General features: G+C 53.8%; 1 protein-coding gene, 1 long non-coding RNA gene and 1 pseudogene across 4 annotated transcripts in view; 2 read left to right on the forward strand and 1 right to left on the reverse strand.

Moving 5' to 3' along the window:
• Positions 1–2,694: 2,694 nt before the first annotated feature.
• On the forward strand, positions 2,695–67,600 carry TUBGCP3 (tubulin gamma complex associated protein 3). 2 transcript variants are annotated; one of them, XM_032314475.1, is made up of 22 exons: positions 2,695–2,922; positions 12,845–12,952; positions 16,612–16,679; positions 20,898–20,975; positions 22,264–22,481; positions 24,261–24,433; positions 26,413–26,531; positions 27,175–27,300; positions 28,229–28,297; positions 28,840–28,972; positions 29,600–29,766; positions 43,115–43,225; positions 43,520–43,628; positions 46,532–46,721; positions 47,351–47,486; positions 48,194–48,262; positions 51,906–52,041; positions 57,055–57,143; positions 57,263–57,394; positions 60,797–60,937; positions 63,757–63,873; positions 66,503–67,600. In XM_032314475.1, the coding sequence occupies exons 1-22, from the start codon at positions 2,847–2,849 to the stop codon at positions 66,659–66,661; spliced, it is 2,724 nt and encodes a 907-aa protein (XP_032170366.1). In that variant the 5' UTR covers positions 2,695–2,846; the 3' UTR covers positions 66,662–67,600. The 2 variants fall into 2 exon arrangements, with proteins under 2 accessions (XP_032170366.1, XP_032170367.1); XM_032314476.1 differs by lacking the exons at positions 51,906–52,041; positions 63,757–63,873; positions 66,503–67,600 and having other exon boundaries at positions 60,797–60,912.
• Positions 67,601–111,600: 44,000 nt separating this feature from the next.
• On the reverse strand, positions 111,601–122,789 carry LOC116574572 (annotated as a pseudogene).
• A 10,914-nt stretch (positions 122,790–133,703) lies between these two features.
• Positions 133,704–140,039, forward strand: part of LOC116574399 — a 15,353-nt gene continuing 9,017 nt past the window's right edge. Inside the window, exon 1 of one of the 2 annotated variants that reach the window (XR_004279266.1) lies at positions 133,704–134,018. This is a non-coding gene — a long non-coding RNA (uncharacterized LOC116574399). The remainder of the gene's footprint in view (positions 134,019–140,039) is intronic. The other variant, XR_004279265.1, reaches the window with a different exon arrangement.

Below are 140,039 nucleotides of genomic sequence, written 5' to 3' on the forward strand. Positions count from 1 at the left end.
CACTGAGCCCCCCAGGCGCCCCATGAGGACAAGGATTTAGTTACATGGACCGCCTGGTTTATTTGGAAGGTCACTTTTCATTTTTGTGTCTCTGTCACAGGCTTGCTGTCCTTCCTCTGGATTACTCGCATCCTGTGGAATTCCAGCTTAATTACTTGCTAACGAGAAAAATCTGTTCTAATTGTTTCAGGCAATCAAGGGTTTCAAGGCCATTCTCGGCAGACGGGGGAGGTTTTACACACTGGATTTTGCAGGTCCCACTGACTAGCGGTTTCACAGTGACTCTAATGTCTCTGCCCCACATCTCAGGGTCCCTCTTCTTCTCAATTAATGTCCTGCCCTTAATAGAAGACTCTTGGCAAGACAGCGTGTCCAACTTGCACCATAATTACAACCTAAACAGTTGAGTCTAGAATCTGGCCCTCAGTTCTATGTCGGGTGTGGAAATGACTTAAAAATAAGTAAAAAATCTTAAAAAAAAAAAAAAAGGGGGCTCCTGGGTGACTCAGTTGATTAGGCATCCAACTATTGGTTTCAGCTTGGGTCATGATCTCAGGGTTGGGAGCTTGAGCCCCACTTGGGCTCCCTGCTCAGAGCAGTTTTCTGGAGACCTTCTCCTTCTCCCTCTAGCCCTCTTCCCACTCAGGCAGTCTCCCTCTCTATAAATAAAATCTTACATAAATTAAAAAAAACAAGAGCTGCTTCTTAGGGCCGCTGTTGGAGCTCCGTGGCCCTATGGCTGCGCCTTAAACTATACCCAGGCTTCCCAGACGCAGCCCAGTCTGGGCCGCCGCTCTGCTGTCTTGGTGTCATCCCTGCTACCAAGACAGTGGCCGACAGCAGCTGCTCCCCCTCCCCAGATCCTGCTCTCAGCCAGCTTTGGTGCTTCGACATGAACAGATTTCACATGCAGAAAGATCCCCAACTGGGGGGCCTGGGGGGCTCCGTCAGTTGGGCGTCTGACTCCAGATTTCGGCTCAGGTCATGATCTCGGGGTTGTGAGATCGAGCCCCGCGCCTGCGCTCAAGGGTAGAGTGTGCTTGAGAGTCTCTCTCCCTCTCCGTCTGCACGTCCCCCGCATACCGTCTTTCTCTCAAACAAATGAAATCTTAAAGAAAGAAATCCCAACATGTCTGAGCTCAGGCGTGGGAGCTACCTGCTCCTGGGATCCCGACGGAGGATCTCTTCCCTGGGACCATTCCCATGAGCATCAACTATACGGTGGGGTCAGTCTGCAAAACGGAAACCACTCCGGCAATCTCAGCGCAGGGCCCGGCAGAGGACTTGGTTACGTGGGGTTGAAGGAGGCGGGGAGGCACTCGGAGGAGCGGGGCAGGAAGCGGCTACTTCGCCTAGGGCTGAAGAGACCCTCAGAAGAGCTGATGTCCCTGTGTCCCGCGTCTGGACTCTTCCGGCGGGAGTGAGATCTGTGAGGAGAGCCGCACAGAGGGGCTGGAACATGACGGGAGGGGCGGGCTGGTCGCAGGCGCTGCCTCAGAGAACCTCCTGCTGCGGGCCTGGACGGGAGAGGGCAGAGGCTCTAGGCTGAGAGCCTCGGTGGTCTCCCTGTGCCCTCCATTTCCCCGGCAGGGACTGGTCTGGCTGAGCCTGCCAGGAGGCCAGCAGTGCCCGGAGCTTGCGTGGCAGCGCTCTCGGGAATGTGGGGCAGATCAGGGGAGGGCAGTGGACGGCCCTGAGAGCGCTCCGGGCAGCCGGCCGGTCCTGCGCACAGCCACCCTCGAGCCCTCCCGGCCGCCCGGTCCTGTCCTTAGTGACACTGGAGGCACCCAGGGTCTTTCTGTCCCACAGCTCGTGGCTCTTCCCCGGCCCTGTGCAGCCGGACCCCACCAGCCCATAAGCGCCCGACGACGCGACACGGTGACGTCCGTCCTCTCTCTTCTGTGCCTCCTTGACGGGGAGTCCGGACGGGGTCAGGACAGAGGTCAGACGTCCTCCGGCCGCCTCCGCACGCGGCCGCGCCTCTGTCAGGGCCTCCCCGCGGGCCGCCGACGGCCACCTGCGCCCTGTCCGCGGGGGCGTCCGACCCAGGCCTCCGGGGACACCCGCGACGGCCCTGAGCTCCCGCGGGGGTCCGGCCGCCGCAGTCGCCGGCAGGGCAGGTCCCGATGCCCCGCAATCGTCTCAGGGCGTCCGGGACCCCGTCCTTCTCCGCGGTCCCCTGCGCGGCCGGGGCTGGGCTTCGGGCTGGGCAGACGGCGCCGGGGTGGGCAGGGTCGGCTCGGCGGCGGCCTCGTCCTCCGCGGGGCTCCGTGTCCGACGGCCCCGCGTCTGCTCTGCGGGGCAGCGGCTCTCGCGTCCTTCCGTGCGTGGCCGGCCGTCGGGGCCCTGCGGCCCGGATCCCTGCGGCCCGGATCCCTGCGGCCCGGATCCCGGCGGGCGCCGCCCCTGACCCCTCCCGGAGACCCGGGCCACCGACCGCCGCGCGGGGCCGTCGTGTGTGCAGGGGCGGGGCCGTCGGGACCCTCCGGGCGGACGTGGGCGGGGCCGTCGGGACCCTCCGGCCGGACGTGGGCGGGGCGGGCGGCGGCTCCGCGCTCCGACGGCCGCTGGGGCCGGGGCGGCCGGGGCCGGAACCCTCCAGGCCCGGCGGCTGTGGTCGGGGGACCGCGCGCGGACGGACCGGGGGACGCTCAGGCCGGCGCACCCGCGGCCCCGGGCGCCGGAAGAAGCGGAGCCTTGTGGGAAGGGCGCGCGGCCTCGGCGGGTTCCGCTAAAATGGCGGCGTCGTCGCCGGCGCTGCCCGCGGGGCCGTAGCCTGTCGCGCGGGTCGGGAGGCCGCGAGGCGAGCGGCGGCCGGGCACGGGCGGGGGCTCCGCAGGGCGAGCATGGCGACCCCGGACCAGAAGTCCCCGAACGTGCTGCTGCAGACCCTGTGCTGCCGCATCCTGGGCAGGAGCGAAGGTAGCGGGGCCGGGCGGGCGGCTCGCGGCCGGGGCGCGTCCAGGGGCGCGGGGCGCGGGGCGCGGGGCCGGCGTTGTGCTGCAGCCCGGGCGGAGGCGGGGGGCAGCCGGCCCGGCAGGGCTGAGTCAGCGCCCCCCGCGCCGCGGTCCGGGTCGGGGCTCCGGGGCCGGCCGCAGGCCTCCGCCCGCCTGGTGGGGGGCGCGGGGCGCGGGGCGTGGGCTGTCAGCGGGGGGGACGCGGCGAGCCGCCCCGCTCCCTGCGCCTCGGGCGGACCCGGCCGCTCCCGGCCGCGTTTCCCTCCTGAGGCCCGAGCGCCCCCCGGACCTCCCGCGCGCCCCGCCGAGGCCGGTCCCGGACGGGGCGGGAAGACGCTGGGCGGGCGCGGGGCCTCGGGACACGGCGCCGCTCGGCCTGTCCTGCGGGACGCGCGGGGACACCGCGGGGCGTCCTGGGGGGTCGCGGACGCCGGCCCCGTCCGTCAGCGCCCGACGCGGCCCGAGACCCTCCGCGAACTCGCCGCGGGCGGGATGCGGGGCGCGGGCCCCCGGGGGCCGCCGCGTGCTGGGCGGGGCGCGGGGAATCCGCAGCGGCGGGCGGGGGCCGGGGGATGCGGCGCCTCGGTGCCCGCGGGTCCGCGCGGTTCCCCGGGCCCGGGCCGCGCTCCCCCGCCTGCGCCTCGCGGCTGGACGCGGAAGCCGCCGGCCGCTCGTCGCTGTCGTGCGTGAACCCGCCGCGGCTGAGACCGTCGGAGGCTCCGGCCCGCGGCCGCCTGAGCGCTCCCAGGGGGTCCGAGCGCCCCCGCCCGCGGGCGCCGCGCCCTCCCCTGCTCCGAGCCGAGTCGGAACCACCCGCAGGCTCCGACAGGGACGCTTCCCTGCGGCTGCTCCGAGCGCGTCCGCCGCTGACCGGTTCGCAGCGCGGCGCGGCCTGCGTCCGACTTGCTCCGCCTCAGTGAGCAACGGAGCCGGGCTGCTGGCGGACTTTACAGAGTTGGACGGCGCGAGCATTTTTCTCTCCTTAAAAAGAGTTTGTTTACTTAGTTATTCATTCGACGGCGCGCGCGCGGGTGCGGGGAGCCCCGCGGGGCCGCGTCCCAGGACCGGAGCCCCAGGTGCCCTGAGAAGACGTTCTCACGAGTGCTGGTTCTCCGATAACTGAAGGCTTCGGGTTCATCCTTTCCCTCTGTCCCGTCACACACCCTGGGCGGCGCCCTTTAGTACTCCTGCTTTTTCAGTGCTGCCATCCTGACGAATCATGGACACCTGTTTTATTTACTTATTTTTTCCCCTAAAGTAAGCCCTACGCCGATGTGGGGCTTGAGCTCATGAGCTTGCATACTCCACGACCCAGCCGAGCTAGGGGGCTGGGGAAGGGGCGGCAGAGACAGAGGGAGGATGCGAGAGTCTTGAGCCACTCCAAGCCCAGCCGGGAGCCCGACGCGGGGCTCCATCCCAGGGGCCTGAGATCATGACCTGAGCCCTGAGCTGAAATCAAGAGGTGGACGCTTAATTAACTGAGCTTCCAGGTGCTCTTTGTCACTTTTATTTATTTATTTGACAGACCTAGATGACAAGTAGGCAGAGAGAGAGTTGGCGCGGGGAGGGGGAAGCAGGCTCCCCAGTGTGCAGAGAGCCTGATGCAGGACTCAGTCTGAGGACCCTGGGATCATGACCTGACCCAAAGGCAGAGGCTTCAACCCACTGAGCCACCCAGGCGCCCCCCCCCCATCACTTTTCATATGAGTTTCATATGAATCAGGTTTTCATAGAGTACTAAAAATTTTTTTCTAGTGGGCTTCAAGGGACCCTCAGACACAAAGCACCAAAGTGTGATGGTATTTGACATTTTTATAAATTTAGTATAACCATTATTTCTCACCTTTTCCAGCCTGAGAATTTGCTAGAAATGCGTACTGCCATCAGTGACAGGAAAGGTCTCCCTGCATCCCTGGCCCTCTCCCAGAGCACGTTTCCCGTATTATGTCTTTGGAGAGTCCTTTCTGTCTGTGGAAACAGTGTTCTTGATGTTACAGTGTTGCACCTCTGTCGGGGACAACTTTCCTTTTCTTACTTTGTAATTCACTGTTTCATAAGAGATCACAAATACAGGAGTTTCTGTTTGGTGAGTATTTCCACGCAGATGCTCAGGTGTGATGACCGTACCCTGTGCCTTGACTTAAGGGGACCCCCTGCCGCGTAGCGGCGCTGGGCGTGTGTCCTGAGCCACAGGGCAGGCCGAGGAAGGAGTCTTGTCTTCCTGGGTCTTGTGCCTCAGGTGGTGTTGCTCTTGGTGTCATGATTTTCCAGAAACGGTGTGCAGCTCTTGATGGAGTTCCTGGTAAGTTATGGTCTTCCCTGATTACATATTCTTGGGGAAATTGGTGTGTGTTAACTAGACATTACTACCTACATCAGGAGTGCCTGGTCGGCTCTCAGTGCAGTGTCTGCCTGCAGCTCGGGTCAGGTCCCGCGTGGTGAGGCTTCTTGCTCTGCAGGGAGTCTGCTGCCCCTTCTCTCTCTGCCCCACTCATGGGCCAGCTCACGGTCTCTTAAGTAAATAAAAATTATAAAAATAATGACACTTACAATAAACGTATGTTGAAATGTGCACCAAATGTCCATTAACATACTGAAATTCCAGAGTTTTCGGCTTCATTTTCAAGTCATGCTTAGTAGTCTTACCATTTTAAAACGAGTTAAATGCAAAAATCCTGATTTAAATTTCTAATACAGTAAGTGCTGTTAGGTTTAACCTGTCTAAATAACCAGACCCTTCTGGGGATCCTTAATCCTCGGAGTGGAAAGGGGGCCTGAGACCGAACAGTCTGAGAACCAAAGATCCAGAACAATGTGTTTGTGTTTTAGTTCTCGTCTGGGAGCACCGCGCTTCATTCGGTGGGAACTGTGCATGGGATCACCTGTGATCTGTGTCAGCCGGACCGCTGGGTCACGGGCCCCTGCTGCCCGGCGGTTGGTTTGTTGGGTTGTTTGTTGTTTGTGTCGACAGTGTCTTACTGCGTCTGAGTCTTCGTGCCTTGTCCCTTTGAATTGTCCACATGGGTTGCTTATCCGGAATTAATCTTGGGACCCTGGCTCCGGGTGCTGAATCTGTGGGAGCGCATGAGCTGGAGGGACGCGGCGCGGCTGACTCCCGAGCCCCGAAGCAGCTGTGGTTCAGCTGGTGCTTTGTCCGCCGGTCCTGTAGGACCGCAGCGTCGTCTGCAGGCAGGAGGAGCACTGAGGCACAGAGTCCAGCCTTACCGGTCAGCTCAGTCTGCCCTGGTCACCTTGGGATGCCCTCGAGGGCACCCAGCGGCGGTGTTGGCGCTCGCCTGAGCGGCGCGCGCCTCTCCCTGCGTCTCTGCGTGCAGTTTTCTTTGATCTGAGTGTGCGTGGAATCCTTCTGGGTTCTTTCTGGAGAAGAAGCCTCATCACACCGGGGGAGGAGAATTTGTTTCCTCTGTGTAATGTACAGGATGAAGAGCAGATTACCTTGCTGAGAGGTTAAATCTGGGTGCTTTGTTGAGTTGCGGTTATGATGGTGGTAGTAGACGTGACATACCTTGAAATAACATTTTCAGATTAATAACAGCCATAAAAATAGCTAATGCTTCTCAAGTACTTAGTCTGCGCTGAAGAGCGTGTGCACCGTGAGCTCGTGTGTTCAGCTCCCAGTGGCGCTGGGGTTGGGGTACTTAGTACCCTCCTCTCGGAGCTGGGGAGACCCACGTCTCTGGTTCCAGCACCTGATGTCTTGAAGTCCTTCCCCCCTGTTCTTCGGTGTCGCACTTGACAGCTTCCCTGTCTGTGAGCTGAGTGGAGGCAGGATAGTGCTGGCCCTGCCTGTGGCACGGCCTCTTGCCTCTGGCCTCACCTGCTAGTTCTAGGGAGGGCGTGTGGGGTCAGCGCAGTGTCCGCTCTCGGGGACTTGTCGGACGCCGTGTCCCGGAGTTCACTGGTACCGGGTCTTCTTAAACAGCTCTTCTCGGAGGCGGGGCGGAGTAGCCCTGGCCTCCCTTCCAGGCTGCCGGCGCCCAGAGCGGTTCGGAGGTGGGAACAGAAGACATTCCTGAGGTGTGTTGTGGCTTAAAAAAAAAAAAAAAAAGTTAAATACTCTTTTAATCTTGGACAGAGCCAGTCATCAGAGAGCTACAGCCGGGCCTCCTCACCTGGGTCTCGACGGACTGACTTCAGCTTGTCTGATTGGGATTTTCGAACCCACCGGCGCCGGCATCCTCTGGGAAATCAGGTGCATGGTCGCACACCGTGGCTCACGTAGCGCCGAGTGGCTCCTCCTGGCAGAGGGCTGCTTCCTCAGAGAGGCCTTCTCCAAGTGGCCCACTTTATGGGGTCCCCCTTTCATTTGTCATTGTGGGATCCTGCCCATTTTCTGAGCAGCTCTGACCACAGGCTGATCAGCTGTGTAGGTCCGTGCCTTGTTTCTCGGATTCTCGCCGAGACGGCCTCGTTAGCCGCTGCTCTGTTCCGCTGCTGGTGTGGGGCGTGGAGCGGCCACTTGGGAATACTCTTCCAGTTCCCGACTGAGCCTAGCGCTGCTCTAGAAACCGAGTAGGATTTGGGGAGTGTTAGCCTAGAGATCTGTAGTGAACGTTGTCTTATACTTCGCAATTTCATCTTCGATGGTTAGGCTGGCTAAACAGCTAATTGCCAATAGTCCGTGTTCCGTGCAGCTGTCCTGGGAAGCTAGGTAGGTTTTACTCAAAAACAGTAAGATGGGTTTGCAAATGTTTGATGTCAGCAAGAAAGATAGACAACAGACTTGGTCGGCAAGGAGGCGGGGTGAGATGCTGCAGGGGACCAGTGCCTCGTGCAGAGACACGGGCGGGGGTGGGGGCGCTGGCAGGGGCGCGCCTCTGGTGTGGAGGAGGTTTGAGTGTTTGTTAGAAAAACCAAAACTTAATGAGACTTTTGGTAGCGACGTTAGTCTGATGTACTTGAATAGGTTGTTAGTAAACTGTGTTTTTGTGGAACTCAGGATCATGGGAATCTGAAGTAATCTTTGAGTAGAATAGCCGCACAGGCACCCCTTTGTAAGCACGTAGTTTCCAGTGCCACATTTTGTTTCTCTCTGAGCAGTGCTGGGGGGCTCGAACTCAACCCCGAGATCAAGACCTGGGCTGGGATCAAGAGTCGGACGCATAACCAACTGAGCCACCGAAGCACCCCAGTGCCACTTTTAATATATATAAAATTAACATTTACTACTTAGAAAACTTTAAAAGTGTGGGAAAGTATGAGGGAGAAAATTAAAACCACTCGCTAATGTTAGGTTTCCGCTGAAACAGTCTATTTCCTTTGCCCCCTCCCCCCGTACTCCCCGAGTCCCGAACACAGTGTGTGCTCTGTGCTTGCCCTGCGTGCGTGCGTGTTCGGGGTGGTGCTTGGGACGGGAAGGCCCCGGGAGGGTCAGGTGGCATTTAGTAGAGAACCAAGTGACGTGCTGGAAGGAGTCCCAGGAAGGTGTGGGGGAAGACGGCCCAGGTCTGCGTGGGATGCAGGCGCCGTGTGCCCCAGGGTGGGCAAGGTGGGGAAGTGTGGCCGGGCGCAGGCAGAGCTGCGGGCCGGAGGGGGCGGGAGGGGGCGGGAGGGCCTCGTGAAGGGGCAAGAGCCGGGTTGGGCGGGCTGTCCTGGTGAGTTTGGGTTTTGTTCTGGGTGTGTTGGGAGGGTTCAGGCAGAGCGATGGTACTACTTACGTTTTAAAAAGATCACTCTGAATTGGGTAATTTCAGGGCGCAAGAGTGGGATGTGGTGACCGAGCTACCGAGGGGACCCCTTCAGGTGAACGGCGGCTGTGGAGTAAATCCCCCGCGTGGGGCTGCTTGGCTCACGGAGAACGCATGCGTAGCTTTTAGAGACCCTGCCGGGATGTTTTGCGGAGCATCAGCATCAGCATCAGCATCGGTTCCAGCTCCGGGAGCTCACCGAGTCCCCGAGGGCTCCCTGCCGGGTGGTTTTTATTGCTGCGGTTCTAACAGACGAATAATGGTGGCTCTTTGTGGCTTTAAATTGTGTTTCCCTGGGACGCCTGGGTGGCTCAGTTTGTTAAGCCTCTGCCTCAGCTCAGGTCATGATCCCAGGGTCCTGGGATCGAGTCCCGCATCAGGCTCCTTGCTCAGCCGGGGAGCCTGCTTCTCTGCCTGCTTGTGTTCTCCCGCTCGCGCGCGCGCGCTCTCTCTCTCTCTCTGACAAATAAATAAATAAATAAAATCTTTACAAAAAATATAATTGTGTTTCCCTGACGGTCAATGTCTTCGACCCTCTTGTCTTGTGTTTCTTTGCTGTTCATCTTCTTGGTGAATTGTCCGTTGGGAACTTTTGCTTTTGTTTTTACGGTTTTCTTCCCCCCTTTCCTGCATTTTGAGAGTTCTCTCTGTGCATCTGGATTCAAGTCCTTTTCTGTGTTTTGCAAATGTTTTCTGAGCATTTTCATTCTCTTAACATTGTCCTTTGCACAGCAAGAGTTTAATCGTGGATGGACTCCAGTAATCACATTTTGTTATGGTTTAGGATTTTGGTATTTTATGTAGAATCTCTTTGTCTAACTCCAAGTCACAAAGATGTCTTCTGTTGGTTTTTTTCCCTCTCAGAGTGTTGTGGGCTCATGTTTTATGCTTACTACGACATAGTTTGCATTGATTCTTGTATATGTTGTATGCTGTGTGCCGACATTCTTTTCTGAGTTTGGAAAAGAAACCCATCACCCCCCCCCCCCATTTAATTTGCTTTATTCTTTAAGGTTTTTAAAACAGCTTTAAAAACCTGTTTTTTAAGAAAAGATTTTACTTGTTAAGGGTGAGCAGGGCGGGGGGAGGTGGTGGGACCGAGGGAGAAGGAGAGAATCTGAAGCAGACTCTGCTGAACACGAGCCCAGCTCGGGGCTTGGTCGCAGGACCCCGAGTTCATGACCGAGCTGAAGTCAAGAGTCGAGCCACCCAGGCGCCCCTGAAAACATGGTGATACCATGGCCCCATTCCAGATCAAGACATCCTGATTGCTGAAAGATGGGGTTTAGAATCAGTATGTTTTTAGGGCGCCTGGGTGGCTCAGTGGGTTAAGCCGCTGCCTTCGGCTCAGGTCATGATCTCAGGGTCCCAGGATCGAGCCCCACATCGGGCTCTCTGCTCAGCAGGGAACGTGCTTCCTCCTCTCTCTCTGCTTGCCTCTCTGCCTGCTTGTGATTTGTCTCTGTCAAATAAATAAATAAAATCTTTAAAAAAAAAATCTTTAGAATCAGTATGTTTTTAAGCGTAAACTTCAATTTTAGAATGAGTTTCGATTTACAGAGACATGGGGACTGCCGTAGAGCGTCCCCTAGGGCTGCGACCTCCCCGTTACTGGCGGCTTACATTAGGATGGTAGGTCGTGCAGTGAGGGACTCTCTCAACGCAGTCACTGCATGCTTCCCATAGATTTCCTCACTACTGCCGGATGTCGCTTTGCTCCTATAGGGTTCCTGCAAGGCACCGTGTGACCTTGAGCTGTCCTGTCTCCTTGGGCTCCTGTTGGCTCTGATAGTTTCTCGGACTTTAAAAATCACTATTTTTTCGATGACCTTGACAGTTTTGAGGATTGAAAGTTACTTTACAGAACATCTCAGTTGGAATTTAGCTGGTGTTTTTTTCGCTCGAAACTAGACTGTGATTCTGTCTGTTGGGCAGAAGGCCCCAGAGTCCAGAGTGCCCTTCTCATCGCCTTATATCTGGGGTGTATGGTGTCAGGGCGCCCGTCACGTGGTCACTGCGGTCTTGACCTGGATTGCCTGGCTGAGGTATGTCTGTCAGTTGTCTCCTCTGCCCGGAGCTCTTCCCCACTCCCAGGCTCCCCTCTTGGCTGGGCAGACGCCACGCGGCCCATGCGTACCTGCTGGGCGTCATGGTGCACCTGCCCCTTGAGGCCGGCGGCTGCAGAAGGGACTTGACCTTCGTTTTCAGAAGTTTCTGTGGGATCAGCGACAGTATTTCCACTTTGATCCCTGAATTTGTGTTTGTCTTTTCTTGATCACAAATTTGTTTCTCAATTCCAGTTTTTAAGAACCAGCTTTTGGTTTCACTGATTTTGTTTTTCTTATTTTTGCTGTAAATTTCATTGATTTTTGCTTTTATCTTTATTATTTCTTAATGGTCTGAGTTTAGTTTGCTTTTCTTTTTCTAGATTTTATTCTGTAAGCTGAGATTATTGACTTGAAACCTGTCTTCCTTTTTTTTTTTTTTTTTTTTTTAAGATTTTATGTATTTATTTGACAGACTGCACAAGTTGGCAGAGAGACAGGCAGAGAGAGAGAGAGGAGGAAGCAGGCTCCCCACTGAGCAGAGAGCCTGATGCGGGGCTCGATCCCAGGACCCTGGGATCATGACCTGAGCCGAAGGCAGAGGCTTAACCCACTGAGCCACCCAGGCGCCCCAAGAGACCCGTCTTCCTTTTTAATAAAAGCATTTTATACTCTACATTTTTCCCCCAAACACTGTTTCAGCTGAACCCCACATATTTTAATGTGTTGTGTTTCCATTTTCATTCAGTTCAAGATGTTTTCTGATTTTCTTTGAGACTTTCTCTGGCTGTCGTGCTATGTAGGGCCATGTTGATTGCCTTGCAGACGGGGGAGGATTTTTCTGTTACTGATCTCAAGTGTAATTCTTAATTCTGTTCCTCGTGGAGAACGCACTTCGAGTAATTTTGGTTATTTTGTATTTAATAAGGTTTGTTCTGTGACCCCCAGCTTAGTCTGTCCTGGTGAGTGCTCCCCGTGTGTTTGAAACTTCCGTAAGTGCCACCTGGGCTCGGCCAGGCCCGCTTGGCTCCGGGCTGCTCAGGTCTGCATCCTTGGTCGTTCTCTGATTTTTCTGACGACGGAGGAAAGGCACTTTTGCCCATGGTGCCTGTTGGACTGTCTGGGGTTTCGTTGTGTTCGTGGTTTTGGGGATGTAGGTTGGGGTGCGCCCTGCGGGGTGGTTGTGCTTCAGGGAAAGGTAGGGCTGTTGCTGCTGTTACCTTGTAAGGATGTTGACTCCGGGGCCTGGGAAGGAGGCTGGGGTCTGTCGTTCAGTCTGCTGCTTCTACTTCATGTCCTTGGCTGTCCTCGTGTCCAGCCAGACCCTCTGTGCTTTGTCTGGGCGAGGTCCTCCCTGCTCGTCTGGGTGAGCGGGAAGCGGCAGAGGCCCCGGGACTCTGTTCTCCAGCCGGACTTCCCGCCCGACCTCGTCTGCCCCAGGTCACTCACACCTTCCGCGCGGGGGAGGCTGCAGGTCCCCCTCTCCGGAGCCTCCCTGGTTTCCTGTTGGCACTCGTGTCGTGCGCCCCGCCCCCTCCAGCGGACACTGGACCTGGAGCCTCCCGCTCCTCACACTGGTTGACTTCTCTTCGCTGTGGTTTCCGCCTTGTGTCCTTTGCCCCGTGGGTTTCTGCTTTTGTACAAACAGAATTCTTGATGCTCAGTGGGGTTTTCGGCGGGAGTGGAGGCAGACGTCTGTGGTTAAGCCGCCGTCCCGATCCGGGGTGCCAGCGTGCTTTGATTCTCAAGATCCCCTTCGGTGCTCCGCGTCTGTGGATCCAGTCAGCCTTGGAATGTCTTGGGGTTCGCCGGGACACGCCTGCCTCTCACGGGCCGCGTTCGGTCTGCGACTGTCCCTGCTCCTTTTTTGTGGTGACCGGCCCAGGTCACCGTCTGTCTCCTAGGATTCTTCACGCTGCGGCCCTGCTGCTGTCTCCTTTCCGTGGTTTAGGGAACCGTATTTTATTCATTCATGTGCTTTGGTCTCTTACGAGCTCCTCTGTCCGCTCAGGGAAGACCTGAAGGAGGTGGGAGCTCCATGGGGGTCCGCGGTCCGCCATCTGCACCTGACGCCAGGCGGCGAGCGCATTCCCTGAGCGCCAGTGACCTGCGACCTCCTGTTGTTCCCTTGCAGCTGACGTGGCCCAGCAGTTCCAGTACGCCGTGCGCGTCATCGGCAGCAACTTCGCCCCGACGGTCGAGAGAGACGAATTTCTTGTAGCGGAAAAAATCAAGAAAGAACGTACGTATTTTTTTCGGTGTCACAGTGTGTAGGATTTTTGAACTTGTGTGCGTGCGTTTACATACACACGTGTGCAGACGTGCGGTTCCAGGCATGGTGTAATTACAGGTGCTGTTAGCGTGTATATAAAACATGTATTAAAAACATCGACAAGGGGTGCCTGGGTGGCGCGATGGGTTAAGCCTCTGCCTTCGGCTCAGGTCATGATCCCAGGGTCCTGGGATCGAGTCCCGCATTGGGCTCTCTGCTCAACCGGGAGCCTGCTTCCTCCTCTCTCTCTGTCTGCTTGTGATCTCGGTGTGTCCAATAAATAAATAAAATCTTTAAAGAAAAATATGGACAACTTAATTGTGTCTTTTATTAGAACATAGTGCAAGAGAGTTTTTAATTTATTTTTTTTATTTTTTCAAAGATTTATTTATTTAATTGAAGTAGCGAGCATTAGGGGAGGTGCAGAGGGAGAGGGAGAGGAGCAGGCTGCCGGCTGAGCTCAGAGCCCGACCTGGAGCTCAATCCCAGAACCCTGGGGTCATGACCTGAGCCAAATCAAGAGTCAGACGCCTCTTAGAGGGAGCCCCCAGGTGGCCCCAGGCGTGCCAGCAGAATGTGCGGGTGCAGGCGATGAAGCTGGCTGCGAGCTCCGGGCCATCCTGCTGCTTGTGGGGCTTACGCGCCCCCTCCGCGCCCTCTGACCAGGTGCCATGGAGCGGCACAGTAGCCTCTGCTGATGTCCGCATCCAGACTTCTGGTACTGTAGAAGTTGTGAGCATTTTCATTCTGAGCTGTACTGCAGGCTCTCGTAGACATCATTCATTACCTTCGAGAAGAAAGCTCTTCCGTTATTAGCTCTGGGTTGCTGACGTGTTTGTTCTCTGTGCGAGGTGGGGCCCCGGCACTGTGTGAGGGACGGCGCTTTGCACAGAGCGGTCCACATAGGAAGATTTCTCTCGTGCCCGTTGGAGGGTGGCTTTTCTCTGGAGGCCGGCGCCTCGCGGTTCTCTGGGCTGTCCGAGCCCAGCCTCGGCTGCCAGAAAGCAGGCCGTGCCGTGAAGGTCACCGCGCTCTCCCTGCTGAGGCCTGGCCTGGCTCTGAACTGCCTGGACGAAATGGGCTTTGGACTGACTTCAGCTTGGCAAGTCCGTAATGATGCCTTCTAGGATTTCCCTTCTTTGTGGCATAGTCACCCGAGCTGGTGCGTCCTTTACTGCGTTTGACCCGTGGTCTGCACGCCCTGCTGTGGAGCCCAGCCCGGGGGGGCGGCCCTGCTGGCGAGGTGGTGCCACTCGGGTACCTTGGCTTGGCCGTCCTCCCCTCGGCACAGCCCTGAAGTGACCCTTCCATTGGTGTTACCGAGCGTAATGTGTTATTTAGGGGAGGGACAGAAATGGAGGACTTATCCTGCTGTTAACTCTAAAATCTTATTGTTTTAAAAAAATTTTATTTGAGAGAGAGGGAATGAGAGGGGGAAGGTCAGAGCAAGAAGCAGAGTCCGTGCTGAGCAGGGAGCCCAATGCGGGACTTGAGCCCCGTACTCTGGGATCATGACCCGAGCCAAAGGCAGGCGCCCAACCAGCTGAACCACCCAGGCACCCCTAAAATCTTATTTTTATTTACATTTCTTGTCTGTAAAGCTGAACATAAGAGCCCCGCTCTCCTGGAGCTGTAACACTATCACATCTCGGATTATTTTAGTATTTCGGACTTTAGATTATTTTCCATTTTGGATGATTAGTGACATCTCTGGCCATCAGGAACTGTGTTAACAGACCGTTCCCTTTGCAGATTCGCATCTCAAGGCCTCCTGGGGCGCATGTGTGCGAACGCGTAGTGAGGAGGGCCCATGGTGTGATGAACACTGGGCGTGGTACGCAGCCCACGAGTTGTTGAGCGCTACGTCTGAAACTAGTGTCCTACTTGCTGGCTCATTGAGTGGAAAAAGTTTGAACTCAGAGTCATAGGACAGGCAGCGACATTGCTGGAGTGGATGTTGCAAAGAAGTCTTGGGATCTCCTTTAAGAAGAAAGCTGTGGTCGTGCATAGTTGGGGTGTGTGTACCTTCTGCGGTTTTGCAGACCGGTGTGTCGACGCAGCACGCCTTTTCTGCCTCTTCCCACCAGGTGGCTGTTGCTCTCTTGGGTACCCCACGCTGTCAGCACCCTCTCGGGTTCTGAGGCGGCCCAGCTGCCGGCGGTGCAGTATTACTGATGTTTCTCTTGTGTCATGGTCACCACGGACTTCCCGGTTTCATTAAATCTTACGTAGAAGCTTTTTGATACTTGAGTACAGTCTTCAGTAGATTGAATTAAGGTAGTTCTGTCCTTTGGAATAATACAAAAGTCATTTTCCATTTTATATGGTGGACTTAAAGTACAAAACAGTAGCACATTTTATACTGAAACAAATTGCAAAACTGATCATGTGTGACAAAATTTAACACCTAATGATTTCTGAATTTCTCACATTAGTGAGTGGGGTACATTGTAAGTAAAGATTCGTTTTGCAGTCTGACAGATAAAACATTTTCTGGTGAATGTTGTTTATTTTTATTTGTGTTATGTACAGTGTTGTTGTTCCGTGATTGTTTGCATGTGTGAATTAGTGTCGGTCTCATTCTATAGAAAGAACATCTCTTGCTTAACTTAATGACTGTATTTATTTGGAGTATTTTTGTATATTTGAAAAGGAAATTAGTTGAATTTTAATTGCATTATCTTAGTTGAAAGCATTTTGTAGCAATACCCTTCAGGCAGTTTTGCTTTTAGGACAACTTGGTAGGGCAGATGGGACAGGGGTGACAAAACCTCTGGTCTGTGGTTCGTGAGGTCGGAACGTGATACCAAGAACCATTCCCAGCTGGTGTGCATGAGAAAGGATCGGCCGGCAAGCCAGTTACTGTCTTTCTGCAAACCGGTTGGAGCATTTAGAGCTCCGTGAACTTGGCTGATGAGATCTCCAGACAGCAGTCCTGCTGCCGTTCGCTCGGTGGTGAAGGTGGCACCTCTTCTTCCGGGGCGGGCGCGCGCACAGCTGCTGTGTGCGGTGTGGCAGGTGTGGGTGCGTGGGGTCTCCTCCCTTGGGGCCCGGGCCCAGCCTGTGGCCTCATCCTTTGTGGAACGGATCAGAGCACGGGCACCTGGCTCGTTCTTTGGCTCCCAGGAAGCCAGTGAGTGTAGCGCAGGCATCTGAAGACGTTTACTGGTGTCTGCTCCGTGTCCGCGGAAACACTGGCGGCGTGCGGTCCCGAGTCAGGCTATTGTGAAGGCTTCGCTCATTGCCGTCTGGATTCAGCACTGCCACGGCGTTCTCACCTACGTCTGGCTCCAGGGAGTCGCTGAGGAGTCAAACTGGTTGTCCTCGGCCTCACCGGACTGCTTGTTGATGTTTGCAGATAGAACCCAAAGGTCCCATCATTCTGTTACTTCAGCCAACTCTCTCGTAAACTCTGATTGCAGCCTCGTGTTGTCCAGATTTTACAAATGTCAGAGAGATTAAAGGCACCGACTGAGTCTGCAGAGCTGGAACGTCACCTGTTGGCGAGTTACTTCGACTCTTAAGCTCGGGATTCTTTGCAGACGCCAGTTACCTGTTTCCGTGGGTGAAGCGACCGTACGGGGATTTCGGACACGGTTAACATCCCCTTTTCTCTGCTCACTTTCCAGTTATCCGGCAAAGACGAGAGGCGGACGCTGCCTTGTTCTCGGAGCTGCACAGGAAGTTACACTCCCAGGTACGGCATGTCCTGCGGGGTCGCGGCCGGCGGGCCGCTCTGGGGGCTGGGCGCCGCGTTCCACTTGTCTGCGTTGAGTGGTGGCTTCTAACAGTAGATTGCGTTTGCTTCTTAAGAGCTTTTCAACATTAAAAGTAAGTTTTAGGATTTAATGGCACATCGCTGATGAAGTCGAGGGAGGCCGTGTGGGGGGAGTCATGGGGATTAGGGACGGCTGAGCTCCTGGGGCAGAGGGCTCCGTTCCCTCGTGGGGAGGGGGCACACTGGTGCGGGTCTTCACCACACATCACACCGAGTGCCGGTCCTCTAGATCCGCGCTCCTGTTCTGGGATCAGGCCCCGATCGGGGCTGTTCGAGTGAATAACTGAAAAAAATTTTGATTTTGAACATTTTGTGATTGGATGTTGATAACTTGCCCACAAGTGATTTGTGTTTTTTTTTAAACCTTTTCTTCCCCTAAACAGAAGCCTCTGCTCTCCTGTACACGCATAGATTAACCGGGGGTGAGAGTCCTGTGTTCTGCCGGGACGGAAGTGTAGCTCATGTAGCTCTCCCCTCCCCCGTCACGGAGAAGAGAGGCCACAGAAGCTTCGTGCTTGGCTCTTTGAGTACAGTGATTTTTACTGAGTTGTGCCTAAGCCTCTTAGAGATTGAACTCGTCTTTCAAGTTTCTCTATTTGTTTTCTTTTCTTTTTTTTTTTAAAGATTTTTAAAAAAAATTTGACAGAGATCTCAAGTAGGCAGAGAGGCAGACAGAGAGAGAGGAGGAAGCAGGCTCCCCGCTGAGCAGAGAGCCCGATGGGGGCTCGATCCCAGGACCCGGGGATCATGACCTGAGCCGCAGGCAGAGGCTTTAACCCACTGAGCCACCCAGGCGCCCCTCTCTTTATTTCTAATTTAAAATGGTGGTTTTCCAAATTGTGTTTGGAACACTGACTGCTCATTCTTAGACAGTGTTTAGACAGCCGGCTCCCTGGGGCTGACAGCCAGGCAGCGGGGCTCATTGCGCGGCTGAAAGGGGTCGGGCGGTGCTGGGCCGCGGCAGGACCGCTCGTAACTAAGCTGGTCAGGAGAACACCCGCAGAGTAGCAGCCATCCCGTCTGCCGTCGATGTTTCTTCCCGTCGTCCCACTGAGGGCCCTTCTCGGCTGTTCATCCTGTGAGGCGCGGGCAGGACTCCGGGCGTGGCAGGAGTGAGGTTGGGGACGGGGACCCGGAATTCCCCGGTGGCAGTCTCGATGTCGCCGAGCTGGCTAGAGGCGCAGCGAGTGCGCCGTGGTGCCTGCCGGGAGAAAGGGGCACGGGGTAGGGGTGGCGCGGGGCAGGTGGAGGGTCAGGGCTGGCCGGTGGCCGGCCGTGCAGGGGTGACGTTGGTCAGGAGGGATGAGTGCCGCCTGACGCCGGCACGTCGGGTAGTAGCCGCTTCACACAGCCGCTGGTTCTGAAGTCCCTCCGGGTCTTCGGGCCTCGTGTGTCCTCTTGCCGTTGGGCTCAGGTTGTGCGTCTGAGGTTTACGCCGGAGTCGGGGTCCTGAGATGTCAGACGCTAGGTAGCAGGGCCTGAAGCGGGTCAGAAGCATCTAAGACGTCTGAGGCTGTGCCCGCGGATCGCCCCCCCTTCTGTGCGCTGCTTTGGGCTCTGGGGGCCTGAGGGCCGTGGGGGCTGCCTCTGCGTGGGGCCCCCTGGGGCTGACGGGGCTCCGGGCGGTGAGCCCCGCTGCTCCCCACTCCTGCCAGGCGGCAGCTTGGCGCTGGCTCCACAGCCCGGGCACGGCCATGCCCTGCTCCCTGGCTCTGGGGAGCGGCGTCCTCTCTGGCCCCTCGGGCCTGCCTGCGGGTGGGGGTCCCGTGTTCCCTGCGGTGCGCGCCCCTCTGCAGGGCCCCTGCCTCGCTCGCCCCTCAGGCTGTTCTGCTGACAGGGGCGCCTCCTGCACAGGCGCCACTTGCTGGGGTGTTGGTGCCCAGCTCCATACGCTTCTGCAGCTTCCTCTGCTGTGCCCTGTGTGTTGTCTGGGTTTCTCCAGGCCAGGGCGGTGGGTCCACCCTGGGACACGTGCTGCACCAGGACAGCCTGTGTTGCCTTCCCAAAGCCCCCGCCGCTGGGGGCCCCCTCCCCCGCACTGAAGGGCCCTTCTGTATTTCTTGTTTCACAGCCCCGGGGGGCCGTTCACTGCTGTCCAGGCTCGCCCTGCTCTTTCCTCTGTATTTTCCTTTTTTGGACCTTTGTTTGACCTGGTTTGTTAAGGGGCAGCCAGAAGCTGAGTGTCACGTTGACTCCGCTTCTCTCCCCTTGCGCGGCGTCCCAGGGCTTGTTCGTGCTTCCGCGCAGGCGGGCCTCTCCGCGGTCCCCCGGGAGTCAGGCAGGCCTCGGTTTGCAGCCCAGCTTTCGGGGATGGAGGCCGCTTAGCTTTTCACCTCTGGCTCTGTGGTTTGTGGGGCGAAGAGTGAAGCCCGTGTCCCCACGTGGGTGTGCCGACGGCAGGAGGCCGTGTGTGGAGGACGTCCCCCGTGGGCTTCCTGCAGCGGCAGTGCCCTTAGCTGACTGCCCGCCCCCTTGAAGGAGATGGGATCCGGTGAGGAGCGGCCCCTCGGACGCGGGCAGACGGGCTTCAGGCCTTGCTCCTGTGTCCGTGGGTCCCCGAGCCCGAGGCCTGCCCACGGGGCTGTGAAGGTTGTCTGGGTAGATGCTGGGTCACCGCGTGCCCGCCTTGCCCTTGGCCGAATGACTTGTCCTTGTCATTGTCCTCCTGAATGACTGCAGTTTCCTGTGCATCTCGTCTTGTCTCCGCAGTCCGGCCTCCAGGGACTGTCGGCAGGTGCGGTCAGGCCGTTGCAGGCTTCCTGCTGTCCCACGTTTTGGTCCACACAGGAGACCCCTTTGTCTGAGGCTTCATTCCATTCCCAGTGTCCATGCTCCTGCCTGGCGTTAGCCGGGTTCATCTGTGTCCGCTTTCCTGAAAAGGCCGTCCTGCTCCGTCCTCTGCGTGCGTCGCCCGTTTCTGTAGGAGACCCTGTCCTCTCTGGGGTCCTTTTGTAAGCATTGGGCCACTTGAGACCCCCACCCCAGGTCCGAGATGTTCTGTGTCCCACCAGGGGGCCTCTGCTGGTTTGTCTCTTTGCCACCAGAGTGAGGACTGTTGGGGCTGGTGAGCTTATTATTTCTGGAAAATTATGTGTAAATCAGGTTTTTTTTTTTTTTTAAAGAGTTTTCTTTATTTGACAGAGAGATCACAGCAGGCAGAGAGTCAGGCAGAGAGAGAGGTGGGGAGAAGCAGGCTTCCTGCGGAGCAGAGAGCCTGATGCGGGGCTCGATCCCAAGACCCTGAGATCACGACCTGAGCCGAAGGCAGTGGCTTAACCCACTGAGCTACCCAGGCAGCCCAGTAAATCAGTTTTTTAAGTTAGATCATAAGTTAAATACCTGAGATGAGCCTTTTCTTTTACGAAACTTCCAAGGCGTATTTTCTATAATGAAGAACTTGTGTAAAGTGAGCATAGCCATTGCAGTTCTGTAAATAAAAGGTGTTTACGTATTCCAGCTTGTGCATCCAAAGGCAAGGCCGTATGAATAGAGGAGAAACACTCTGTAAATCCGGGAAGAAACACATGGAGGGTGGGCTGCTGCTGACGGGGGAGTCCGGGTGCGGCCAGAGACTGTTGGGAGCGAATGAGCTCCCGAAGGCGGCCTCCCGCAGACACCTGGCGTTGAGCTTGTCCTGGCAGCTCCTCTTTCAGGACCTTAGGTGTAGGTGTGCGTGATGCTGAGGCTTACAGCGTGTGCGTTACAGGTGCTTTTTCTTTCTTCCTGCAATGCTCTTTTATGGCCAATGGCACTTTGTGGGGGTGGGGTGGGAAGCAGTCACCTGTTCTATGATGGCATTTTTTTAATACTTGCTATGCTTAGGAAGTTGGTTATTCTAAAAATTATTCTAAGGGGGAACTGCAGTTAATCTGGAATCCGGAATAGGGTGATTCACAAACGTTCTCATTAGGGACTACGGAATCGTTTTCAGCGGGGGATGACCCCTCGAGAGCGTTATTTCCAGCCCTGCTCAGTGGGCAGTGCTGTCGGCAATCCCTGAAAAATGAGCGCCCTTAGACTCGGGATCATGCAAATTAAAAGAACGCGTTTCTAGTTCGGAAATGTAATTTAGGAGAGCGGTAGGTAAAACTGGAAAGTAGTGCTAACTTGTTCTTGTAATGTTTTCTTTTTAAACAGGGAGTTTTGAAAAATAAATGGTCAATTCTCTACCTCTTGCTAAGCCTTAGTGAAGATCCGCGCAAGCAGCCGAACAAGGTGAGAGGCTCTGTTTCCGCAGCTCGTGCCTTGTCTTCCTCGGACCCGCTCAGTGTCGGAGCGGAGCCTGCGCGGGGGGGCGGGAGGGGCAGAGGCAGGCCGAGATCCCAGGGTCTTGTGGGACAACTATACCAAGTTTTGACAGGAATTGGCTTCTGTGCTTAAGGAAATAATAAGAGAATAAACAACTTGTCCAGTTTTCTTGGCATTCATGGCAGGTCAAGAGATTTTCTTTTCTTTTTTTTCCTAAAAGATTTTATTTATTTGTCAGAGAGCCAGTGAGGACAAGCCGAGGGAGTGGCAGGCAGAGGGACAAGCAGGCTCCTCATTGGGCGAAGAGGAGCCCCATGTGGGACTCCATTCCAGGACCCTGGGATCATGACCTGAACTGAAGCAGAGGCTTCACCCACTGAGTCCCCAGGCGCCCCTCTTTCTTTAGAGCGGGTACTCACTTTTCCGCACTTAGGTCGTTGTCTCAGATGTGACCGTGTCCGTGGACGAGAGCGGGAAAACGGTTTTCACAGGTTACCGACAGGAGCATGCTGCAGTTTTGTGTGGGTTAGAGGCCTTTCAGGTTTTCTTGGGTCTTCACATATCATCACGAGCATTGATTACTGTCCTGCCCGTGTGAACTGTGTTGTCACGCGGGCTCAGTCTGTGGCCTGTGCGGTGTCCAGAAGAGCTGTCGGGCTGCCGCGGGCCCAGGGTGTCCGCTGCGAGGTCTGCTCTACTGCAGGGACCTGCGTGCCTCCCGGGGGGCTCTCTGTGTCGAAAGCCTCCGTGTGAGTAACGAGCGCGTTTTGATTTTAGAGTAGTGCCTGCAGACACCCCTGCAGACACATTTGAGTAATCATTTGGGTTTTAGTGTGCTTGGATTCTGTAGAATGTGTTCAGTTGTCAGACCATGTGGCAGTTTTGGAGTTTAGAAAACATTCTGCAGTGAGTCGGTTCTGCCATGTTTCAGAGTATAACAAATTATTGCTACTGAGTACCAACTTGATTACAGAACCAACATCTGAATATATGTTATCTTTATGGATTTGGGAAGTGTTCTGTAATTTTGGTATTTTTTTTAAGATTTTATTATTTTAGGGGGAGAGAGAAAGCACAGAAGCGGGGGGAGGGAGAGAGAGACAGACAGACTTCACACCGAGCATGGAGCCCAATGTAGGGCTTGATCCCACAACCCTGAGGTCACGACCAGAACTGAAACCAAGAGTCGGATGCTGAACTGACTGATCCACCCAGGCGGCCCTGTGTCTCTATTCTTAATGGATTTCCTTTCCAGGTTTCCACCTATGCCGCATTATTTGCCCAAGCGTTACCAAGAGATGCTCACTCGACTCCCTACTACTACGCCAGGCCTCAGACTCTGCCGCTGAACTACCAGGACCGCAGCACCCAGTCGGCCCAGAGCGCCGGCAGCCTGGGAAGCAGTGGCGTCAGCAGCATAAGTGTGTACGCCTTAAATGGCCCGACCCCAACGCCACAGTGTCTCCTTCCAGGGTAAATCCAGTTTGCACACGCAGTCGCTTAACCAGTAGAGACGGAAGAATCCTCAGACTTTGATCAGGCATTTTGTGTGTTCACTGAAACTCTGTAGAGCCTCGTGTGTGCCGTGAATGTTCTAGGCACTGTATCTGATGTGCTTCCTCCTAGGATTTTATTCTTTCCAAAAACTGTTTCCAGTGGGAATTCTTTGCACTTCTAGTTGTGGTTGACCGTGACGATGTTTGGTCTGCTCTCACCCTGTTAACGCAAGTACGTGTTAGCAAAGGCCGGGCAGAAGTGTGACAGGACGGGCCTGTCGTTGTGCGGTGACTCGTAGACATTTCCCTTGCTGTGTTCCTGCACTTACCTCTCAGTGAATATCGGCCCCTTCACTGATGCGTGCTGTTCTCTTTGCTGAATTATTGAAGAGACAAGTATGCTAAAATAAAGCTGTCTTGTCCTCAAGTGCTGGGCTCTCCTGCGGACCGGGTGTCACGGCGTCCTGTGCTGTTCGGGCTGAGGGGGAGCTCCGGGAGCGCGCGGCCGGCGTGCTGTCACATCTCACCATGTTTTCTGGGGACACAGTTTGTGCTTGGGAATGGAACCGCTGCTCATAGAGTAATAAACTCAAAACTTTGCTTTTCTTGTCTTTTTACGTGTTTCTGTGCATGGTTCCTTCCTGGCAACCACATTAAAGCTGTCATAAAGTGGGTATTTTTCCAGACCAGTGACTAGAGAGTCGGGGTTGCGTGTGTTCTGCATGACCGTGGCCTCATGGGAAGTTCATGTGTGATGGAAATATGGTTAGGTTCACGGCCCTAGAACCTCGAACGTGCGCACCACACGTGGATTACACATGCCGTCTGGTTTCCAGAAAGATAGCAGAAGAGGTTCTGGAGATGTACTCTCTGACGTGTATTCTGGCTAAAAGTGTTAACAGACTTTGTCACTTTTGCTTTAGAATTTGAAATAATTGTTCTGATACTAAAAAAAACTGTGTAGAGAACTGTGAACTGAAATGGTTCTTCAGAATTTTTTCTTAAATCTGGAACTGCATTAAAGGTCGTAGTTCGACAAGTACTATGGAGGACTTCTCCCATTGAAGCTAGAAAAGAGAAAGGGCTGTTCCCTGCTCGCTGCGTCAGTGGGGACAGATGGGGCTGTCCGCGTGGCGCCGAGTGAATCAGTCTGCCTTGTGGAGGCTCGTTTGTGTGCTGCAGTCCTGAGAAGTGGTATTTTCGTTGCAAGTGTCAAAACATACGTCCTCAGAAATCAGCTGTTGGGTTTTTAGAATTTCAAAGTGCAGCTTTTATTTTATTTTTTTTAGATTTTACTTGAGAGAACGAGAGGGAGCGAGCACAATCAGGGGAAGCAGCAGAGGGAGAGGGAGAAGCAGACTCTCCACCGAGCAGGGACCCCGATGCGGGGCTTGATCCCAGGCCCCCGGGATCATGACCTGAGCCGGAGCAGATGCTTCATCGGCTGAGCCCTCCAGGCGCCCCCTCACAGAACAGCTTTGTTCTCCAAATCATCAAAAGCTGTCCTGACCTTTGTGCTTTTGTCTTTGACTTTACATTTGTACATTTTTGGGATTAATTGCAAATTGCGATATTTTGTTTTGTATTGAACGCTGCAAATGCTGGGAGACGGGTAGGGCGACATCACTCGCCCAGCCCAGATTTCTAACATTACAGAATCCGATATAGTAATACAAGTAGAATTTCTAGGAGTGGTTTGTCTCTCGAGTGAGCAGCCCCAGTGTTTGGAGATAGGAAATGCTCTTTCTTCTTTCAGACAGCCTCATCACGCGCCCGGAGTAGGGGACGGTCTGCGGCAGCAGTTGGGGTCACGTCTCGCATGGACTCTGACTGCAAACCAGCCTTCTTCACAAACCACTACCTCAAAAGGTCTCCCGAACGCTGTTTCTCGCAACATGACAAGACCAAGGAGGGAAGGGGACGCAGGTGGTGAGTAAGGATAGACTTTCATGTAGGTTTTCTTTGCATATTTAGAATTTATGCTTCCCTTATCTTAAAATACTGATGAGGAGTCCTTGCTTACAATTGTCGAGTGGTGGGGGTTCTCATGATGAGAGGTTCGGAGTCAAAGTATCGTCTCACGTGCCTTGGGAGGTTTGGCAGTGCCTGGGACATTGGAGAAACCTCTTGAAGATTTATTTGATGGTTAAGTGGCTATATGGAAGGTCTTAAAACGCCACTAGATCCCGAAAGAAATGAGTTTCTCTCCAGAGAGCCGTGTGAGTAGCAGCGTTCAGAACATGAGTGTCTGGGAACAGAGGACGGGCTGCGTTGTCCGCTTGTCCCCGGCAGCTTCGGAAGTCCCTCTGGCTGCTGTCTTTGCTTACGGAGAAGGCGAGGGCCAGGGGTGTCTTGTGTGCACCTGGGAACACGGCCCAGAGCGTGGAGCCCGGCCTGTGCCGCCGCACTTCCCACCTCTGTCCGTCCTGTAACACGGGACGGCTTGGGAGGCTTTGGCTGGGAGGCTGGCGCCCAGACGGGAAGAGTGCCCTTCTCCGATGCTCACTGGCCGTGGCTTCCGATGTCTTCAGGCCTGTGTAATGTGAAAGCTGACATGACAAGATGTCGCGGTGTTGCCGCTCAGTCCGGAGGAGCAGGAGGGACGTGCGAGGGGCGCAGCAAGGGCTGGGCAGGAAGCTGCGGCGGCAGATGGAGCCGGACGCGTCCGGGGTCTCATGCAGTGTGGACGGACTAGACGCTTCCTTTAAAGGACGTGAAACTCTGTGGAGACAGTTACGGACTGTCAGAAGAGATGTGTTCTAAATGTAAGGACGCAGGCCGCTGAGAAGTAGGGGACGGAGAAATGCATCTCGTAGACGCTGACCGCGGGAAGACGGGTGGCCTCGTCGGCACATCACGTGGCAGGACGCCGTGGCAGGAGTGTCGCCAGGGCCAGAGGGACGTTCGTAACAACGAAAGGCCCAGTGCTTCAGGAAGAAATAATGCTGCCGAGTGTGTGTGCGCCTGGTCTGATACACCAAGGAAAACCAGGCGCCTTACAGGGCGCAGACACCCGCGGTTACAGCTGGGTGTGTCTACTTCTCTGATGGTCATCGATGGAAAGAAGTAGACAGAGTGGTCCGTAATGACAGGTGGGTGACACTTGTACAGTACTACCAGCAGTTTGAGGTCGGCGATGCTCACGGAGTATTTTCTCCACGACTGAGATACGGACCTGTCCTCACCTCGCGATTCTCTGCCCTGGTTCTGGGAGGGCTGACCTGGACTGTGTACATGCTGCATGTTTCCTCCCACCGATGACTTGAATTTCTGGGCATTGCCTCCTTGTCATTGGGTGACATTTGAACTCTGACTTAGTTTTGTTCAGGGTTCATGGAAATCCTAACTTCGCTGCTGTCTCCTCTTCATGTGGTTGAGGACGGACCTGTGTCTGTCTGCGCGCTGGGTAACCCCCGGCTCTGCACGCCCGTCTTAGGAAAGCGTCACCCGTCTCCCTGATGGACTTGCGCTGCTCCTTCTTGTGCGTGTCGCTCCTGGATTGTGTATTAGGTCCCCACATGCTGCTGTGTGTTCATTTCTTTCTTTATTGAAGACTTATTTTTAAGTCATCTCTGTATACAGTGTGGGGCTCAAACACACGCCCCCGAGATCAAGAGAGGATGCTCCACCGACCGAGCCAGCCATGTGCCCCACTGCCTTTGTGTGTGTGTGTTTTTTTTTTTTTTAAAGACTTTCTCTCCATATCCTTTTTAGAGAAATCTTGTTTCTTAGAACTTCATACTTTTTCCATCGTAGGCTCAATTTTTTTTTTTTTTTTTTTTTTTTTTTGGTTTTAAAATTCTGGTGTGGTTGCACATGCACAATGTAAAACTAATTGCGTCCTAAAATTTATTCCAACTTAAAATGTGTTGTTTGTTAATTACTTTCTTACAAAAACCGTCTTTCAGGTGCTGCGGAAGTGACCGAGGCAGCGCTCGTCAGAGACATCCTGTACGTCTTCCAGGGCATAGACGGCAAGAACATCAAGATGAGCAGCGCGGAGAACTGCTACACGGTGGAGGCCAAGGTACAGGAAGCGGCCCCCGCCGGCCCTGCGCGAGCAGCGGAGGCCGAAGCCCGCCGGGCTGGCGGGAGCTGTGACGGGGTGGGGTAGGGTGACTGGGCCGGAGCTCGGTTTGCCGGTCGGCTGCGTGGTCAGGGCCCAGTGTCCGGTTCCCTGTGTGCTCGCGGGCTCGCGGGCTCGTGTTTGGGCCCTTCTTCCTCATCCGCCCCCTGCGTCCTGTGTGCTGGTGTCCGAGAGGCCCCCAAGGGCCGGTACGGCTTGGCATCTCAGCTGTAGACAGACCGTTCCCGATAAGGTGCCTCTTCTGACCTGCATTCACCTTCCAGAACCTGCTGTCCCACAGCCTTCTACAGCCCCCGGCTGTTGGAAGAGGTGGCTGAGGGCACAGGCCGCTCTGGGGGCTCCAGTCACCCCTCAGGGAGGTGCCCCTCGAGCCTCACACTTCCACAGAGAGGTTTTATCTCCCTGCCAGCACCTGGTGCCTTTGTGTCCCACAATTTCTTTTTGTCTTTATTGATGGTGTATTAGTCACTTTTAAGTTCCGTGTGTTGGAACCTAAGAATTAACTGAAAGTAGAAATGATTGAGAACAATAATAATTGAAATTCTAGTGTTAACTTTCAACTCTTGATATATTTACCTTCTAGGCAAACCTGAGTAGATCTTTGAGGGATACGGCAGTGAGACTTGCGGAGTTGGGATGGTTACACAATAAAATCAGAAAATACACCGACCAGAGGAGTCTGGACCGCTCATTCGGACTTGTGGGTCAGGTATGTTCATCGTTACCAGAACATTTAGGACACCGTTTATTTTGGGGAGTACTTAGTGTACTTAAAATCTTGTTGTGAAAGTAATTCTTAGAAAGACGTTTCTTTTCAAATAGAGAAGTTTTGATAATAGAGCATTGTAGCTGTCACGGTCCACTCTGGACAACGGAGACCACAGTGTGTGTGGACAGAGATCAGCAAGCGCTGCGTGTCATTCGCGGTCGCTGTTGGTGGAGTCTGAGCGCAGGAGAGTGCGTGAACGCGTTAAAGTAAACCCCGCGTGACGGCTTGCGGGCCACTTTCAAAAATGCAGACAGGTGTGGAGGCTGTTGTTTAAAGAAACAGGTTTTACCCTTTTTAGGTTCGTTCCACTGAGTGTGCCTCGGTTTATATCCTAGAGTTCGTTCCAGAAAGTTCTTGTCTCAGGACTAAGGGAAGGTCTTTCTTACAGCTTCTGACTTGTCACCTTTGCAGTGTCTGAGATAGCAGATGTACGACGAAGTTTTTAATAATGCAGGTGTGCAAGATGAGCCTCAAAACAGCAACAGTGAACAATTGGGAGGAGCGTGGAGCTGCCGGTTTTCCGGTACCGCTAATGAAAGACACTGGAGAAACAGACTTTAACTGAAGATTTGGCAGGAGTATAATCCTGAGGGGTTATTGTCTAAAGTGAATATACTTTTAGCTGTCATCTGTGTTTTACATTTCTTTTCTGCAAAGTTTGTGCTAAGGCGTGACACGTCCCTGACATTATTAGCTGCGGACGTGGTGGGGGGTGAGCCCGCGGAGGCCCGTCGACAACATTTTAACCCTGCAGCGCACCTGAACGGTGGAAGCCCCGGCGGCTGCACACTCCGCGCCTGCTGGCGTGGGAGGCTGTGTGGCACGTGAGGACGGGGTCGTGCTTCACGGCACCTGCTTTTTCCCGCAGAGTTTCTGTGCTGCCTTGCATCAGGAGCTGAAGGAGTACTACCGGCTGCTCTCCGTTCTCCATTCCCAGGTAAGCTGTGCTTTTTCATGTCTTTGTGATTTGCAGTGTTACACAGTTGCAACTCCATAGATTTTTAAGTTTCTTCATAATTACTTTTATTATTTATTTATTTATAAAAAGATTTTATTTATTTATTTGACAGAGAGAGATCCCAAGTACGCAGAGAGGCAGGCAGAGAGAGAGTGGGAAGCAGGCTCCCTGCTGAGCAGAGAGCCCGATGTGGGGCTCGATCCCAGGACCCTGAGATCATGACCTGAGCCGAAGGCAGAGGCTTAACCCACTGAGCCACCCAGGCGCCCTTTCATAATTACTTTTAAAAGATAAAACTGGTATTCGTAAGGGGTGGCTGTCCATGAAGTTCCATTGTCTTCTGGAGGCGAATGCTGTCGCTGTCAGGGTTCCGGCTCCCGTGTAAACGCATCTCTAGGAGCCTGAAGGGGCCGGTCCTCTCGCAGAGCGGCGTTGGCTTCGCGCTCCCTGTACGTGGATTGAGAGCCGATGGACGCCTTTGGCGGCTCGTACTTACACGTTTCGTCTTTGCGGTTTCTTAGCTGCAGTTAGAGGACGACCAGGGTGTGAATTTGGGCCTCGAGAGTAGCCTGACCCTCCGGCGCCTGCTGGTGTGGACGTACGACCCCAAGATAAGACTGAAGACTCTGGCGGCCCTGGTGGACCATTGCCAAGGTTGTTCTGCGTCTCCTGGACCTCTGTTACGTCAAAGAGGGTTTTGGGGAACGTCATCTGCGTTTGTTTAGTGCCTGCTCGTGTGTATCCTTCCGTACGCCGGTCACGTCCAGGCTCGTGGATAACTTGCGGGGGGATAACCAGCTGCGAACACGGCCCTGTCTTTGCATTTGTGGAAGCTTAGTATTTCATGGACGTGAAGGAAGGAGGAGGGCCTAGTCTTTCAGGCTTTCGTGGTCCTCGGGCTGTAACTATACGTGTTTGTGCCTCTCTTGCTTGCCTCCGACCTGGCAGCCTTTCCCGGGGTCTCTTCCCCCTGAGGTTCTGGCTCACGTCCGGGCTCTCCCACTGTGTGTCCCACACTCTCAAGCGTGCACGTCTGGCCGAGGCCTCTCCTGGGTTCTTGGTCTGCATCTCTGCTTGTCTTCTCAACACGTTTCCTCACTGTGCTACCTTGGCCAAGAGCTCTCTGTCTTTTCTCTCGGGCTGTCATGCGCGGGCACGGAGAGTCCCCGTCTCCAGGGTCGGGAGGGCTGAGTGAGGCATGTGAGGAAGCGTGTGCCGGCGATGGTGCGCTCGTGGGGCATGCAGGGAGTGCAGCTTGGGTGTCCTCCATGTGTTCCGCAGGAAGGAAAGGGGGTGAGCTGGCCTCCGCCGTGCACGCGTACACGAAGACAGGAGACCCGTACGTGAGGTCGCTGGTGCAGCACATCCTCAGCCTGGTGTCCCACCCCGTGCTGAGTTTCCTGTACCGCTGGATCTACGACGGGGAGCTCGAGGACACGTACCACGAAGTAAGGAACCCCTTCTGGCCTCGGGTCGGCTCCCAGAGGCAGTGGTGCCCGTGCCCTCCTGGGCTGCTCCCTGTGGCTGTGGCCTTCCCCTCCCAGGAGGCCAGGCTGCTTCTTTGAGCGCCGCACATCGTGTGCACGGAGCTTGGAACCCCGGTTCCCTCCATGCAGCGCGCAGGAGCTCCGCGGAGGACCAGCGCCCGGTTTTTAACGGTGGGAAGCTCGGGAGGTCCGTCCCCTGTGCGGGACCGGGACCGGGTCTCCCATGCCCTTCCCTCGTCCTCGCGGGCGGCATCCTGGGTTCTGGGGCCCCGCGGTGCCCGCAGTGCTGGTGATGGAATCTGCGTTCCTGCTGCGTGGTGTAGGCCCGGTCCATTCTGCGGGGAGGCTGCACGTGTGCTCCCGAGGACCGTGCGCCCCACGGGACCACATGGTAAGATCCTCCTCTGACCTGGAGGAGGAGGGGCACGGCCCACTCCCAGCCCTCGTCAGCCCCGCTCCCTTCCGACGGGCCAGCAGCCTCGCAAGGATCGTGGCACCGTTGACACGCGTGAAGCGGTTCAGCCCTCCTTGGGTTCCGGAGAGAATCGGGCGGTTTCCCTGCAGACACGCCGCTGGGGCTCATGACCGCGGCGGGGGAGGCTCACGGGCAGAGGGGGTCGTGGCAGCGGGTGGTGGGGTGGAGGGAGGCCCTGGGGAGTGTGGGGGTGCCTGCGATTTGTGCCCCTGGTCCTGGGTTCGTGGGCTCTCCTGGCGTCTTGTGGATGAACTTGGTGGGAGCGGTCATGAGCTTCTCATCATGCGCCTTGTTTCCTGATAGTCGTGCTGGAGCCGGGCCTTTGCAGACAGGCCTGGCTGCGGAGCCCACGAAGCCCCCGGGTGGCGTCTGCAGGTGCCGGCGTGGGCGGCTCATCGTGTCCCGTGGCCCCTTCTGTGGCGGTGCTGCCGGCGTGCCGTACTGCTGCGCACACTGAACGTGGACTTCCCGCTTGTGTGTAGTGGCTCCTCTGTGCGGCTGCTGGTGTTCGCCGTTGCCAACCTTTTAAACGGCCTTGGAAAGAACATCCTTTCCTGTGCCTCTCTCTGTATTGACCGGTTTCTCTAAGGTCAGCCCTGGGGGGTGGCATTGCTCACTGTTGGGGAGGACGTCCTTTCAGTCTTGGTTCTGATCTTTCCAGCTCTGGGGTGGTGCTGCCCATCCCCCCGCCCCGGCCCTCTGTGCTTCCTGCTGCTCCCCACTCCCGCTCAGCTCTCCCACTCGCGTCTTGGAACGGCTTTTGCTCCAGGGCGTGATGCGCGGCCTCTCCTATGATGCGTTTTACTGGTCCTAGTGAGATGGGTCAGTGTTCGTGGTCATGAGTTGTTCTTATTCTAGTGTCTTACTGGTTCCCATTTTCCCAGCAGATTTGTCCGTTTTTCTAGACTCGAATCTTAGGATGGTTTTATGTATTTGGATATCTTAGGTCTGTGATTGCATTTTGTTTTTTTAAGATTTCATTTATTTATTTGACAGAGATCACAACTAGGCAGAGGCAGGCAGAGAGAGAGGAGGAAGCAGGCTCCCCGCGGAGCAGAGAGCCCGATGCGGGGCTCGGTTCCAGGACCCTGAGATCATGTCCTGAGCCGAAGGCAATGGCTTTAACCCACTGAGCCACCCAGGCACCCCATGTGATTGCATTTTTAAAATTATTTTTTTAAACTGTTTTGTTAAGACTGTTATTCAGACTTAAAAGTTGTGAGAGTCGTACGAGAGTCACAGATTCAACTGCTGACCCTCCCCCAATGTTCCTTTTGCCGCATCTGCCGTATATAGCACATTCCAGCGCACAGCACCTAACAGGAAATAGAGGTGTTCCCAAATTCTTACTGAAATTGGACTTAATCTCACTCTCTGATAAAACAGAGTCAAGATTTTCTTGTAATGACATACAGAAATAAAAAATTTATATAGGGAGAAAAATTAAGATTATAAAAAGATGAAAAATTGTCCCTTTTTATTAATAAAGAATTTATATTCCACATCTTCTCCACTTAGTAATTAGTACATAAACCATATGAATTTGGGTGATTCTCATTTTCTTAGTAGCTGCCAGATGACTTAATGAACTTGATTTTCTCGGAGGTTGGGGTGGGTATCGTCTGGATCCTACTGGCACATACGTATTGCCACCCATTAAAGTCAGAGCCACAGACTGGCTAATAATCTTCTTTAAATTTAGTACCTGATTTCTAATTTGTAATACTTTTGTCTTTCTTGAGAATAATTTAGTTTGCGTTTTCTAGAGGTTTTCAAGGCGTCCTTAATTATACCACTGATTCATCGTATACATCTGTGTTTTTAAAATAGGCTCTGAAGTACCGCCGGTTCCTTATCGATTGTCTGCCTTTGGTGTGATTTGGGCTTGTTTACTTGTTTATTTTGTTGGTACTCACTGTGGCACTGGAGGACTGACGGCAAATGAGACGGAGTCAGGCAGACTTCGTATTTTCCTCTCGACGTTTTCTCTGCTGTCTTTGAACACGGACTCACTGGGGTGAGACAGAAGCAAATGCTTTAAGACTGGGGTAGCTTACGTGGGGTTACTCATTTTGGAGAACTCTTGTTGCACAGAATATATAGAAGGTAAACGGTGGGTTTTATTTATTTAAAGAGTAAGCATCCCTGTCGAATACGGTATTAGGATTAGCAAAACGATCACTTCAACTGCTCAGTTCTGGCCTCATCGGTAAAATGTTTCTTACATCTTTTTCTGTTTGTATAATTTCACACTTCTAGAAACGTCGGAAGGACTGTACAAAACGCTCCTTAGACTGAGTACTGACCTTGTACTAAGTAGATTTACCTTTTTTTTTTTTTTTTTAAAGGTTTTATATTTCCTGGTGTTCTCATTTGGGGTCTGAGTTGAGAAAAGGAAGGGCTTGGGCTCTTGAGGATCGGCAAGGGTTTCGTTCGCTGGTGACTTTGCCCGGCCTGCCCCTCACGCCCCAGAGGAGCTTGTTTGCTTCACGGTTGTGCCGCTGGAATTTCTCAAAGTGCATCGTGACTGACAGAGCTAAAATGAATCCTTCTGGGCGTAAAGTGTGTGACGTTCCTGGCTCTGGGCCTGCCGTGGTTGGTACTCTGACGCCGGTGGGCTCCCACCGCCTAGCAGTGGGTCTTGTTGCAACTCAGCTGCTTCACCACTGTTGGGCAGAGCCTCAGGGATCGGTCCTGGAGTTCCGTGGCTCCGCGTCAGCCTCTAAGGCGCTCTGTCCTGGCAGGCGGCTCGGCCTGCCCTTCCGAGCCTTCCCGTGCGCATGCGGTGGTGGTGCCGGCCCGTGGGTTGTGCCGATGTGGGAGGGCGAGTTAGGCGCATCATACGCGTCCTTACCTCGTTTGCTTGTAATTAACAGAGAAAGGGCACCAGGTCGAGTCCGGACCCGCTGGCCCTCAGATGTCTGTGGCCTTTCTGTGGCTCGTGGTCGTCTCTGGCTTCTCTGCTTCCTGTCGAACCACGCGTTTGTAAATGTTCGTTCAAGTCTTTGTTTAATTTTGGGAAGGTTTTCTCTGCTTAAAATAATATGTTTACCATCAGAATTTGGTTATTTAGACAGTTGCGTTGTGTGTTTGATCCTTAGATGATTAAAATTTGAGTATTTTTGTCTCTTCAGTTCCTGCGTTGTTTCATTTTCCCTCATCTGTGTAAGGAGTTACAACTTAGTTTTAAAATCCGATTTCTTCAAGGGTACGGTTAATGTAAGCAGCTGTAAGGGAGTCTTACAACCGCTCTTCCGGAAGTAGTGTATTAAGTACCTGTATATGGAAATGCTCCGTTCTGTAATCAAAGAAAGCACAAAATGTCGGTAAACAGAAATTGTAAAAAGGACCCAGAGAAGAAATTCTGGTGTTGAAAAGTACAGTAACTGATATGAAAAAAACATCGCCAGTGGCTCAACAACAGATTTGAGTAAGAAGAAGAAGGGTGCCTTGCTGGTAGGCTAACGGGTAATCTGGTCTGAGGAACTTGAAGTAGGAAGACTCACCAGGGCCCACAAGAGTCCACTCTGTAATCAAGCCGTGGAAAGACAGAGAACCGTAGACGCGTCACATGTGTCCTCACGGAGAAGGTCCTTGAGTAGGTCAGTAGCTGATCTCTCCCTGGAGACGGTGCGAGCCAGCAGGTGGGAGGGGGACACGTTCAAAACGCCAAAAGGAAAAACTGCCATTCAGGAATTCTGTATCCTGTAAATGCCACCTCCAAAAGTGGAGAAACGGAGTCATTTGCAGTTAATAAAACCTGAGAGTTCCTAGAAACACAAACCATCGGCACCAAGTCCTGCAGAAACAGAGAATCCGAACAGATTTACGACAAGTAAGGAGACTGAGTGCAGAGTCTCAGGCACTTTCCAGTAAAGGAAAGCCGGGGCTGGATGCTTCCCTGGCGAATTCTACCAGGTATTAATTTTTCTCAAAGTCTTCCAGAAAATCGAGGAAAGAACACTTCTTAACTCATTTTGTGGAGCTACTATTAGTGTGATCCCAACGCCCGAGAAAGACAACCCAGGAAGACTGCAGACCAGTGTCCTTCGTGGGTATAGTTGCAGGAGTCCTCACAGAGCACTAAAATGGGCTGGAGCGGGGGATGGTTCACCCTAAGCACGTGAGACTTCTCCCAGAAATGCAGGGGTAGTTCAGCATAATTAAAATCAACGTAATCTAACACGTCATCCGGATAAAAGTGAAGGAAAAACACACAGCCCAGTCGATGCAGAAGATGCATTTGATGAAGTTCATCACAGAGTAGGAATAGAAAGGAGCTTCTCACCTCATCAAGGGCATCTGTAAAACACTGACGGTAACACCATAGCGGTGAAAGGGTGTGCACTCCAGACCCAAGATCAGGACAGGGGCTCCACTTTCCCCGCTTCTACTTAACATTGCACCGGAGGCTCTAGGCAGGGCATTAGACAGGGGAATAACCATTAAAAAACAAAGACTCTCAGATTGGAAAGGAAATAAAATAATATCTGTCGTAGATGACAAAATTTTCTGTGTAGAAAACTGAAGTGTTCCTAACATGTATCTGATAAACACGTTTTCCGTGTGAGCGGGGTGCAGTATCCACACGAAAATCGGTCACTTTGTTATATGCTTGAAATAAACACCGAAAATAAAATGAAGAAAGTAATCCCTTGTGTGATCGTGTCTGGACTGAGCAGCGTGTGGGGAGAAACTAGAGCGAAGAGGTGGAAGCAGTGCACACCGGAAACCGCAGAGCTGCGGGGAGACGTGAACGCAGACCTCCGTGAGCGCGGGCAGCGCGTGTTCCCGGGTCGGGAGAGGGCGTACGGTGAAGCCGGCGGTGCTTCCCGTAATGATTGCAGATTGAGCGTCATTTCTATCAGAGTTTCAGTGGCCTTTTTGCAGAAATAGGAAGGCTGGTCCTTCCTGTGGAACGAAGTCCGTGGCACCTGGAGAGCCACGCACTCTGGAAAACACCGCCGCCAAAGTCGGAAGATTCACACGTCCTGATTGCATAACATAAGACAAGGCACGGCAGGCAGAGTTGTGCTGGCATGAGCATAGACGGGTAGGTGGAGAGGGTAGGATTGAGATTCCAGAAGTGAACGCATTCATTTTTGTTCAGTTGGTTTTTAACAAGAGCCCCAAGACCACTCATGAAGAAAGACGAGCCTTTTCGGCAGTGGTGCAGAGATGGCCAGACATCCACACACGAGAGAGCGAGTTGGACCTCAGGTATGTACCATACATAAGAAGTAACTCAAAGTCCATCTCCCATGGACAGCTGTGAGCTCTTAGAGGTTAACACAGGTATAAATCGTGACTCTGGATTAGGCAGTGGTGTCTTAGATGCGTCACCAAAAGCTTAAGCAACAAAAGAAAAGAGAAAATTGATTTCCTCAGAATTAAAAACTTACATACTTCAAAAGACATTGAGAAAGTGAAAAAATAACCCACAGACTGGGAGAAGATGTTTCAGGTCATCTGCGTGGTAAGGGTCTAGCACCCGTGTGTAAAGAACTGTCCCGACTCGAGCACAAAGATGAACAGCCCAGTAGAGAAATGGGCCAAGTCCGGAGATCTTCCCGAAGATCCGCAGGCGGCCTTAAGGAAGCACAGGAAAAGATGGAAATGTGGTTGTCACGGAAGTGTGAACGGGGAAACCACAGTTGGATACCGGCGTGCGCGCTCGCTGGGATGGTGTTAGAAGAAAGAAAAGCCAGAGCGTGACAAGTGTTGGTGAGGACTCGGAGAAGTTGGAGCCTAATGCAGTGCTGGTGGGAACGGAGTGCTGTGGCCGCTGGGCACGGAGCTCCCGGTGCCGCGGAGGTCCCACGCGGACCCGGCTGTCCCCAGTGCTCAAGAGAAGCCGGCACACACAGTCACTGAAAACCCGTATGGGGATATCACAGAAGTGCTACTCGTTACCATGGAGTCCAGAGCGGAAGTAGGGCCAGCGTCCGTGAGCTCATGGGTGGGCCGGCGGAACGCGGTCTGTCCGTGTCCTGGAACGGGTTGTCAGCCGTAGAAGGAGTGAGACTGGGATGATGCCGTGACATGGGCGAACCTTGAAAACATGAGGCAGAGTGAAACAAGCCAGACACAGAAGGTCACACGTTGGATGCTTTTGCTTTCGTGAAGCGTGCAGGATAGGCGAGTTCTTAGAAGGTTCGTGTTGTTGGGCAGGGGAGAGAGGGGCCGGGGAGGTCATTGCCTGACGGGTATGCAGTTTGTCTGCAGGTGCAAAAGGTGTTCTAGAATTCAGTAGTGGTGCTGGTTCCACACCTTGTTATGGAAAATGCTAGAAAAAGCACTGAATTCCAATGTAAAATGCTGACTGTATTACGTGAAGCTGGCTCCTAAGATTTAACTCTCCTGTGCTGAGTTGCTTCTGCCTCTCTGCTGGTTTGGGGGTGTCCTCCATACCGGAGGAGAGCCCGGCCGTTGTGTCTCGGGTCCCTTTGGCGGGCCTTGGGCACCTCGTAGGGAGGTTTGACGTGGACGGTGACGTGGGCACGGGAAGGTTTTGGATCACGATGGAGCCTGAGCCTCCGCAGCCCTGGCCGGACTCGAGCGGGACGTGTGCCGAGCGTGCGGTCAACGGTAGGATGGAGGGGGCGAGTCCCGAGGGCCTCCGCAGCACGCGCCGACTCCCGCTTGGAGGACAGAGTCTGGGAGTTTGTCCTGGGGCACTGGGGGGAGCGTAACCGTGCAGGAAGAATGGGAAACACCGCATACGAGCGAGATTACGAGGTTCGGGCTCTGTTTGACCTACGTGTGTTTCTGGATTTAATACTAAATGGGCTGTGCAGGAGCGTGTGTTTTTATCCACATGTTCAGTGAGAAGCGACTAGCGACTTGGACATCTGTGCCCGAGCTTTTCACAGGTGATGTGAGCACGTCTGATTGCCGGGACAGCGGCACGGGGACTGGATTCGTCCTTCGCATTTACAGTGGAAGGGAGAGCTGAATTTCAGAAGTTCGCACCCAAGTGCCGTCCCCTGCCCTCGCACATGTGCCCACGCCTTTCTCAGCCGGTGCCCACGGACCTCGGCTCAAGAAAAGTCGCGGGTGGGAGCTGGCTTCCTGCAGGTTAGCCCCGGCCGGCGCTCGTACGGCTCGCGCTGTTCTCCTGCCTTGGGGCGGGGGTGGGCTGGGGTGCAGGTCACGTGGGGGACCCAGAACCTTCTCTGCTCTTGCCTGTCCCTATGGAGCTTTTGGACCTTCCGTCTCTGACCCGGCCGTCCACTGCTCAGGCACTTCATCGCCCGAGGCTCCTGCCGGAGCAGGACATCTGTCCGACTCGAGTGCTCACGTTGTGTCCTGTCTAGTTCTGTCCTTGCGGGGGCTCCGTCACCTGCCGGGACTGAACCGCGCTCCCTGGAAGGGCTTCTCTCCTGCCGCTCAGGGCTCGGCGTCCTGCCTTCGCGGCTCTGGCGCTGGCCATTTTGCAACCTGGAAGTGAGTTTCTTTTCCTTTTCCCCGAAATTCCAAGTGGCCTCCGAGCTTTGCTGTTTCTGATAGGGAATCGTTCAGACTGCCTCTGGCTCCGCCAGTTGGGGCTTTACTGTGAGTTGTTACCGAAAAATAGGCGCCTGTAGCCCAGCCAGCAGGAACTGCTATCCAGCTTTCGTTTTGTTCATCTTCTGTCCGGAAGTGCAGAGGCGGACCAGGGAGAGCTCTCTAAGAGGTGATGGGTACGGTGAGCGCCTAGCAAGTACGTTCAACATTTGGAAGAAGTTTCTGATTGTTTTTGGTGTTACGAGGTGTGCAAATGAAAGCATTTGGTTTTCGCTTTGCTGCTAGTGCTGCCTGGAGAAGCTGGTCTGTTGGGCCTCCCGTAGCTCACACGGGTCTTCTCCCGGCGTGTGCGGTGAACAAGTTACGCCTGTTTAAGGCAAGAACAAGATAGTTCCAGTTTTTTTCTTTTCTTTCCTTTCCTTTCCTTTTTTCTTTTTTCTTTTCTTTTAAGAATTTATTACAGCGAGTGAGCCAGAAGAGTGAGCACGAGAGGTAGGTGGGGAGAGGGAGAAGCAGAGCCCGCCAAGCGGCGAGCCGGACGCCGAGCTCGATCCCAGGACCCAGAGATCGTGACCGGGGCTGAAGGCCGACGCTTCCCTTGAGCCACCCAGGCGCCCCAAGATGGTTCCATGTTCGTTTATTTTTACTTTTTGCCTTTTGGATAACCCTTGTCGAAGGGTGAGGGGCTTCAACGTGGAGCCAGAAAAGAAGGGCAGAGGTAAAAGGTCTTTTGCTTTCAGAATTCGAACATTTTCAAACGTGCTTCAGATGTTTGCTTACGTGCTGTGAAGCTGAAGAGCCACACCCTGTGCTGGAAGGTCAGTGACGGAGCCAGAGGGAGCGCAGTGGCAGCTTTCGGGGTGTCCGCGGAGGCACTGAGCACCCTCGTTTCGTTCATACTCTTGCTCGGAATGACCGAACGTAGACGTTTACCACGTACGCGGCCTTGCCGTCCTGGCGCTGCTGTGCCCCGCCGCCGGCCCGCTGGGATGCCTCGTTTACCTCGCCCATTACCTTGCCCGGGTTCAGGTCCTGCCCCGGTTGTGCCCAGAGCCTCTGTCACTGCTCTCCGGTGGCTCTCGGGGTGGGGCTCGTGGGAGTTGCCTGTCTGTGGACAGTCGGGGTGGGGGTCTGTGTGTAATAACAGATCTGTTTCTTAGAAGCTATGCTGCTTGCTAAGAAAATTACCCTCTTCGTTTCTGTTTTAGTGAGGGAAGCCTTGGCATCTGTCCAACAGTTAATGAGAAATCATGGTACAATTATGTTATATTTTTTTCTCAGTTCTTTCTGCATTTGACACATTGTGAAAATTAAAGAACCTTGAGTGGAAAATGCATCAATGAAATAAAAGCAATTATGTTCTGGCCTTGGTTTTTTCCCTCTGTAACGGGGTGTTTTTCAGAGGATTAATTAAATGCGGGGATGTACCTAGTCCTCTGCGTGTTTGCGGGCAGACGGGCTGCACGCCTCTCTGCCCCCAGCTGAAGTGATGCTTTCATCATTTCTAAAGATAACTGAATTGTCTGAGTTTTTTATCTCCTAAAATAAATTGTCTTATTGCTCTTACTGATAAAAACCCGGATACACTCCAGCTATCAGGCGAGTTCGTGTGGTGTTTGGAGAAATGAGCTTTTTTTGTTAAGTGAGTGACTTTGATCAAGACCATTTACACGCAGCCCGTCTAGTCTGCTGAGCGGTGGGCCACAGCGAGCGCGGTGATCGGTGACCTTTTGGATTACTCGTGGTGGGCTGATGACATTTTAAAAATATTTCTGTGAGGGATAGTTGACGTGTATCTTAAAGGGACGGTAGGTTAGCCGTCGCAGTACTGATTGTGCCGCCAGCCTTCACTAGTGCGTGTTTAAGATGAGAAAGGGAATATAAATCAGAAAAACCTAAAATGTAAAGATCAGTAAATACCTTGGTAATTTCAGTTTGTACCTAAAGATAAGAAATTTGAGTTGAAAATAAATATAGTGATCTTATCGTCTTGGTCATAAAAATATTGGCATTTATTCAGATACCTGCTTACGAAGGAGATTGCTGTGTGTAATGGATACCACCGAGCCCTGACTTAATGCCCCTAAAAATTGTGTTTCCTTAAATATTTATCCTTGGGAGTAGATTTCCTTGAACCGAAAAAAAAATACCCTTTTGTTTGAGTGCCTTGGAAAAGTGATTTACTGAGGGTCTGTTTACTGGCACCTTATGCTCACTCACTGGCTTGAAGTACTCCGTTCTTTTGGACACTATTTTTTCCGATTTAAAAACGTTTATTAACTAAAAATTTTGAGCATATTAACAGAGAAAGTTTATTAGTGATCCATCTTGAACAGATAACCTGTTAATAGTTCTTGTATATTTCTCTGTGTGTCAGATACGGCGCATGCATGGTATTTTGTAACCCTTTTTACTTCATTTTAATTTGAAGTGAATAAGAAAAAAACTTTTCAGCCTTCACTGAATGTATTTCTGAAACATACTATTTTGCATTCCTGCTTTACCAAATAGCATTTTTTTTTTTAATAATGAAAATTTCATGCCACTGAATTTTATTATCCTGTACCAAGGCTTGGTAGAGCGTGATCCCTGCAGGTCCTGAGAGGCACATGGAAGTGGTTTTGTGGATACGTGGCTGTTTTCTCCCCGGCAAGAAGAGCTGCGCGTTTTTCCACCCGGTTCTTGGAAGGGATTAAAACCTGTAGTTTTAATGACTACATGATACTGTTTTATAATTTGTTGTCTCTTCCCTTGTCTTTAGACAGTAACTTAACGTACCCTGTAACGTACGGAAGCGTAACGTATCGTGAGCGAAACGGTCCTACTCTAGTCATGCAGGGGCACTACTTTATTCCTGATTTTTCCATATGTATTCACAGTGAAACTGACCTGTCCTTCCATTTGGGGTATTATAATTTTTTAAGATTTATTTATGGGAGAGAGAGAAAAGGCAGAGGCAGAGGGAGAGAATCCTCAGCAGACTCTGTGCTGAGCAGGGAGCCCCACGCGGGGCTCGCTCTCAGGACCCCGAGGTCATGACCTGAGCTGAAACCAAGTCGGCCACTTAATCGACTGAGCCACCCAGGTACCCATTTTGGGTATTATTTTTATCAGGCTTTGCTAGTGTTATACGGGACCCATAAAATAAGCTGAAGCATTCTGTATATTTTTCTGTGATCTAGAATCCTTCAACATAAAAACGTCTTTTTTTTTTTTTTTTTTTAAGTTAAGTGGGCTGTGTGCCTTAGTGACCGTTCAGCTTCTCTCGACTGGGGTTAATTTGGGTTCTTTATGTTCTGCTAAGAAACCATTACTTTTGTATTGCTGTATGATGACTAAAAATATTTTTAAAATTCTTTAAATACATTTTGTCTCTGTGGATAGACTTTCCTTGGGGAGGGCTGTGTCTGGTTCACCGGGTGATTTGGAACTTGTGTCAGAATCACGGGAAGAGGCCCTTCAGGTATGTTGTGACTTAAGTGGATTTGACAGTCCTGCTAGGGAGCCAGGGTGCCACGCGTGACATGGCCAGTGCCCTGTTTCTAACGGGAGACACTACCAGGTACCGACGTTGTGGTGCAGGTGTCCTTTGAGACGAACCAGGGCTCGGAGGAGGGGCTGAGTCGAGGTCCGGGGGAGAGAGGAAGATGAGCCTCGAGCTTCTTGCGGACCAGAAGCAAGGGAGACAGCGTGGCTCAGTCTGAAGGACTTCACGGCTGGCTTGAAGAGGCTCCTGTCCTCCCAGAATGGGAACCCCGAGTTCCGGGAAGGGTAGTCCGTGTACGGCTTGGAACCCAGGTGTGCTTACGTCCGGTCCGTGATGATGAAACCCGAAGCCCACGGGTCCCCCTTGGAGGCCGGGAGAGGAGGATGCTGTCCGGTGCCGCCTCAGCCTCTCTCGGTCTCGTCAACTTTCCGCCGTTCTGACCTGTTGATACAGTTAAGGGCAGCGAGGGTTGCTGATGAGGTGGCCTAGTCCAGAGGAAGAAATGGCACATTGAGGAGAAGGCGCTGGGTGACTCGGCCACTAGGCGGCGGATGCTGTGCGGAAGGAAAGCCAGACCCCTGCATTCCATCCAGGAGAATTTCCAGAGGGACGAAGGAGCGGAGTCCTAGAAACAGCACGGCAGGACGGCCGGGAGAAAACCGGGCGGGATCCTTGTGTGACCAGGGAACGGGAAGCTCCTAGGAAGACAGGAAGCGCAGAAGCCGTTAGGAAGTCATTTACCTGCACGACGGAAAAGGAACAAAGCAAAACCGGAGTATATTATAAATAGTGGTAAACGATTCGCGTGCGAACATTTATAATCTGGACCCACAAACGGTCATGATCCCAAATACAACAGTTTTCGTAGGTTGATGAGAAGAGGACAGAGTCCCAGAGAAAGATGGGTTGAGGGGATGGAAAGACAGGTTACGGGCGAGTAAGAGCAAATGGCCATTCGCACAGGAGAGCGGGCCCAGGGTCCGTTGTCAGGATAGTAACGGTGCAGGCAGCCCGGCTTCCGCCAGCCGACCGGCCAGACCTGCGGGGACGTGGCGCGTCCTGCTCCTGGGAGTGCCGTGGGCGCGGCTCTCTGCAGTCGGCTGGTCCCCGCAGGTAAGGCTGGGCGCGGCTCCGCTGCTCCGTGGAACATGGCTTGTGCAGCCGAGCGCAGGGACGCCCGCCTGAGGACGAGAGCGGCCTGGTGGCGGTGGCCGAGGGGGGAGTCGGACCCAGTTAGCTCCGACCTCCCTTGCCCTTTGTGTGGTCAGACGGCAAACTGTGCGGGGGGTCGCGAGGGGAAGAGCCCAGCGGACCGGGGAGGAGCTTCTGAGCGAGGCTGGTTCTCGGAAGGTCGCGTCCGACAGCGCTGCTGGGCCGACGGGTGCCGCCCGCCCGCGTGTCCAGGTCTGCCCGGAGCCCTCGGTCCCCGTGGAGCATGTCCGCTTCAGCCCCTGCGTTCCGGGCTCGGGGGGCTCTGCGAGGGAGAGCCTGCGGGGGCTGCGCACGGCGGGAGGGGCCGCACGTTTGGACGGAGGGAGAGCGCCGTCCTCCCACCAGACCGCGAGGTTGCCCGCGGGGGTCCGCCGCCGACGCTGGCCGCGGACATCGGGCGTCTTTGGGACAGAGCCTGCTCCGTTACACTGCGGTTAGGGAGTCTGGAACATAACGCGATTTCCGCGTAGAGAGTGAGGTGTCCAAAGTGCTTTCTAAGACGAGTTTTGCTTGTAACGGGCGAGTCTCCTGTGTCTAGAGGGCTGGGCTCTCAGGACTCCTTTGGTGTTGCTGTTAGCGGGTCGTTCGCCGCGAGGGTCACTGTCTGACGCGGCTGTCTCTGCTCTCAGTTTTTTGTAGCCTCCGACCCAGCGGTGAAGACAGACCGCCTGTGGCAGGACAAGTACACCTTGCGGAAATCCATGATTCCCTCCTTCATCACGATGGACCAGTCCAGAAAGGTAAGGCCGGGAGACACACTCGGGCTTCGTATCTGCCCACCATGTGACAGGAGGAATCTTCTTAACGCGGTTGTACTGTGTTTTACCGTTAGAAGCGCGTAGGAATCGAATCCGTTGATCTATCAATGCGTGTCAGCTAGTGAGATCTTTCCAGTTTCTGGAATTCACTCGATGCTGCCCCAGGCGTCTTGTTCTTTAGTTTCCAGTTCGTAGTTTGTTCTTACGAATCTCTGTAGCAGTTGCACGATTAATCATTTGTATGTGAAGGTAACTCCAGGCTATTTTCCGTTTTAGGTCCTTTTGATAGGAAAGTCAATAAATTTCCTGCACCAGGTCTGTCATGACCAGACGCCCACCGCCAAGATGATAGCAGTGACCAAGTCTGCAGACTCCCCCCAGGATGGTACGCGGGCGTGGGCGGTGGAGGGGCTGCGTGTGTATGTACTGCCCAGAGCTGCCTTCTTCTAGGGGGACGGACGGATGCTCTGAATTGTTGTCCAAAATACCTTCATACGTAGTGTGATGTGTATGCAAATTTCCAATCCCCCCCCTTTTAAAAGATTTTATTTATTTATTTGACAGAGAGACATCTCAAGCAGGCAGAGAGGCAGGCACGGGTGTGGGGGAAGCAGGCTCCCCGCTGAGCAGAGAGCCCGATGCGGGACTCCATCCCAGGACCCTGAGTCATGACCCGAGCTGAAGGCAGCGGCTTAACCCACTGAGCCACCCAGGCGCCCCTCAATTCCATTTTTTTATGTGGGGTTAAACAGTAAGTTTTAGATGAGGTCTGGGTGTTTTACACTTACTAACCCCCCGTAGTAATTTATATTCCCGTTTTCTTTAGCTGCTGTAGCAATGCTTTGCCGGGATAAGGAAGGGCAGCTGCTGCTGATGGTGGCCGCAGCCGACCTGGAGGCTTAGTCAGGGCTCAGCAGGGCTTACACGTTCTCGCGTTCCGAGTGCCGCGGGTGCCGCGTGGCACGGCCAACTGCTCTGAACGGCGTCCGGCTCCCTTCGGAGCTGTCTTCCGTTTTCCCCGTCGCTGCCCCTCCGCCCTGTGAGTCCACGGTGGCGGGCGCGTTCCGCTCTCTGGCCGAGGCTGCGTTTCCTGCTCACGGGCTCCCTCCGACTGTGCGTGGGACGGCGTGGCAGGTGTAGGCAAGACGGTACGAGTTCTTGTTCGTGGTGATGGCTGTGCCTTTCCTGAAGAGAAACGTGCAGGGGAAATCACGATCACCAGCGGTAACAGGCGGGAAGTGCTGCAAGCGTACGACCCTGCAGGGCTGGCTGTAGGCCCTGGGCGTGGGCTAGAGCCCAGACCTTTCTCGCCTGGCATCACCAGGACTGTGCCCTGTGACCGTCCTCGCCTCCCCGCAGCCCTGCAGCCGCCACTCGGCTCGCGGCTCCTGGGTCGGACGGCTGCAGGCTGCATACAGTGTTTCTGAGCCGCCTCACTTCTCTTGGCGTCGCGTTCTCGGGGTCCGTCCGTGCGGCCACAGTGGGATTGCCTCCTTGTAAGGCTGCGTCCCGTTCCGTTGTGTGCAGACCCCGCGTTTCCTGTGACCGCCCGTCTGTCAGGGACGCTTGGGCTGCTTCCGGATCTCGTGTTGAGGGGACGCTGCCCTGAAGTGGGGTGCGCGTGTCTTTGCAGATTAGCGTTTCCACCTTCTTGGGTGGATGCCTGGTTGCGGATGTCCAGGAGCTTATGGCCGCTGTCCTTGCCATGTCTTGACCCTCCGTGCACTTGCCACAGCGGCTGCTCTGGCTTGCGCTTCTGCCAGCTGTGCCCGTGGGCTCCCCTTCGTCCGCAGCCTCGCCGGTGCCTGTGGGTGTGTTTCGGCTTCTGGCCGTTCTGGCAGGGGTGAGGCGGTGCCTCTCTGGTCTGATTTGTGTTTCCCCGAGGGTGAGCGGTGGCGAGCATCTCTTCACGTGCCTCTCGGCCCAGTTTGGTTTTCGTGTCTGAGAGGACTCGCCGGAGGAGGTCTCCGGAGTGTGCTGGAAGCGCTGTGCCGGGAATCCAGACGGAGGCCACGGCTGCTGGGCTCTGGGAGGTGCCGGTGTCACCATGCTGCTTGGGACAGGGCTCCGTGGTGTCGCTCCGGCTGTTGGGGTCAGACGCGTCTCCTCCCGCCCTCAGTGCATTTAGCACACGGTTTAGCGACTCGTGGACCCTGGTTTAGTTCTTAGAACAGAGAGAGCTGTGGTCCGAGTACAGACTTTCCAGAGATGCCGTGTTTGAGAGGTAGAACAAGGAGGAAGAGCCAGGAGAATGGTGCGGACAGGTGTCGAGTGCTCTAGTGCCTAGAGAAGACGGCCGGTTCGGGCACAGGGCGTGGGGCCGTGCTCACGTGCGGGGGCCGCAGGGGATTGGGTGCCACTGGGCCGCAGGGACGCTGCTGTGCCGCTGTCCCCTCCAGCCCTAACCTAACCCTGAAAGCATTTCTGGGGTAACATTTACATTTTTAAACGATACAGACGAGCAGAAGTACACAGCCCACTCCCCACCACCCCTTAAGACGTGGCTGCGGTTCCGCTCACGAGTTGTGTCCGCACGTTACTGTGTCATTGGACGCCACCCCACAGTGACGTGTGGTCTGAACAGCAGTGATCAAAGCAGGTCTTTCTTACTGGACTGTTATTCTGAGCAGCAAACAGAAAATAGTCCCGAAGGCTCCTGAGGCTTGGGAGCGGCTCGAGGGGAAGACCGTGCGCTGCTGAGGCCTTTCGTCTTGTCTGACCCCGAGCAAGCTGCTCCGCACGTGTGTCTTCTCCCTGTGCCGTTTCTGCTCAGGGTAAAACTGGAAACGTTTGTTTGTTATGCTACTGCTGAGAGTTAGGTCTCCTTGCTGGTGACAGTCTGCTCTTACTCCGCGTCCCCCCAGAAATCTGCCGATGCGGCTGCCGTGGCGACCTGACCTGATAGCCAGGCTCGCCGTTCGCATGGCCCGTCCTCACACGGGCCGTCCCGTGACCACTTCCCAGGGCGCCCCTTGGGCGCGTGTGGACCCTTGAGTCGTGCCCGCCCTGCACCGCACGGCTCACTGCTGAGGTGGGGGCGGTTTCGGGTTTGTTACCCTGACTTGCCCCGGAGGTCTGCACGCGCCAGCCTGCTATCAGGGCCCCTTCCCAGGTCACGGCCTGGGACTGGGGGCTCGCTCGCCTTCCTGGGCACGCATCCCGCCGGGTCTGCCCTCAAGGCCATTTGGGGGTTTTGGCAATGGCTTCTGTAGGTGGGGGCCTTTCATTTTATGTTTATTGAAATACAAATCACGTACATCTGTGTACTTCTCCTCTTGTTCTTTATAGCTACAGATTTGTTCACAGATTTGGAGAACGCGTTTCGGGGGAAAATTGACGCGGCCTACTTTGAGACCAGCAAGTACCTGTTGGACGTCCTGAACAAGAGGTACAGCCTGCTGGACCACATGCAGGCCGTGAGGCGGTACCTGCTGCTTGGACAGGGCGACTTCATACGACACCTGATGGACCTTCTCAAGTAAGCGTCTCGGCCCGCCAGCAGGGGCGCAGTCGGGAAGAGCAGAGGGCGTCACAGGGAGACTTGCTGAATTCTTGTAGAGCGTACTGGTGAGGTGCCATCGAAGAGACTGTCACGCTGAAGTCCCTTTTTTTGTGCTCATTCTGTGCCTCGTTCACGGAGGAGCCCGCGGGCCTGGGGCGTGCTGTGGCGCCAACTGTCCAGTGTCTGCAGGGCATGCAGTGGGGTCACAGTTGGCTCCTGTTTGAAATGAGTCCTAAAAACATACTGTTTCTTCTTTTTTTTTTTTTTTTAAAGATTTTGTTTCTTTATTTGAAAGAGATCACAAGTAGGCAGAGAGGCAGGCAGAGAGAGAGAGAGAGAGGGGGAAGCAGGCTCCCCGCTGAGCAGAGAGCCCGATGCGGGGCTCGATCCCAGGACCCTGGGATCATGACCCGAGCTGAAGGCAGGAGCTCAGCCGACTGACTCCAGGTGTCCCTAATTCTGTGAAACTTTTGTTCCCAGGTTGTAGTGGTTTCTTTTGTCTTTTTAGTTTTTATAATTTTGAACTCTTTTATTGATTTTGAGTTTTTATGAAGCTCATTAAGGATTCAAGTAACATTTTCTTTTATTTTTAAAAAATCTGTTAGACCGGAACTTGTCCGTCCAGCTACAACTTTGTATCAACACAACTTGACTGGAATTCTTGAAACAGCCGTCAGAGCCACCAACGCCCAGTTTGACAGCCCCGAGATCCTCAAGAGGCTGGACGTGAGGCTGCTCGAGGTACTGTGGCTTCAGGCCTGTGTGGCAGGGAGTGCCCTGCTCTAGGGCTGGTGGTCTAGCCTGTGGGCAGGGGGCGCTGCCTGCTTGGCCTGTGCTCAGACGGGCGAGCGGGACGGGCCCAGAGCCTGCAGTGCTCCCGGGACGCCTGTCCCCTCGTGGTGGAGTAACTCCTGTTTCTGGTAACGTGGCAGGAGCCACAGGAATGAGACGTGATGATGACGCTTAGGAGCAAAGTAGTAACACAGCGGACCTCGGTGTGTTGAATTTCAGTTTGCCCGAGGATGCCCTGTCTTTAGGGAATGAGTCTGAGAAGCATCATACTCTGTTGGCTCTGATGAAGGTCCACTAGCAGGGACTACTGGGTTTTTAAAATGTGGACTTTTAAAGGATTTGGGACATAGAAGGCAGTGAGTTTCTGTCACCAGAGCGTGGTGAGTAATTCTAAACGGATTTTATGGTGCTTCTGCAGAACCACGCCCTTCATTGCGCGGTGTCTGCGGAGTGTCTCCTGGGTGGCTGGGGTTCCCGTACCGAAGGCTCAGGAGTGCACAGAAGGGTGCAGTTCTCATGTCGCTGACACTCAACTGCGGGCCCTTTTGCAAAAATTGGGCTTGATTTTACTGTCGTTTCTCCGAGGCCCGGACCTGTCCCCTGGCAGTAGGCGGAGTGCTGGCGGGAAAGCCTGCAGCGTTTGTGTTTGTCCCCAGGTCTCGCCAGGTGACACCGGATGGGACGTGTTCAGCCTGGACTACCACGTCGATGGGCCCATCGCAACGGTAAGGCCGTGCTGAGTGACGGGACAGCGGCCACAGCCCCTCCCGCTGCTGGCCATCGCTTGTTTGCGACCAGCTGTCTTCTCCGGGAGCTTCTAGAGAAAGCTGGCACTGACCTCTGGGATAGACCCACTGAGTGAAAACAAGCGAGACTCGCGTGTGTCTTTTAGCTGGTCATTAATGAGCGCTGAAATGATCTGTAATTTTAAGAATTCTTAAAAATACCATTTTTAACATCTTAGGTTTTAGCGAGGACTTACTAAGTGCATCGCCGGTGATGCTCCGCTGCTCTTGGATGGTAGCGAGTCATTCAGAGGCCAGCGTGTGTTTCAGGGGAGTCCCGGTTGTACTCTGGGATAAAACGTCGCTTAAACCAACAGGAAATCGCGGTACCGTTGTATGGGGTGCGTTTGCCGCACTTAACAGAAGCGCCGTCGCGGGGCGTGGGGAGACCGGCCGTCAGCGTGTGTCCGCGGCGAGCCCGGCCCCTCAGCGCTCGCGCTTCTGTTCGGACCCAAGCGAAGCCTCCTTCCCCGGGACGCTTCTCTGCACCCACTCCAGTCCTTCCACAGCGGGAGTGTCGGAGGAGGACCAGCGTTTCTTTTACCGGGGAAAAGACTCCACGAAGAAGTAATATAATTTGGCTTTAAAATTTCTCCAGGGGTGAGTGCCAGCCCCGCCGGGCTCCCCCAGGGCTGTCCTGTCCCGGCACTCCAGGTGCGCCCTGCGGGGTGCTGGCGCGGCTGCCGCGGGCCGGGAGCACCGGTTGCTCACGCGCCTCCCCAGTGTTGAAACGTTACCAGGTTGAAGCCTCTGTATCGTAAACGTGTAACTGCTGTCAGGTTTAATTTTTTTGTCATAGTCAGATTCCTTTGACTTCCGTCCTAAATGGTTTTAAATTCTTATTCCTTAAAATGCTCTGTTCTAGGGCTCCTGGCTGGCTCAGTCTGTTAGTGTCCCGCTCGGGTTGTGCTCTCCGGGTCCCGAGTCCCAGCTCTCCATTAGGCTTCCCACTAGGCATGGGGCCTACTTAAAAAAGTGTGTTCTGTGCGTTATCATTGAAGTCAGAAACTTTCATATTGCCTAGTTTTTGAGTACGTTTCTGTACTGTTTCTGGCGTGAAAGACGCCACAGTAAAGACACCGTATCTTATTTCGAAGGACGAGTGCCTCGAGTTATAGTGAATTGAGCGCGGCCCACAGACAGAGCTGCTGGGTTCTGGGCGTAACCGCAGGCTTCACTGAGGGTGCACAGTTAGGTGCGGCACAGCTTGTGCGAACACTCGCTTATGCGGTCTGTTTTTTAAAGTCTAGATTTTTGAAAGCTCTAGTCGAAACAGTCAAAAGTTTGAATTTCAGATTTGTTTAAAGAACACATTTGGAATGGCTCTCTAGCTGTGGCTAACAGGTGTTGACTTCCATGCCAGCGCCAGCGGGGGGAGGGCACGCCTGGGCGGCTCCTCGGAGAGGGGGAGCAGGGCCTTGGGACGCATCAGCAGGGTGTGCCGGGGACATTGCGGGGCGGGACGTCTTGCACCTCTGGCCTTTGCTGTTCCCATCCTGGGTTAACTGTGTCCTGGCTTGTTATATTTTCCAGTACTTGGAATATTTTATTGAAAGGTACACTTTTTAAAGTCAAATTTTGGAAGAAAATGGATTGTCTGCTTTTTCCATGTTAAATTTATTGTATTATCTCTATTCCTTTTATGTTCTCATTAACTGAGATTATCATTTGTAGAGCATTTAATTACGATGAGAACGTCTCCTACATTAGTCACCTAATTTTACCTGCTGTAGCTCAGTGTGGTTGTCGCTTCTTGCTAACTCTGTGAAGAAGGACAGGGAGGGGTTATCTCTGATCTCGCTCGGGTGCTGAGTAGGATAAAGTCCATGGGTTGGTCATGGATCTCCGGGGCATTGCGGTAAGGTGTCAGAAGCTCATTTAATATTTTTCTGAACTTTATTCTACACGGACAGTGAACTGAAAGCCCAGGTGTGCAGTAAAACTAAAGGTGAAGGGTGTCCCCGTGTCCATGCAGTGGAGACCTGTTCTCCCTGGAGCAGCTGCCGAGTTGAAAGGATCGTGATGAGACCGGGTGTTTGTGAAGCGGGTCCCGTGGTGTGTGCTCTCGGGCCGGCGCTTACAGGAGCCTCCAGATGGCGTCCCTATGGCACATTTCTTTTTTTATTTTTTAAAATCTTTTTTTTTTTTTTTAAGATTTTATTTATTTATTTGACAGAGAAAGATCACAAGTAGGCAGAGAGGCAGCCAGAGAGAGAGGAAGGGAAACAGGCTCCCCGATGCAGGGCTCGATCCCAGGACCCGGAGATCATGACCTGAGCCGAAGCAGAGGCTTTGATGCACTGAGCCCCCCAGGCGCCCCCACATTTCTTTAATGCAGTAGTAAAGTTGTTTGATGCCATCACCGTCACCTCTGTGATGGCGTGAGCGGTGGTGCGGGCAGCACCGCAGAATAATAGATGGTGCCCTCCCTTCAGGGCTGATTTCAGAGTCCTGCAAAGCAGTCCCTAAGCACTCCCCTTTAGACGGGCACCTGCCGAATGCTGGCACAGAAGGCGCTGCAGGAGACAGACAGGCAGTCCTTATAAGGACTACATGTGGGCAGTGCCGAGAACACACCTGGTGGGAAGCCAGTCCAGCAGTGTACGGCGAAGTGCTCCGATTGCAAGGGTCAGTGAGAAGTGTCCTGTCTCGAGAAGGGGCCAGGAAGGGCGTGTGGCCTTCGTCCTTGAGGGGCAGGCGGGGACTGGGCTGGAGGAGAGTGTGGGTTTGCTGGGGTATAGGGGCTGCAAGAGGGTGATGTGGGGGAACGCCCCCAACCCAGCACTGCTGGCGGCAGAGGTCCCGCTTAGATGGCCTGTTTCCGGTTTGTGCTGCGGGGGGAGCGCTGGGGACACACAAGAGGCATCCAGGAAAGGGCGAACGCACGCCCCACCTGTGTGCACACATACACAGTAGTGTCGGAGCCGCGTTTGCAGGGACAGACCGACTGTAGAAGATTCTTTGTGGGTCACCTGACATGCGTATTTAACCGGCCCCCATGGGAGGGAGGTGGGAGTGGAAGGAAGGCCTCCTCCCACCCCTGCCCCAGGGCGCATCTTCCCAGGGTGGGACCCAGTGGGCCGGTTGCGGTGAAGTGGCTTCAAGAGTAAGCTGGACCTCCTGGAAGACCACCCGCAGCCCCTTCCCGGCCTGGGGGTCCTTCCCGGCCCTGCCTCCCCCAGATTCATCCCCTCACATCTCCCTGGGGAGGTTGGGCCCAGGAAGCTGCTGCGGAGCTGGAGCCGGAGTAAGAGTCTGCGTGTTCCACTAAGGGTTAGGCTGGGTGTAAAGGTCCCAACATACCGGTCACCAGCCGCGTAAGCCCAGGCCTCTCTTGCTCAGTTTGTGGCATCGACGTGAGAGTGACGCGCTGCTCAGCGTGTCCCCGATCGCTGCGGTTCAGTGTCACGGGACTTCCTAGGACGTGTTAGTTGCTCACATGCTACTTAGCATTTGTGAGACTTGATTGTGTGTTCCTTGGCTTTTTTTGCGTTAAAAAAAAGATGAAGAAAGCTCGAGCGCTGTCCTGGGAGGCTGTCCCGTCGCAGAGGACTACCCGCCTGTGTCGTGCTCTTCTTTCCAGGTGTTTACGCGCGAGTGTATGAGCCACTACCTGCGGGTGTTTAACTTCCTGTGGAGGGCCAAGCGGATGGAGTACATCCTGACCGACATTCGGAAGGGCCACATGTGCAACGCCAAGCTCCTGAGAAACATGCCCGGTAAGCCCGCCCCGGGCGGCCGCCGCACCCGCAGGGACAGCCAGTGCCGTCCCCTGGCTGAGAAGTGACGTCTGCGTGCTTGCGGGCGTGCTGTCTGTGGGAAGGCTGTAACACTGCGGACCTGGGTTTCTGCGCAGATCGGGAAGAAAACTGCGTCACGTTAGGTTGTTCCAGACCACGAGGTCTCTCTAAGAGCTCCGTGCGTTTGCACTCTAGTGTTCACATAGGGATTTATTAATTGATTTTTAAGGAGAGAAAGCTGTTTAATGAATGAATGGTTCATTTAAAATTCACTTAGTGTGTTGATTAGTCTGTTTGGAAATTGCCTGAATGTTTGTTTTGGTTCGTAAACCAGGACACGGAAGCATTTGGTCATACTGTTTTATAATTACAAGCTGTTAGGAACATTCTCATGTCAGGTAGCCAGGCTTACTTTACGGTGTAAGTACTGAATACGTTCAATTATCTGTTCAAAACCTTTGAGAAGGTGTTTCAGCAGTGTGTCTTTCAAGAGAAACAGCAGTGATAGATTCTTAATCCTTCGGGGAAAGTGATTACTGAGAAAGGAGCCATTGTTGGACGACAGGCAGGCGCGATCCCTCCACGTGTACTAGGTCAAGGCTGATCCTTGAGCAGCTCCCAGAGTTGCAGAATAATGACACCCCAGAAGCCAGGGGCCGGTATGTCGACCCGACGGGCAGTTTGTGTTGGCCGTCCCACGCCTTCTGTGTTCACAGCTGGTCTTTTCCTGGGGATCAGGATGCCCTTATGCTCCCGGCCTGGCTTCCTCTGGACTCACTTCTTAGAAAACTGGTAATAAGGACCCTCTGACACGGCTGTAAAGAAAGTGAGAGGGAACGTTTTCTTTTAACTACCATAATGCTCGTGGAGAGGAGCTACTGCCTTCGAGTGTCTCTAGTGCATGTGGGCTTCCTGGCGGAGGGGCTGCTCTGTGTGGGAAGGTTAGGAGGGGCATCTGTCGCTCAGAGGGCCTTGCAGTCTCCTGGCTCTGCGCCTGTCCCCCTTTGCCACATCATGCTCAGGGTCACTTGCTGTGTCTGCTGGGTGGCCATTGTGGCTGGCCTTGCGGTCTCCCTGGAGGGCGTTGGTGCTGCGGTGTGAGTGGTGCCCGTGTCCCCTTCCTGCCTGAATGCGGACGGGCTCCAGCAGTGCATCCGCTCTGTCCCCGTGCTGCTGTGCCTTCGCAGGAGGCGTCTGGGCAGCCCGGGCTCCGTAGCAGGTCCTGCTGTTAGCTGGCAGTGACCCGCGTCTGATCTCACCGTCCCCTCACCCGGGTCTGCGGGACCTCACTCTTGCACTGAGGACTCGGCAAGCTCTGCTTTCGACGTGAGGGTCACAGACGTCTGATCGGTTTTCTGCATGTGGGAGAAGTGGACTTGACCCCGCGTGGCGTTAATCACGCCAGTGGAACGTCGTGCCGCCAGGGAGAGCTCTGTGTTAGCTTCTGTCATGGACCCTCTCCTTGTCGCTGAGACCTCCCCTGGAATCTGCAGCAGCAGAGTGTTGGCTCCTGCCTGTGTGTTTGTACCATCCTGTCCTGTCTCTTCGGTTGCGTGGGTTTTCTTTTTTCCCATGAATGTAGCTGACCGGATAAGCGTTTTTTGTAAGGATCCGTCTGTTTGCATCAGAATGGTTCCTTAGATGGTTAGGGACGGAACAGCTGGGCAGGCAGGTAGGGATTCTCATTTTACTTTATGTTTGTGAAGCTGGTGCTGGGATTTCAGCTCCGAGTGTGCGCCGTCAGATGACTTCGGGGACAGATGACTTCAGGGACGAGGTGCTGGTTCAGGGCGCGGCCCCCGGGCCCAGCCCTCTGCCTGGCAGGTGGCTGTGTTGCTATTGATCAGCGGAAGCTGAAAGCTAGGTGCTGCCTTCAAGCAGATTGTCCCTTTGTTTTAATGTTTTTAATGCATTTTAAATGTTGATTGTAAATGCTTTCTTTTGTCATTTGTGTCTTATTTTTCAGGAAACTGGTTTCTTGCTCCTGTTTCTGTTGGGGTGTGATGTTCATTCTTCCACTTATAAGGAGTGTTTCAAAGTTGTTAGTGTCCAGGCTACTTAATGAGCTGAAATCAGTCAGCTGCTTCGTTAGGTCTTGTTAATACAGAAAATTGAGAATCATCTGCCAAGTGTAAGTCTGAGGCAAAAACACAGAGCGATCATATAAAGTGCTTCTGGAAACCACTTCCGGAGTTCTTCCCTCCTGGACGGGGTGGATAGCGGGCGTGCCCACGCGTGGTGTCATTAGTACCCAGGTATCATTGCAGTAATGTTTGTCAAAATAACTTTTTTGGAATAAGTAGTTTCACTGGAAAATGACGTGTTTGGTACAGGAGTTTCTGATCGCTGTCTACCGCGATGCTGATGCCCGTTTCTGTAGCTCTGTCTTTCAGCTAGACAGAAAAGGTTAGAAAAATCGTTTAAAGATTTGGGTTCCAGTGGTATGGAGTTTTGTTGTTTTTGTTGTTGGATTCAGTCAATCTAAAAAGTACCGCCGTTAGTGGCGGCTAAATCTGTATTTCACCTGACGGCTAACGGAATGAAGTAGACAGACACGGTTCACTGAGCTTCTGTTCTTTCTCACCCTCTGTGTACGGGGCGGCGCGCAGGGGAGTGAGTGGGGGCCCCTCCCCAGAGAAGTGCCATGACAATGATCTCTTTTCCGGTCCTCTTCGGAATAAAAGTGAGCATGGTGGCGGTGGGAGGGGTGGTCAGGCCCTTGTAGGGACGCACGGCACAGGGGTGCTGCCGCGCTCTGCCTGTGTAATTGGCAGCTCTTTTTCTTTCTTGATTAATATAATAATAATGTTCATCGTACGATGGACAGTGTTCTGGATTGCAGAAATGATAACTTAAAAAATGAGTAGACGTTTTTCTCTTTAAAGTATCTCCCTGTGTGTATCAAGTTTGCATACATGGAGGAGGCTCCTCGGTGATTAGACCTTTATAAGGAGTTCCCTGTGCCGGACCGTGAACTGTCTGGTTCATGGTCAGCGCAGACGCTGAGTGGCACTGCCTAGGCAGGCCCGCCGTCTGCCAGCACCACGCTGTGGCCAGGAGCCCATTTCCTTGTCTTCTGCCCCGGTTCCCTCATCTGGGGGCAGGGTCGTGGCCGCAGCGCTCACTTCCTGGGGTCTTGGATCCTGGGTCTGTGTAGGGCTCCGACCAGTGTGGCCTGGGGTGGGGGTGGGAGGCGCCTCGCTGGCGTCCCTGCTGGCTGCCTGGCTGTGCAGAGGACAGCGGGTGGCGTTTGCGGGGCCCTCGTGGTGACGGGGGTCCGAGAAATCCTGCTGCTTGGCAACTTCCAGCCCTTCACCTTGAGAAGTAAATCAGATAGGTGACTCGGTCGAGTCGGTTTTAAGTATTGTAGCCTCAGTTACACATACAGCTTGAATTGTGAAGAAACTGCTTTAGGGTACTTAAAACAAAAACAAAAAAAAACACAAGCTTTTTACAACTTTTAACAAAGCCGGCGCTGTTGAAGGTGCATCTCCAGACGCGCGGGTGCCTCCCCGTGAGGTGCAGCGCCGTCCGGTCTCCCCGGAGCCTGCGGTGTCTCCGTCGGCCGCGACGTTCTCGCAGCAGCCCGTAGAGGGCAGCACGGAGTTGCAGATGGACCTCACGCCCGCCCTGACTATTCTGGTTTGTGTGCGGCAGTCTGCCCTGAAGCCAGCCCAGCGGCGGGGCGTTGGGTTTCTGTAGGACCCGGGGTCCTCACGGGTGTGGCTTGTACAGGCCACTGCGTGTGCTGGTAAGTACACGCGGTCTCTCCAGGTGCCATTGCCCGGCCTTCCGGGGAGAGGTGGCGCTGTCCCTGCCGCTCCGGCTCTGGGGTGAAGCCCCAAGTGGTGGTGTACGTGGCACTCGTTTGCTTTTAGAAGCTTCCTGATGCCATGACGCAGGCGACTCCCCCGTAAAACAGCATTTTGTGACGCTCTTTTATGCCGAAAGCAGTTTGGGTGAGTGGGCTTGGGTGTCAGGGAGCCCCGTCGGCCGCTCGGGCAGTGCCCACAGGAAGAGCGCACGCACCCTTCGTTCTGGGCGCGCAGATGACTGTCCTTCATGGGAGTATTGACGCCGCCCAGGGACACCAGGGTTCCCGACGGTGGGGACGTCGGGGGGTTTGGAGCGCACGCTCGTCCCCTGAGGTAGCCTGCTGCAGCTGTGACGGCCCGATGCCGGCCCAGCCAGCAGAGTCCCCACGGGGCACTGCGGACGTTTTTAAAGTCTCTGTCCCACAGCTCTCTCTGTCCTGTGTTTGTTTCACTTCCTCGTCACACTTAGGGGGGCCGAGGGAGGCTCTCGGAGAAATGCATGCGGCAGTCATTTGCCCGCGGAGCTAGTTAAAGGCATTTGGGCTGGAAACAAACATATGCCCAGTCTGACCCACACTGGCCCATCTGCCTGAGCCCTCCTCGGCGTGGTGTCGTCCCCTCGCACTCTGGCAGAGTCTTTGATCAAAAAATTAAAAGCATGAACAGAGAATGGCTATCTGTGGTGACCTCTGAGCCTTTCAGTGGTTTTGTAATCTTTCAAAGAATGGGAACAGAGTCAGGGCTCAGGCCCATCTCCCTCCTGGGTCATGTCTCTCTCAGGGGACGAGGGCCCTTTCGGGCCCTCAAGGAAAGGTCACTTTTGTCTCCAGATCGCTGGGAGTCGTGAGGTCTTGCACAGCGGCAGGCGTGTAGTGAAAGAGCTGCAGAGCTGAGTATATAGGCTCGCACAGTGAAATGTGCCTAATTTTCAGATGCAGTTACTGTATTTTATGCCGTCCCTTATCGGGTCCTTCTGTTATGTGGAGTAGCACATCTGACGAGACAGCTAAGCCCTTGCGTAGCTCAGAGGGCCCGAGACCGGCCATGGAAGGACCGCTCCCTGTGCGGAGGCGCCGACCGTGGAGGCTGGAGGCGGGGGTTTTGAGAGGGCGCGCACAGCCATGCGGGGCTGACGTGTGCCCGCGGCGTCTGACACGGCTCTTCGGCCTGCTTGCAGAGTTCTCCGGGGTGCTGCACCACTGCCACATTCTGGCGTCCGAGATGGTCCATTTCATCCACCAGATGCAGTACTACATCACGTTCGAGGTACCCGGCGCCCCTCCTGCCAGTTGAAACACGTCGTGTCTTTGTGTGGCGTACGTTGTCGGGGATGCAGGACGGGGAAGACACACCTTATCCCTGAGTGTCGCGGTTGTGTCTCCTAGGTGCTGGAATGTTCCTGGGATGAGCTCTGGAACAAAGTGCAGCAGGCCCAAGACTTGGACCACATCATTGCGGCGCACGAGGGCTTCCTGGACACCATCATCTCCCGCTGTCTGCTGGACGCCGACTCCAGAGTAAGCCCTGGGGGCTGCTGGGAAGCGGGAGCAGTGAGAGTCTTCTCCTCTTGGGCTCCTGTCCCCCGGGACATCTTAGAAATCACCCAAAGCCCACGTTAGTAGTAACGAGCGCTGTTTTGTAATCGCTTGACGTTCTGGGTGGGCTGTTTCCGAGCAGAATTAGAGCCAGAACATGCTCTGAAGTGGGTATAGGAGGGCGGAGCAGGTAACTGCATCCGTCCGTTCGCTCAGTGTGACAGTGGTGTTATCCGTGAGGCTCAGAGGACAGAGACGACCCCCTGGCTGGTGTCGTGTCATGCACGGAGCGAGCCGGGCGGCCGGTGCGAAGCCACAGCACACGGCGCCCGTCTGTGAGTTCAGGAGGCAGACGGCGTGAGCACGCACAGAGCGCTCCGGACTGTCCCTTTGCTGTCTTCTCCAGGGACCAGGGTCTTCTCTGTGTTCGCCTCGGTTAAGGGTGTGTCTGGCTGCAGGGGTCACAGGATCGGCTGTTTGTCTAGAAAACTGTAGGGTCCTCGGTCCCAGCTTGGCCTCTAGCATCGCTACCCCGTAGACCCCTGTTCCGGATGTTGCTGCTCCGTGCGGCCGAGCCTCGGGAGTTCTGACTTCATTCCCACGTCTGGGGACGCAGCGAGCACATTGTTTTCTGTTGAAACGAAGATACTGTGATGTAAGAGCCAAAATTTTGTGTGCATTTTAGAGATGAAATGTGTGACTTCACAGAGATTTCCAGCTCGCGGAGGGCTGCCTCTGCTTCTTCCTGCGCCCTCCTCGAGGGAAACGCGCTGTCTCTGCAGCCGCGGCTGGGAAGCGCTGTCTGTTGCCCGATTTTACGGCCGCACCTGTCGCTCGTCTGTGCAAAACAGTTGCTCAAAGGTGCTTCAATGTAGAAAGCTTTCAGAAATGTATGGAAACAGTGGCACACAAGTAATTTGAAACACTTTGGATGTAACTAATAATTCAAGAAATGCGTCCCCACGGCTTTTGAGCTTGGCCGCAGGGAGCGAGCCTCATCTGTGTCCGCTGAGCAGCAGTCTCGGTGAGCCGTCCGGCGGGTGGCGCCCGCGCTGGAGGCGCTCACAGGGAGCAGAGGGACGGCACAGCGCTGTCACGTGGGAAGAGGTGTGACAGCTGCGAGAGGTAAATGCTGTGATTCACAGAAGCCTGTCACTGTAGTGAGGGACGTGGAAGCGGTCGCTACCTCTGTTCCGAGAGGCTTCGGAGCCACGGGTCGCGTTTTACAGAGATGAGTGTTGTTAGAGTCTAAGCTTTTCGGGGGACCGGGCCATGTGCGAGGATCACGGCCGCACCGGCGTGGGCCTGCGTGTGGGCCGTGAGGGGTGTCGGCGGCTGGCCACGCCGGCGTTCCGCCACGTGCGCGTGTGACTGTTCTGGACGGAACAGGCGCACCTCTTGCCTCTGGAAGATTTCCAGTGCTGGGAACAGAATCCAGGGAGAAGCATTTTCGCCTGTGGCACTGTTTTCTGGTGGTCGTGGATGCTTACGTGCGGGGCGTCCTGGGGCGCCCCGAGTCCCCGTGAGCGCGGAGGGTGTCACGGCACTGAGGGCTGGATCATCACTCCCAAAGCCGCCCCTCAGACCGCCGTTCTGGACAGAAGCAAAGTATGTTTGGGGTCTCCCTTACTGGGAGCACAAGGCTGCGTGACAGGCGTGCGGCGGCCGCGGCGGGCAGGTGCGGCGCGCATGGGTGGGAGTCCCACCTGTGCCTTGCCATGGAGGCCGCGTCCCGCCGTCCGCCGCTGCTGCCCCGAACGCGCGCATTCTAGTCCTCCCGCCCGAGCCACGGCGGACAGAGCCCAGGCAGTCAGCTTGTGGATGAGCCGACTCCTCCAGAAATGCTCATTCCTCCTGGATTACGATAAATAAGCACATTGGAAGAAATAAGGCTTCATTAAAAACCAAAATATTCGAGCACCTCCGTCTTTTGTTTTGCCTTTTGCTTGTCGGGTCAGGCCCTTCAAAAGAAGCAGCAGCCTTGTGGCGAGCCCGGTGTTCTCCTGAGTCCTAGGCCGCCCAACCCCAGCCTCAGAGGCTGCAAGTTACTGACGTTTGTGGCCGTGTGTGGCCGACCCTTCAAGGGGACATGTCCGGGCCGGGTGGAGCGCGTCCCCTGGACGCGGCTGCGGGGGGTGTTGCACGTGTCCTCACTGGCCATAGTGCCGTCCCCCCGCTGTGAGCCGTGCTGCCTGTTCTTGCCGCCCCGGCTTCCGCGCTGCCCCCGTCCGTGAGCACGGGGCCCTCCCGTTTCCCTGGCTCTCTACGCCTCTCGGTGAGGTCGTGTCCTCGTTCTGCCGTAACCTCTTGCAGGTCTTCTTTAGGTTCTTAGCACCGTAGTTGTGGCATGGGGCTGGTTTGGGGGAATGTTACTCATTTCATGACTTTGATTTTTTTTATCCAATATTTTTCATCCCAGGGGTTTCTAGATCTGTCTCTAGATCCTGTTTTTACAAGGAAAGCCTGTTTTGTTTCTTTCCGGGAGTCTGTTTCCTGCCTTTCCTTGCCTCGGGGTGTTAGCGGGGTCCCCCGGCAGCACGGTAGGCCCGGCTTATGCCCGACATTAAAGGATGTTCGTCCTTTCTCCGTTTGCTCTGGCGTTTGCCGGGAGATCTCGTAGGACTTAGATCAAGGAGGGGCCTTGTCGTCCGGGCGCGCCTGGACGTTTGTGTCAGTCGTGAGTGGCTGCTACGCTTTACACGTGACTTTTTCTCCTGTGATTTCGAAATTATCTTTTCTCCTCAAATTGTTAGTGGGTTTTTAAGTCGCAGCCGGCAGAGGGTGGAGCCGAGCCTGCAGTTGGCTGTGGGGCGCCCTCGTCCGTTCCCGGACGTCTCTGCGCGTTTGCTGCGCATCGTGGGACCCCAGCCCCGCCGGCTCACAACTGTCTTGGAGTTTGCCATTCCAGCTGGCGCGCGTCTGCGGTGTGCCTGGATGTGCGCTGACTCACCGCAGTGAGCTCTGCTACAGGGCCCTTTCTCTCGCCCTCTTCCGTGCCGCACGGGGGGAAGCAAGCCTGACATACGGTAGCTGCCCGGGAGGGGCACCGCGCAGCGCGGGTGGCCGGCGTCAGCGACGCGTTTCAGTGTCGCACCGTCCTCGCGTTCCTGCTGGACGCTGGATTTTAAACTTGGTGCTGAATTTGTCCTTTATGATATTACGGATCCCTTTTTTCACATCCTCCGTGGCTGGTCTTGGTGTGTGTGGCGCCAGTGAATCCCGTGGACGTCCTTTCTGACGCTGACGGCTCCGCGGTCTGGGGCCGCGCGGCGGTTTGGGGGGCCGCTGGCAGGGTGATCAGCGCGCAGCGCTGGGCCGCAGAGAGCGCTGGGAGAACGCGAGCTGACAGCTTGTTTATAGTCTCTCTCTGTCTCCTGTCCTCAGGCACTTTTAAACCAGCTCAGAGCCGTGTTTGACCAGATCATTGAGCTTCAGAACGCGCAGGACACCATATACAGAGCTGCGCTGGGGGAGCTGCAGAGGCGACTGCAGTTTGAGGAGAAGAGGAAGCAGCGGGAGGTCGAGGTACGGCTTTTCCACCAGGGGCTTCTCCGTTTCAATCACGAGCTTGTCGCCGGCGTCCTCACGAGCACAGGTAGTTTCCCTGCTGAAATGGTCCTGGAGATGGTGCGCATGCCTGCGTTTGGAGTCCTGAGAGGCTGTGACTGTTCCAGGCGTGGCGGGCACCCTCGCTGTCAACCTGTGTGACCTGACGGCAGCGTGCCCCGGCATCCCGTGAGTAAGCCTGTGGCTGCTGCCGTCCACGGGCGCTGGTGGCTCTGCAGACCGGCCCTGGCTCTGCGCCACCTGGTCACCTGGCCGGCGGACACACATGGACACATGGCAGCCAAAGCTTCGCACTGCGGCTGCTGTCAGTGACCTTGTGGAATCCGTGACCTTGGGCTGTTGAAGGTGTCCCCACCATGGTTCTCTGCTTCCTTTTCTCTTTCCTCTTAGGTTCATAATGATGTTTCTAATTCAAGTTTAGGCTTAAAGGGACTTCATTTTCCTTCATTTTCCTTTCCATCTTCTACACTGGAAATCCTGGTTTTGAATGTTAGCAGGCGGCCACTTGCTGTCTGACAGCCCCTCCCCCAGGGCACACGGACGTGCGCACAGCTGTCCCCACGGGCGGACCCCAGCAGGCTGGCAGTGGGGCGCACAGTTGTGCACCTCGGAATCCGGGGTCTAGCGCACTTGACGTGGTTATGACTCCCTGGACGGTACGCCCCTGCTCAGTAGGCAAATGGTTTTAGTTTGCTTTTAACTCATAAAACAAAATTGAATTTAATCTTGTGAAGTAGTTACCTGGTTCTGCAGTCAAATCTATGAGACAGATCTTTGCTGCTTCCTGCTCTGCACCGTCTGTGTCTTGCAGCCCAAAGACCATGTCACCGAGTTGGGATGTATCAAAGGATATGGGACGTTACAGATACGCTTTGGCTCGTTCCATAATTACAGAGTTCATGTATCGTTCTGATGAAAATGTTGTAAGTCTCCACGTTTACAAACCACCGGAGAAAATCATGCAGTCTCTCGATGGATGAGCTCATTGGACACTGAGGAGAGTCTGCTGGAAGGTTTCTTTAAAAGGCCCGAGTCAAAACCTCATGCTGATGGTGCCGACCTGGGACGAGACCCAGGCCCGTGTCTCCCCGTTCAGCACAGCGGAGGCTGTGGCCGTGGAGGCCCGCCCATGCTAGCAGCTGAGACAAGGAAATGCAGGTGCACACACACGATCGAGCAGTTTCGTTCTTTTTCTTTTTGGGGATGTGGGGGCAAAAGTCATGGTTGTGGACATAGAAAATCTAAAATAATCTTTAGGTGAATTAATAGAATAAGTGACTTTATCAAGGTGGCTTAAATCAAGGTCATTATGCAGAAATCACTTTTATTTTTATCAGCCACAAACAAAATAAAATTTTAAAATATGCCTTTAAAAGAGCATTAACGTCTACCGAAGTACGGGTAAGGCCGCAGTTAAGGAAACTGTGAAACAGACTTGGCGGCCGACGGTCCTCGGGCCGGGCCTGGCCTCCCATGTGTCTCCGGAGGCGGGGTGTGACGGGAGTAGCCGTGCCCGTGATTTCCACGCTGTCTGTGGCGGCTCGTATGCTGTGAGGGAGCGCTGAGTAGCGGCATAGATCACGTGGCACACGGAGCCCGAAACGCGTGCTCCCTGGCCCCTCACACCACATCGCAGGGGTGGCAAGAGGGCCCCTCGGGAGGCAGAAGCGTAGACTGTGTTCACAGGAACTCAGATTCAGTGCAGTCCCTATTCTAATCCCCAACAGTTTCGGGTTTTTTTGAGGGTGCAATTTTTGGGGGGAGGGGTAGAAAATGATAATTCTAAAATTTATGTGGAAATACAAGGGCGCAGCTCGAAGAGAGGAGGATTTTGGACCAGCATAAACGAGATGGTCTGCATTTGTGGTTGAGCATACATACACCCTCAAGATTTCCAAAATTAGAGCAGTGAGAACAGTGGTGTTGGCTCAAGCAAGGACAGTCCGGAGCAGAAAAACATCCAGAAAGAGCCCTACACATTCTGGATCATTTGTTCTCAGCTGAGAACAGCGGGGAATGGAGACTGGCAAATGGTGTTAGGCGGCCGTCTCGACCCTGCCTTGCACACGCGCGAGCACCGTGAGGTGGGCTGTGAATCTGCACGTGAAGGATAAAAGGCTTCAGCTTCCAGAGGGTGCCAGAAGGAATAGCTGTAAAAGAAGTAAAAGTTTTATCCTTGTGTCAGCGGCGAGATAACTCTGCTGATAAAAAGACAAGAATCCCGTGCTGATTCCTGTATAGGCCGAGAAGGCATTTAGACTCCGCATTCGTTAAGAACCATCCTAAAAATCAAAGTAGACGTCTCTCCAGTACAGGAAGATCAGCCGTGCCTGGAGAAGTGGCAAGAAGCTTTCCCACCGAAGTCAAGGGTGAAGGGGTTCCGGTACGTGGAACCGTCTGGTTCTGCTTTCACGCGGCAGCTCTGTTGGAGACCGTCGGCGATGATGGGGAGACACAGGCGTCGCTTTCACTAACGAAAGCCTGGTTAGCTTGCGACGGAGGATGGAGTGTTCCGTGTTCTGCAGTGTGGCACTCCAGGCCGGGGTTCTCTGTGCTCCTGTGTCGACACGGAGGATCTCTGGGGGTCTTACTAACCGGAAAGAGTGCGTGAGAGCACAGTTCGGCGCCGGCAGACTCTCGGGAAAGGGCGGAGCGGCCCGGAGGGCGTGGACGGCGGCCGTCTGTCTCCCCGCGTGCTCCCTCCCTCCAGCCCAGTCCTACCCCGGCGGCTTCTTGTGCCCAGATTGTAATGTCGTCTGGTCCTTCCGATCCTTCAGGGCCGGTGGGGAGTGACCGCAGCGGAGGAGGAGGAGGAGAGCAAGAGGGTTCAGGAGTTCCGAGAATCGATCCCGAAGATGTGCTCGCAGCTGCGGATTTTGACCCACTTCTACCAGGTGCGTGTCGGCGACAGCACGGGGCCCGCCTCACGCCGTTTTTCTCCCGCTCAGCCTCGCTCTCAGGACGAAGAAAGGAGTCCTGTCCGCGCAGCCCCCACCCACAGCGGGGCTCGGGCTCGGCTGTGACCTTCCCAGGGATCCTGGGCTGTCCCGGGCCGGGTCTGGTGGTGTCCGCGGTGGGGGGCAGCCCTGCAGGGCCGGGCAGAGCCGTGCGGCCGCAGGGCCCTGTGGGAGCCCGGGGGGAGGCCGGAGGGCGCGCAGGTGTGCAGGAGCGGCTGCGGGGTCGCCGAGCGTGCGAGGCTACGGGGGTTTAACACGGCCCACGACCCCGGAGGCTGGGGGAGCAGCAGGTAGAGCGCACGCTGCTGTGGGTTTCTGTGTTGTGGGTTTGGTCTGATGCTGTTTCCGGCGTGATTTGGTGATGGACATACAGGTGAGAAGGTCTTACGAAGAATTTTTATGTTCGGTTGTTGCTAACTAATTAGACAAGCATCGGCCTTGAAACCTTTAGAAATGACGTTTCTGGGCACTGATGTCTCCATGTGGGTCGGGGTTTAGAACGAAGCCGCGCCCCTGTTCCACGGCCTACGGTTTGCTTCCTGCGTGCTCACGCTTGCCGCGGCTGTCTGCAGCGTCGCGGGGCGTGGGCGGGCGCGGCCCCTGTCGCGGGTGCCCTTCCTCTGGCGTTAGCTACCGCAGCACCTTTGTCAGAATGCTTCCTGAGTGCTGGCAACAACGGGATTTTGTTCAGGGCAGAAGCACCGGACGGGTGTCTCAGTAACGGAAGAGCTGCCAGACCCCGTGTTGTAGACACCACCTGGGTCCCCGTTTCTTAGAGCGGGAGCGCGACGGTGAGTTCCACGCTCTTGGCGAAGGTGGTAGTGCGTCCGCAGGGGGTGATCTGCAGCCCAGAAAGTGTGTCCCTGTGCTCACTTCGGACGGAGGTGGGGGTGGTTACGCATTCTCCTGAGAGACTTGACACATTTGTTTTATAAGTTTTTTTTTTTTTTAGAAGATTTTATTTATTTTATTTGACAGACAGAGATCAGAAGTAGGCAGAAGAGGCAGGCAGAGAGAGAGGGGGAAGCAGCTCCCTGCCGAAAGCCCGAGCAGAGAGCCCGATGCAGGGCTCGATCCCAGGACCCTGAGATCATGACCCGAGCTGAAGGCAGAGGCTTGAGCCACTGAGGCGCCCCAACACATTTGTTTTAAAGATTCGATTTATTTATTTGAGAGAGAGAGACAGAGAGCACACGAGTGCTGGGGAGGGGCAGAGGGAGACGGGGGAGCAGACTCCCCGCTGAGCAGGGAGCCCGATGCGGGGCTCGATCCCAGGACCCTGAGATCAGAACCCGAGCCGAAGGCAGAGGCTTAACGACTGAGCCCCCCATGCACCCTGCAACTTAATACATTTTTGAAAAGTAATCTTAATCTGTGTAATCCCAGTTTTACTCAAATTACGGTCTTTATCTTTCTCAGTCATGGCCATTGAGCTATCTTTTCCTTAATAGAAATGAAGTCCTTCTCTGTTCTCTGACTTCTCTGTGGCTGAACAGCCTGGGATCAGCAGCTGCCGCCACGCACGGCTCCCGGGCAGTCCCACGCAGAGGCCGTGGCCTGAGCACAGACGCGCCCCCCCCAGTTTCTCGTAGTGAGCGTCACGCATCTTCACCTGACAGGAAGCCACTGCCTGTACGCTTAGCACTCACATTCCTTAGGGCCTGTCCCGAAGCCGTCGGTTTCCCGGAAGGACAAAGGGGGTGTCCATGGCACCCCACTCTGTGCTCGCTCAGGTGCGAGTTCTCTAGTGCCACGTACCCGTGTCCCCGGAGCTCGGAGAGGGACTGAGGTGCCGTTAGGGTTTGGAAGGACTCGTGGGTTGTGGTGTTTCAGTGGCAGCGTCTCTGCAGACGGGACCTTTTCCAGGTGTGCAGGCAGGGAGACAAGCTTCCCCCTACTTTGGACAGCCACACACCCCCTGGCTGTGACTCAGGAGCCCGGCAACGATGGGGTTTGTGCCCAGAAGTGCCTCGGCCCTGCAGAGAAGCAGCCGGTGTTTGTCGTGTGCGAGCTGGAGGGAACTGCTGTCATGTCCCGTGTCTCTACAAGCCCCCTGAGGAGGAGGTGGCTTAGCCACACTGCCTGGTCTTCAGGACAGTGACTCAGCCCACATCCGCAAGGAACAGGGGACCCTGTGGTTACGGGTTAGAGGTGCATCGTTTCTCTTGTTCTCGCTTTTGCTTCCGGCAGGGCACTGGGATCCGGTGCTCTTCAGCTCGAAGGAAGGATGAAAAGCCCTGGTTTTACGTTGAAAAAAAGAACAGGCCTTTTTCTTTTTTTTAACGTCAGCAGCTTTGCTGTTTTGCTTGTTTTTATAGAACTTAGGGCAAAAAGGACGTTCTTTTAGGTAAAACTTACGGATTGTGCATTCGTGTCTGTGGACGCGGCTGCCGTTGGCTGGATGAACCTGGGTTCCTGGGGCAGCCGTCTTCCCTTTGGGACACCTGCCGCGGGGCGTGTTTATGCAAGTCCGGCGGTCTGGAAGGGGAAACCAGCCCAGATGAGGCTGCGGCGGCATGTGCTGCGGAGGCCCTCCTGAAACGGCTCTTCTCTTTCTCCTTCTCAGGGCATCGTGCAGCAGTTTCTGGTGTTGCTGACGACCAGCTCCGATGAAAGCCTTCGGTTTCTTAGCTTCAGGCTGGACTTCAACGAGCACTATGAAGCCCGAGAGCCGAGACTCCGGGTGTCTCTGGGTTCCCGAGGGCGGCGCGGCTCCCATGCGTGAACCCTTCCCTGTCCTCACAGGGAGCCGCACGCGCTGGGCACTGCATTCCGAGACCGACACATTCAGATCCTCAAGGCCACTGGCATGTCCGCCTTTCCTGCCCACGTGTCCTTCAGTATTTTCGATGGCGTCTGTAGAGTCAAATCCTGTTTTCCTACAGCCGAGGCGAATATACTTGTAACCTCACCAGTTACGATGCTGGTTTGCACTATTCAGGTTTATTTTTTGAAGTCGTCATAGTAGAGAGACACCGCACTTGGTTGAGGCTTCTGAAGCTCTTCGCGATATAATTTATATTTGTCACTTTCTAAAAACTCACAGTTGCTTTTAGAGAAAATTAGAGCGAATGGATGTTCATCAGTTAAGACGGTGATGTCATTGCTATTTTTTTAACCTCCTCTTTAGAGGGAGTTTTTGTTACATAATCTAATTAAATTGAAACAGAATGTCCCTACTAAGAAAATATATAGAGCATTTTATTTTGGTTTGTAGTGTGTAAAATATTAACCTCTGTAAGAACGCTTATCCTTCTCTCAAAGTCTATCTTCTTTCAAAGTTTACATTTTTATATTTAATTTACTCCTTCAGATAACTTCTAAACTAGTGTAGACCTAGTTTAGTGGGGGGGCATGAACTGAACGCCCGCGAGCCTCCTTTTCTCCATCTGTCGGCCGAGGTGGTATGTAAATACGGATGACTAGAAAGGTAACCAACTATTTTATTTTCAGATTCTGATAAGCATTGGGAAGAAACGGACTTGAATAATGAAGATTTCCTTTCTCCTTGCCTATTTTTTCATTGTAAATATTTATATACTACTGACCAGATGTGGGGGAAACTGTTTTTTGTAAAAACGTCATATCAAGTCACATAAATCTGCCTTTATGATGTTGCATAAGTGAAACTTAGAGAATTAAAAGCAGTTATCTTTCCGACGTATCCGTTCTTCCTGGAATGAATGCTCTGCAGACACCGAGGTCGCCTGTCAGGTTTGCGGGCGGGGAGGCGCGTCCGGGCGTGAACTGTGCCGGGGATGAGACCTGGGAAATGCCCCGCGTGCAGCCTTGGGGCGGAGCGGAGGGTGGGGGGCACCTGCCATCAGCTGTTGGCGATTCCCGCCCGGGTCCCTTTCCGACCGGAGGGGCGGTTAGGAGTCTGGCTCTGCAGAGACGAACCTGTGGTAAAGGCTAGAACTTCGCAGGATACCAGCTTAGTCTTAGTTTAAAAATCTGTAAGATTGGAAATTGGACGCATGTATCTCTATGGGACCGTTTCCCAGAAGGGACGGGGTGTTGCACACGGGTTTCCCCTACCTGCCCCAAGCCGGTGCACCTGTGCGGACTCCAGCCAGTCCAAAGCCAAGAGAGCAAAATAGTGACCACCATTAACTTCTTTTGGGGGGTGGGGGGCGGTTTGCACACTCCCCGACCCCGAAGTGACCCGTCTTGGGCTTTTCTTAGGGCACATCTGCCAGACAGGACAGGGGCCGGCGGGCGCGGTGGCCGGGCGCAGAACCAGCACTGAGTCTTCAGCAGCGCGGGCCCCCTCGGGGCAGGGGCTGAGGGGCTCTTCCCTGACGGCACAGCGGCATGATATGGACTTCGGAAGAGCAGGGGTCGCTTCTGTCTCCCAAGGATTTTTGACCTCGGAGCCTGTTTTTATTTTCTTTAAAGCACTTCCCCTTTAGTCCTCCGTAGAAACCACTCTGGAAAATGCTAATTTGGGACTAAAACACCATTTGAGCTGAGGAGCCGTCACATAAGTGGGAATGATTTGTGGGTTTTGGAGGTGCTCTCTGAGGGGCCTCCCAGTGGGGCCAGGACAGCCCTGGCAGGTCTCGGGACAGAGTTGCAGGTCTGGCCGACGGAGACAGGGCCACAGAAGGGCCCCGGCAACCAGAGGGTGGTGTGTTTGTGGACGAGGCCTTGGCAGAGCTCGTTTGAGACCCCACCGGAGATGCCCCGTGAACGGGCAGGGCTGTCACGGGAGCGGGGTCTCCGCGGTGAGGAGTCGGGGCTCCCCACTTGGTGGTTGAGGTGGGAGAGCCTGTTGCAGGGGTGAGTCCTCTCTGGAGGCAATGCTCTGTTGTGGCTTTGGGAAAGGGTTTTGCTAGGTTTTTCGGTCGTCGTGAGGGTTAGAGACCACTACGCACCAGGTCCGGCTCTGAGCAGCTCTTTCTAAGCGGAGCTCTCGAGTTTCTGGTGGACGGGGCACGGCCCGCCTGCCCAGCTCCGTGTTCCTGCCATCAAGACGCCTCTCGCTGCCCAGGAAGGTCTGGGACTGTGGCTGCAGCCACAGATCACCCCTGGTCAGGACCTCTGTCTCTCACGTCCTGCTGGGGTGGCAGGCTGGACTGAAGCTGGGAGGGGAGGGCGCCTCTCGCTCCTGCGTACGTGTATGTCACCAGCAGAACTCGCGGTGGCGTGATCCTCCCAGCCCTATGGGGAACGTGTCCTGGCTTGGTAGGACAGGACGTACGGCCAGTGCGAGCCTCCCACTTCCCAGGAGGAAAGCACTTTGATCAAACCGCCATGGTTGTGCTCAAGGTGGGTCCGGGGCACAAAGTCTGCGTGAAGTGTTGAGTGTTAGCAGTGGAGGTTTGGACCACAGAGCTGCTGAGCGAGCTGGTGGCCCAGGGCGAGCGTGGCTCGTGGCTGGCAACGCTGGTGCGAATGCTGTGGCCACCCGCAGGGAGCACAGGCCTCCTGCCGCCGTCATCCCGGAGACTTGAGTAGAGCTCAGCGTAGCCGGCGGGGCCTTGGGGGGCAAGAGCTCGCGCACCCTGCTCGTGTGTGTTTGCACGGCGGCCCTGGGAATCAGGATCCGCATATTCGCAGGTGTGTGGAGCGATCCGGTGTGCGCAGCTCGCACGGGAGAGGCAGAGCCGCTCAGTTCTGTGTTGGTGACTCGGGCGGAGTCCCTCGGGTCTGTGCGGCTGTGACACCGTCTGGAAGGAGCGATGGTCCTTCCGTGACCCTGCTCCGTTTCAACCACGTCTGCTCTCCGGACGCTGGCAGCCGGGCAGGTCATAAACTGTCCTTCCCTGTGCTGCGGATGGGAGACGCCGATTTCTGAGTCCCGAGCTCAGTTTGTTTCTAGAAAATCGTGTTTTCTTTTAGTGCTTTTAAATTTGTTGGCATTTTTATACCGATGCCCCACAGTTACTGAAACGCGCGTGTCTGAGTTCCGGCCCTTCCCGCGCCCTGCCCGGCGTCACTGTCCACGGCCTCATTTCACCGTGCGCCGTCGCCGTTCTTCTCCGCAAACTCCTGTTCTGTGCTCAGTGCCTTCCGCTTCCCTCTCGGTTTACTTGCTCCCAAACTGCTTACGGAGCTTCTCTTTCTCGCTGTGTTTCGGACGGACTCGCTCTCTGCTGTAGCTGGGGTTACACCGCAGGTTGGCGGGCCCGCGTCCTTGCGTCGGTAATTCCTACTCCTCCGTGGCTCTTACCGTCTTCCGACCGTGGATGCGGTCACAGCGCAAAGTCTCTAGGAAGTTGGCTTTCTTTTTACTCTCAATTTTTTTTTTTTCTGAAAAAGAGGAGTAATAGGAAAACACACAGAAATGTGTCAAACCAGGTATCGAAAAACAGAGCAGCAGCGCATGCGGAGAGCAGGACATGAGAGTGTAGGAAGCCTCAGAACCGAGTGCCCAGCGCCGCGGCTGTGGGTCTCCAGAGCCCGCGAAGCTTCTCCTCAGAGGTACGTTCGCTGATGACTCGGCGGCTGCTTTGGGCAAACCGTTCGGAAAGAAAGTTGAGAGCTTTGGCTCCTACCACACGAGGAAGCACGTTTCCTTGTGGGCGGCCGTGCGCGCCGTCTCTAGCGTGTGTGTGCAGAAGGAACGCGGGCGCGGGTGCGCGGAGTCGGCGGGAAATGCCTGCATGTGCCCTGGGGCCAGGAGAGGAGACAGCTGCAGCGTCCACGGTAGGCTCACGACGGACGTCTCCGGAGCGGGCTGCGGTGCTCCGCGCACGTCCCCCTGCCCGTGCGTCCCCGAGGGCCCGCTCGGTGCCGGAGCTCGTCCCGGGGCAGGGGGAGCCGGCGGGGCCGCGGTGGCGTCATCTCTGACATCGAGCAAGTTTTCCTCGGCTTATCTGCTGTGACACTGTGTCTGTTAAAATATTTGCCTGTGGTTTTTGGGTTGTTTTCTTACAGTTTTGGGAATTCCTTATATATCCGGGTAGAAGTCTTTAATCATAGAGGTGATTTGCAAGTGTTTTGTCCCAGTCTAAGTCTTTTTAAACACTCCATCAGGCTCTGCTCGAGAGTGTGGGGATTTTATTTCAGGCCGTGGCGTGGACAGAGTGTCCTGGAGGTGCAGCTCGCGGGGACAGGGCTCCAGGCACACGAGTACCCGTAGAGAGTCTGAGCGAAGCTGCGGCTCCTTTCTTGTCATTGCACCACAAACCGAAATTCGTCCGAGGAAGCGGTTGTCTCCGGACTCGCCTGTAGTTAACAAGCGTCTTCGCTGCGATTGTCGCCGCGATTGTGGTAGTTTTCATTGGTCGCCTGGGAGCCACAGCTGTTTGTTTGGAGCTGCCTGTGGGTCACACGTGGCTGGGACACTTGAGATGTGCCTCCGCTGAATTGAGATGTGCTGTAAAGGGCAACACAACGCAAATTCCAGATTCTTAGGGTGAAAAAAGAAACGTAAAATAACTAAATATTTTTTCATACTGTTACATGTTGAAGTGATACTTTGTGTGTTTGCGTAAATAAAATATATTAAAATTTAATTTTGCGAGTGTTGTTTTGTTTTGACTTTTTAGTATTTCTTCTGGAAAATTACAGATACCTGCATGTCTCCTGTGTATTTCTGTTTCCGTTCTAGGACTCCACTCAGGACACCACAGGGCATTTGCTTGTTACTGTCTCCTCAGGCTCCTTCTGGCCGTGAGAGTTTCTCAGGCTTTTTTCTATGATCTGGACAGTTTGGAGGAGTACTAGTCGGATGTTCCATAGAATGCCCCTCAGTTGGGTTTTGTCTGTTTTTCTCGTGGAGCTTCGGGGAGGAAGACCACGGACGTCAAGTGCCTTTCTCATCACGTGGGGCCCGGGGAGCGCGCGGCCGGCGCGGCCGCTCGCTGTGGGCGCCGACGCAGGTCACCTGGCTGGGTGGGTTCTCATCCTGTGCTCGGAGGAAGTGGCCCCCTTGTGCAGCCCGTATTTAGGGGAGAGGGGCCGCCCCCATCTCCTCGAGGGGAGGGCAGCTACATCAGTCATGGGAAGTTCTTCTGCATGGGAGGTTTGTCTCCTAATTCTGGCCAGACGTTAGTCAGTCTCACTCACCTTCTCCAACGAGAAGCTGTTGTTGACATTGATTTTCTCTATTGTTTTCTGCTTTATTTTTTATTGATTTTTACTCAGATCTTTATTATTTCGTTTTTTCTGCTCACTCTGAAGTTCTCTCTCTCTCTCGAGACAAAGTTGATTGATTAAAGATCTTTCTGGTGCATTTTACCAATTTTATTTATTTATTTATTTTTTAATTTATGTATTTGACAGACAGAGATCACAAGTAGGCAGAGAGAGAGAGAGAGGAGGAAACAGGCTCCCTGCTGAGCAGAGAGCCCGATGCGGGACTCGATCCCAGGACCTTGAGATCATGACCTGAGCTGAAGGCAGCGGCTTAACCCACTGAGCCACCCAGGTGCCCCACATTTTACCAATTTTAATGTGTTCTTTCATTTTTTTCTTTTCAGAATACTTTCCAGTTTTCTTTTTGGTTAATACTTTGACCTAGGGGTTGTTTAGAAGCTTGTCATCTGATTTCCAAATTTTTATGGATTTTGCAGATAATTTTCTGTTACTGATTTACACTGTAATCCCACTGTGGTCAGAGAACATACTTCATATGAGGTGAATATATTTAAATTTATTGAGATTTGTTTTATGACCCTAGGTAGGGTGTACGGTGGTAAATGTTCTGGGTACACATTAAAAGAGTATTTATTCTGGGGGCGCCTGGGTGGCTCAGTGGGTTAAGCCTCTGCCTTCGGTTCAGGTCATGATCTCAGCATCCTGGGATGGAGCCCCGGGTCAGGCTTTCTGCTCAGTGGAGACCCTGCTTCCCCATCTGTCTCTGCCTGCCTGTCTGCCTACTTGTGATCTCTCTCTCTCTGTCAAATAAATAAATAAAATCTTAAAAAAAAAAGTGTTTATTCTACTGTTACATGATGTTCTGTGGAGTCCATTAAGATAAGATTTAAGTCTTTTGCAGTCTCACTAATTTTTTTCTACTTTTCCTATTGATTGTTGAGAGAGGGTTATAATCTTTTTGGTATAATTATGAAATTTTCTCTTTATTTAATTTCCCTCCATTTTTGCCTTATATATTTCGAAGCTCTGTTGTTAGGCTCATAAGTATTTAGGATTATTATATTTCCTAAATGAATGGACCTCCTTTATAATTGTAAAGTGACCCTCACAATCTCTAGTAATATTCATTGCCTCGAAATCTATTTTGTCAATATTACTGTCCCTCTAGCTTTCTTTTCTTTTCTTTCCTTTTCATTCCTTTCCTTTTCTTTTCTTTTATCTTGTATTTATTTGAGAGAAAACGACTGAGCACAAGCAGGGTGTGGCGATGAGGGGAAGCAGAAGGAGAGAGAAGCAGACTCCGTGCTGGCCAGGGTCCCAGGATCATGACCTGAACCGAAGGCAAGTGCTTAACTGACTGAGCCACCCAGACGCCCTCAGCTTGCTTTCATTTGTGTTAACATGGTCTACCTTTTCTTTCTTTTATATGTAACATGTTTGTGCCTATTTATTTATTTTTAAAGATTTTATTTATTTATTTGACACAGAGAGAGAAATGACAAGCAGGCAGAGAGGCAGGCAGAGGGGGAGGGGAACGTAGGCTCCTCACTGAGCAGAGAGCCCGATGCGGGGCTCGATCCCAGGACCCTGAGATCATGACCCGAGCTGAAGGCAGAGGCTTAACCCACCGAGCCACCCAGGCGCCCCTGTGACTCTATTTAAGTGGACGTCTTGTGGACAGCACACAGTTGGTAACAGTATTTTTTGTTTTTAATACACTTGAACAGTCTCTGTGTTTTAGTAGGAATTTCTAGACTATTTACCTTTAATGTGGTTACTTACGTGGTTGGCTTTAAGTCTACCATTTTGCTTTTTGTTTTTCCTCACTGCTGAGACAAGACCTTGCTTTGTACTAAGTAGGTTTTTTTTTCTTATTTTTATTAACATATAATGTATTATTAGCCCAAGGGGTACCGGTCTATGAATCGTCAGGCTTACACACTTCACAGCACTCACCATAGCACATACCCTCCCCAGTGTCCATAACCCAACCACCCTCTCCCTACCCCCTCCCACTGGCAACAGTCAGTTTGTTTTGTAAGATTAAGAGTTTCTTGTGATTTTTCTCCCTCCTGATCCCATCTTGTTTAATTTTTTGCTTCCCAACCCCCCCACAGCCACCCATTCTGTCTCTTAATCAGAGGCATCATATGATAATTGTCTTTCTCTGATGGACTTATTTTGCTCAGCATAATACCCTCTAGTTCCATCCACATCATCACAGATGGAAGATTTCGTTTCTTTTGATGGCTGCATAGTATTCAATTGTGTGTGTGTGTGTGTGTGTGTGTGTGTACCACATCTTCTTTATCCGTTCATCTGTTGATGGACATCTAGGCTCTTTCCATAGTTTGGCTGTTGTGGACATTGCTGCTATGAACATTCGGGTGCACGTGCCCCTTCGGATCACGACATTTGTATCTTTAGGGTAAATACCCAGTAGTGCGATTGCTGGGTCATAGGGCAGTTCTATTTTTCACTTTTTGAGGAACCTCCATGCTGTTTTCCAGAGTGGCTGCACCAGCTTGCATTCCCACCAACAGTGTAGGAGGTTCCCCTTTCTCCGCATCCTCGCCAGCATCTGTCATTTCCTGACTTGTTGATTTTAGCCATTCTGACTGGTGTGAGGTGGGATCTCACTGTGCTTGAAAGTTGTATTTCCCTGATGGCCAAGTGATGTGGAGCACTTTTTCATGTGTCTGTTGGCCATCTGGATGTCTTCTTTGCAGAAATGTCTGTTCATGTCTTCTGCCTGTTTCTTGATTGGATTATTTGTTCTTTGGGTGTTGAGTTGGGTAAGTTCTTTATAGATTTTGGACACTAGTCCTTTATCTGATGTGTTATTTGCGAATATCTTCTCCCATTCTGTCGGTTGTCTTGGTTTTATTGACTGTTTCCTTTGCTGTGCAGAAGCTTTTGATCTTGATGAAGTCCCAATAGTTCATTTTTGCCCTTGCTTCCCTTGCCTTTGGCAATATTTCTAGGAAGAAGTGGCTGTGGCCGAGGCCGAAGAGGTTGCTGCGCTGCCTGTGTTTTCCTCAAGGATTTGGATGGATTCCTGTCGCACGTTGAGGTCCTTCATCCATTTTGAGTCTGTTTTCGTGTGTGGTGTAAGGAAATGGTCCAGTTTCATTCTTCTGTATGTGGCTGTTCAATTTTCACAACACCATTTGTTGAAGAGACTGTCTTTTTTCCATTGGACATTCTTTACTGCTTTGTCGAAGATTAGTTGATTCTAGAGTTGAGGGTCCATTTCTGGTTCTCTATTTTGTTCCATTGATCTATGTGTCTGCTTTTGTGCCAGTACCATGCTGTCTTGATGACGACAGCTTTGTAATAGAGCTGGAAGTCCGGAATTGTGATGCCACCAACTTTGGCTTTTTCAACATTCCTCTGGCTTTGGGGTCTTTTCTGGTTCCATATAAATTTTAGGGTTATTTGCTCCTTTCGTTGAAAAAAATTGATGGTATATTGATAGGGATTGCATGAAACGTGTAGATTGCTTCAGACAGCACAGACATTTTCACAATATTTATTCTTCCAATCCAGGAGCATGGAACATTTTTCCATTTCTTTGTGTCTTCCTCAATTTCTTTCAGGGGTACTTTATAGTTTTCCGAGTACAGATTCTTTGCCTCTTTGGTTAGGTTTATTCCTAGGTATCTTATGGTTTTGGGTGCAATTTTAAGTGGGACTGACTCCATAGTTTCTCTTTCTTCTGTCTTGTTGTTGGTGTAAAGAAATGCAACTGATTTCTGTGCTTTGATTTTCTATCCTGACACTTGACTGAATTCCTGTACAAGTTCTAGCAGATTTGGAGTGGGGTGTTTTGGGTTTTCCACATAAAGTATCATATCATCTGCAAAGAGTGAGAGTTTGACTTCTTTGCTGATTTGGATGCCTTTGATTTCTTTTTGTTGTCTGATTGCTGAGGCTAGGACCTCTAGTTCTATGTTGAACAGCAGTGGTGATAATGGACATCCCTGCCGTGTTCCTGACCTTAGCGGAAAAGCTCTCAGTTTTTCCCCATTGAGAATGATATTCGCTGTGGGTTTTTCATAGATGGCTTTGATGATACTGAGGTATGTGCCCTCTATCCCTACACTATGAAGAGTTTTGATCAGGAAGGGATGCTGTACTTTGTCAGATGCTTTTTCAGCATCTATTGAGAGTATCATATGGTTCTTGTTCTTTCTTTTATTGATGTGTTGTATCACATTGACTGATTTGCAGATGTTGAACCAACCTTGTAGCCCTGGAATAAATCCCACTTGGTCGTGGTGAATAATCCCTTTAATGTACTCTTGGATCCTATTGGCCAGTATTTTGGTGAGAATTTTTGCAAATGTGTTCATGGATATTGGTCTGTAATTCTCTTTTTTGAAGGGATCTTGGTCTGGTTTTGGGAGCAAGGTGATGCTGGCTTTATAAAATGAGTTTGGAAGTTTTCCTTCCATTTCTATTTTTTGGCACAGTTTCAGAATAGTTATTAATTCTTCTTTAAATGTTTGGTAGAATTCCCCTGGGAAGCCGTCTGGCCCTGGGCTCTTGTTTGTTGGGAGATTTTTTGTGGAGAGCCATCCAGCAGATGCAAGGAGTCACGTAGACGAAAATGCCTGAAGATTAAGGTAGTGAGAATGATTGGCTAGGTAGGGTATGGGTGCGCTCGTGGCTGATGCATGAACAGCACCAGGAGCCAAGAGAGAAATGCATGATTACTGCTTGAGAACAATAGAGCCCTCTGTGGTTACATAAGGTTTCACGAGGAGACCGAGTGCACAGGGCAGTGACTAGATAACTGGGCTGGACCGCCTACATGTATATATTGCCAGAACTTGCTTGAGAGAGTAGTAGAAGTAGAAGTAATAGTAGTAGTAGTAGAGACGCTAATAGAAACCCTAATAAAGAAGTTTGCTCCTCATCACGTTTGCGGGTCGTTCTTGCTGGCGAGAGCGACAACTGGTGCCGACAACCCGGGAAACTGTCCGCATCGCAAAACGGAGATTGAGATAGAGCAACGATAAGGTAAGGAGTGCACCTATTTCTGTCTAGTGAGTGACAGGGAAAGTTCCTAGGATTAGGACAATACAAGTGAAAGTTTCCTCAGGATGGGGAACGAGCTTAGTAGACGTAGAATGGAAGATCCCCTAAAAGACGTTCTCAAGATGAACGGTACCCCCTTAAAGGCAAAAACAGCCAGGGCCTTTTTAAAAGAAGTAGCAGAGATTGCCCCCTGGTTTATAGAAGAAGGGCTCCTAAATGTGCCACAATGGGAACACCTGGGCGAGGACTTAAAACTCTGTCCCTCTACATCCCCGGGGACTCTCGCCGTGTGGTCCCTGGTGAAAGTATGTTTGCATTCCCCCCGAGAGCCCCTGCAGCAAGCAGTACTACAGGGAGGGGAAGTTTTTGAGCAAGTGAAAGAAGAATCCCGTAAGGGCTCCTCCCGAGACTCTGACCTTGAAAGCGAAAGCTCAGAAGGGATGTCAGAAAGCGAGTTGCAGGAGCTAGGAAAGATAGAGGCAAACAACAAGAAGGAGGAATCTCCCGGTCTCCAGACAGATTTGGAAGCCATGAGGCAACGACTTAAGGATAAAGAGGCGGAATTGCAAAAGGTATTAGGAGAGTTAAGGGTGCAGGGAGAAGTAATGGCGCAGCTGAGAGCAGGAGCGGAAGCCGCAGTTGTGGCACAATCGAAATTAAAAACGAAAGTTACGCCGCTTCCGCATTCTAGCTCCACAGCGCCACCCCATGAGTGGCCCCCACCTTATAAGCCCAGCTGCACCAAGACGTGCTATTGTTCGGGCTGCGCCGCGGAGAATTGGAGAGAGGTCCTTGGCCCGGGGAAAGGTTTTTTTCCAGTGTTAGAAGATCAGAATCATCAGAGGTACCACCAGCCACTAGATTTTAAGTTGGTGAAGCAACTGAAGGAGGCAGTTAACAGCTATAGGCCCCAAGCAGCCTTTACGGTCTCCCTTGTGGAGTCGCTGGGAGCACTCTACCTCGCTCCCGAGGATTGGGCCAACCTGACCAGGGCGGTATTAAGTGGAGGACAATATCTAGAATGGAAAATCCAAAATCAGGACAATTGTCAGGACACAGCACGGAGAAATGCAGCCGCAGGTAACCCGCAATGGAATTTAAAAATGCTGACAGGCACGGGGCCATACCTCGGGGCCCAAGTGCAGAGTACATACCCCCCTGCGGTGTATCAACAGATAGCCACGGCGACCCTCAGGGCTTGGAAGACTCTGAGAGGGGCAGGAGACTTGCAAGGCCAATTATCCAAACCCGACCCGGTGCTTAGGTGGCACCGAGGTTCTCTTTGTATTTTTCCACAGGATGCGCCTGCTCCACTCTGGGTGCCGGAACGCCTCACCAGGCTGGTGGCCGTGGAACCTGTGGAGGATGCTGCTAATGATGATGATAGCAACGACGACCGTCCTGCAACCTGTCCCCGTGAAGGCGGAGTCAATTCAACTGTGGCCGAGACAAGAGACTGCCCAGCTTCAAGCCCTTCTTCAAATGGCTCAGCATAGAGTGCAATCTTCTCACCCTAACTCATGTTTGTTACTGACGCTTAAAGCTTTGTGAGCTCTTTATTCTCTCACTTCCCTTCCCTGACGCACGCATGGTATGTTGTAGTAACAATTGTAGGAGTACTAGTGGTAATTGTTCTTTTCATGTACCTCTTGCCTTATGCACTTAAAATTATACTCGCAGAAGTTTATAAGGTAAAAGCTATTGTACATAACCACCAGTTAATCACTCGCAATAGGCTCAAAGTACCACCTTGAATGCCACTCAAGTATCTCTTGGCTCCGTCAGCAATTGGGTTAGTATGTCATAACAATCAGTCTCATTCCTCAAAACCTGGGCAGGCATAAGAGCCCTGATCATGTTGATGATTCTGGCTCAAGTACTCCTTCTAAAATGCATCTGTAGAATTGCGCGACAACAGCAGCTATAGCAACGGGCTTTGGTCTAAGCCATGATGGCTCTGGAGGTCGGGACCTCCCCCCAAATATGGCTTAGTATGCTGGATCGGTAGTCAAAGACGGGTAAAACTGATCCCACACCATAGCAACCTAAGACAGGGGCTCTTCGACCCGGGAGAGTACCCGATGACGGGTAAACATGTGTGCTGAGGATTGGCAACCTAAGACAGGCACGATCCCTGCCATATAAACAAATAAAAAAGGGGGAGCTGTGGAGAGCCATCCAGCAGATGCAAGGAGTCACGTAGACGAAAATGCCTGAAGATTAAGGTAGTGAGAATGATTGGCTAGGTAGGGTATGGGTGCGCTCGTGGCTGATGCATGAACAGCACCAGGAGCCAAGAGAGAAATGCATGATTACTGCTTGAGAACAATAGAGCCCTCTGTGGTTACATAAGGTTTCACGAGGAGACCGAGTGCACAGGGCAGTGACTAGATAACTGGGCTGGACCGCCTACATGTATATATTGCCAGAACTTGCTTGAGAGAGTAGTAGAAGTAGAAGTAATAGTAGTAGTAGAAGTAAAAGTAATACTAGAAGTAGAAGTAGTAGTAGTAGTAGTAGAGACGCTAATAGAAACCCTAATAAAAAAGTTTGCTCCTCATCACGTTTGCGGGTCGTTCTTGCTGGCGAGAGCGACAATTTTTGATGACGCTTCAATCTCCTTACTAGTTATGGGTCTATTTACGTTTTTAATTTCTTCCTGGTTCGGTTGTGGTAGTTTATAGGTCTCTAGGAATGAATCCATTTCTTCCAGATTGTCAAATTTGCTGGCGTATAGTTGCTCATAACACGTTCTTATAAATGTTTGTATTTCTTTGGTATTGGTTGTGATCTCTCCTCTTTCATTCATGATTTTATTTATTTGGGTCCTTTCTTTTTCTTTTTGGTAAGTCTGGCCAGGGGTTTATCAATCTTATTAATTCTTTCAGAGAACCAGTTCCTAGTTTCGTTGATTTGTTCTACTGCTCTTTTGCTTTTGATTTTGTTGATTTCTGCTCTGATCTTTATGATTTCTCTTCTCCTGCTGGGTTTAGGCTTTCTTTGATGTTCTTTCTCCAGCTCCTTTAGGTGTAGGGTTAGGCTCTGTACTTGAGACCTTTCTTGTTTCTTGAGAAAGGCGTGTATCACTATATACTTTTCTCTCAGGACTGCCTTTGCTGTGTCCCACAGATTTTGAACAGTTGTGTTTTCATTATCATTGGTTTCCATGAATTTTTTCAAAAATTTTTTCAATTTTTTCAATTTTTATTTATTTGACAGAGATCACAAGTAGGCAGAGAGGCAGGTAGAGGGAAGGGGAAGCAGTTTCCTGCTGAGCATAGAGCCCGACATGGGGCTTGATCTCAGGACCCTGAGACCATAACCTGAGCCAAAGGCAGAGGCTTAACCCACTGAGCCACCCAGGCTCCCCTCAATTCTTCTTTAATTTCCTGGTTGACCCATTCATTCTTTAGAAGGACGCTCTTTAGCTTCCATGTATTTGGGTTCTTTCCAACTTTCCTCTTGTGATTGAGTTCTAGCCTCAGAGTGTTGTGGTCTGAAAATATGCAAGAAATGATCCCAATCTTTTGGTACCAGCTGAGACCTGATTTGTGACCCAGGATGTGATCTATTCTGGAGAATGTTCCATGCGCACTGGAGAAGAATGTGTTTTCTTTTGCTTTGGGATGTTCTTTTGGGAATGTTCTGAATATATCTGTGATGTCCATCTGGTCCAGTGTGTCATTTAAAGCCTTTATTCCTTATTGATCTTTTGCTTGGATGATCTGTCCAATTCAATGGGGGGAGTGTAAATGTCCCCTACTGATATTGTACTATTGTTGATGTGTTTCTTTGATTTTGTTATTAATTGGTTTATATAGTTGGCTGCTCCCATGTTAGGGGCATAGATATTTAAAATTGTTAGATCTTCTTGTTAGACAGGCCTTTTGAGTATGATATAATGTCCTTCCTCACCTTTTGTTATAGTCTTTGGCTTAAAATCTAATGTATCTGATATAGGGATTGCCACCCCAGCTTTCTTTTGATGTCCATTAGCATGGTAAATTGTTTTCCACCCCCTCACTTTATTTATTTATTTGATAGAGATGGCAGAGAGGCAGGCAGAGAGAGAGGAGGAAGCAGGCTCCTCTGAGAGAGGCAGAGAGCCCTCCTCTGGGCAGAGAGCCCAATGCAGGGATCATGACCTGAGCCGAAGGCAAAGGCTGAACCCACTGAACCACCCAGGTGCCCCTACCCCCTCACTTTAAATCTGGAAGTGTCTTTGCGTCTAAAATGAGTTTCTTGTAGTCAGCATATTGATGGGTTTTATTTTCTTAACCATTCTGATACTCTTCGTCTTTTGATTGGGGCATTAGCCCATTTACATTCAGGGTAACTATTGAAGATATAGTTCGGGTTCACTCTTGGAACTTTTGTTCCCTGAACAATTTCCGTAGAATTTCATTCCGGGAATGAAAATGGTGGACTCCCTATCTCCAGCCAGGAGGAGGTGAGAGTTCGGGGTCCCCTCCTCTGTGCCCCTGCGGAGAATGTAGTGCCATTGTATTGCTTGTAAGGTGACTATTACTGCTTATTGTCTCTGTTTCTTTCTAGTCTATTACTTCTAGGCTCTTTCTTTGCTTAGAGGATACTTTCCAATATTTTCTGTAGGACTTGTTTGGTGTTTACAAATTCTTTTAGTTTTTTTTTTTTGTCCTGGAAGCTTTTTATCTCTCCTTCTATTTTCAATGATAGCCTAGCTGGATATAGTATTCTTGGCTGCAAGTTTTTCTCATTTAGTGCTCTGAATATACCATGCCAGTTCTTTCTGGCCTGCTAGATCCCTGTGGATAAGTCTGCTGCCAATCTAATTTTTCTACCATTGTATATTACAGACTTCTTGTACTGAGCTACTTTTACGATTTTGTCTTTGTCATTAAGACTTGTAAGTTTTACTATTAGATGATGGGGTGTGGACCTATTTTATTGATTTTTAAGGGGGAATTCTCTGTGTCTCGTGGATTTTGATGCTTGTTCCCTTTGCCATATTAGGGAAATTCTCTACTGTAGTTTGCTCCAATATACCTTCTGCTCCCCTCTCTCTTTCTTCTACTTTGGAATCCCAAACATTCTAATATTGTTTCGTCTTACGGTATCACTTATCTATCGAATTCTCCCCTCGTGGTCCAGTAGTTTGTCTCTCTTTTGCTCAGCTTCTGTATTCTCTGTCATTTGGTCTTCTGTATCATTAATTCGCTCTTCTGCCTCATTTATCCTAGTGGTAAGAGCCTCCATTTTTTATTGCATCTCATTAATAGCTTTTTTGAATTCATCTTGGTTAGATTTTAGTCCTTTTATTTCTCCAGAAAGGGCTTTTATTTCTCCAGACAGGGTTTGGCTAATATCTTCCATGACTTTTTCAAGCCCAGCTAGCACTTGAGAATCATCATTCTGAACTCTAGGTTTGACATCTTACTAATGTCCATATTGATTAGGTCCCTAGCTGTCGGTACTGCCTCTTGTTCTTTTTTTTTTTTTTTTGTGGTGAGTTTTTCTGCCTTGTCATTTTATCCAGATAAGAATATATGAATGAGAGAATAAAGTACTAAAAGCATGGCAAAGACCCCAGAAAAATGTACACTAACCAAATCAGAAGAGACCCCAAATTGGGGGGAGAAGAAAGGGGGAAAAAAGGAATTTAAAAAAATGTATATATATACATGTTAGACTGTTGAATAGAACAGAGCCACCTACTTGATTTTGGGTGAATTTTGGTCTCTTAGGAGAAACTATCTCCTGAGTTTTAAATAAATTAAAACATATATATAAAGAAAAATAAGGATGAAAATGATTAAGTTATGAAATATGACTATAAAGATGAAAATTTAAAAATTCTAGAAAAATAATTGATAAGATAATTGGGTTGGAAATAGGAAAAAAAAAAAAAAAAGTAATGTGCTCAGGCTGGGGACTAGAACAAAGCCCTGTGCAAGATTAGGGTATATTTTGATGTGTTAGAAGAAATTGTATTCCAAAATATTTTAGCAAAGAAAAAACCTGTATGTATTCAAAAAATAAGGTTAAATACAATGAAAGGATAAAATACGACTATAACAATGAAGGTTTAAAAAGATTTTTTTAAAGAAAGGTATTGTTAAGATAAACTAGTTAAAAATGTTAAAAGAGGAAAGAGAAAAGTACAAAAAATAGAATAAGGAAAACAATAAAATTAAAAAAAATTAACTGTGCAATACTAATGGATCATGGGAAAAGCCATGAATTCTCTGCATTGCTTTCCCCAGCTCTGGAGTTTGCAGTTCTCCTTGATTGGTGAGCTTGGCCGTGGCTGGATGTTCTTGCTGATCTTGGGGAGGGGCCGTTGCTCTGATTCTCAAGTGTCTTTGCCTGAGGCGGAATAGCACCGCCCTTGCCAGGGGTCGGGCTAAGCCATCTGCTCTGGTTCACTCTCGGAGCTTTTGTTCCCCGAACAATTTCCGTAGAATTTCATTCCGGGAATGGAAATGGTGGACTCCCTATCTCCAGCCAGGAGGAGGTGAGAGCCCGGGGACCCCTCCTCTGTGCCCCTGCCGAGAGAAGCCATCAGTCCCTCCCATCTCCTTGGTCTCTGGCTGCGCTCTGAACTCCCCTGGTTTGTGACCGAGCGTCTCTGTCTCTGGCGCGCAGTCCCGTTTGGAGTCTCCAAACCCAGCACATTCCGGCCGCAGGCTCCTGAGCCACTCCTCCTGGAGGAGGAAGGTGAGTGTCCCTGGATCTGCCACCTGTGGGGTCCCTGCTCGAAGGGCAGTGGTCCGACTGTGCCTCGGGTCATGGTTTAAGGTGACCCTGACCTGAGAACCGACTCCTTGGCTCCCTCTCTGCAGCCGGCTTTCCTACTCTGATACCTGCGAGCTCTGCCTCACTCAGGCACCCCCGATCCTCTGGTGACCCTGTGGGACCTGAGATCATGCTGTCCCCGCGAGGGCTCCACCCCCCTCTTAGCCTCTGGAGTGACGTCCCTCCATGGAGCCGACTTCTAGAAGTTCAGATTTTGTGCTCTGCTGCTCCGCCACTTGCCGGGAGCTGGCCCCTCCCCCACAGTCTATCTTCCCATCACGTTGGATTCACGTCTCCGCACGTCCTACCTTACAGAAGGTGGTCGATTTTCTGTTCCTAGAATCGCGGCTCTTCTTCTCTTCAATCTCCTGTTGAGTGTGTCGGTGTTCGGAATGGTCTGATAACTGTCCAGCTGACCGGCTGCGAGCTGATGTCATCTTGGTCTCCTACTCCTCCGCCATCTTGCCTCTCCTCTCCTGTACTCGGTAGTTTACAGTTAGGGACTTCGTTCACCAAATAATTACTAAGCATTTATGATGTAGCAGTATTAATTTGCACTCTCCGCGTTATTGGAGAGGGCTTCCATTTCTGGCCAAGATGGAGTCATAGAGACCAGACGTATTCTGCCTGATGGCAAACCAAACCGAACGCAACCAAAGAAGCTAGACACCATGTCCTGGAGGAGACAATGTATAGCTCCACTGGAGAACTGGGGTGTCTCGGAGATTCAGCAAACAGCCGAGGTGAGCCCTATAGGAAGTCTGCAGTCTCCCGGGCAGGGGAGCGAACCTGGGAAGAGCATGGAAGTTTCTCTAACTAGCATGCAGTTAGTCATCCTGGGAAGCCAGAGCAGCTAATGTTTTCAAGATAGGGTGTCAGGTTAGCTCCGGACTTAACAAGTCTGGGAATCAGGAGAGGTCAGGGCTAACCCTGAGGTAATGGTGAACATTTGGGGTCATCAACATATAAGGGGCATTTGAGGGCATGGGATTTATGGAGGTTACCAGGAATCCACGACTCAGCCTGAAGTACGCCAACACTTAGGCGCAGAGCAGGAGCGTGGGAGCGGAGGCCAGGGGAGCGGTGTTGCGGGAAATTGGCAGTCAGCTCTTTTGAACGCTGCTGGGAGGCAGACTTGATTCTGATGGAGGATTGATCATTGCTTTGACGAGAGCTGTTCCATTGGAGTGCTGCTATCGGGTTTTGTTTTTTGTTTTGAGAGAAGCAGCTTTTCGTCATACAGGTTTTTTCCTATACAATTAGGTTCTACATATCATTTATTTTTATTTTTTTATTTCTCAAAAGATTTTGTTTCTTTATTTGAGAAAGAGCACAAGCAGGGGGAGCAGCGGGCAGTGGGAGAAGGAGAAGCAAGCCCCCCGCTGAGCAGAGAGCCTGATGCGGGACTCGATCCCAGGACCCTGAGACCATGACCCGAGCCAAGGCAGACATTCAACCAACTGAGCCAGGCAGGCGCCCCTGTACATATCAAGTGTAAAGATTAATTATAAATCCAGAAGCCAGGTTCCTACCTCCTACTTTGAAATATGGGCTTTTCTAATAATGTGGAGCTTCCTTTGACTCTTCCCATTTCCTGCTTTCTCTGTGTAGATAAATCATCCTGACTCGGGTCAGTCACACGCTGATTTTCATTTTTAATTTTGCCACCTGCGTTTGCATTGCCAACAGTGAAGAATTGGTGGTAGAATCTGTAATTCAGCATTTTACTCTTTTTTTTTTTTTTTTTTAAAGATTTTATCCTTTCATTTGACAGACAGAGATCATGAGTAGGCAGAGGCAGGCAGGGGGTGAACAGGCTCCCCGCTGAGCAGAGAGCCCGATGCGGGACTCGATCCCAGGACCCTGAGACCATGACCTGAGCCGAAGGCAGATGTTTGACTGACTGAGCCCCCCCAGGCGCCCCATGTAATTCAGCATTTTGTATGTGAGGTCGTATCGATACCCAAGATGTAAGTCTCATACTGACAATGGACACCTCCAGTTGTAACTGAAGATCATGTATTGCTTTGTATTATTCTGATTTTTGGACACACCACGGTTTATTGCTTGTCAGTGGGTTGTCTGCAGTGTTTAGCTGTTAACAGACATGGCGGGACTTCAGTGCCCGTCTGTCCTCTGTGTGCTGGCGTCTCCTGCTTTCACTCTGTTTCTGCCCTTGGTGAGGTGGGCGTGTTTTCCTGTGTAGACTCGCTGCTGAGATTTCTCATGTGTGAATTGCTTCTTTCTGTCTTTTGTAATTTTCAGAGAGTTTCTCACCATTTTGTTACTGATTTATGGGGGTCTCATATGTTTTAAAAAGGAGTCTTTTGTCAGTCCGAGATACTGTACAAATCTTTTCTCAGCTTCTTGTGTGCTCTCTCAGTGTTGTCTTTTCTTATTTTAAATTTCACTGTAGACCCATTTGTCAGTCTTTCTTTTATAAAAATGTTATACTAGCAAATGCTGCATTTTGTTTAAGAACATTTCCTAACCCTGGAATCGGGGAAGGTAAACACGTAATAGTTGTGTCTTTCACATTTTGTTTTTAATTTAGCCAGAATGAGCTTTTACAGATGGTAGGAGTCCAATTCATTTATTTTCCGTAAATGTATTCAGTTTCAGGACACCAACAGTTGGGAAGTATGGTCTAAAATGTTATTCTTTCATAAGCCAAAAATCACTGGTCCAATTGTCCCTCCTTGAGTCAACACAAGACAGTCTTAATTTCTATAGTTTTGTAATAGACCTTGATATCTTGAGGAAAATGCTTCAAACTTTTATTCTTTATGAATCGCATTTTCTGACCTTTTTCCTTTCATATACATTTTAGGGTCTAGTCCCCCCAAAAGAATAAGTTTTCAATTAGGTTTGTCCTGTCTATAAATCAGTTTGGAGAAAGGTTCACATGGTTATAATATTGATTATTTCAGTCCATGAACATTGTATAACTCTCCATGCTTACTTTTGTCTTTCTTAATGCTTTTCGACATCCTATAAACTTCTCTGTGATGTGTTACCTCAACTTTTGTTAGTTAGTCCTAGGGGCCTCATTATAAAAATGCAATAGTATTGTATTTTCTTTTTCTTTTCTTTTTTTAAAATTTAAGATAGGGTTTTTACCTGCTACTGACACACAGAAATGCATTTAAGTTTCATTTGATTTTGTATCCAGAAGTCTTGCTAAGCCACGGTGGCAGTTGTCCACTAAGTGTAATAGCTTATCTGTCGCTTCACTGGATTTTCTCTGTACCTGTGCTGGTTCCCCAGAAGTAGACAGCAGGGCTAGTCATGTGAGAGCTTTATTAGGAGAAATGCCAGAAAGTGACCATGGTGGCAGGGATTTGTTGGAGCCTGGTCAGGCCAGCTGGGCAGGATTCAGGTCAGATCCTCACGGAAGAGGCCTGAGGGGAGGCGGGAAGGTCGGGCAGAAGGGCCAGAGTGCAGCGCGGTTCTGGCGAAGTTTGACAAAGCATTGGGGAGTTCCTGAGCCACGGTTACTGGCCGGAGGGTTCCTGTGTCCGGGGCTGAGCCGTGTGACCCTGCTGGTCTGTGAGGGCCGTGATGGGTTTCAGAGTGTGGCATTGGGGGTTTCAGATCAGTGGCCTCCCCAGATGTGAAGATCTAAGATGCTCACGGCCCACACATACGTCTGCTCAGACCTCTCAGGGGGCGGCTCAAAGGGAAGTGGTGAGTGGGCTGAGCTCACCCTGTCACCGTGTGCCAGCCAACGACGGGCCTTCCATTTTGCAGGCCCAGGCGTCACCTTGCTGATGTCGGTGTCTTCCCTACGGCCCAAAGCTCCTTCCGGGTGAGGGGTCCAAGTGTCTGCAACTCGAGCCTTGCAGGACAGAGTCACTGCCTCCCAAGGGCACGGCTGGAGAAGACCCTTGGCGGCTGCTTTGACTCGCGGGGCCTCGACTGCCCACGTGCTGGCATGTGCTTGCGGTTCAGGTGAGTCCTCGCAAGCTGCGCCGAGGCACAAGTACGATGTTTTCCTGGGCATGTTTCCAGCCTGTTGTCCCACCCACTCTACAGACCCCTCAGGCTCGTCCAAGCTTGTGTCCTGCGCCTGCGGCCGGCTCAGTGCCTAGGAAGCCCGGGGTGACGGCCGGAGAGCCTGTCCGGGAGCCGTCTGCGGCCGGTTGCGGGTGAGGCTGGGGGGCTCCTCCCTGAGCCTTCTCGCCCTCTCCGAGCAGCAGGGGCTCTCGCGCGGCCTGGGGGTCGAAGAACCCATTGGGTCAGCGGCGGGATGACTGTGTGTCGTGGGCACCTAGTGAGATGTCCCGCCTCACCCGAGATGTCCCGCCCACGGCCCCAGTGTGCACGGGGCTTCTCACCCTGCGCTCATTTGGCTGCATGGCCTCCCGGCAGGAGGGAAGGTGTCCTGCACGTGTAGTCACAGACGTGCCCTGTGCGGTGCCCCTGAGGGGCTTTTCGTGCCTCATAATCCGGCTGCCAGGTGCTGGAGCCGACACCCTTCCTCCGGCGTGTGGGGCCGTCCAGCGGTGCTGTGAGCCGCACGGGGCCTGGCGGGGACGCAGGGTCGGGGGGAGCACGTCCAGCACAGCCCCCCCAATCCCTGCCACTCTGGACGCCCCCTGGCCGCCTGCCGGGAGGGGGCCGCCTGCTGGGAGGGGGCCGCCGGGGCTCCGCGGGGCTCCGGGTGGGAGGCGGGGCGGGAAGATGACACACAGATCTCTGGGCTCCGAAAATATCCTCCGCTTTCCAGAAAATTGAGTCAAATGGTATGGAAATTCGGCGAAGTGATTATGGGTATTGTTCTGTGGACGTGTTGCCAGGTGTCTCTTCAAGAAGAGAGATAAATTTGTGTTTCTCTGCCTTTATTCTGGGTTTAAGGTTTTAATAAAAATGCAGCGAGGGAATTCTGCATGGCAGCTTGTCTAGAGCTGAGATTCATGACGCTGACAAGAGCCTCAGACCGTCTTGTCTCTCGCGGGCTCACCCACCACCCTCAAGGGCCACCGGAGAACGCGGCAGCACCCCCGCCCCGTGCACCCCAGGGAGTGTGGCCACCCTTGCTGCTCGCCCTCCTGGTCCCAAGCCTGGGGCTGTGTCACTGGCAGGGTCTGGGTTCCCTGCCCACGGGGACATCCCTGGGGACGGGGAGGGAGGGGTCGCTTGCCTCAGCCTCCACTCCCACTGCGGGGGTCCTGCGGGCTGGAAAGCTGGCTTCCGTCCCTCCTTGCCGCAGAGGGTCTGGTTCCTTTCCTCAGGTGCACAGGCTGGGACGGGTGCGGCTGGGAGAAGGCGCCCGGCCTCCGGGGCCAGGGCTGCAGGCTGGTGGGGGAGCCGCGCGCATCAGACCCCTGGCCCCGGAGCCCTGAGCCGCCGCCTCTCCAATCCAGACGTGCTGCGCACCAGACGACAGGGTGGTTCCAGAAGGGGCGTGTGCTGTGCTCCAGCCGCAGGGACCCTGGTGACCGAGGCTGCCACAGGCCACATCTGGAAGGGTCCGGGAAGAGAGCTGAGGGCCCCCACCTCCCCCAGCCAGGTGGTCCCCAGAGCCATGCGGCTGCCTGGCTTGTCCCAGAGATGATCCGGGGAGGGCATGCTACGAAGAAGACAAGATGCAAACGCTTTACAGTGTGAACACTTCAGCCACAGAAGGACCCGGGCGGCCGTGTGCAGTCCCCCCGGGGGCGCTGGAGGATCCTGGGGAACGTGGGCCGGCTCTGGGGAGGGGAGGGATCTGAACCCCGTCCCCTCGCTCACGGGGTCCCCTTCTCTGTTGTGGCTGTTTGCGGGTCTGACTCTGCGTGGGGGACTCCGCACCCTGCCTCTGGCCGTGTCCTCTGTCTTTCTCCTTCGTGGCTTCCCGGTTCTCTGGTGCCCTTTAGCCTCCGTGTCTGTGACTTCCCTGGATGTCGTCAAGTCTCAGACTCCCTGGGCTTGCAGTCACGTGCGAGGGCGGCCCCGCACCCTGGCCCTGCCCCAGCTTCCTCTGCTTCCGTCTGGGCCATCCCGGGATGCTTGCTGTGCAGCCGCACGCGGGCAGATGTGTCCTCCTTGACGGCGTGGGTCACGCTCCTCCAGTCCCACCTGCTGTCCTCGCGGACGTGGGCCTCCTTGTGGTCCAGGTCCTCGAACACGTTTGTCGTAGTTTCTCTCTAGAAACTCCAGTGCCTGAGTCATTTCCAGGTTTGCTTCTATCAATGACTTCTTTTTAATATTCATTTTTTTACATGATCTCCTCACCTAACGTGGGGCTCGAACTCAGGACCCTGTGATCAAGAGGCCTCCAGTGACTGAGCCAGCGGGGGCCCCTACCGACGACTTCTTGTTGGGGCACATTTCCTGGGTGTTTCTTTGATGTGCCTTGCATTTTTTTTAAAAGATTTTATTTATTTATTGACACACAGAGATGACAAGCAGGCAGAGACGCAGGCAGAGAGAGAGAGGGGGAAGCAGGCTCCCCGCTGAGCAGACAGCCCGACGTGGGGTTCGATCCCAGGACCCTGGGATCATGACCTGAGCCGAAGGCAGCGGCTTAACCCACTGAGCCACCCAGGCGTCCTGCCCCTGTATTATTTTTTAATCGACACCGGAAGTCCACTTGTGTAAGAGAACAGCAGAGACTAAGCCAGGTGGCTGTGCAGAGCTGTGGGCGTGCCCGTGAGCTAGATGGGGGTCTTCTCCCCACGTCCACAGGCAGCAGACCAGCACCCCGGCTCTCGCGTACCTTCTGGCTGTAGTCACCCTGCTGGAAAGCTGGGAAAGCGCAGCAGACATGGAAGCAAGTGACTCACGCTGCACGCAGGCGTCTTTGGAGTCCAGGGAGCAGGGCGTCAAGTCTCCGTAGCGGTGTCAGGGCTGGGGGCTTCACGGTCACTGGAGGTCGACTCGCCCCCAGGGACTTCAGAAGCTCAGGGCAGTCAGGGCTCACGCTCGCTCTCTCTCGCTCTCTCTCTCGCTCTCTCGCTCTCTCGCTCTCATCAAGTGGCCATGGGTTCATCTCCGTCCCGCTGCCTTGTCCTCAGGGGTCATGTCGCACCTGCCCCTGGGGAGACCCCGGCCCTGCCCCGAGGGGAGCATCTCCTCTTCACACAGGGCTTTGGCCTTTCTCTGCTCTTCTGCCTGACTGCAGCCGGCCGCCCAGAGCTGGTCCCGTGGGCTCCTCTGCTCCCTCCGTCTCGGTGGCCGTGCTTCCCCGAGGCCTGCGGGGGCCTCTCAGCCCGTGCCGTGCCCCCTGTTCCCACCGCGCCCAACCAAGGGTCCCTGGGAGGGGGCGGTCCCGGAGCCCATTCCACCTGGGTGTGTCCCTGCCGGGTGTGCCTGGCGGCCTTGGCCCCCGCTCCCCCATCTCTGCAGAGGCTGCTGCCATCGCTGGGGGGACAGTCGCGTGTGCCGGCCCCCTGCTGCGCCCCATGTCCTGCGTGGAGGCCGTCCGGGAGCCTCGGTGTATCCCATCTGGAGGCGGCCAGTGATCCTGAATGTTCCGTGGCCCGCAGCTGGCGGGTGTCTCGGGCAAGCAGTGGGTCGTTGATGCTGGCGGTGGGTCGTGTCCGAGGGGACCGGCCCGCGGTCCTGCACTCTGGAGCTCGCATTTTCTGCAGTTTTAAACCCCAGCCCCTGCAGCGCAGAACCTCGCTAAGGATGTTTGGCCCATTCTGGAAGCAGCTGCTTCTCAGAGGAGAGGCGAGCGCACTGGGCCGGGGGAGGATGTGAGGTTGTCGTCGGGGGCGTTTGCTGGGAAGAACGTCTGTCACTTTTTTTTTTTTTTTAAGTTTAACTTAACACTTAAAAAAACTCGGAAATATAGTTTTTAAACCTGCTTTAAAATATCTCAAACAAAGGGTGTTTGTTGATTGGGGTTACTCATAAGAATCATTGAAGTTCAGCACCTTCTAACGACCTGGGCGCAGCGCCTGCCTGACCGAGGGTAGAAATTCACTGGCCGCGCGGGTCGGTGGCGGGAGCATGTGCATACGGTTTAGAAATACTGTGGTGCGCCCCTGAGCTTGACCTGTGTGTCCCGCGAGGAGTCTTCTCCCGGTCGTGATAGAAAAACCAACACACATCCGAGTGCTTCTGACAAAAAGCCTCAAACCCAGTGTTTGCTCAAACCTAACGCAAGCGGGGCACTCGCTCAAACCCGACTTTACCATATTTTAGTCAAACAAGAGTTGATACATTTAAAATTGTTTTCAAATAATTTGCCTCATCCTTAAGCTGTCCTTCTAGAATGTCCTCTTTGTTCTGTAACATGCATAATATTGTAACACTTACTTATACTTTGTAACTAATGCACGTGCTTGTTGGGATTCATGCCCGAATTTGAACAGTCCAGCTGTCATTGTAAGAAGTTCAGAGATCACTATTTTAGGTCAGCTCTTCATTGCACTGTTGGGAGAATAGGGGAGTTTGGATCCGGCGGATGTTGCAGATAATTTGTTAAGCTAGCGCGTGACTCGTTTTTGAACCTGAGCGGAACAGACGTGGAGTTAGCCCGTGGCGGCGCTGCGGTGGCTTCTACGCTGGGGGCTGCTTGCCGGGGTGGGGGGGGGGGGGTGGGAGGCGGGGAGGGCGGCCTCCTCCCGCGGCTTCGGGGAAAACAGATTCCACCGCCCGGGGCTGCGGAGCTCAGACCTCCCGCCGGCGTCCCTGGAGGGCTGTGGAATCTGGTGGCTGGGCCTGCTGGCCCGAGTTTGCAGCCAGGAGCTCTGCGGACAGAGCAGCACGCCGGAGGAGGAGGGTGTCCGAGTGAGGTCTCTGTGCCTCCGTGCATGTGCCGCACCCCTCGCGCTCCCGCGGGCTCCCCGGGTGCTGGTGGCAGACCTCTTGCAGGCTGGGGGGCCGGGCAAGAAGCCGTCTTCATTTCTTACCCTGAGCGTACGGGTTCTGCTCCGAGCCTGGACCCACTTGTGTATCTTGTACGTTCCTGGGGCTCAACCTGGAAGAAGGGCCGTCGGCTGGTGCGGGCTGAGGCCCGGGTGGTCTGCGGCCCGTGGCCCGTGGCCCGTGTTTGCCTCCATGGGATGAGCAGAGGGCACAGCGGCGTGGCACTGGCTGGCTCTTGGGGGTTCTCAGAGGGGAGCCCAGACCTGCCGGTTGTCGTTCACAGAGTGTGGGTCCCCACCGTGTGGCTGACTGTAGACTGACATTCTGTCTCCCGGAGGGCCGTGTTTGTGTGTTTTAGTCTTTATGGAATTAAAAGGTGTGGTCTCGGCCTCACGCAGATGCAGTCTGCCTGGGTGAAGCGGCGGAAGCTGGCCGCTTGGCTTCCCCGCGTGGGGCATCTGCTGACGGCCCCGGGGCACCCCCAGCCCCACTGTCCTCGCCTACAGCCCATCAACGTGGGGCCGCTCCCTCTTCATGTGCCGCGTCACCCCACAAATAACTGATGTTAAGCTCTCACTCTAGGAGCTAATATATATGTTTTCATAATCTGCAACTATTTGTATTAATTTCCTCTGAAGAGGGAAGAGAAAGCTCGCCTCGTGTCCGAGAGGATGTCGCTGCCGGCCTCCTGGGGCCGGGGCGCTGTCACGCGGGCCCTTGTGTCACGTCTCGTGCCCCGTGGGTGGCCTTTTGTGCCAGGATCCACGTGTCCCCAAACGATTCATTCTTCACGTCTCAATGATGATGTTTCTGGCCTTCGTGGGGCAGTTTGGGGTCAGTGGGTGCTTGAGGGCGGCTCAGGGCCATCGCTCTGTGGATGTAGTACTCTGTGGAGTAGTGCCTCTCCGTCCTGGTCCCCGCGTCGGGACGCCCACCAGCCTGCTGCACTGCCAGGGCCTGTGGCCTCTTCCCATGGCCGGTCTTGGTGAAATGCTCCCTTTGGGGGGCATGTCCTGACCAGCCTGCAGCTGAGGCTTCTCCCGCCTCCTCTCCAAGGTGTCTGTACCTTTTCTGGGAGCTGGAAGCCATGGGAGCCCAGGGGCTCCGTTGGAATAATTGGGCATTACGGGGTCTTCCTGTCAGCCCGGCGCAGACCTTCTGGACTTTCCTGTCATGGGCCATGGGCAGCCAATGCCCACGTCCCGCCGTGGTCAGGTGTCACGTGGTGTGGTCTGCTGGCTGCTCTGGTCTCTACCACCCAGTTCTGACCCTGGTTCACAAGGTTCCCGCCACAGCTGGGGAGCAGATGCGATTTGGCCAGTGAACAAGCCATCGTGTCTGGTGTCTTCAGGTCTGGTTTCTGCGCCTCCTTCCTTAGAGGCTTCCGTTGTCCTCTCGCCGGCTCCGTGAAGACCGTGGACTCTGCCCTGTTCCTCCTGTAGTCAGGCCCCTGCAGACACGGAGCCGGGCCCAGGCAAATGTTTACTCTCAGCTGCACGCGGCGGCACATGTTGGGTTGAATCAGATCCAACGGGAAGGCATCAATCAGAGTCTAAAAATAGACCAAGGATTGCGGAGCTTAGTCAGTGCACTAGTCAGCCGTCACGGGACCAGAAAGACATGTTGTTGGTAAAACTCAATTTGTCCATTTAAAGCGTTTCCCAGTGTTTACAGCTCGGGGCTCATGGAAGAGCACGCAGGTCTCCGGGCAAGACATCCGTGCGTCTGGGGACACCAACGCAGGAAGGAGACAATACAGGAAACAGGCCCCTTGGTTCAGAGGCCGGGCTCTGCTGCTGTCGGTCCTTCTGTCCCTCAAGGGATGGGGACGTGCTGGTCTCTGCGGCGTGGCCCCCGTCAGAGCCCGAGCATCCGGGGTGGCGCCCCTGTCCAGGAGGCCCAAGGAGCAGTGGAAAACCTCTCATCACTGCCTCAGGCACCGTGATCCGCTTTCGCTGAGCCTGGGGGACGCCGAGTGTGCCCGAAGGAGCGCTCAGTGGGTGTCTGTCCCCAGTGACTGGCGCAGATCCACACCCCGGGCACCTGAAACCAGCGAAGCAACACATGCCTGTTCTGATCATAACGGATTCTTAGTTTACGGACGAAAACAGTTAAACAGAGGTTTGCGGACACTGAAACACTGATCCAAAGGTCAGAAAAATACCAAACGCAAATCCCAGCTCCTGTACTGGGCTTGAGAGGGAGCAAGGGTGACCCAGGCCCCGGGAGGGACCCTGTCCCACTGCAGGCGCGAGGCCGGCGTGTGGCCAACAGGTGCGACAAGGAGCCTGTGGGCACAGCCTGGGACACCAAGTGGAACAGGGTCCTGGGGATGGCTGGGTCAGGCCCCACGGGCGGGGCGAGGTGGGAGGGCGGCCGTGGAGCCTGGCCCAGCCGTCCCCAGGACCCTTCCCCTCAGGAGGAGGGGCCGCTGTCCTGCCTGCAGGAAGGGCCCACCCCGAGCTCTCTGGCATGGCTCAGGGGCCAGACTCCTCCGCTGGTGACTGAGCGGTGCAGGGGTGACTCCACTTTCCATATGCCCCAGGGAGGAGCCAGAAGGAGTAGAGGACGCACAGGTCTCCCCTCCCCCCGAGTCCAGTGGGGCTCAGAGGCTGTCTTAGGGAAGACCTTGTCTCCAGCGGCCTGGGATGTCTGTGCCCGTGTCTGTGGGACCCCTTGGGCCAGCGAGTCAAGCTCGACCCCACTGTCAGCTGTGAAGACACTTGAACCCAGCGCTGTGTCCCGTGTGGTCTCAGTCCAGACCAAACAGCACGAGCCCTTCCCCTGCTTCTGCATGGCCATGACCTTGATTCCTTGTGTCCTCTTTTTCCCACACGTCCTAAAGTGTTCCCGGGTCCTCTCAGCTCTGGGCAGTCACTCTGGACCAGATGTGCTCCGGCAGGTGCACCCGGGAGGCGGTGGTCACTGGGTGCAGACAGGACTCTGATCTTCAGGTCAGAACCCGAGGCTGGATGAGGTGGATGGCGGCCCACCCCTGCTGACCACTGAGCCCCCTGCTGACAGACTGCCCAGGGCTGCAACCTTGTCCTGAGGACACTTCCCAGGGGTGGGATGGCCGATGCTCCCAACCCCCTGTGGGAGCCCCCATGCTCTCCAGCACCCCCACCGTGGGACACTCTGTGCTCTGCAGCACCCCCCACCGTGGGACAACCCGTGCTCCCAGCCCCCCGTGAGCTGCCCCGGGCCCCCAGCCCCCCTTGCAGGACCCCGTGCATCTCTACTGAATGTCGTGCAGAGCGCGGCCATCACCCTGGGTTGCTATTGTGTTGACGAGACGCCTGCTTTCCCCAAAAGCAGACGTTTCTGTAGCACCTGGATGTCAACACAGGACTAAGAACAGGTCAGCCCGAGTTAATGAACCCCTGGCTTTTCGCTAGTCCCGGCCGGCGTGGGTAGGTATGGAAGTAGAGCTCTGGAGGGTATTTCAGCTGGAGCTGGCAGGGCAGCTGGAATCCGGACAAGCAGGGGAGCCACGTGTGACCAACTGAGACCCGGAGCCACGCCCCTCGTGCGGGTGCGCCGACCAGCAGAGCCTGAGGGGACGTATCACCTCTCCAGCGGCCAGCCCCTTTATGTCACACACCTCTTGGAGGATGGGAGGCAGTTCAGTTGGTCCCAGCAGAAAGTCCCACAGGATGGTGGGTGGCTGGCTGCCAGCGACAGAGGGCCACACTGTGGATCAGCCCCCAAGTCAACCCGGCCGCTCGGCGAGATGACCTGTGAGCTGCCTCCAGGATGGGTCCCCGATTCCAGAGAGAGCAGCTCGTCTGTCAGGGGCTGGTGTGCGCAGCCCTCCCCTCGCCTGTCCCCAGGTGCGGTGGAGAGACCGAGAGAAGGGGAGTGGGCAGGGACAGTGCAGCCGCTCGGGGGCGGAGCCGTCGGGCTGGGGGCGGGGCGGGATGCGGAGAAAGCAACCTCCCAGGGAAACAGGGAAACGGGCAGGTAGCGGTCACGGGAGAGGTCTGTCCCCAGGCCCCCCATGGGTTTTGTGGTCAGCGTCCGGCTCTGTGCTGTCCTGTGGGACGCAGTGGAGGGAGACCCGGGCGGGGAGCATGCTGTGCAGCTGGCCAGAGTGGCCGTCCCCACACTGCACCCCGGGCCGTCCAGGGGTGGGCCGGCCTTGCGCAGGACTCTCCGAGGCCCTTCCCAGCTGACAGCCTTTTTGGAGACGGGGAGGAGGGTGCAGAACGTCCAGAGGTTTGACACTGTGCGTCGCAACTGTGTGTGGTCCAGAATCATGAATGTCCTGATTCGGGCTGTCCCTGTGTTCTGGTCACAGGCTCACGGCCGTCGGCCCCGTTTGCAGATGATGAGCTCAAGGCCTAGACAGGGTAACCGGCCTATGTGTAGTCACAAGGGCCCTGAGGGCAGGCAGGGTCCCTCTCCCATTAGCTCTGCCCGGGGTCCCTGCCGCTCAGCCTCTGGGGCGAGCCTTGGCACCGGGGCCTGTGCCGTCCAGGCTGTGTCCACCTACAAGCCGGCTCCTCCGGGCCCGCTCCCGGGGCAGATGTCTCTGTGGTCTGAGCCCATCACTGGAGGTGGGCGGCGTGGGGTGAGGACATGTGTCCCTTGCAGTGGAGGATGCCTGTCCAGGACGAGTCACCAGCCACCAGGTTCTGCCACGTGGCCGTCCTCAGCTGGGCTGACTCCTGAACTACGGAAGGGCAGGGCGGCTGTCATTCTAAGACGAACCACGGAGAGGCAGCGCAGGACAGAGAGTGAGGTCCTGGACGGAGCCGAGCCCCGGGTGCTGCCCATGGTCCCTCAGGCTCAGCCTGCCCCTCAGCGCCTCCCCACGCCTCCAGGCCCCGGTGACCGCAGTAGGGCGGGCGCTGGCTGATTCTATGGGTCAACGGCCGGGCTGTGGACGCAGACTTTGGGCCCAACACCAGTAGGAAGGTGGCTGGGAAGACAGTTTCTTACGGGAGAAGAACAGGTAAATCGGAAGGGTCTGGGTAGGTGGTGGCCACATGGTGTGGGCGGGCTGCGCCGTCCCACCAAACCCTTCAGAGGAACACCGAGGGTCCTAAATAAGAGGGGTCCTGCCAGCAGGTGGCCTCCGGGATGGGATGCTCCGTTCCCTTCCGGGCCTCCCGCCTGCCGCCCCGCACATGTCAGAGGCACCAGCCACTGGAGCGGGCGAGACCGTCTCCTGAAATCATCTCTAAGGCACACGCGCTGCGGGCTCTGTTCTGCTGGGGTCTCCGACTCCTACAGGTAACGAAGTGCGGTCGTGCGTCGCAGGACGACGGTGACGGCGGGGTGGGGGGTGGGGGGACAGCGGGTGTGTGAGGTCGGGGGACAGTGGGGTGGGGCACGACAGTGGGAGGGGTAGCGTGTCCCTACAGGTCTGTTGTGTGGGCTGCGCTCAGCCACACGGAAACCCCTGGGCAGCGTCGGGCACGTAGTTGGCCTTGACGGTGGGACGGGGCGTCCGTTTCAGTTGGTTACGGCTGTTCCCTCAAGCCGCGTGTTCCCGTTTCTCACTGTGGTCTCGGCTGGTCCTCGGAACCTGCGAGTGGCGAGCCCTCGTCTCCTATTCTGCGTGGGAAACACCGCGACGGAGCATGGCCAAGGACCCAGGGCCTGTCCTCCGCCATCGTGTGCGTGGGGGTGCGTGTCCCTGTGGGTCCGCCTCCCGGGGCGCTCGGATCTGCCTCTGTGAGACGCGGGGCTCACGCGTGCCGTCATTCTGAGCTGGAGACGCCACGCGCCTGCTTCACTGGAGAACATTTTCTAGCAAACATTTTCAACTCTATTTGGCCACTTGAAAGTAACGTCTTTAGACAGGGTTTCCGGGGCACCTGGGCGGCCCAGGGGGTTAAGAGGGTTCCCCGCACCCCACTCCAGCCTCTTGCACACCCACGCGGCATTCTGGGCTCCTCCCATGAACCATGCAGCTGCTGCGGCTGTCTCGAGCGGCGTACCGTCTCTGGCCTTAGGGAGACATGACGGACACAGGGGCGCGGGGACAGTGGCCCCGGCACCCAGGGACACGGTGAGTGAGTCCTAGGAGTCTCCCTCGGGTGGCCGCGCCGTCTGGGAGCCGCCGGCCATGTAGGTCATTCACTGTTAAACTAATGTGACTTAAGTGAAACGTAAAGTTATTGTTCAGTCACGCAGGTGACTCACGGGCGCCGGGCCGGCGGGCTGGTGGTCCTTGCCCCGGGGTGTGTCCACAGAGGGGGTACCCTTCGTCCTGATCTTCTGTTGGACAGCTGCGCCTGGGGGCCGAGCCCGACTTTATTCTGAAAGACGGCGCTGCCGGACACGGTCTCCCGTTTGTGAACTGTCTCTGGCTGTGATGGCCACGGCGTTGACTGCAGGAGAAGCCGTGGAAACTGCAAAGCCTTTTACAGAAAGTGGTTGCTGAACTCGCTCTAGCACTCGGTGTCCGTGTGAGCCGGGCATGTCGGCGAGCGTCGCACTGCGTGCCGGCCACACAGTCCTCGAGTGCTGGCCTCACGGGGGGGACAACTGAGCGGGCAGGTCTGAGACAGGCCATTGCGGGGACCCAGTGGATTTCCGTGCGAGTCACTGAGGCTCACGTCCCAAAGTGCACCGGGATGGGCCGTGGGGAGAGGCCGCCTCCCACATGCACACACGCGTGTGCATCAGGCATCCCTTGTGTGTGCGTGTGCTCCCTGTGCGGCTGGGCAGCGGCGGGGCTGCCCGGGGCTGCTTCCTTCTCCAAAGTAGACTGAGAGCAAGGACCACCAGGAGCAGAAACGACCTTTTCCATGGGGAAAGGCCTCCGGGTTGTTTTCCAAGGAGGCCACACAGTGGGACTGGTTGGCCTCCTTGCTTTATTCGCCGCCGAGAGCAGACCCGTCCCTGCAGGGCTGCTTCTAGAAAACGCTCCAGAGGCGGGGAGGCTCCTGTTTGGGATCAAAGCAATGCTGCTGCCAGTGCTGACAGTGAAGTCCTGGGACGCGGACCCAAGCGACATCTGCGGGGCTCATGGTCACCACAGGCTGGGAAGCGTTAGCTCTGTCACTTGTTGGCGGGGCCCTGTCTGTGGGGTCACAGAGCTGCCAGGCGGAGGAGACACGGTGGACCCTGCACCCCATCACTCTCCTGTACAAAAGCCAGGGTGTGGCGCCCCTAGGGGACACCTGGGCACAGCAACAGCACCTTCTGGAAGAATGGGTCCATCTGCCGAGCAGGTGCTGTGTGAACCAGTGAGGTATGCCCCGGGGTGTTGAGTCAAGAGGCTGGGAGACCACGCACCTGGGCAGCGTCTGGGCTCTGCAAGTGACCAGTGACCACCACAGCTACATCCTTCCTAAGTGTCCCCTCTGCTCATCCAAAGTCTTAAGTCTCTCACCAACGCCGTTGCAGGCCCAGAGGACACTGTCTACTCCTGGCCTCTGATGTGTGGTTCTCGGAAGATGCAGGTTTGGAATGTGTCCATCGAAGCCCAGCCTTGACCTGGGCAGCTGACACCCTCCCTGAACAAGAGAGAGGAGTGGGGATCTTGGACACAAGTTCGTGCCCGGACTATATGCAGCATTTAGTCTTGGTTTATGTGTTGGAAGTGTAAGTGCCCGAGGCAGCGGCCGGGATCACCCGGGATAATTCAGACCAAGGCTCCCATGCTTCTGCTTCTGACAGGAACCCCAGGATAGTGGGTGCTGCTCATGCAGGAGCCTCGTTTGGAGGAACCAGTCCGAGACACAGAGTTAAGCAGCTGCCTCCTGGCACCTGCAGGGAGGGTAGGGCTTTGCTGCACTTGTGGCTGGAGAGGAGCACAGCAGAGCAACTCCAAAGGGAACCACCTTTGCAGAGTGTGTCCCAGGAGCATCGGGACGAGCACAGGGGCTCCAAGTCTTCTGCAGCCATTCCAGCCCGTCTGCAGGGTGTCACACCTCAGTGTCTGGCTGGCCACAGCCTCACACTGCATGGATTTGGACACTACCCACTACAAACCAATACAGCGAGAGTGGCCGTCAGCCGTACCCCGAACTCTATGTAGTTTAAAGTGTTCATTCGCTGCTGACAGACAAACTGAGGGTTCTCTGGACATTGCGCCAATATGGGCCATAGTGAGGGCACGTGCCCCAGGAGCAGAACCCCAAGACGGGATGGAAGAACCGAAGGAGCAGACTCAGGACCAGGGTGAGATGCAAGGTTCTGTGCAGAAGGAAGCTGCTTGGTGAACTCATGGAGCCTGACCATGTGCCTGGAAGGGTTGCTGGCTGGGAGCCCAAGCAGGGAGGAGGGATTGCAGCTCAGCACCACAAGCACAGATAGTCGCACCTGTCCACGATCTCGAATTTCTCTTCCAGGCTGACAGGTTGGGTTACCTATTGGTAAACTAACATTGTTCATTCTGTAGTTTGGGTTTCTCAATCAAATTTTTTCATCCTTATTTAGAATCCGTTCCCATGCTATTCAAAATAGATACCTAAATAAGGGTAAAATTCCTTGAGATTGCATTTTGGTCAGATGTACCTGGGGAACCACTTATATTTGTACAAGAAGAGATAAAAGTCCTCACCTGCCTCCTCAGGGTTCTTTCCACACTTCTAAGGGGCTGTCACTGGTAAACAACAAATTTCCTGCATGGCAAATTAAATAGATTCTTTACTCTCTTTTTCATTTTTTTGTTCCTCTCTTTTAATTTTCTCCACATCTTTAGGTTGGCACATAGTAGCAAAGCAGGAGTCTGCCTTTCCTTCTTTCTTTGAGACACATACTGAGCAGGCACTAAAACACATTTGTCTGGGAGTCTGAAAATTATACAACTTGAAGGCCCTGGAGGCATGATGTCAAGTCTGGGTAGACGGGTCTGTGATGAATGGGGGACAGTGAATGATTCAAGGGAATGTCCACCCCCCACCTCTGGGAAGGTACTCAAAGTGCTTCCTCATGACAGCCAGCAGCACTATTTTCACATCAGAAAGACCACAAGTTACAAGAGGGAGTACTGTTTTGTGCTGTTTTTCTAAATATAAAAATAAATAAGTCTTATAAATCTTTACTCATAATACCTTTTCTTTCATTTTCTCTCTTTACTGTCCAGGACAGTCAGTGTTTCTCAGAGGTCCACCTCTGGAGGAGGTGAGCTGCTGACGGTGGACCTGGTATTCCACCGAAAACAATGGGAAAGCCTGTTTAAAATACAAGTGTTTACACTGGAAACATACTAAGAACTTGAAGAGTCAAGATTCCAGAGAGGACGACAATTTACTGATGTGAGTTTTGTATTCTAAACCCATCTTCCCCAGGGCACCCGGGTGGCTCAGTCAGTTAAGCCTCTGTCTTCAGCTCAGGTCATGATCTCAAGGTCCTGGGATCGAGCCCCGCATCGGGTTTTCTGCTCAATGGAGAGCCTGCTTCTCCCTCTGCCCCCTCACCCCATTTGTACTCTTTCTTAAATAATAAATAAATAAAATCTTTAAAAAAAAAGTTATAAGCCCATCTTCCCCATGAGGCATTTGCTAATTCTTACATAGTCACAGAGAGGCTGAGAAGCAGAGCAGAAATCAGGCTCTACATGGCTTTCGGGAATTCCCCAGGGCTAGGAATACAAAATGTGAGCTCAAGGCTTCTGAAGCATCCAGGACGTGGGTCAGAGAGAAGGCATGTGAAGTGTAGTGAGTCTACACATCTGATCTGTTTGCCCCTCTAAAGCATTCTGTAAGTCCTCAGCTGCACATGCAGAGATGAGGAGAGTAGAGAGTGGTAGCCAAGAGGTTAAGTTGCTAAGGAGAGTATTTAAAAGCATTTTTGTAGTATAAAAATAAAATAAAATAAAAATAAAATTCAAGGCCCTGTAAATTCTGATTTAAATCAGAACCCTTGTAGAAATAAATAAGAGAAACTGGAACTAGACCATATCTTATGAAGACTGAAACCTAGTGTTAAAACAACTCAAGATGATCATGTCTTATTCTAACTAGATGCCAGATCTAAAGGCCCTCCCGAGTCCTTGCGGCATCTCACAACACAATGTCCAGCCTTCAGTCAGAAAGCACCAATCATACCAAAAGTCCAGGCAACAGAATTAGACTCTGGATAACAATTTCAATATTGGAGTTACTGAATACAGATAAAAAATAACTATGACTAATATAATTCAGTAAAATAGACAAGATGGCAAACTTCACAGAGAAGTGGAACCCACAAAACAGAATCAAATGGGAATTCTAGGATTAAAAACACAGTGGTTGAAATTTAGTAAAAAGTAGATGATTAGCCACAGCTGAAGAGAGTAAGTTATCTGAAAGTAGGTCAGTAGAACATATCTGAATAAAAGAAAACAAAGAATGGAAAATAAAAAGAATTATAGGAAACATATGAAACACAGTAAAAAGATTTAACATGTAGAATTGGAAGAGAAAGAAATCACTTAGAATCATTATTGGAAAAAAAATAGACTAGAATTTTGCAAAACTTACAGAAGAAACCAAGCCATAGATTCAGATATCACTCTAAACCCCAGACATAACAAATGCAGTGGAATTCACCCTGACAAAGTCATTGTAAATCTGAAATCAGTAGACAGAAATTATTTAAAATGCCAGAAGATAAAAGGAGCATCAAGAATGTGGATGGAGGGGCGCCTGGGTGGCTCAGTGGGTTAAGCCTCTGCCTTCGGCTCAGGTCATGATCCCAGGGGCCTGGGATCGAGTCCCGCATGGGGCTCTCTGCTCAGCAGGGAGCCTGCTTCTCCTCATCTCTCTCTCTCTGCCTGCCTCTCTGCCTACTTGTGATCTCTCTCTCTGTCAAATAAATAAATAAAATCTTAAAAAAAAAAAAAGAATGTGGATGGAGACAGCAGACTTCTCAGTAGAAACTATGGAAGGCACAAGACAATGGAAACCCTGAAAGACAATAGCTGTGAACCCAGAATTCTATATTCAGTAAAAAATATTCCTCAAAAATGAAGATAAAGCTATTTTCAGAAAAATAAAGGCCTGGTAATATACCCAGAAGACTCCCACTAAAATTCTAAAAGGAATTCTCTAGTCATAGGAATATCCTGTTAGTTGGAGGCATTAAAAATCCACCACAGAATAAAGAGTATGAGGAAGGGTAAGTATAAATCTGTATAAAACTGTAACTATAATGTCTGTGGTATTTCATAATGAAATTCATAATGGATTCATAATGAAACAAATACAAAAGATGGTTAGTAAGTGGGGTTAAAAGTTCTCCTGTCCTCGAGTTTCCTAGGAAGTTGTAAACGTTCTAATTTATTTTCAATTATAGTACATCTAGGATGCATATCATAATTTCTAACAAAGCTGTTGAAGGAATATTTTAAAAAGTATAGTTAACAATCCAATAAAGGAAAAAATAGAATGAGAAAGAAAACTTCATTAACTCAAATAAGGTAATGCAGGAGAAAATTCCTGCATGTGAGTCAAATAGAACACAAATAGGAAGGTAGTAGATATAAACCCAGCTGTATCATTAGTCACATTTAACGTACATGGATTAAAAAATTAAAAAGCAAAAAGATAGATGGAATTTTAAAAAATGCACCCTCTATATAGTGCCTAAAGAGCTATACATGAAATACAATGCACAGAAAATTTGGAGGTTACCCGTTGGAAAACGTCATGCCATGCAAGCATTAACCAGAAGAAAGTTAGTGTAGTCATGTCATTAATATCAAACAGAGGAGATTTGTAGGCAAGAAGAAATACACAGATAGAGACATGTCACCCAATGAGGGCTTCATTTCAACAGAAAGATATAGTAATTTAGTCTTTGAAATCTATAAAGCAAAACTGACAGAGCTACAAAAGACTAGGTCCTTAACAGTCAGAGTAGGGGACGTCAATGCACAACCCCCCGACACTGACAGACCCGATCAATGCAGATTAATCAGTAAGGAGAAAATTCAAACCATACAATGACTTCGTAGGAAACTGCACCGGACATCTGCAGGACACACACTTCTCCCAAGGCTGAAATGGAAGAGTCACCAAAAATGGCCATGCTTGGCCATAAAGCACGCCTCAGTAAGTTTCCAAAATTGAAAGCACAGGATAAAGCAGTATTTTAAAACCTTTTCCAACCCATAACATGTACCAGGGGGTCACCGTGCCCAGAGTGGCCGTGCCCACCCCCTGGGCTTCTTACCTCCAGAGGCGCCATCTTGTCCGTGAAGTGCTTGCCCGATTTGACTCTGGACTCAGAGGGAGGCTCGCCTCCAGCTCAGGGACGTTCCTTTCACCAGCTCCTCGTTTGATTTTTGCTGGTAATACTGGTATTTATGTTTTGTTCACACATTTAGTTCTCAGCTGTATTTTAAGCTCCTGAAAGTTCACTGTCCTCCCCTGTGGCATTCAGATACAGGCTTGGACACTATATGGCTCTCAGGGACATTGGAGGCCAGTGTCTGACTTGGGGGGGCTTCGATGCTGTCACTGAGAGGAAACGTTCTCCTGATGGGCTCTAACTGTTAAATCACTAAAATTTCAGCTTTTGAAAATCACTGTAATCAGGGATCCCATGGGAATGAGGGAGAGGAGTGGGGGGTGGGGCTGGTCAATGATGTTTTTACGTTTTGTTTTGTCAAAGCTCCCCTGGGGACAAACACTGTGAAGTCCTGCTTGGGACCAAGGATGCCTTCCGCACACCGGGCAGGGAGATGCCTCTGGGGACAGGCTCCACCAGGGTCCACGTGACCATGTGTGATGAAAGCCCCCAACACCTGAGTGGAGACACATGGAGGGGACGCTTCCCTCCCACGCACTGTGCTGAGGCTCTGTGCTGGCATTTCAGTGTGGAAATGGCGTATAAATCACAAAGAAATCTAAGAATGTTTCATGAGATTCAAGCACAAAACGGAAAAATTAAAACTATATGAACAAAACGAACCAAAAAACCCCACTGAGATATCTGTTTACTTTGGGGGGCAGAAAGGGGGTTGGTGAAAGGGAGAGACTCCGGAATCCGGTGCGTGCGCCCTGCTCTGCCGCTGGCCGGGCTGCGAGGCAGCTGAGTGTCCGCTCTCTGCCTCCGTTTCCTCAGTGGATCCCAGGATTATGAACGCCTCAACCCTGTGGCCAGCCTCTCCCGGGCCTCCAGGCTGCCGCTGACTTGAGGACATCAAAGAGCGGGGAGGACTTTGGTTTCTCTCGAGAAGCGCGTGCAGCGGTCCCACATGAGGTGGCTCCATTTAAGTCACTTTCCATCTTGTTCTAGAGCCAATACCAACCCATCGCTAAAGCTGTAGCTCGGGAGAGCAGTTCTCTCCCCGGGCCTGTTCTCAGACATGCCTCGTGGCCTCCACAGACCTGCCTTTCTGGGGAAAGGAGGTGGTCACAGTTGCCCCGAATGGCTCTTCCCAGCCTCACCTCAGGAGTCCAGCAGAGGTATAACCGCCCACAGTCAGAGGGGCTTGCGTAAGGGCTCTTGCTGCAAGAGCAGCTCTGGTCCCCCCAGAACTGCTGTGGGTCACCTTCCACACCCCGTAGACCCCGCCCGTGTTTCCGTGTCTGGTATGCGTTGTGGCGCACGGGCCCCGCCTGTCTCTCTCGTGCACGTGCGTGTGCGGTCTGCAAGGTGCTGCCACGGGAGGGAGGTGTGGGGGGCTGACTCGGGCTCATCGTGGACAGAATTCTCAGAAGCGTCCTGAAACCCAGTCCTGTTCAAAAAGAGGAACCTCGAGAAGCTCTTCTTTCTCAAGCTCAATAATTTTTGTTTCCTTTAAAAAAAAAAGAAGGAAAGAAAAAAACCCACGTCCCCTCTAACTTAATAGCGGAGCCCTACTTGGAGTTGCGTGAATAAAACACGGTTCCGTGCGCGACGTGGTTAACAACATGTGCACATATATGCTCTTTATTCGTGGGGGCTGTGGGGTCTCATGGAGTCTGGATACGCTGCGGAGGGGCCCCTCGGGCCAGACGGCCGCGCTGACCGCCCTCTGCAGCCCTTCAGAGCCTCGCCCTCCTCGTCCGCTCACTGGAGAGAGTTCCCTGTTCGGAGAGAAGAGGTTTCCTTTTGAAACTCTAGGAGCCCTGCTCATCCCCACGGGCCTGCCTTTCGGACCCTCCTGGGGAGTCCCGCCTCTGCAGGGACTGGAGAAGCGTGAAGCCGGCCTCCAGCGCCCCTAGCCTGTGGACCACAGTCGTAGGTGCTGTGGGGGCTGGATGGAGCCGCGAGTAGAGGGGGTTCCGGGTGGGGTTGGGGAGGATGAGCTTGCGGGATGGCCAGCACCCTACAGACACACAGAAGATGGTAGGGGACAAGACGGAGCTGGAGAGGTCAGGGCTAACGCGGCCAGAGGGAGCAGGAAGGTGTGGGTTCGGGTGAGGCTGGCAGTGAGCCAGGTGGGGGAGAGAATCGGCAGGATCTTGGGGAGCATGAGGCCGTGACCCCGACGGGGGAGCAGCGCAGAGAGAGGACAAGGTGGGGGGCCAGACTGCCCCCTTTAATGCCTCACTGCCACTGCCTTCTGCCCCCAAAGCCAGTGGGGGCTCCTCCGAGCTCTGCTGCTGGGCAGGGCGGGGCGGGGCCCTCCTCCCCTCGGGGGCAGCCCGCTGTGGACCCACGCCTGTGATATCAGGTCCCAGAGGCCAAGGACCTTGGTCCCTTCTGTCCGCGCACTGCTGGGAGCAGCCCCGGCCCTCGAGGAGCGTCCGCTGCCCATTCCCGGGACGTCCAGGTACGGGGCTGGCCTGCAGGGGCGTCGTCAGGTGGAAGGGCCCTGCCTGAGCCATCTGAGGCCTCGGAGACTTTGTTCTCACGGCAGAACTCTCCAGGCCCGGGGAACTGCGAGTTCGGCAAAGTCTCTCACAAAATCTGTCCCAGCGGCAGAAACTGGCTGGGCGTCAGGCCCAGGGGGTGACTCTGCCGTGAGTGGAGCAACCGCTAACCTCCCTTTCTGCCTCTGATTGCACTGGGGGGCCTGCTGCGGGGAGGTGCAGACTGGGGGCCTGGGGTCTCGAGGCCCCAGGGCTGGCTCTGGCTCTGCAGCGTCAGGGTGGCTCCTGCGGTGCTTGGTGACCACTCGCACAACCAGGAGGTCTCTAGGGATGAGTCTGGGACCCCGTCCTGGCCCGCATCTACACGGAGGGCGAGAGGGCAGGCTGGCCACAGCGACCATGATTGGGGGCTTGGAGGAGGAGCCGACGAAAAGGGGGAGACCCAGCAGTGTCCCGACGGGCTGGAGCGGAGAGGCCATCTAACCGTCCCTGATGTGGGCTCCGCGAGGGCGGGGCTGCGCGTGTCTGCGTTGTGCAGTCCGGAGCCCCCCAGCAGTGCCCGGCCCCGGGGCGGGTGCTCAGCAAACACTAGGAGAAGGTGCACGAAGCTGGCCAGGCTTAAACGTTTGGTCCTGTGCTTGGATCTACGAGGAGCCGATGCGTGTGGCTTAGCAGCCACATTTACGAACCACACTAGCTCGAAATTAGGGTGTGGTGCATCCCCAGACCAGCCAGTCTTGGGGTACATCACGGGTGTGCGGTGGTTAGAAGGCTGGAGGAGTTGATTCGAACCATCTGCGTGACTACAGAGTCTACCTGCGAGAGGCTGGGAAGACAGGAGGGGACTGGCCTGGAGAAGAGGCTCAGAGGTGTTCTGGAAAGTTCCAAGGAGAAGCATGGGGCCTGGGCAGAAGCCACCAGGGGAAATTCGTGGACCAACCCCAGCAGCTAGAAAGTTGTCTGAAAGGGAAGGGGTCGGGGATACCCAGACAGACGCCACCTGCAGTGAGATTTGGGGACCTTCCCAGGCCTGGCCGTGGGGAATAGGTCGGCAGCCCCACACGCCCAGGATGTGGCCCTTGACTCCTTGGATTTGGACTCGGGGGTCCAGGAGCCCTGCAGTGACAACACAGGAAACCCATCGGGAGCTCCCTGCCGGTCTGCCCAGGGACCAAGTCACCTGCCCCTCCAGAGAGCGGTTCCCTGGAGCAGACGGTTTACTTCTCTTCACAGCGGGGGACGTCCCAGTGCAAGGAGCCACTTATCTATTATTCCAGTTTACCTGAAGTTTTCCCAAAGTTTTGAAGGATTTTGTCCAGAATTGACAGTTTTTTATATTGCTCGTTTTGTAAATTCTTCTTTCCTGGGGGAGAAAAGAAGTACAATGATCAAGATTTGGTTAGTCATGAAGGCGTGATTCCAAACTTTCCTTTTCAACTTCAGAGGTTTTCAGGGAGCCCAGAAGCTAGTGTGTGTGGCTCATGGGCACTGGTGGAGACATGTGTTGTCAACTTTCTCTGTTTCCTCCTTCTCCACTGAGGATGAGCTTGCACGGTTCCCTCTGGTTCCTTGGATGATGTCCTTGCATCTGGGTACATATTTTCGAAGACCTTTCACTCCTCAAAAGGATGAACCCCTACCCTTGCCCTGTCCAGGCCTTTTTACCCATGAATATTTTGTGGGGTCTCAGTGCTGGGGAGAGGAGCAGATTTGGGGTCCATGGGGCGGGTCCGGGGTGGACGCTGGCCCCATGGAGCAGGGTGGGAGAGGGCCCATGCAAAGCAGCACCCAGAGTGTAAGGTTCCTTTTCTTGGATCTATGTAACCACAGCTGTGGCCCACAGGGTGCTCTCACCCTTCTCCTTCTCCTTTTTGGAGTTCTCCCAAAACTCCATTGAACACAGCCAGGATGCTTAAGAAAAACCCTAACTTTAGCATGTTTATATTGGTCCCACACGTGAGTCCTGAGTTGTTTCTGGCTGCTCTGCATCTCCCATTGCTCTGCGGGTGTTCAGAGAAGAGCCACCCCTCACTTACCGGGAAGCACCCAGCAGGGGCTCAGAAGGCATTCACTGAGTGAGTGAGTGAGTCTTTTGTCAAGGCTAATGCCAATAGGAAATTAATGATTACGGCACCGAATGACATGGGACACTTAGCTGGTAACCCAAAGTTCGGGCACGCTCTAGACGTCAGGAGTGGTGCTTTGGGTCATGAAGTCTTTTCAGACCCTCTGGAAATCACACAGGTGGTTGGTTGGTTATTCCAGCAACAAGAGAGGGAAACTCTCTGCAGAGGCTTCAAGCTGCTTTAGGCTTTTAAGATAGCACTCTCAAGTATTTTAAGGCAACAAATTCATATTTGTAATAAGTATTATAAGCTCATGGTAGAATTTTAAAATGTGAAGAAGCACGTCTGCAGAAAGGAAGGCCATTTCCAGCAGTGGACCCAGCACTTCCAGCTTTCTCCTGGAGGTCACAGTTGCCCTGTTTCTGTGTATCCCAGTGGAAATCCATACCACGAAGATTGTTGCCAACATCATACTCTCCCTGAATGTTTCAGGCCACGTTTACATTTTTTTTTAGAGGAAATTGCTTAGGAAAATTTGGCATACAATTTGGGCTGACTGACTTATGGAAACATGTAATTCATCAATAAACAAAAAAAATTTTGCATCTTAATTTTGCTTATTTGTGGAGTATAATCTATAGCTTTAGGATTTCACATGCAATGGTAACATCTATACCGTCCCTATGGGGGTGTGATTCCGTTTGAACATCCATGCATCCGATGAGGCTTGTGGGAAATGTTCACTTCCCAGTTGCAGTTGAAACCCCAGTGAGGCATAGGAGCTTTGTGTAAGGTCACTGAGATGGTGTGAGGCCCTGCTGGGAAAGATTCCTTCCAGGCTGTCCTGAAGCTTCCGAGAGAGTTGAAATCCCGAGCTTTCACAGCTACAGCGTTTCCCGTGGAAGCCATGGGTGAAAGTCCACTACTTGAACTTTCGTGCCCGGAAAAGACGGAGTAGCAAGGACCAGATTCATCCTCCCAGTTTAATTTGAAAACCAGGAAAGAATACATGAAACAGTGATTGCCCATAGATCAGTCAACAGGCAGCAAGGGACAGTGACCCCTGAGAAGGGAAATCGACACGGGGCTCCTCACGATCGCTCCTGCTCCTGCCTGGAGAGTTTCGTTGGCATGATGAGTGAGGACATGGGCAGAGCCCTGTGGCCTCGCCAGGAGATGAAACTGGAGAGGCCAAAACAGCAAGTGAGGTCCGAGAACTGGGAGACTGCAGAAGGTTGCCCTGAGTCTCCAGCTGAGTATGGGTCAGTGAGAAGCGATGGGAGGCTGGGCATGAGAAAAGAACCCCCCAAAAGGACGAAAGAATAATTTCCAGAGCTCACACAGGCCAGAAGCAGACGGCTTCCCTACTGGTACACATAAAAAGCCTCGTTATACACAAGGCACAGGGGAGGGAACTCTTGAGTTTTATGGCTTCAGTATCAGGGAATGTTAGCCTGGGAGTGAGTGCTGCCTGGTCTTACCTAACAAAGCTTAAATGCGAACCTCAAAAGGATCAACCCTTTCAAAGTCATTTAACTGGGTTCAAGAGCAAAGCTTGCCAGTATTTTAAAATATAATATGCAACACTCAAAAAATGAAATTTATAGTATATGGCATCCAAACAACAACGAGCAGGCATGAAAACAAGCAATAAAGTATGGTCTATAAGAAAATGACTTATAACGAGAAGAATTACTCAATCAAAACTGACGTAGAAATGACATACATGGTAGATTTAGAAGTCAAGGATATTAAAGTTCCTCCTAACACCATACCCCATATGGTCAAGAACCATAAATTCTCAGATTACATAAAAAAGCAACAGCTAACTGTACATGGCCTACAAAATTCCCCTTTAAATATAAAGCACAAGTAGGTTAAAAATAAAATGATGGAAAAGATCACCCAGGTGAATACTAATCAAAAGAAAGCAAGAGGGGCTACTTAAATTTTAGACAAAAATCATTTCTTTACGTTAAAGCAGTAATTCACCAAGAAGATAGAACAATTCCATATTTTTATGCACGCAGATGAAATGCAATGAAAGAGATTCAAAGTACATGAAATGAACGTCGGTAAAACCAAAAGATAGGGTGAACAAATCCACAATTACAATTTCAATTCTGAGATTTCAATTCTGCTTTCTTTCTTTCCTTTTCTTTTTCTTTTCTTTTTCTTTCTTTCTTTCTTTCTTTCTTTCTTTCTTTCTTTCTTTCTTTCTTTCTTTCTTATCAGTATAGCTTTTACTGCCTCTTTAAAATATCACAAATAAGTCTCAAAAATCATCCGGCTTCTCACTGTTTCTGCAGATGGACAACTCAGATCTTATTCATCAGCCTGCTGAACTGTTCCTTTTTCAGAAACATAGATACCTTCCCAAAATTTTCTGATATCCTTGTTTTTAACAGTTGTGGCTTGCTGAATCAAAGCAGCTGAGTTCTATACAAGTTCAATGTCATTTCCTTCAAGAATTAACTCCTCTTTTTGGGCTTGAGATACAGAACAAGCAACACCTAGCCTCTTCTGAACCCTGCGGATGTATTTTTCACCCAAGAAATTTTGAATTTCAACAAGAGAACCATTTTCCTGAGTAACAACGCTGATGGGGAAGTGAGCATACACAGACCTCACCTTGTGTTGGAAGCCCAGTGTGATGCCCTTGATCATGTTTTGTACGTGACTACAGATGGTGCGAACCGTAGCCAGTTCTTTTCTATTCCCCACCATTTGTCCACTTGGAGCCTCTTCTTTTTCTTTCCAAGAAGACTGAGTTCTAAGTTGATGTGATTGAAGTCCCTTTGCAGGGTTCCTCTGCAGCCCTTCACTATAACATGTGTCCCTTCAGGGTGATGTCGACATTTTCTGGAATGTCGACAGTCTGATTGATGAGAATGGTTTTTATCCTTACAGTAGATGTGGCAAAGAGAGCTCAATTCTGCTTTCTTAATAGTTGAGTAAACAAGGAGGCAGAAGTTCAATAAAGATGTAGAATGCTTGAACATGGTGGTTCACCAACTTGATCTAATTGACATTTACAAAATACTCCACAAATCAACAACGTATACACATTCTTTTCAAGTGCACAAGGAGCACTTGCTAAAGTACAATATATTCTGGGCCATATTGAAAGTTTTAAAAAATGCATTAAAAATATCCAAGGCATGTGTTTTCTGACCAAAATGGGATTGAATCATAAATCAATAATAGAGAGGTATTGGAAAAGACTCCAAATATTTGAAAATGAAACAGCACATTTCTCAATGGTCTGTGGGTCAAAAACAAATTTAAAAAGAGAGTTATAAAGCATTTTGAATGGACTGAAAATAAAAGCATAGCATATTGAAATTTGTAAGATGAGATTAAAGTAGAGCTAAGAGGAGCCAAATGTTCATAATAAAAAACGAAGAAAAGCCTCAAATCTATGACCTAAGTATTTACATTAACCAGTCATTTAAAAAAGGAGAGAAAAAAATTCAAAATAAATAGAGAGAAAAATAATAAACTTAAGAGAGGACATGACAATCATATAAAATAGAAAAACAATACAGAAAAATGAAACCAAAAGCCTGGTTCTCTGAGCAGATCAATAAAATTGATAAGCTACTAATTAGACTACGAGGGACAAAGAAGAGCACAAATTACTAACATAAAGAATGGGAGAACTGACATCCCTATAGTTCCTGCAAACATTATAAAGGGTAATAAGAGACTGTCGTGCTGTTCTTTAGATGAAATGAGCAAAGTCCTCTAAAGATGCCAACCACCAGAGCTCACTAACAGCCCTTTATCTGTAGGAGAAATAAAATGTGTACTTAAAAAAATCTTTCCACAGAGAAAATACAGGCCCTCATGTCTTCATTGGTAAATTCTAACAACATCTTATGTAGAGGTAATGTCCATTTCATATAGACATATGCAGAGAATTGAAGGAAAGGGAACACTTTCCAACTCCTTCTGTGAGGCCGTTATTATCTTGAAACCAAAACTAGACCAAAGCATTAGAGAAGAAAAAACTGCACCCCAACATCACTCATGAACAGAGACACCAAAATTCTTAATTAAATATTTGCAAATTGCATCCAAAATACATAAAAAGGAAAATGTCTCATGGGTTTATCTTGAAAATACAGGTCTAGTTCAGCACTCGAGAGTCAAGACATGTAATTCACCACAGGAACAGAAGAGAGAGAACCGATGGACCATTTCAGTAGATCAGGGGTCGGCAAGCTATGGCTTTTAGTCCAAACAGGGATCAGCACTGGCTTCAGGAAATCCAGTTTTATTGGGATAGAGCCACACCCATTCTTTTATGTGTTGTCTTTGGCTACTTTTGGGCTACAGTGGTGGAGGTAAGTATTTGCAACTGGAAATTAAAGACTAAAATATTTACTATCTAACTTTTTACCAAAAAAATTTCTCTATGCCCACAATAGATACACCTAAGTTTGCAAGAATGTCCATTCTTATCGTTGGCACTTCTCCTTCAACATTTTACTGCAGCTAGTGGAGTAAGACAAGAAAAATGAATAAAAGGTGTATCTATTGGAAAGGAAAGAAATATCTATTCGCAGATGATATGATTCCTTATGTAGTAAGTCCCCGAGGATCTACAGGGAAGCTTCCAGAACTGAAGAGTGAGGGGAGCAAAGTGGCAGGGTGCAGTCTTTCACCAAAAAAAAAAAAAAAAACCACATTTCTATACACTAGAAATGAATAACTGGAAGTCAAAATTTAAAGAGCAGTGTCATTTATGATAACATCAAGAATATGAAATATTTATGTATAAATCTAATAAAATATATGCAAGGTCTTTATGGTGCGCACTACAAAACACGGTGAGAGAAACTGAGGGGGACCTAAGTAAATGCATCATTCATGTCTATTTGAGAGAGAGAGAGAACTAGCAGGAGGAGGGGCAGAAGGAGGGGGCAAGCCGACTCCCCACCGAGTGGGGGACCGCAGGGCTCTGTCCCAGGACCCTGAGATCATGACCTGAGCTGAGGTCAGATGCTTAACCGACTGAGCCACCCAGGTGCCCTGAATGGCGTTATTCATAGAGTGGAAGGCTGAATACGGTCAGAAAGTCAGTGCCGTCAAACTGATCTAAACATCTGCGGCAATCCCAGCCAAAGTCGCAAGAAAATTTTCTGCAGAAATGAACTGTCTTTAAAACTTATATGAGAAGACAAAGAACCAGAGGAACCTACTTGATTTTGAAAATCAGAACAAAGTGGAAGGATTCACACTACCTGATACCAGATTTTGGTATCAACATCTAGTGACCAAGACAATGTGATGTCTGAAGAAAAGCAGATCCCTGGTCAGTGGAACCAAACAGACCCCAGAAAGCGGCCCACAGGTACAAGATCAACGGATTGTCAACCTCCGTGCCAAGGCAGTTCAACAGAGGGAGGGCTTTTCTCCAACAATGGTGCTGGAGCAGCTGGACCTCGGTCATGTGAGAAATCGAACCAAACAAAATAATCCCGACCTTACACCGTATATATGAACTCAAAATGGATCACAGCCCGAAATGTAAGCCCTACAGCTCCCAAGTTTCTAGAAAAGGACATAGAAAATGTTTGCGACTTCGAGGTAGGCAAAGATTTCTTATATTTGATTCAGAAAATGGAAAGTGATCAGTTGAGTTGGACTAGTATTAGGAACCCCTGATCTCTGAAGCACACCGCTTGCAATGGGGAGCCGGCCCCATCCCGGTCACGCGTCTGACAAGGGACTCGCATCCAGAATATGGAAATACCTCTCCAAACTCAACAGTAAGAAAACAAACTCATGAAAATGGGCAAAATACTTTGAAAAGACCCCGGACCAAAAAAGGTATTCAGATGGCAAATGAACACATGAAAATATGCTCGACGGTATGAACCACTGGGGAAGGGCAGATCACCACCACTGTCAGTGCCCAGGTGACCCAGGGCAACTCTCTGATTCGGGAGCTCGAGACCCTGTTGGCAGTTTCTTGTGAAGTAAAACGTGGCAGCCACACCTCTGGCCTTTTACCCGAATGAAAGGAACACTTACAGTCACCTCAAACCTTGTATGCAAATGTTTCCAGGGGCTTTACTGTGATTCCTGAACCTGGAGACAAGCCCGGTGTCATTCGGCAGGTGCTTGAGGAGTAAACCAGCAGCGACCACAGCGGAGCGCGGCTCAGCCACGGAAGGCGCGGACGACCGATGGGCTGATGTGCACGAGTCTCAAATGTGTTGTGCAGTCTGAGGAAACCAGGCTCAAAAGTCTACACAGTGTGCGTGGTATTTAATGTTCCAGAAAAGGGAAAATGACAGAACAGGACACGAGTGAGGGTTTGCTACGGCTGGAGGTGGTGCGAGACGCTGAGTAGAGAGCATGGGCTTGTGGGGTGATGTGTCTTCTGTGTCATGTTTGTGGTGACGGTTGTGTGAGTCTGTATGAGGATGGTTTCACGGAGGGGCCCGTATCCTACCACAGCCCAGGAGGTCAAGTGGGAATGCCTAATCCGCCTTACGAGTCAGGATCTGCCCTAAGTCCTTCCCTTTGTCACCCAACGGACTCGTCCCGCCGCTTAAGGGGCTGTGACCCTGGCTCACGGATGATGAGCTGTAAGTTCAGAGAGGGGAGGTCACTTATATGAGATGGTGCAGCCAAGAAGAGGGGGAGCCAGGGTCTTCGGGATCCTAGTCTCTGCCCTGCATGGTATCCTGCGTTCCGATGCCTCACAGAAACTTGTCCATGCATACCCCCCTTCAGCGGAGTAAGACGCCAGGAAGGTTAGCCGGATTCCCAGTGGAAGGTGACAGATACCGGTAAGAACCCGGGTTAAGACCAAGCCGAAAATGATCATGTATCAAAGAAAGGTCCTGTTACAGGATCGGTGGCCTCCTGCCGCTCAGCAGCCCGAGAGAACCCTTCCGGCCCAGGAAGGAGAGCCAGTGAGTTTCCGAGAGGTGCCTGCTCTGGTGGCCAGAGTTTCACGTTAGAGATTCACTCCTTGGAGCCTACTCTACACCCTCTCTCTCTCACAGTCCCGAGGCACGGCTCGGAGGACGATGTAACGTCGACTATACGTTTACGTCTTTGGGGAGGTCAGTGGTGGAGCTCAGTGTACCCCACGGACAAGGACTCTAAGACGTGTGGGTCGCTCGGCGTGTGGAACAAAGGCACTAAGACCAGCCCTCTGCGAGCCTGTCCGTGTGTCTGTCTGGGGCCGAGGCTGGCGCTCAGGGAGCCCCTCCGGGGGGGAAGCCCCCACCTGTGGCAACAGGAGTGGGAAGCGCCCTTGCTCCCAGCGGCGGAGCCTGGGTTGAGGGCCGAGCACGGAGAGGAGGGAAGCCTGAGGGGCGCCCCAGCTGCGCTGAGCCCCAGGGACCCCCAAAAGTGTCCCAGGGACCGGCGTCGGACCATTTTTGACCTGCACCGTCCTAATGGCCCAGCCTAATCCATGAGTCCTCAGGGAGGTGTTACAACTACTCCTTCTGTCTAATTTGGAAGCCCCCAGGTCCCCAAACCACTGCTGGCCAGAGACAAAGATGATGACTGTTTTCCAAGGTGACCATTTGTCTACAGACAATACGGGTTGACTTCTAGCCCGGTTCAGATGAATCACTGCCAGCTCTGGGGGTCTCCGACGATGGACGAGCAAAACCCACTTTGTGCTGACGCCTGTGCTGAATGGAAGAGGAACCTGACAGCTGTTGGGCGGGGATGCGTCTCCACAGGACGGGAGAAAGTTCTAGAGAAAGCGGCACACAAAGGCTGGGGAGGGCCATGCCTGCGGGGGCTCCAGGGCTCCTGGTCTCCCCCCGGGGCCCCCCAGGGAGGCAGGAGGTGTCCCCTGCCGGCTTCTGAGCTGGAAAGCACTTCCCGCAGCGGCACCTGAAGGGAAAATCACACCTCATCGCTCTCCCTGGCGACGCTTCCGGCCCGTCGGCAGAGCAGGTGGGATCTGCCAAGGAAAGACAGGAAGGGCGGAGGCAGGGGTGCGGCGGAGGCAGAGGTGCGGGGCCGCCCACAGAGCTGGAAAAAGCAAGAACTAGTCAGCAGAGCTGGTCTGGACGGCTCTGGGCGACTGTGGGAAACCCAGGCTTCTCTAGCTGTCCTGGACACAGGAGCCACTCCCATCCGGGGTCCGGAGCAAGTCCCGCGGCCCACACCCCAGGGCCCACTAAGGCGAGAGCCTCGGTCTCCAGGCCTCACAGCCCCCACCTGTGAAATGGGCCTGACGCGGGGCTGCTGTGAGGCTGATGGTGTGATTCAGACGTGACAGTGCCGGGCACGTGGCGAGGGCATCACCGTCACCGCAGCGCTCATCACGGTCAGGGACGAACAGTTAGTCTTCATGAGCCGGATCCAAGGCCCACGAGGGCACCGGGAACGAGGCTTCCTGGAGGGGCTCATGGTCCAGTGGATGTCACAACATCCAGTGCGGCCACGATCTGTCCCCTTCCACAGGCGCATGTGGGTGGGGATTAAGGGTGAGTGCCCCAGGGACGGGGCAAGCAAGCCTCGAGGAGATGACGTGCAGAAGCCCTGTGGGTCCCTCCGGGTCCTCCCGAGGAAGAATCGAAGTAACTCATGTGAAGAAGCAGTTTTTCAGGTCAGAAGGTCGTCTGAGACCGGAAGCTCTCCCTCCCAGACGAGGCGCGTGTCTGCCCATGGATCTGTGCGCCCGCCCCTGCCTCGCCGGCGTCTAGTGACCACGGCCGCGTCTTCCCCCGCTGGCTCACTCTGTGGAGGGGCCTGGGTTCTCGTGGCTTCTGAGAGGAGGTAGGTCGGCTGGCTGCTGTGTTCAGCAGCGACTCAGCTGAACGCCTGCTGGATGCAGCCGCCGTGGCCTGTGCGGCACCTTCTGGGGCCTGCCTGTTGTGGGCCCTCCCAGACGCTCTGGGCCTCGGGGGGCAGCATGGGTGTTGCGGGCTGCAGGTGGAGGGTCTGAGTTCTGGTGGAGTTGTTGTCCGATGGCCACTTTCTCACTGGCTGCAAAATCCACTTCTCCAGATCGGAGAAGGGTGTGAGCGTGGCTTTCCACGCTGGCCGTCCGGGTATCGCCGCCTGCCCAGGAGCTCAAGATCCACACACGATGGTGTCAGGCCTGCCCACAAGTCACCTATCTGTCCCCCTCGGTGCCTATACCCATATGTGGCCTGGGGGAAGCCATGGACACGCCACGGGGACCCTGGGCTTGCGGGACGCTCGTTCCTACGACAAGGAGCTGAAGGGCCGTGGAGGTGGCGTTGCTACAGTTACAGGCAACACAGCGCTGGCCAAACATCCTCGTGATTTCCCGTCCAGAACAACGAAGCTCGGGGCAAAGACATGTGTTCAGCCCCCGAGTGAGACACCGAATGCTCTTGGCATTACAGACACTGCACAAAACTGAAGGCCGTGCAGTCTTGGCTCAGGGGTGGGAAGAGTCTGGAAGGTCCCTTCTTGCCGGACCACAGTCTCTTCACAGAGAAGCTCCCAGGGTGGGTTTGAGCTTCTAAGGGACTCTGGACACGAAGGCTCAGAAGCAACCTTCTGGGGACTTGCCTCCACCGCTGCCGTGGGACCCCCGTGCCCCTCCTGTCCCCGGCCAGTGCTGGGCGATGGGGCCTAGACCACCATGACGGGAAACTGCGCGGCAAAGAAGACTATTTCTTAGTTAAGTTAAAATGGCGAAGTATTTACTTCTTCTTTAATGCCATCCGCGTTCGCTAGGAAGCCCCGTGGCCTGGTTCCCAGGCGCTGGCTTGAGCATGTCTGCTGCCGGGTGAGGCCGTGGGGTGCCCTGCAGTCCTTGTGTTGGTCTCATTTGGAAACAGGGTTGTTGCAGGTGTGACCAGTTGGAGGCCGTCACATTGGGAGCAGGGTGGCCCTAATCCCACATGAGGTGTCATTACTGACACAGAGACATGTGCACGGGGAGGAGGCCATGTGACAACAAGGCAGAGGTCAGGGAGGGAAGCCCAAAGGCCTCAGGGAAACCACCAGGAGCTGGGAGGGCACGGAAGGGAGCTACCGTGGACCTTCATCCGGGACCCGTGCCCCGGACGCAGGGACAATCCGCTCCTGCGTTCTGTGCTCCGCTCCGCACAAGCACTGAGCCTGGGTCGGGGACGCGCCTGAACCATCGGCCCCTGAGGTTTGCAGAGGGTGTCCCGGGCTTGCCCTCGGCGGCAGGGAGGGCATCGTGTGAAAACCTAGGACTCTGTCTTGGGAACCAGAAGTGTCACCCGCATGGGCTCTCTGATTTCATCCTGTCCTTGTGTTTTAAATGCTGGTGCCGACCCTGAGCCCGGGAGCCGATCTCGTGGCCCTGTTGGTGGCAGCAGTTTGGAAGCCACCTGCCGGAGGGCTCCTCTTCGTTGGGAAAGGCGGCGCCGACGCCCACGAAGGGGCCGGTTTCTCTCAGATGTCCTCATTTGCTTGTCCCGGCTCTCCTCTCCGCCGGACCTTGTCTCGGCCGCTTGTCTTCCATGAGCTTCTCTTTTGCTCCCTGCTTTTCCAGCTGGCTTCCCCGAGGTCGCCCGCACCCCCCGGGCACGCCGTCTTCCTGGCCCGTTTCCCCGCCGACCCCGGGAGCGCCTCAGGTTGGGTCCTTGAAGGCTCGTCTGTGGCCCCAGAACCGGGCACCCCGTGCAGCCCGCAGTGACCTGTAGCACTGCCTTTCAGTTGCTTGTAAAGTTGTCAGAACATTATGGAATCTTGCCCTTTCTCGGTGTTCATGAATCGACATTTTCTCTACACATTTCCATGGTGGCGTCTTTGCCGGGCTTGTGCTCAAACGGACCCCAAGGTTTTGGGTTCCCCTTCAGCTGTGATGCTCCGTTAATCCACCCAGAACACACAGACACCTGCTTCGTACAAAGTGTGGGCTCGCGAGGAGGACACAGCATCCCCCTCAGGAGGCCACGGTGCACCGGGGTGGGGGGGCCCAAAGGACTCCTGTGACGGGGGTGGGGCAGGGCACGGAAGCAGCAGCCTCACCTCCCCCAGGAATCCAGGGCTCCCAGGTCGGCCTTACAACTTCCCCTTGGTTTCTAGGAGCCCAGCTGACCTGGGAGCTGCCCTAACCCTTCCGTTAGACTTTCACTAAAATCACAGAATGTCTGGCTCAGAACATCAGAATGTCGGGCCGGAGCAGGAGGTGGGGAAGCAGAGAGGTGATGGAGGCTCAGATTGTTTTCTCGACCCTTTCCCTGGGGGAGGCTTCCGACTTCACAAGGCGGCTTCCTTTGACTTAAAAGGGCTCACGAAAGATCTGCTTCTATATTGTAGACCTACAGGGACACGGCTTAGTTGTTTAAAAATGAAGAAATGAACAAAGACACAGGAGGTAAACTGAAATATTAAGAAAGTGGATCGTGGTGATCCTTATAGCAGAGAAAGTAAAATGCAAGCCCCAAAGCATTAAACAGGACAAAGGTGGGCTCTTTCCCACCCGGAGCGCTGGGGTTCACAAGGGAGAGATGGGGCTCCTGACAAGCCACACAGGAACTGTGCTTGTGCAGCAAAAGCTACAGGAAACGCAAGGACACACACACAGACACATTTACAGTGGGGGAATTTGCACACCATCCTGGGAGAAGAATCGGGGAAGAAAATCATGGGGATGCGGAGAGGGACTCGAAGAGCATGGCTGATAAGCAGACGGTGTAAACACACAGCAAGCCCCCTCCCCAGCCCGGCCGTGGAGCACACACTTTCTCAAGTGTTTGCATAGTATTCGCAAAAACTGACACTACATCAGGTTGCAAAGAAAACACATGTCAGACACAAAGCAGAACTACTAAAAACACTTTCTGGTCACAGTATCATAAAAACCAGAAATTTTAACAGAAATAAAGAGAAAAGGTCCAACCACTTGCAAATTGGAAAACATTTCATTAGACAACTTTTGGGTAAAAAGGATAAAAACTAAAATGTATAGAACTTCTGGGAAATTATAATAATTAAAACACTGTGTATGAGAATCTATGGGTTATGTTTAAAGGAGCAGAGCACCGACCACTTGTTGGTAAAATGAAATAAATAATTACTCAGCTCTAAAACTGGAAGAGAGGCAACAAAGTGCACTATAAAAAAAGAGCATAAAGAAAGACATATTAATGACAAAGGCAGAAACTAACGAAGAGCAGACTGGAAATACAGTGAAGTTGGTCAATATGTCAATACCCTAGAATTCGGGAAAAAATTAACAGACAAGCTACTCGTTGACCAATTAGGAAGGAAAAGGAGAGCATATATTTATAAGATTAGAAATGACAAGGGGGAATCGCAGTGGGAAAAAGGGATGCCTTTAAGATAATGAGATGACTTAGACATGTCCATGTCCAAATGTCCAAATACGTTCGAGGAACACAGAAGAAATGGATCATTCTCTGGGGAAATAAGAGTTTGCTAAAATCGCTTCTCCTGGAAGAAACAGAAGAAGTTACTAAGGAACTGCCTGAGAAAAAACACCAGAACTAGATGGTTTCACAGGGCATTTCTAAAAAATCTGAAAAGACCATCTGGTTTCAATGCTCTAAATCTCCAAAGAGATTCCAACAGGGAGGAAAAACACTTAAATTCTTTATTGTGAAGCAGGTGTAACATTGACATTTCAACCTGATAAAGACAGCACAAACAACTGCAGACTAATACTACTGATGAACTGTATCTGGGCTCAAAAATACTAAATAAAACACTGACAAACAGAATCCAAAATAATCAACATGAACAAGTGAGATTTATTCTATGAATGCAAGGTTGGTTCAATATTGGAAAATTCATTCATACATCATTCACGTTAATAGGCCTAAAGAAAAAACATTGAGTATTACCAAAGAATGAAAAAGAGTGTGACAAAATATTAAAAAATGGGTGGATACTTTCTTTAGATGTTAAAATATGCATGCCTTTGTTCTAGGGCCAGAAACTTGTTTATTGGCTAAATACTAGGGCTATTTCAGCTAAGATTGTGAATAAGGCATGGAAACGCACTAACTCTGATACTTGTGACCACTATCTTCGAAATATAAGCCAATGCAATTAAATAAGAGAAACCAATGAGATGCCTAAACATTGGTAAAGAAGAAGAAAATTCTATTTGTACATGATAATGCAGTATATTTGGAAAACTCTATAGAAAAAATGATTAACTGAACTGAGGCAATAAAAGAATTAAATGAGGTGGTAGAACAAAAACATCAACCTACAGAAATCAAGAGCATTCACACACACAAATGAAAGAGTTAAAGCTACGCAGAGACAGAGACCCTCTCACTCGTCACCCACCAGGCAGACGACGGGCCTGGCCTGAGTCTCCCCGGCACACAGGCGGGTTTGTTCCCAAGTCGCCGTTACTGTCCTTGCAAAGTCTGTGCTTACCGCCAGAAAACTGGGACTCGCCAAAACCCTCAGGACCGCCGAGCTGATAACTCTCATCAATGCTGGGTTCTTTGATGACGAACATGGAAAAAACAGGGGGACATTGTTTTGGTTACACGCTTATGAACACTCGGACCCATACTTTCTTTTAATACTTTAAGTGGAAATGCCAATATCATTCTCAAGCTTAATCTAAAAATGTGGTCTGGAAGGTCATCGCTCAGGCATCGAGGCCGATGTCATCTGTGCGGAAGCCATATTCACTCATTCGCTGCCCCAGCCTCCCAGTTACGAGAATTTACGTCCCCAACGACATGCAAACACGTGTGCCCCAGGCCGTTCCTGGAGACTTCGTGTGTAACTGTGGAAACAACACACGGAAGCACGTAGAAGGACTGCACGAGGGCGGGAGCCACATGCACTGGGAGTGCAAAGGGGCTACAAGACCGGACACCATCGCGGAGACGGGTGCGGAGTGGCTCTCAGCGAGCAGCGTGCAGGGAGCAGGGCAGAGGCTGGAGATTTGCGGTGAGACCTTCATCTAAGGAGGGATGAGCACAGGAGGGCACGGTTAGCTCCTCATTTCTACCAAAGGGACTTTGGACTTGCGGGGTTGGTCTCCTGGGGATGCACACGGTGGTGGGCAACTCGTAGCGTCTGGGATGTGCCTTTTTCTATTGCGATGACTTTTAAACCACGCTGAGGCTCACATATTCAAATACAAATATCAAAAATCAACAGCATGAGGAGACCAGAAAACGATGCCAATAGTAGCAGTGAGCTAAGACAGAGGCACCGAGAACCGGCAGGGGAAAGACCCAGTCTAGGCGACCTTGAAACTGCATTCGACTAGCGACAAAGCACGGTTCTCCTGTCGGCGGATCTGACTTCCCGGCTGCGGGTAGCAGAGTCTGAGCCTCTAGGACGAAGCCAGGGCTTCAGTTACTGTGGGAAACGGGAGCCGTGTTTTTAGCAGAAAGTGACAAAGGAGTAGGAGGGAAGACCTGGAGGAACCCTGTGATACCGGGTGGGCTCAGGGCACCGGCTTGCGGCCGGGGTTTTACGTCGAGAGAGGAGGAGGGCGACAGTTCAGTGTAACTGTGTGTGCGTGTGCGTGTGCGTGCGTGTGTGCGTGTGTGTGCGTGTCTGTGTCTGTGCGTGTCCCCGTGTGCACACGTGTGTCCCCGTGTGCACATGCCTGTGTGTGTTGGTGCGTGTGCCTCTGTGTGTGTGCACACGTGTGTGCGTGGCCGCGTGTCTCCGTGGGGTCACTAATTTCCCGGCAGCGACGGCCTCCTCCCCGTCCGCCTGTCTCCGTTTCTGAGCTCTGTTCTCTGGGAGAGGAGATCAGACTCCAGGGCCGGGGCAGCGGGAGGGCTAGAGGCCGGGAGCGCCTCCAGGGGCCAGAAAGGAGGGACGTGTTCAAGAGGAGGGCGCGGCCACGGGACACAGGCGGCGAGTGGGCAGAGCCCCCAGCGCCCGTGCGGGTGAGCAGATGAGGAACGAGTGAGTACATATGGGACTCGCCGTTCCCCGGGGCAGCAGTCCCCACAAATAAACACCGGCAGAGTGGAAGGAGCTGAGAGACGCCATTCGACAAGGTCCTGCCTCGGGGCCAGCACCACGTCCCGCAGAGCCGGCGTCCCGTGACCGACGCCGGCGACCTTTCCTCTGCGCCATCTTTAGGGTAAAGGAAAGATCTGTCGCCCCGTGGCGTCCGTCGGAGCCTCGGCAGACTGGAAGTCATGTCAGCCACCTCGGCTGTCGGAGGGACGCTCTCCCCCACTCCCGGGGGACTCTGGCTGGGGGGAGGCACTGGCTCTCTCCACCCACCGCGCCCAGGAGGGACACTGACCTCGCGGACATGGGGGGGGCGGGAAGTGTGGCAGCCCTTCCTCCGGGCGGCCACCTGCCTGCGGGGACATTCCTCTCTTCCTCCCCAGGCCCTGCTTTGCCAGGGTCAGGGCCACGGGCAGGGGTGGGGGCTGGACCGAGAAGGGACGTCTGCCCGCCGCGGGGAGAGCAGCCTCCCTCTCCGGCCACACTGTCACCCTCCACGACGGGGCTGTCCCCCTCGGCCTCTGCCTGGCTCCGCCCACTGGGTTCTCGACGCCAGCAGGGGCTCCGGGGTTGCATTTACCATTATTGAAAATTTTGTCTTCACTGCCAAGAGACAACTGCGGGTTATCGGAGAGTCCGCGGTAACTCTGAGGCGCACCAACTTGGAAATTCTCGTCCAGGATGGGATCTGCGAGGAAGAACACGGAAGAAAGAAGGAGACGAGTTGTGCTTGCGCGTCTACGGGCCTTCCGGTCCACACCGAGGTGCAGGGACTGCCGGAGGCCTGGTCAGGTTCTACTGAAAACGTGCGGGGGCAAGTTCGCGCGTGAGGGAGTCTGGCCTCGTCTGACCGCCTTGCCCTCAGCCGCGGGGCCTCGGCGGTGTCGGGTGACACCGTGCTGGGAACTGGGGTTTACATCGAGGCACGACTTCAAGGCAGGGCGGACCTCTCCTGCTGCTGAAGGTAGTTTGTGCACAGCGCGTGGGTTCGGACACCGGCTCCGCCCCGGCCGGTGTCGCCCCGACACTCGCCTTGGTTCTCAGCGAGCTGGTTCTCGGGTCCAGGTGCTTCCGGACACCGCGAAGCTGCCCTATCTTGGCTCACTACCCGCCGGGTGGCCCTGGGCTAGTGCTTCCGACCCTAGATTCATCCCCCGTGGAACGGGGTCAGGCTCGCCGCCCACCCTCTCAGCAGGCTTAGGTCCGCGTCCGTGCGCCGGCAGGTGGGGGCTCCTGTTCCGTGTGCCCCGGGTGCCCGCGGTGGCTAGACCCCATTCGCAGCCCGAGCACAAGACCTTCTTGCGTGTGCAGCCCAGAGCCCACCCCAACCGAGGGGAACCCGTCTCTGCCAGCCCAGGCCTCCCAGTCTCAGGAAGGTTCTAGAAATGGTTTGGGACAACCGTGTCTTTCTCGTTTTCATTTGTTTTTGCCCCAGAAGTAGCTGGCCTTCAAGAACGCGGAATGTTGGGATTGTGCCTTCACACCCCCACGAGCCCAGGAATATACGCAGTTATAGGTTCAAAACGATGTATACTTGCTTTTTTCCATGAACGGCTTTGTTGGTGATGTTGATGGGGTCCTTTGCTTTCCGGCCATTGATGATTTATTTGGGTCCAGCATCTCTTGGACTAGAATTTCATCTTGGGAAAAGCACACAAAGTCATGTTAAAGCCAGAGGTACAGGACAATACGCTTTGGCTCTATGCGGACCTCAGGCCGCCTGTGAGGCCGGGACTGGAAACAGGGACTCGAGGAGCGCCGTGCACACGGGGTTTGGCTTTCTGCAGAACCTTGTCTGGGTGGGAGACCACTGCCTCCTCCAGCATTTCTGAAACCCGAGACCCCCCAGATACTCTGGATGAATAAACAGGGTCCCCCAAACGCACCATGCTAGAAGCCTGGCCCTGGCTGCAGTCCTACTGCTCACTCGCCCCGGGGCATTCCGTCCCCTCTGAGACTTTCCCCGGGCCGTCCCCGTGTGAGCACGGCATCCTTCCTGATTTCTGAAGGACGCAGCATTGCTTTCTCCCTTGGCGCCTTCCTGACCTCTCCCAGGAAGCTTTTAACAAAAGAGCACCGGACTTTGTCCAACAGAGGGGACCTGTCTCTGCTCTCACTGGACCGTGTTCCAGGCAGCTTCCTCCGGGACCCTGTTTTCTCGTCTGCAGCTTGGGTCTGTGTTTATCTCCTTGGGCGAGGAGGTTCACATAAAGCAGTGTACGCGGAAAGCATTTAGCACCGTCGGGGACCATCGAAGCTAAATGCAAAGGAGAAGGGGGCAGTGGCCAGTCGCCCCAACTCTGCAGGCTGGTGGGTGCCCTGACCAGCTGGTCCACGCACTGAGACGAGCCCCCCGGCAGGGAGACCACCTTGCCCTGGTTTGCCCAGACTTCCCTGGTTCAGTGGGCAAGTGCCACATCCTGGGAGCCCTGAGGTCCGGGCAAAGCACTTGGCTGTCCACCCTGGCTCCGGGTCATGGGGGAGACATGACTTCCGGGGGAGAAGACCTCAAGTGTCACTGGAGACAGAGCCTCTGACGGCAGGCATGGGGCGATGCTCTCGTGTAGCTCTGGGGCCTTCTTCCCCCACAGCCTTACCTTCCTCCTCCTCCCCCCAACCCAGACCCTGCAGGGCCACGTGGGCTCTGCAGCTGGGCAGGGCGTGCGATGGGCTCTGAGCAGCACTTGGCTTCTCCAGGCAAAGACAGTGGGTGTCTCTACCTGCGGCCTTCCTCCTGCCTGCCCTGGGAGTGGCTACCATTCTGGAGTTGCCGGCACGGTCTGTGACCGCACCTCATGAGCTCGGGAAATGGCCAGGGTGACCACGGGGACCTGGCTCACGCCCCTGAGCTCCTGGGGACACAGGGGCCCCACCCCTGCATGGTGGAGGTGCCGCTCGGCTCCCTCGCACGGCCGGGGCATTCTTCACGGTGCCCTCTCTGGTTCCTCCTTCCTCGGCCTTGAGAAGACCTTGGCCACTCTTCTGGGCTAGTTATTATGCAGAAGAACCAATGTGAAGTCCCTAAAATCATGGTGTCTAGTTAGATTTTGGGTCACAGAGAAGAGTGGGTATTCAGGGGACTATTGTTGAGCTCTTACTGTGTACCAGAAACTTTCCAGGTGCCCGGGAGTCAGGGATGGCCCAGCCCTGGCCCCTGGTCTCTGTCCTGAGCAAACCAGCCCTGTGTGAGGGGCAGGACTCCACACGTGTGACCATTCACCGCACCTTCCAGAGCACCCACCAGGGGCTGGGGTCAAGGGGGCCCAAGGCGGGAGGCACTAGCAGGGACAGGAAACAATGGAACGTCCTACTCAGTGCTCCTGGAACCAGTCCACCTTGGGAAGGAGGCTGCGGGGGCCTCCCTGGGACATGAAATACCATCCGCCACAGACGTCCCGGCAGGTCCTCAGAGCAGCCACAGGACAAACCCCACGTGCGGGCCGTGTCTGTTCCCGGAGCCGAGAGGAGCCCGAGGGCAGCCGCCTTCACACCACTCCCCGAGCGGGCGGGAGGCAAGCCCAGCGGAAGGTTCCAACAGCCCCCAGGAACCCTGCATCTAATTGTAGCAAAAACCTTCTGGGAGCCCCGGACAGGCTGTACAAGTGAGAAAACTGTCTCCGGGCCATGTCTAATTTCTTAGGGTCCCATTTTCTTTGCTGGAAAACGAGATATTGAATATACAAACGCACAATGACCAGATCTACATAAAGGTAACACCAGCCCACCAGGTCGAGAAGTCACCGCTGTGGGAAGGTGACCGCTGTCTCCAGCAGCAATCTTGGAAGTTAGGCACCCCCCACCCCCGATCCCGGGGCCACCTGCCCCTGCTGGCTGGGATGTGATCCGTCATGGCCGCTTCCCCAACTCTTGTCCTGTGTCAACGGACCAACCAGAGAAATCCCAAAGTGCTTCTCTGGCCCTCCCACGGGAACCACTTCTGGTGAGCTGCCCCGGTGTCCCCTGCCAGCCTCTATGTCAGGGATCCCCCCAGGCTGTCCCTGGCGAGCGCCTATGTTCGGGACCCCCTCCCCATGACAGACATCCCCCGAGCTGCCTCTGGCCCGTGCCTCCATCAGGAACCCCCCAAGCCATCTCCAGCCGCAACCACGTCTCGCCCCCCCTCCCCCCACCAGCCATCCCTGTGACACCCCGAGCTTCCACCCACCACCGCCCCGAGTCTCTGCCCCATGCACGGGCCGGGGCCTGCCCGAGGAGGCTCCGCGGCTCTCGCTGATGGACCACACGAGCCTCAGGAGACACGGATGTCCGCCTCTCACGGCTTCCCGCTCTCCCCGGGAGAGGTGCGGGGTGGAGGCGGGGGCAGGAGCCTCGCTTCCCCTTCCGGGCTTCCGTGGACGAGCCCCACAGCGTCGTCAGAAATCCCAGTGACTCTGTCCTGTCTTTTCCCCAAGGTCCTGACCTTGGGTGGCCGGCCCCAGGATGGAGTGGGCACTGGTGACCCTAGTCCCGCAGGGACCGAGACTGTCAGACCCGCCGGGAAACTCAGGAGCGCTGGCCAGCCCCCCTCCTGGTCCTGGGGGTGCTTCGCTCCTGCCGGGCTGGTTCGCGGGACTCAGGTTACCTCCCAGCTTCGGCTCAGGGCTCAGTTTCCCTAACCTGCACGTAATGTTTGAAGGGTGTCTAATGCACACCTGTGCGGGGTGGGGTCCTTCATGCCCCCGGGTTCTCTCCACGCCCTGCACCACACATAGAGCCCACGTTACCACCTCATCTCATGGGTGGGCCCCGCCAAGTCTCTCCCCTTGGCTCTGTGGAGGGGCAGGGGCCGGAAGGTTCCCGAGGGCATGAGAACCCCCAGAACCTTCCGATTCAGAGACGGAACTGCTTAGGTGAGCAGCCGGTGGCCCCTCCACAGTGACCTAGGACGTTCATTCATTGACTCATTCCCTCACGTAATCTGCCCATCTGTCTGTCTGTGTGTCTACCATCGCTCTGGCAGTCAGACAGGATTTCCGAGCCTCTGCTACACCTGCCTTGGAAATGGGACGAAGCCCAGGGTTGTGGCCGAGGCACTGCTGGGAAGTGTCCATGTCGCCCTGGGTGGACGCCTGAGTTTCTAGGCCCAGAGCGCAGCCCAGCGTCAGGCTCCCAGGTTCCTTCTCAAGAGAGGGGGTTCCCAGTCTGCTGCCCCGAGCCCTGTGGACAGAGGCGTCCCCAGCCCCCAGCCCCCCTCAGCGCAGAGAGCTTCTCTAGGCTTCACTTTCACGAAATATGAGACGAGCGTCGGACCAGCACAGCGGGCTCCGGGGCTCCGGCCGCGTGCACACGCGCGGCTGCGTCTGGTCCGACGGAGATGTCCCCTGGCTGTGAAGGGCACAGCAGACTTTGAAGACTCAGTGTGATGAAACGCTGAACAGATCTCATGAGTGCTTTCATGCTGGTTACACGTCGAAATGCTAACATCAGGTAACGTGGCTAAATTAGTTTCACCTGTTCCTTCCTTTACGGCCACTAGGAAATGTGCAGGGACCTCTATGGCTTGCGTCGAGCTTCTTTCGAGCAGCCCTGGGAGCCCCGTGGTCCCCAGCTCAGGAGGCCTTCTGGGCAGGGCTTGATTTAAATCCGGGCATTGCTAACGAGCTCCGGCAGCTCAGCCCTGCGGCCGGTGACCTCACTTGCCGCAGTGACTTCCCAAGGCCATTCTTTGGTCCAGTGGCTTTAAATTCTACTTCTTTCTTAACTTCCTGGGAGTTTGAATCTTCACATACAAGGCTTAAGTCTGTGGGCCACGGGGACTGTGATTCTGGCCCCAAACCGAAATGCACCCTCCACCTGTGCGGGGAGACCCCCGCCCCCCTCCGATACAGACCAGACGCTGACATGAGGAGACTCCTTACCAAACACTCGATGTATATCCTCCTGACTTTGTGAACGGGGTGGCATTTCAGTGATGGGACCTGGGGGGGAAATAAATGCCCTGATAGTTTCACAATTCATTGAATCTGCCCGGACTTCTCTCTCCGTAGTCTCAGTTTTGGGGTCCCTGCCAGCCTGCTGCCGGGGGAGAGCCCTGCCCGGGGTTCCCAGGACCGGGCTCTCCTCTGGAAAGCCGTGAACGAAGCGGCTGTATTTGGAGGGACGAGCCCTGAGCTGGGACTCCTGCCCCCTCGGGCAGTGCTCATAGGCACCGTCGCTCAGAAGGGAACCGTCGTCCTGGCTCTAAGGATGTCGCCCTTGTAGGGGCTCCGAGGACAGCCGACCGGGAGGGATATGCGTGTCCTTTTGTGAAAAGCACACCGTTGCCTGCTCTCTGACTCCAGCAGCAGGTGCTTGGGGAGACCCGGGGATAGGAATCTGGGGCACTGGGAGTGCGGACTGCTGTTCCCTCTGGGGTTCCCTGGTGGGGAGGGGTCCCAGACACACCGGCCACCTGCGCTCTCCCTTCGTCAGCAGAGCGAGTTGGAGGGTCTGCCTACAAGGAAGACGCGGGGTCTCGTGGGGGAGCGGCCGGGCCAGCTGCGGCTTCCGTGGGATCCCTGGACCCCGACCTGCCGCCTTCCCTGCCTCACGGGCCCGAACCCGCTGCGCTGGGGACCCGGCGGTGTGCGGTACTGATGCTCGTCTCCCCGCTGTGGCGGCACCAGCCAGGGGCTCCCTCCCACTCTTCTGGCTCAGAGCAGGGCTGCCCAGGTCCTTGTCCTCCACTCGAGGTCAAGGCCAGCCTCCCATCAGGCCTCGAGGTCGCGGCGCCTCCAGAGGGGAGAGGGCAGCCCGGGGACCGCCGCAGGCCCGGCTGCACGGACGGAGCGTGCACGCGGCGTCTGGAGACGCTCGGGTTCCAACAGCAAACCAGTGACGACGCTGATTTTCAAATGGGTTTAATGACGGACAATCTGCATACCAATGGACTCATCTGTGCGCGGAGGGCTCGGAACAATGCAGGAAATGTCTGTGAGGAGGTCTGCGCGGAGATGACAATCGCTTCGCAGTGTGCTGACCTTCCGCAACGCGGCAAAGCAGTGCGGTTCTCTTTGGATGAGGCATTAATGAGTCATTAAGAATGGGTCCAGCTGCGCCGGCAAGCACTTTGTTAAAAATACTCTTTTCATTTTGTGTCTGTCCCGTAATTATAAGGGAGGCTTTGTGCGCGTCAGCCAGTGAGCGTGTGCAGAAAAATATTTATGTTTTACAATATCCGCACGGTTTCTGAAGTGCGCTGTCAACGGTGGCGGCTGGGCTGTGGCTCGCCTGTCGTCACCCGACCGGCGGTGTCTGGGCTTCGAACCCCCGGCGCCGGAGCTACCAGGATCCGCTGACCGCTCCTCCTCCCCGTTTGCACAGTGTCCATGCCGGCCAGCGGGGAAGGGCTCCCCGTGGACCTCCGCGGTCGTGCTCGGTTAATTCTTTGGGGCAAACGAGGCAAACCAGGCCCGCGGCTGCCGCCCCCGTCTCTCCCCGGGGTCAGGCCGAGCCGCGTGGCCGACGGCAGCGGAGTCTGCGGACACGATAACCCCCAGAAGCACGAGCGGCGACAACTACCTCCGTTTTGGCCTCAAACCGTCTAACTGATGAAGAGCTTCTTTCCGGCTCATCTCCTCTCTCAGGCAAGCGTCATGGAGAGCAGAGCCACCGACACCGGCCCCTCAAGGGTGAGGCCTGCCCGGAGCCGGCCGGACCCCACCCAGGACGGACCCCGCGACAGGGACCTGCCTGACCTTTCCGCCCACCTGCCCGCACCGGCCTCTGGTCCCGTTTCCTCCTAGAAACGGCGAGCGCTTTCGGCCGGTCGGAGCCGGTCTCTGAGAGGCTGGTCCGCCGTCCCCCCAGGGTCGTCCCCACCACTGTCCCTGCCTGCGGACTTGGTCAGCGCGAGGGACCACCGCTGGTCTGCGTGGGGCTGCTGCGCCCCGGCTGCGAGCCAGGAGGAGGCCCAGGGCTGGCTGTCATAGATGACGGAGACACGACGGCCCTCCCTGTTCTCCCGAGCCGGGGAAGGTGCCGGGGGTCACCTGGGGGCTCCCCGGCCCGACGGGAGGGCAGGTCCTGGAGGGGACAGGCGGGCTGCGGCTGCCGCGGGCGCTCCGTCCGTCCGCACTGGGGGCTGTTCCTGGAGACGCGGGCTCGGGACCGTTGTGGGACGCTCGGCCCCACCCCCGTCACAGACCGTTCCGCACCCACGGCCGCACGAAGGACACTGTCCTGTGTAGACGCTCGAGACTGCATTTCCAAAAGGAATGGAAGCTGGGAGCGATCGCCTCTTCCCGGACCGCCTGCCTTCTCACCCCGGCCCGGCCTGCTGGCCCGACCCCTCGGGTCACTGTGGACGGGGCGAGGGTGGGAGGGGGAGTGCTCTGCGGGGCTCGGAGCCAGCACCCCTGCTCCTGCTCCCAGGGGCGCCTCTGCTCCCAGGAGAGCAGCACCGACCCCCGCAGGATGCTCCGGGGCCCGGGTGTCCACCTCTGGGAGCTGGGGCTGGGGACGGTCCCGTCCCCTTCCCTTCCGTCTTTGGGGACCTCCGAAGAAGGTGGGCGAGGAGGCAGGTGGCCCGGGCACGGAGCTTCCTGGTGGGAAGTGGGGGTCACAGGGCACCCGCTTCCTGCTGTCCTTTGTCCTCCCGTCCCGCGAGTCGCAGTGGCCCCACGGTCCTGGCCTACTGGGCCGCGGTCGCCCTCCACGCAGAAGGGGCCAGGATGGAAGCACCGGAGCCAGAGGTGCGTGGGGACCTGCCCGGGGGGGACTGGAACCGTCCCCAGCAAGGGCCTCTGGGGTGGCGGGCACTGAATCCGGCCAGGGCAGCGGCGGCGAAGGCGGCTGCTGTTTCGTCCGCGTGTGAAGGACGCTGGAAAGTGCAGGAAAACCGCCTTCGTCGCGCCAGCAATGGTGTGCGTGGCCCGCGGCGGCCTCCACACTCCCGGGAGCAGCAGGCATGTGCGCGGAAAGTGCGGGACGCCCCCCCGCGTGTCACGGGACCGGGCTGGGCTTCTCTCGGCTCCTCCTGCGCTTTGGGTAAGTGAGACATTTTCCGTAACGAAAACGGTCGCGCACGCCCCCTCCTACGGAGTTCTGGATCAACAAGGTTTCCAGGACGGAAACCTGTTCCACAGGCTCCATCCGCCCCCAGAAACAGATGAGGAGGTCGACCAGGAATCCCAAGGACCCGAGGGACGAGCCGTGGCGGCCGGATCCAGCCCCCAGAAGCCAGTGTTTCTACCGCCGCGACAATACACTTGTGACCAACCTGAAGTCATGTTGATGGGTTGGAGCCTGGCTTCTCGCCAGCAGGACAGCAGCAGGACAAACAGGGTCACTCCTCTGCTCCCTGCCATGTTCCCTCCAGCCAAGGAGGATGAGCTTCCCCTAAGGCCCTCCGCTTGGTCTCCGGGAGACCGTGGAATGTCCGGGGACCTGTGACATCACCACAGGAAGTGACCCGGGTCCTGTCCTCTGTGTGGGGAGGGTCGTGTCTGGGGACCTGTGATGTCATCGCAGGAAGTGACCCGGGTCCTGTCCTCTGTGGGGTGGAGCCCGGGGACCCGTGACTGAGAAGAGGCCAGGAATCCGGCTGCGGCAGTAGGGTAGCAGACATGCCCCCGGGTACCCTCCCTGCCTGGTCCGGACCTTGCCCGCCCTGCGGATCCCGAAGCCCGGAGGGGTAGGATAACCGTCAAGACTCGGAGGACAAGCAGCCGGACCCACCGAAACCAGCTTACGTGAAGAGTTTCCTTGGAAGGAGAGCCGGTTGGTTACACGGCACGTGCAGGAGCCCCCAGTCCCAGGGGTCTGGGAAGAGCAGGTGTGACACCCCCGCTGTGTCCCCGCACCCCTGCTGCCCCTCCTTCCTTCTCAGACTCAGACCGGCTCTCTCACTGTGGTGGACTTTGATCACGAGACAGGAGCTTATCCCTCCGTCAGTACTAGTGAGGTTCTGGTACTTCCTCCAGGAAGCACCCGGTTGGCTGGCCTCAAGCCCCGTCCCACGTAGGACTGAGGCCTATCCCCACTTCAGAGTAGGGTCGTTGGTCTGCCCAGCCAGTGCGCTGGTGTGGACAGGGTGGGGTCCCGGGGGTGGTCATACAAGGAGACAACAACCATGCCTCCTCGAACCTGGCACTGACCGTAAGGATGACAGGTGCCCCGGGCGTGTCTCGGCGTTCTCATCGTGGGAACAGGCCCCGACCACAGCCCTCGCTGTTCTCCTCCTGAGGGAGGCCGAGGAAGCCATCCGCCTCGAGGAGGGATCGTGGCGGGCACTGAGAACGTCTGCGGTGCCCATTCCACACGTGCGCGCGGCTTACATTTGCAGGTGGCCCGGTGGTCCTCATGTCCCACTCGAGTTCATTGGTGATATGTGGTCTGAGGACACGGACCGTGGTGTGGACTTGGGCCATTCAGATGTGGTCCTTGGCACGGGGCAGAGAACCACAGATGGAGAGCAGCAGCAGGAATGACGGAAAACTCTCGCTTGCCGTCAGGGAGCCGTCCAGGTAGTTACACAACCCCTCCAACCACGGGCCCTGGACGGCCTGGATCTGCTCCATAACTTCCTCCACACGACCACCGAGAGAGCGAGGTGGCACCTGTGGAAGGAAGCTCCCAGCATTTCCCTGGAAGGGTGTGGGAGGCCGAGCCGGGGAGACCCGAGCACTCACTCATAACAGTGTGCCCTTACCGGGGTGCCTGGGGGGCTCAGCCAGTCAGGCAGCTGCCTTTGGCTCAGGTCACGATCTCAGGGTCCTTGGATCAAGTCCTAAGTCCAGATCCCTGCCCAGTGGGGAGTCTGCTTCTCCCTCTCCCTCTGCTATTTTGTGCTCTCTTCTCTCTGACAAGTAGATAAATAAGAATAAAAAAACCCTCATAGGTTAATAATCTAACCTGTTCTGGAGGTGGGAAGTCTACACTGGGTCTCACTGGGCTAAAACCGCGGCGGCTGGCAGCAGTGCGTGCCTTCTGGGAGCGCTCTAGAACCTCTTTCCTTACTCTCCCAGCTTCCAGAAGGCCCCCCACGCCCTCAAAGCTCGTCCTGTCTCTGGTTCTCCCTTTTGTATGGGTTTGCTGTGGCCTCTGTGATTGTTGATTTCATGTGTCAACTTGGCTGGGCCATGTTGCCTAGTTATGTGGTCAAACATTATCCTAGATTTTTCTGTGTGTTAGGATTTATGTTCAGATTGGTGGTCTTGGAGTGAAGCAGATTGTTCTCCGTAATGTGGGTGGGCCTCATCCAATCAGTGGAAGGCCTGATTAGAGCAAAGGCACTGCTCTTCCTTAAGCGGGAGGGACCTCTTCCAGGAGATGGCCTTCAGATGCGACTGGCAACACCACTCCTGCCTGGGTCCCCAGCCTGTCCCCGCTCTGCAAATCTGAGACATGCCACAATCCTGGGAGCCAAGTTCTTGAGATAAATCTGTCTCTCCATCCACCACTTAGTGGCTCTGTTTCTCCGGAGAAACCGAATGCAGGACCACATGGGCAGTCCAGGGCGATCTCTCCATCTAAATTCAGATGATTAGCAAGCTTAATTCCGTCTACAACCACAGCTGCCCTCCGCCAGCGAACACATGCTCACAGGTTCTGCAGGTTCTGGGCTGGGCATACAGACGCATCTCTGTGGGACCATTGTTCCACTGAAAACAATGTCTTTTGCACATTTCTGACTGGATTGCTTATTCTTTTACTGTCGAATTTTGAGAGTTCTTTGTATGTTTATTCTAAATATGAGTACTTTGTTCGATATTCGATGCGTAAAACATTCCTCCCGGTCTGCGGCCCGTCTTTCATCTTCTCTACAAGGTCTTCTGTAGAGCAACATTTCTTTTTAATTTTGCTGAATCCGGCGTGTAGAGGCTGCTGCTAGGCGACAGGCCTGAGCAGTGGAAATCTGAGTGAAGCAGAAGGCCCAGAGTGCCCGCCAGGCTGACGCCAACAGGCCCATGAAGTGACCCACCTGGAAAAAGCCACCAGCCCTGGCTGACCCATGGGCTATGTACAGCCAGCCACAGTTCCTAAGATGAGCCAAGAGTCCCACAGTTCTTCAGTCTGCGGTGTGAGCCTGTAACTGGAGCATCTGTCAACTGCCTGTGGCAGATGGTCTCTCCCTCGCCGCCCTGCCCGCCACTCCGTTCCCATGCACCCAAGACGCTTCTGCTCCATTGTCCTGCCCTGAGTGAGTCCCACTGATCTCAGCTGGCCGGGCGCCCCCCACAGCACACTGTTTCCCCCCACTGACCACACTCTCGGCGTCCTATCCCCTCAGCAAGTCTCAGGTCTTGAAGATTTCACTTATCTTCTGAAAATTTTATGTTTATAACCTATAATTATTGTCTGTAATCCATACGGATTTTAGGATAATATTTTTTATATCTGAAGAAAAGTTTTGCTGGGATTTTGATGGGAATTGTGTTAAACCTGTATGTCAGTCTGGGGCATTGTCCAACGGTTTTCTACAAGAATCGATGTGATCATGTGACTCCTTCCTCGCTAGCGTGCTGATGTGGTCAATACAATGCGGAGTGTCTCCTGGCTTATGTTTTTTCCCCTCCACGATGCTTTTCTGTTTACTCCATTCTGCTACAGAGTCCACCTTGTGAGGTTTTTTTCTTTTTTTAAGATTTTATTTATTTATTTGACAGACAGAGATCACAAGTAGGCAGAGAGGCAGGCAGAGAGAGAGGAGGAAGCAGTCTCCCCGCTGAGCAGAGAGCCCGGTGTGGGACTCGATCCCAGGACCCTGAGATCATGACCTGAGCCGAAGGCAGAGGCTTTACCCACTGAGCCACCCATGTGTCCCCACCTTGTGAGTTTTTAAAAAGTCTTCAGACACTGTATTTTTTAGTTCTAAAATAGCCATTTGGTTCTTCCTATTTTCTGTTTATTTGCTGAAACCCTGTCTTCATGGAGACTTCCTATTTTCACTTGTATTGATTCCTGTGGATGCGTGTGATCTCACCACTTTGAAACCCTCACCAGACAGTTCTAACACCCGCGTGACTTCGGTGTTGGGTGTGCTCACGTCTTCTCGTTCTGCACGTTCTCTCCCTGCTCCCATGTGACCTGTGGTCTCTGACACCTGGTCAGTGCGTGCCTCATGGTGTAAGACTCTGGGTCTCATTTGGACCTTGTCCTTTGCCGGCTGGCCTCTGACACTGCTCCAGGGTCACCATCACATCAATGGGCTTGGGGGAGGAGCGGGGAGGTGAGTGGAGTCCGGCTTCCCTGCTTAGCCTCCTGCACCATTGCCTGGGCTGGGCGGTGGTACAGTAGCCTAGTGAGGGGGCAAGGCAAGGCTCCCCATTCAACTTTGGCTGGACTAGAGCCGCTACAGTGTTAATCCTTAGTAGGAGCCCACCCCGTGCTGCTGTCATTTGGTTAGAGGAAATGAGGATTCTCATCGGGGTCTGTGGTATTTCTGTGTGCCGGCGTCTCTAGCTGGACCCTCTGGGGTTCACAAGACAACCCAAGAAGCCAGGGGCCTCACTGCCAGGCTGTTCCTTGGGTCCTGAGGCCCCTTGTCCTCTGCCTTCTCTCTGTCTTGTGGAGAATTCTCGCATTTGTTTGATGCACGATGTCAGTGGGTTTCACTGTGCTTCGTGAGAAGAGTAGGGGAGGGGTGTCTGCTCCAGTAGTCCCCACTGGACGTCCCTGGGGCTCACCTGGAGAGCACTGGGGCCCACAGCCAGCATGGCCAAGCTGTGGAGACATGGCGTGTACGGGGTTAATAGGCTGACTCACCTGCTAGCTTAACCCCTTCCTGCCTGACAACCTCAGACAAGTCACTTAGACGGGGCCTCCCGGGCTGCCACAGAATCCCGCCAGGACAGGCGCTCTATGGTCTGAGTCCTTTATCCCCTCCTAGTGCCTCCTCACCCCTGCTCACTGGGCTGAGTCCGGTCCCCGGGGGCCTCTCTGCCCCACCTGGCTGTGTCCGGCCCTGTCCCTCCTTCAGCGGCTCTCTGACCCCCTCACTGACGTCCTGTCTCGGGCGCTCTGCTCGCTGCTGCTGTGTGCCTTCTGCACGCTCACGTGATCCCAGGCCAGACTCCCCGCTGGCCGGATCTGGACGGGTGGGGTTGGCAGGATTTGGGGGTTCTGGGAGGGAAGAGGCACCCTCGGGCACGGAACAAACCCCGCTGGGGTAAGTGGGGGGGACAGAAAGCCCCGGGGCCAGGGAGGGAGCTGTGGCCCGCACTGGTTTCCAACCTCTGCCTCCAGAAAAGTGGAGTAGGGAAGAGTCGGATGTCTGCGCCAACCTGAAGGCCGGGGGGGCAGCGGGAGGAGGTGACCGTGAGTCCGTCTGCACGTCGCCAGGCGCCCCAACTGAATCGAGGTTTTGAAGCCCCTTTACAGTTGTTTTCACTTATGAAAATATCCCGGAGACCCGTAATTTGGCAATATACATATAATCCATTGTTTCGAAACCAGAAGTGACGCTGGCTGCTGTAATGTAAACTGTTCTCCCAATGAAGGAATTAAAGGAACGTAATTGGAGAAGTATACAAACAGTGATTAATACGCTGCCTCTTGCAAAGACACATTACAGCGTGTAATCTGCCTGCACGGGCGTATGCTGTCAGTGCTTAATCAGGCGTGTGAATGTATTCAGGTGTTAAAGCGCGCTGTTAGCTGGGACGGGGCTCGGTCATGCGGAGCTGTTTGTGCTGCGTGGTCGCCGGCTCTCGGCGCCTCCCTTCCCTGCTCTCTGTGGTCTCTGCGATCTGCGCGATTGTCTTCTTACTTTTGTCTTCAGATCGCTTTAAACAGAACGATGGGCTGTGTCAGAAGCGCAGGGCTCTGGCGCCCCGCAGATCTGCCGGGGCGTGTGCTCCCACGGTGCTCTGGGGCCCCGCAGATCTGCCGGGGCGTGTGCTCCCACGGTGCTCTGGGGCCCCGCAGATCTGCCGGGGCGTGTGCTCCCACGGTGCTCTGGGGCCCCGCAGATCTGCCGGGGCGTGTGCTCCCACGGTGGAGCTTACTCTTGCACAGAGGCCACTGTGGGGGGTGGTGCCAGTGGCCCTTCCTCCTGGGCGGACCAGGCTGAGGCCTTGTCCACACAGGCTCGGGCCCCGGGGGCGCTCACAGGACCTCGACAGGCGGCGAGAGCTCTGCGTCTCGGGTGCCTCGACGGGGAGTCCCAGGGTGGGCCACGGAAGTCAGACGCCACAGGGAAGGTCTGCCCGGCTCAGGGCGTCGCTCAGAGCCCCCCTCGGACCACTCCTGCCTTCTTCCGTTCCTTCACCCTCCTTGTTTCCTCGCAGAGACTGCGTTTCCGGGGCGGATCCCGTGTGTTGCGGCTTTGGCCACCCGGTGGAAATGCTGCGAGCGGGGTCTGACCTAGAAAAGCTCAGCCGGTGTTTCCCGAGACCAGCATGGTGGTTTCAGGCTCTGTCCCGTTGGACTCAGTCAGTCTCTGGAACTCAAATGAGGACCCCGATGGTGCTTTGCGACGTTGTTTTGTGAAAAGCAAATATGCGGGACAGAACACAGTGTTGTTGGAGGACGGGGTCGCCTTATCCCTCGATCGTGCTAGGAAGGCTGCGCCGGACCGTGACGCAAAGCCCGGCTGATATGCAGGGTTTCAGTCTCTCATCTTAAAAGAGCGTCACCCGGAGGGACGAGCAGGGAGACGGGGTAGAAAGGCCGCGAAGTGGGGCACCAGCCACGCTCGCGTGAGCTCCGACCTTCTCGGTCACGGCCGGGAGCAGGCACTGGAGACGTGTCTCGGGCGCTTCTCGTGGAGCAAAGTGTGACCGGGACTTGAAACCAGAAATCCCGAATGTCCGGATCATGTGACCATTGTTCAGCTTCTAAAACCGCGACTTCA

This window comes from Mustela erminea, chromosome 15 (assembly GCF_009829155.1).
Source record: "Mustela erminea isolate mMusErm1 chromosome 15, mMusErm1.Pri, whole genome shotgun sequence".
In the NCBI taxonomy this organism is placed as follows: Eukaryota; Metazoa; Chordata; class Mammalia; order Carnivora; family Mustelidae; genus Mustela; species Mustela erminea.

Coding starts and splice junctions, on each gene's coding strand:
- TUBGCP3 (XM_032314475.1), top strand. CDS start 2,847: ATGGCGACCCCGGACCAGAAGTCCCCGAACGTGCTGCTGCAGACCCTG. Junction 12,953..16,611: donor GGAAAAAATCAAGAAAGAAC/GTACGTATTTTT, acceptor CTCACTTTCCAG/TTATCCGGCAAAGACGAGAG. Junction 52,042..57,054: donor GCTCCTGAGAAACATGCCCG/GTAAGCCCGCCC, acceptor GCCTGCTTGCAG/AGTTCTCCGGGGTGCTGCAC.